Consider the following 126,850-nt stretch of genomic DNA (forward strand, 5'->3'; position numbering starts at 1 on the left):
TCTCTCTCTCTATATATATAGAGAGAGAGAGAGAGAGAGAGAGGAAGAAAGAAAGAAAGAAAGAAAGGAAGAAAGAAGGAAAGAAAGAAAGAAAGAAAGAAAGAAAGAAAGAAAGAAAGAAAGAAAGAAAGAAAGAGAGAGTCTTGCACTTTTGCCCAGGCTGGAATGTAGTGGCACACTCACGGCTCACTGCAACCTCTGCCTCCCAGGCTCAAGCAATCCTCCCACCCCAGCCTCCTGAGTAGCTGGGACTGCAGGTGTGCACCACCACACTCAGCTGATTTTTGTATTTTTTGTAGAGACGGGGTCTCACTGTGTTGCCCAGCTGGCTCTATCTCCTACAGTCAAACAACCCCCCTGCCTTGGCTTCCCAAAGTGCTGGGATTACAGGCATAAACCACCATACTCAGACTGACTTATATATTCTTAAAGTACCCTAGGCCCTGTGGATTTTCAGAGACTCCACTTAAGGAAAATGTGAGTGACTCTTCTAGTACAATTTGTGATAAAGGTTCAAGCAAAATGAAGGGAGTGTACTTTGTGGTACATAACACCCCTTTATGGGAAACCTTTTTTTCTAAGTAAATAATAAATTTTCAGTCCCCATTTTACTTATGTATTTAGTAGTTAACCTGATTACATAATAAAATTGCTCCTCAAATTATAAGCAAGCAAGGAAGGCATAATGAAGTCAGCTATTTGGTATAACTAAAGGCAAAGAAAAAGTCTTGGATTTAAGGTTTATGGTGGAAAATTCTCAGTGTCACAATGAGTATGTAAGGTATTAAGGAACTGAGAGAAAAATACCATCTAAAGAATAGATGTGGGTAGATGAACAATACAGCTCTCTTACTTGCCCTTTTCTTTTTTCTTTTTTCTTTCTTTTGAGACAGAGTCTCGCTCTGTCGCCCAGGCTGGAGTGCAGTGGCGTGATCTCGGCTCACTGCAAGCTCTGCCTCCCGGGTTCATGCCATTCTCCTGCCCTCAGCCTCCTGAGTAGCTGGGACTACAGGTGCCCGCCACCATGCCCGGCTAATTTTTTATATTTTTTTTAGTAGATACGGGGTTTCACCGCATTAGCCAGGATGATCTCGATCTCCTGACCTTGTGATCCGCCCGCCTCGGCCTCCCAAAGTGCTGGAATTACAGGCGTGAGCCACCGCACCCGGCCCTTGCCCTTTTCAATAAAACCTTTCCCCAGTTTCTTTTTGAACAGAGTACTGAAGTCATTTTCCTTGTCCAGATTTTTATAGTAAATAATGAACATTTTAATTCAGGAGTGTTGAATGGGAAGTGCCAAGCTTTGATGTGATTATATTCATGTGATTGTGTATGTGTGTGTGTGTGTGTTTAAGAAGAGGTCTTCAGTAAACTAGACTACCACGGAATATTTCATGGAGGCTGTATAGCTCTGATTTGGAGAAGGTTTGTGCTATTGAAGCATCACATGGCACTTTTATGTCCACCCTTCCTGCTCCATGCAAAAGTACTTTGAACAATGGGAATAATAATTAACTGTCTCTATCATTTTCTTATACAGTAATCACATACTTTTTTGCAATTTGAAATAAACTTTGTGTGTATATATATGTATATACATACATACATGTATACACATATATACATACAATATGTGTATGTATATACATATATACATGGGTGTATATATGTGTATATGTATACATGCACATACACACGTATAGTATATGTAAGTATACATACACATACACATGTATACACATGTACATGTGAATATATGTATGTATACAGATATGTGCACATGTGTATACACGTGTGTGTGTGCATACGTATACACGCGTATGCCCATATATATAGACATATGTGTATATATGTATGTGTGTATATATAAATGTAGATATATATATTTAATGAGTAGCTGAAACCCTTAACATTAACATCTCCTTTGCTATGTTCTAGAAATCTCATCCTGTTTCGCCACCTTCTCATTCCATCAATTTTACTGTCTTTCTCTTCTTTATCCTCAGCCTCTTTCTGTTTATTGTTTTCTTTTCCTTCCAACATCACATATAATCCATATCCTAAAGATGGATTATATCCATATCCTAGAGATATGGATTATATTCCCATAATAATCACATAATAATCACATTTTCCTTCTCACTTTCTGGATATTTAATGATCTTCATTTTGACCTCACTTTCTCTTACTATTAAATAATATTTTTATGATTCTATTGCAAACCCTCTTCTCTTCTCACTATACACATTAAATATCCTGCATTTCAGTTACTGTCTGTATTTTTGTGTATCCCAAATATATGCCTCTATATTCACACTTCAGTTCCACATATCCCACTGCCTAAGGTGCTTCTTTAACTGAATGTCCCACAGGCACTTCAATAGGATCCATAATCTACTCCAAACCAGTTTCTCCAACTTAGATCCCCGCTTCAGTGTGTGACAATATCATCACCCATCACCTAAGGGTCAAATTTACCTCCTTCTCTCTCTCATCTCATTTTCTCTCAGTGTTGATAATTGACAATTGTTGATCTACCTCCTGAATGACTCATAGATCTACATGATTTTATCCAGCACTGCCATGCTGCTTTAGTTCAGACCTCCAGTCTTGAATGCTGATAGTTGCCAAATACTCTTCCTGGTGTTTGGGAAATATCAATGAATGAAAATAGTAAAAACAGCTGCCCTTGTGGTGCTTGCATTCTAATGGGGGAGACAAACAATACGTATAATACAATCAAACGAAATGCGCAAACATAATAATGAACATAATGGATAAGCAAAGTCTAGGAAATTAAGAGGCTATAAGTGCTATGGAAAATATAAAATGAAGAGAAGGGCAGGAGGATATAGAACACTCTGGGAGGTGAGAAGACTGGAAAGCTAAACACAAGGCTTAGGATTGATATCATTGAGGCAATAACATTTGGGCAAAGTCTTGAAGGAGGTTATGGAGTTGGCCACATAGACATCTAAGGAAAATCTAGGCCTGGCAGTGAGATCAGCTAGAAAAAAACAAGGCCCATAAAGTTAAAGTGTGTCTTGTGTGTTCAAGAAACAACAATTAAGTTAGCATGGCACTACAGCAGACGGAGCAAAGAGGTGCATACAGTAGTAGGTAGAGAGATAAGAAACATGTTGGGGCACCAAACCAGGAAGGGGATCAAGGGTCATTGTTAGGGCTTTAGATTTCACTCTGAGCAAAACTGGGAATGATTGCAGGGTTTTGGATAGAGCAGTGACCTGATCTGATTAGGTTTTAAAATAATCAGCTAGCTGCTGTGTTGAGTATAGGCTGTAGGAGTGCAGGAGTAGAAGTGAGGAGACCTCGTGGAGGTTGTGAAAATAATCCAGGCAAAAGGTGATTGTGGCTTGGACCAGGGTTGTAGCAGGGGAGAAGCTGGTAAGAAGCAATAGATTCTAGGTATATTTTGAAAGTAAAACCAGTATGATTTCCTGATGGACTGGATACAAGGAATGAGAAAAAAAAAGTGATCAGAGATTATTCCCATGCTGTTGGCCTGAGCTAATTCTACGGAAAGAATTGCCATTACCTGAGCTATGCCATGGCTGACATAGGTTTGGGGTAGAAGATTAATAATTCATCTTTGAGCTTTTGATTTTATATACTCAAGTGGAGACATCAGGTTGGAGGCTGGACAATCAGTATAGGAGTTTGAGAGAAGGAGAGAGCTCTGAGCTAAAAAAATATATATAAATTGTGGAATTGTGAGCACATAGACTGTGGGATGGGAAGAGATTACTCAGGCAGTGAGTCTGAATAGGGAAGAGAATTGGGGCCTTTTCTGTGAAGCTCTTGAATATGTGGAGGTTGGGAGGAAGCAGATTGGGAAGAAATCAGCCAAGGAGACTGGGTAAGAGAGAAACCAGTGAAGTCAGAGGAAGACCAAAACAGTGTGGTCTCCTGGAAGCCAGGTCAAAAACTGTCAGGGAAAAAGGAGTAATCAACAGTGTCCAGTGCTGCAAGTGTGTCAAGGAAATTGAGGACTGTAAATTGATCATTTACTTACTTAGGCAGAAAAAAAGTTACCCATTTCTTTCATCCCATAAGGGACATCATATGCCAAAATAAGCTGGATTTGTTCTCTTAAACCTCTAGCACAAGTATACTAGAAGGTCACATTTTTCTTGGGTGGAGTTTCCTTGAACATGCTAGGAGCCTAGGTTTTTTTGTTTGTTTGTTTTTAATGTGACGTCTCACTTCGACCAACTTAATAGGATTGCCGAAGCAAGGCAGTGGTTCTCACTCTAGTGTGTGTCAGAATCACCCAGATGGTGAGATTGCTGAGGCTCATTCCTGGAATTCTGACTCAATAGGTCTGGCTGAAGCACAAGAACTTGTATATATATATTATACTTTAAGTTCTAGGGTACATGTGCACAACATGCAGGCTTGTTACATATGTATACATGTGCCATGTTGGTGTGCTGCACCCATTAACTCGTCTTTACATTAGGTATATCTCCTAATGCTATCCCTCCCCCCTACCCCAACCCCACAACAGTCCCCGGTGTGTGATGTTCCCCTTCCTGTGTCCATGTGTTCTCATTGTTCAATTCCCACCTATGAGTGAGAACATGCGGTGTTTGTTTTTTTTGTCCTTGTGATAGTTTGCTGAGAATGATGGTTTCCATCTTCATCCGTGTCCCTACAAAGGACATGAACTCGTCATTTTTTATGGCTGCATAGTATTCCACGGTGTCCAAAAATGATAGACTGGATTAAGAAAATGTGACACAAATACACCATGGAAGAACTTGTATTTTTAAGAGGATCCCAAGTGATACTGGCACTACTAGCCCCAAGACCACAATTTAAATCCCTTGATCTAAGGGCATAGCTTGGACATCAGGGTTATTCCAAGCTTCCCCAGCCATATGTAATGGTGAACTGGGGTTCAAAGACTCCAGAGCCTTGCTACTCTAAGTGTGGTCAGAAGAGTAGCAGTATTTGCATTGCTGGGAGGCTGTTGGAAATGAATGCAGAATGTCAGGTCCTACCCACATATGCTGAACCAGAATCCACATGTTAACAAGATCATCCTCAGATTGGGTATGTACAAATTAAAGTTTGAAAAGCACTTCTTAGACCATCTCTGGATTCTTCTTTTAGGAAACTCTGCCCATGTTAATATCATAATTGTTCTTGCTGTTCACTGATCTTTGGGAGCTCTCATTTTCTTTTTACTGTACCAAAGAATGACATTTTAGTATTTTTATCCTGCTCACAACTTTTGTTCTCTCTTTCCCATCCTTCCAACACAATGCAATAGTCAAAGTGTCTTGAACAATCCACTTTTCTCTGTTTGTGGTTGCTCACACATGAGATTTTCCTCTTCTTTGTAAGTGTAGAGAATGTGTATTTTGCTCAGGCCTCAAGTGCTCTCAGATGAATCATGATTTTGTTTTTTAAGTCAATCATATTATCACAGTCCCCTCTTACAGTGATTGGAATCCACAGATCAGGTTCCACAAAACGGAGACTCTGAGATGAAGATTTGGGGGAAGAGGGTTTATTGGAGAGAATTCTAAAGATCAACACCTGTAGAGGATGAAGGAAGCAGGATTGTACAGAAAAAGGAGCTGTACTACAAGGCAGTCACAATAAAGTTATCAGTATATCCCGTGGGGAGCTGTGGGGTTGGGGTGATTGTTCAGAGTTGTCCTAATTTAAGGCAACAGAGCTGTGCATTTATACACACATAGTACCCATTATTGTGCACTGAGCTGCCCCTAGAAAGGAAGAGGAACCTGGGTGAAATGTTTCTCTGATACTGAGGGAGGTTCTCAGAGGTGAATTCATCTGACAGCCAACAGCCACCAACATTCCTAGCAGCTAGGGTCATAAGTGCCTCTGCCATGAAGGGGATTAGCTAGAGGGTACACCACAGCATTCACTACTTTGGCCTAGCAATGAGAGATATAAACCAGGCATGGATAAGGGGCTATACAGGAAAATTTCCTAATATAGCATCTGCAATAGTTTGTAAAAGAGGTGGGGAGCAGGAAAAGGGAAAGAGAGAAGGTGGAGGAGGAGGAGAAGGAGAAAGAAGGAGAGAAGAGAAAAGAAAAGAAAAGAGAGATGTAGGAGAAGAAAATTTTTTCCTGCTCACTCTTTTCATTCAGATTGAGATATTGCTGGGAAGGAATAATCTTTGCTACTTCAGGAGCCAAAATTGCAAATAATACTGACACATCAAGGAAGTAGGGTGGAAAGAATTTAGGAAACTCTTTGATGGCATGCATGAGCTGCTGAACCAATGCCAGTCCTCCATTCTCAGGATTTGTGCCAAATGAGATTATAAATGTTTAATTTTTTAAAAGTCTGTTTAGGTATTCTGTTACTTGCACCTGATAAAGATGTTCTTACTTTTCTTTTTCAATTCCTTTCCTCCTTTATTCTATAGCATCATTATATAGCACTTATGACATCTCATTTCTTTTTAGTTGTTTCTATATTGATTTCAGGAAAATCATTTTGGAGAGCGCTTGGCTGACATGAGTAATCCATTGTTCATACTAATGCTCTTTATGACTAGAATTTTGTAGGGTGTGTTTGGTGGTTAGGGGTGTAATATTTAGTCTCTGTAGAGGCTTACCCAGTGTTTACTGTGTCAGTAACTGTTCTAATCACTTTAAATATATTACTTGTTCAATTTCCACAACAAGCTTATAAGGTATGGTATTGTGATTATTCCCATCTATAGACAAAGGAAGGGAAGCACACGGAATTCAAATAACTCATCCAAGGTTGATCATCTGAGAAGTGGTAGAACCAAGATCCAAACACTCACCATGAGGCTCCAAGGCCTTTGTCCTTCTCTGTAACTACCTTACAAGGAAAGGAATGAATGTTTTACACACAAACCAAATTCTTAATATGTTAATATTTTAAAGTCAGGTTGAGTAATTGTAGTTTTCTGAAAGCTACTGTCTATGAAAAGAGTCAAACTCTGTAAAATAGTTGGAGAGAGTTATTCTGAGCCAAATATGCATGACCATGGCCCATGAAGACACAGCCCCAGGAGATCCTGAGAACATGCGCTCAAGGTGGTTGGGCCACAGTTTGAATCTACATGTTTTAGGGAGACATACGACATTAATCGATACATTTGAGGTACACGTTGGTTAGGTCTAGAAAGGCAGGACAGCTCAAAGGGGGCAGGGAACTGTGCTTCCAGGTCCTAGGTGGATTCAAAGATTTTCTGATAGGCAATTGATTAACCTAGTTTATCTAAAGAGCTGGAATCGATAGGAGGAAGTGTCTGGGTTAAGATAACGGGTTTTGGAGACCAAGATTCTTATTATGCAGATGAAGCCCCTGCGTAGCAGGCTTCAGAGAGAACAGATTGTAAATGTCTCTTATCAGACTTAAAAAGGTGCCAAACTCTTAGCTAAGTCTCTCCTGGATCAGGTAAATGACCTGGAAAAGGATGGCGATTCTCTGTAGAATGTAGATTTTCCCCACAAAAGACAGCTGTGCAGATCCATTTCAAAATATGTCAAAGAAATATATTGTGGGTGCGGGGCTTAAAACCTGGATGGCGGATTGATAGGTGCAGCAAACCACCATGGCACATGGATACCTATGCGATAAACCTGAACATTCTGCACATGTATACCAGAAGTTAAAGTAAAATTTTAAAAAAATGATCATGTTCGAGTAAAAAAAAGAAAGAAATATATTTGAGGGTAAAATACTTCAATTTCTTTTAGGTCCTGTTATCTGTCATGTTGATGTCTTATTGCTACAAAGAGTATTTTGTCTTAAGGTCTCTGTTTTAATGTTAATGCTGATCAGCAGTGCCCGGATTCCAAAGGGGGAAGGTGTAATCAGGTACATCTGACCTCCCACTCCTATCATGGCCTGAACTAGTGTTTCAGATTTACCGTAGGATGTCCTTGGCTGACAGAAGGGGTTCATTCTATTGGTTGGGGGGCTTAGAATTTTATTTTTGGTTTACACTACAACAAAAGTATAACTTTCTTGTGCCAGGGTGTTGCATTTACCACAGGCCTTTCCCAACAGAGTGCATTCGGTCCTAACCACACTCTGCCTGAGAGACTACCTCTGCTTCCACCAGTAAGAAGCTCTGGAAATGTTTATAACTTGTTGTAACAGCTTTAATGCCAAACAAAACAAGTTTACACACCCTGATTATGTTCAGTAGTGGTAACCCAGAGGAGAGCACTGTGAGCCTGCCCTCATGACACAGCCCCACCGCAGATACTTATGCTTGTGGGTCTTCACACAAAGAGAGGCCTTAAGGGAGAGAACAGATGAGCATTGCTTACCATTGGTTGGTATGAACCAGCTGCCTACTGAGGCTCTGGACAAAGGGCTTCTCAAGAACAGGTTTTGCAGAGGGAATGACAGGTTCCTATTTGTCCCATGACTCATAGTAAGTTCCTGACAAATTTCCCTAAGCCCTTCATCAATTGGCTACAAAGAAACACTGCATGCTTTGCAAAGTGATGACAGCCAAAAGTTGCAAAATGATTTGAATTATTTCCAGAAGCTTTGTATTTTCTTAATATCAAAAATGATCAATACTACCTAAAGAATCATACTTTAAAGAAAGTGAAGCAAGAAAGGTGGTGAAAACACAGGAGAGAAGTTATATTCTGAAAATGACTTTGGAAGAGTGAATAGATCTTCACTAAGCTTGGAAGCATAATTTATTCTTTCTCTTATTTTTCTTTTTACTTTTCATGAGTATATATTAATTTTTATTTTTTAATAGTATATATTACCTATAAACTTCAGTTACTTTGCATTGTAGGGAAAGGCATCTTGAATATAAAATGTTTTCTTATATTAAATATATGAATATTCACTGCCATAAAAGCAGACAATGTTTATTAATAACATTATTCCAAAGTATTCACAATATACTCAGACTTGGACTTATGTCTTACTTGTGTTTTATTTTGACAATTACTGAACTCATTTTTTTAATTTCATAAAATAAATTGCTGCTGTTAAAAAATTATAATAAAAGGCATCCCAGATGCATTTTTTTAAAACATTAGAGCAATGATCTTAAAGTTAGAAGCATTGATTTAGATTTTGTTTAGAATCCTTTTTTGTAGTAATGGTAAGGAGGCTTTAGCCCAGCATTGCACTTTTATAGTTGTAATGAAACACATCTCTGCTTTACAGGACGAGGAAGTGAACATTGGAATGTATGTGAATAAAGAGGGATTTTTTTCCGTATGCTGGAAACGGCATTCCCAGTTTGCCTAACAGACAACCCACACCATCATTTTTCCCACTTTCTCCACACCCTTAACTTTATGAATGAGATCCTTCTTGTCTAGTAAATGATGAAATCTTGTCCCACAGTAGAAGGGGATTTCCCATGCGTAGACTGAGAATTAGAAACAACTGCTCTGTATCCTGTACGCAAATAACATTGTTATTGTACTGTAAAAAACTTATGTATGTCTGTGTTCATGTGTACACGTGTTCTGTTATTCTTACTGTTTCCCATTTAAACAGTTAGAAGACTTTTACCAATTTTAGAAGGTGTATTAGGGAGGTCTCTATTTATATCTATCTCTCAATTTGGATAATGTTTATGTACAAAATTCACTTTTGAGATCTGGGGGAAAATCTAAAAAAATGAACAATCGTACCTTAAGTCAGATGTAACTTAGAGAGTTGGAGGCAAGTATAAATAATATTAATAGAATTACTCCATATGTATTATAATTCCATGGAATAAGAAAATAAATCATAATTCTAAACATGAGTCCCAGATAGAAGGTTAGGGCATTTACTCCAAATTTTAGGTGCTAATTGGCAATCTAGAAAATTCTCATATATGCAAGTCAATGTAGTATGCTCATATATTTATTTATCAGAGGGGTATTATTCAAATATTTAATGATTATGATTTCTTCAATCAAATCAGATAGATGAGATTGTATGTGTGTTTATAAAGATGAATTTAATTCTCCTTATAAAAGATAAGTGCACTGCAAGATCCACCTTCTACTCAACAAATTCAAACATTTGTATTAATTTGTCTTTTGGAAATTTCTTATATTAACTTTCCTGTTATCGATGTTAGATTTGGATTTCTAATGGGTTAATAAAGTCTGAGAAAGCATTTGATCTCCAGATGTGCCCTACTACTGGTATGATTTATATTTTGCATTTTAATTAGTAAAGATGCTCTATATGTAAGTACATGCCTGACTGTGTTCCTCAAATAGTAAGTGATCATTTTAGATTCACACTTTGGAATGAGTGTTGTAGCAAGGGGTAACGAAACCCCAAGGAATCAGTAACAGGCAAACATAAAGAGAGGTAGGTTTGGGTGTTGCTTTTCACAAAGAACAACACAAGTAGTCACTAATCTGAGACTGTTAGCCAACTGGGATATAAAGAGGAAGGAGTAGATTGAAAGCATAAAGTCCATTGTCTTAGTCAAATGATTAAGGGCAATTGTCTTTAGATTTGGCCAAAATTTCATAGGTAAAGAAGTGCATGATAACAGGCTTTTTAGAAAGGGTTACGTGAAAATAGAGTAACAATAAAATAAAAACTAATGCCTCATTAAGTTGACCATACCCTAAATACAGATGATGACTGGCTTTAATCTTTTCTAGTTCTCTGTAATATATAGCAGTAGGAAACCAGCAGAAGACATTATTAGTCAGAAAGATGCATCTGCTTCTCACTGCATTACAAAACCTGTGTACAACCTCTGGATAGAAAGCTGGCACCCCAATAATGGGTTTGCTTGAAAAGTCTGGGAGTCAAGAGTGCTTACTTCAAATGCAGCATAGGATGGGTTGAATGGAAAGAAGTGAATGGAAAGAAGCTCTCCTCCTGGGAGGGTTAATATTCTCCTATTTTGCTCCCCAAGAATATGGTTAGTTGTACACAGACACAAGATTCTATGGAAAACCTGAGACTGACTAAAAGTCATGATTGACTCAAGAAGTGCTTGCATTCATATACCACCCACTGGAAATTCAACAATGAATAAAACATGTAGGCTGTATCATCTCTGAGATTCCCACAGCCAAGTGGCATGTATTACATAAAAACTAAATATTTGTAGTGTGACATGACATCCTGTAATAGAGATGAGTACCTGTGTTATGGGAGCTAAAAGCAGCAACAACTAACTTCAGCTTGGGAATTATGAAAGTTTGAACCGAATCACAAAAGAACAAGGAGGATATATGTACCTGGTAGACAGGAAGTCATATAAAGAGAGGTTCTAGACAGAAGACTGAGCCCACAAATACACATGTAGAGATGAAAGGGTGTGGCACATTGCTGGTGTTTTCAGGGAAGAAAGCAGAACGTCTGTGGGCAAGCAGTGGGGGCTATAGGTAGATAAGAGCCTTAAGAAACTTTTTTTTCTAAAGAGTTTGGAATTTATCTTGTAGGTAATAGTGGAGCATTAAGGATTTTTAAAGAGGATATGATATAATTAACTTGAATTTTAGGAAAAAACAGTTGGTAAAATAGATTTCCTGCTGTTTTCAGTAAAAGGGCAATGTCAGAGGCAGAGCCCGATGAAACCACTTTGTGATACTTGATAAAGTCACAGCAATCGTGCGATTGTCTTCTAAGAGCATCTTATTTAGTCAAAACTCTAAAGACAAAGAAACACAAAATACCTGGCAATAATTTTGGTAAAGGAAAAGAAGAAAATGAAATGCAAAAAAAGAAAAAGTAATGCTTCAACAAACTTTCCTACCAGGATACTTTTATATAAAAATATGTCGTATGGAAAATACAATATCAACAATTAGTAATAAAAAAGACATGGTAATATTTAATGTTTTTTCAATTAGAGCTTCCTTAAGCCTTTGTTATTTTTACATTGCTTCCATTGTAATAACTATACAGAGCATTGCCAACCAGAAATTGGTATTGAGTTCTCAAAATAGATTTAGCTCTCAACCAAGAAATAATAGTGAGATACAAATTAATTTACAATGATTGAATTTACTGAAATGGGATTTAATTTGTTCTTGAAATTTTCACTCATAGGCATTGTAAATTATGTCTAGGAAATGCTGATGCAAGACTGTTTTGTAAATTAGATGACACACCTAATGACACGTAACACACTGGGAGATGGCTAAAATTTAAACATGACTTAAACTTTAAGAATGACTCAGGAAATACTGGCAAAATCTCCTGCATGGATATATAGTCCCATACTCAGCTTCCCTGACTAGTGAGAACGTCTGGGCTCCTAGAACACTGACCTGTACGTGGATCTAGCAGACACGGCATATTGACTTTTTCTTCATCTCATTGGATCATGATGTGGAAGATAATACATCTGGTTGTTTTTCTCTTTCATCTGTCTCTTTGTCAGTCTCCAAACGTGTCAGTGATTACACAGTTTATTATTTCACATGGAAGGCAAATAGAGCTTGGTATTAAAAATTCAGGCTGGGCACAGTGGCTTACGCCTGTAATCCCAGCACTTTGGGAGGCTGAGATGGGCGGATCACCTGAGGTCAGGAGTTCAAGACCAGCCTGGCCAATGTAGTGAAATGAAACCCCATCTTTACTAAAAATACAAAAATTAGCCGGGTGTGGTAGCATGAGCCTGTAATCCCAGCTACTCTGGAGTCTGAGACTGGAGAATCGCTTAAACCTGGGAGGCGGAGGTTGCAGTGAGCCGAGATCGTGCCACTGCACTCCAGCCTGAGCGACAGACGGAGACTCTGTCTAGAAAAAAATAAATAAATAATAATAATAATAATAATAATAATTAAACATTACATTTTTATTGCAGTGATTTGATTTTAAATAATTTTATCATTTTACAATATAACCCAAAATATGCTCATGGGAATAGTAAATTTCAAATTTGGTTGGCATCATCATCTCTGCCTCGTAGATATCCAGAATGCTGAGTAAGAGCTGTAACAGTGCTATATTTATGTTGAGGAAGAGGTGTCTGACAGCTGCTGGGGAAGGAACTGGACAAACAGCAGGCAAATATAAAACAGAATGTGCTGTGTCAGTTTGGGGGCAAAAGCATTGTACAAGAACACTGATGATGTTAACCTTTATAGAACTAATGACAAATTACCTGCTGATTTTTAATTGGGATTTCCTTTTTGACTTTTAAAAATTTAATTCATAGGCCAACATCTTTCTGTTTCATACAGATTTAGCCATTTGATGTATTTCTAACATTTAAAAATAACATACTTTTCTTAAACTCAAAAATTCTTCAATTAACACAATAATTGCTAAGTAACTAATCACACATTCAATTGTAATGGTCTTGCTTGAATTTTGTAGGCAGTATGTTCTGCTGATTCCTTCTGTTCTACAAGAAGGCTCTTTGGATAAAGCTTGTGCCCAGCTTTTTAATCTCACTGAATCTGTTGTTTTGATGGTCTCCCTCAACTATGGTGAGGTCCAGACCAAAATATTTGAAGAAAATGTTACTGGAGAAAATTTCTTCAAATGCATCAGCTTTGAGGTAAATACTTCTTTCTGCTTAATATAGAAAAGAATATTACAGGTGCATGAACACCACCCACATAACTGACTTTTTAGGGACAGAGATCAGGCTATTTGACTGTATGTGTAAAGTTATTTTAATTTTTAAAAGAATAATATAGTCCTCAGTATGAGATGATGTTAAGTACAGTCATAAATGGTAACAAAGGCAAGAGCCAAAACATTTGATTTTATGATAGAAAATTGTTGAAGGGAATAAGACATATAGAAAGAATGACTCTTGTGCAGAAAAGGGAAGTTTTAAGAAAGGCAAAAGAATCCATTTAAATGGTGAGATAAGGAAGTGACAAAGCAAGAGAAATAAACAAGGTTGGTTATTGAAGAAATAGATACGACAAATTATGAATTAAAACTTTTAGTGATACCAACACACAGTGATAGAGATTTCTTAACAAAAAATCAGTTTCATGGAGTATTTATTTGTTCCCTAGGTTCCTCAGGCCAGATCTGACCCACTGGCATTTATTACATTTTCTGCTAAAGGAGCCACTCTCAACCTGGAAGAGAGGAGATCTGTGGCAATCAGATCCAGAGAGAACGTGGTCTTCGTACAGACTGATAAACCCACCTACAAGCCTGGACAGAAAGGTGAGTGTACCTAAATAAGGTTACCCTCAACTAATGTCACTTATATGATATTTGAATTGATGGTACACAATACAAGCTCAGAAATTTTATTGTATTAAAGTTTATTAGAGAACCTGCTTAAAAATACAAAATAAAAATATAGATTATATAGCCTAAATGTTAGAGATTTCATTTCCATGAGTCTGGGGTGGGGAGCCTCAGAAAGTGTATTTTTAAAGAGCACCTTATTCTATTCTAATAATATCCATATTATTCTAATAATATTCTAATAATATCTGTATCATTCTAATAACATTCTAATCACATATTTGGGGATTTTGAATTTAATTTACACAAACTTACAAGCTTATGGTTGAAATAGAAACAAAAGAGCAACAAAGTATGTCATGAACATGTAATGAGATACCCCTAGTGACTGGAGAATTGCCCAAGTAATAGAATGATCAGCGTGATGTTGAATTAAGCTGAAAAGCCTCCTCTCTCCTCCTGGGTACAGAAGGAGTTGATGAATACAGATTACAGCAGTCAGAAGAAAGACATTTCTGAAGAGATGAATGGTACATAAAAAAGCACTGAGGTAGAATTAATTCAAAAACCATGCCGTAAAATGAGAAGTAGATAGACTTATTTGGAGTAAAGAAACCCAAATGTCCATCAATGATAGACTGAATGAAGAAAATGTGGCACATATACACCATGGAATACTATGCAGCCATAAAAAAGGATGAGTTCATGTCCTTTGCAGGGACATGGATGAAGCTGGAAACCGTCATTCTGAGAAAACTACTGCAAGGACAGAAAACCAAACACCACATGTTCTCACTTATAGGTGGGAATTGAACAATGAGAACACTTGGACACAGGGTGGGGAACATCACACAACAAGGCCTGTCGTGCAGTGGGGAGAGGGGGAGGGATAGCACTAGGAGAAATACCTAATGTAAATGACGAGTTAATGGGTACAGCACAGAAACATGGCACATGTATACATATGTAACAAACCTGCACGTTGTGCACAAGTACCCTAGAACTTAAAGTATAATAATTAAAAATAAAATAAAATGTGATATAATAAAAGAAAAAAAAAGGAAGGAAAAGAAGCTGCAGTGAATAGAAGAGTTAAAGGAAATCCCTGAATATAGAACTAAAGAGGCATTTTCATGTAGTTAAGTAACACCCATGAGGAGTCACTACAGATGTGGGGATCATGGCTTGAGGAGGCAGTCGTGGATGAACTGGGAATCACAGTAATCAGAGCCTGCTTAGGCACCAACACACTGTGATCCCAGAACAACACAAGCAGAGGGAGGTGAGGGATGTGTGCTGGAGATGGAGGAATGCACTGCATGCATTGTGCTATCCCCAGCCTTCCACTCCTCTTCCCCTGACCCTTTGCCTCCCTCCCTCACTTCACAAAAGAGGGCATTCAGGTCAGTATTTAGGCACCAGAGAAAGACTGAAGGACTAGACAAGAAAGACAGGGCATGGCCGTACAGTTTGGGCTGGCACCAACAACGGTGGAACAAACATTACGAGAGCATGCATGCTGGCGTGGGAGGTGCTTATGAGGGGGAAGAGTATATGTGCTTGACACAAGAGGATGTCCAAGGAAGGCTTCTAGGATTCTTGCTAAGGAGAGCTATAGAAGGCAGAGGTGGGGAAGGTGGCTGCTACTTCAAAGAGCACAGAAACATTAAACCTTAATTTAAAATTGCTTTTTAAAAATTTCTTATCCATCCACAGTCTAGTAAAGAGTCTAATGCACAGAGGAAAGGTTATAACGTAGCAAAGAAATTGAGCCAGGAGTCTTACACAATTCAGAGATATTCAGTTTTCAAAAAATTGATCATTACAATCTGAGATTATAATGCTACAAATATTCATAATCTACTCAGCATCATGCTTCTTTTTGAATAAAAATATGGTGTGATATTAACTATGATTGCTAAAACCTCATTGCACAGTTTATTGTTGCTTCATATTTATAATGCAATATATTAACTACTCTATAGTGGCATGAACAAAATATGAAAAAGCATAGTAAACAGATAAAATAGAAAGTGACTAATTCTTCAGTTATTAAAAAATAAGTATATCAAAGAGGATATTTAGGAATGCATTTAGAGAAAGAAGGGATAAGGTACTTGACTGATATACAAAGTCTTCAGCAAAACAGATTCTAGTTATGTTTGGGAGAATTAAGCTATTCAAGCTATTGGGCTATTCAAGCTTCCAATGTCAGGGTAGAAGGGAAAGCAGCCCCTCTGTGTGAGAAGGAAAGGGCTATTATAGAAATAACCATGACAGAAGTAAAGTCAGTACTCATGATGAAATTACTGCAGGTAAGGGATACTGTATAGCTTCTGGTTAGGGGGCTTGGTGGGAATGGCTGGAAAGGAGGCTCTGGTAGAAGGCCAGTTCAGAACTTCACAAAAAGTAATGTGTGACTTGCTACACATTAAGTTATGAAGACATTGACTTTTGTGCAATGTGAGGTTTTCATCAGAGAAGATTCAAGATAAGATTTAGTCTTCAGAAAGTAGCTCTGATAACCATAGAAAGATTAGCTAGGTTATGGCAACACAAATGGCAGTGATCCAGTTAGTGACAGTTGTGAGAGTCCAAATAAAAGACGATTACATCTTGAACAAAGACAGGGACAGTTTTGGAGTTAAAGAGAAATCTTTTTTTTTTTTTTTTGAAACGGAGTCTCACTCTGTCGCCCAGCCTGGAGTGCAGTGGTGCAATCTCGGCTCACAGCAACCTCCACCTCCTGGGTTCAAGCAATTCTCCTGCCTCAGCCTCCCGAGTAGCTGGAATTACAGGTGTGCACCACCACGCCCATCTAATTTTTTTGTATTTTGTTAGTAGAGATGGGGTTTTGCCATATTGGCCAGGCTGGTCTCGAATTTCTGACCTTGTGATCTGCCCACCTCAGCCTCCCAAAGTGCTGGGATTACAGGCGTGAGCCACTGCGCCTGGCCAGAATTCAATTTTTAAATGACAGAGCTAACAAAGTAGGTGAAAAGATTAGAACTAGAGGGAAAAAATGTTTTAAGATAATTAAGCGGAGACCTGAATGAAGTGAGGACGTCTACCATGGGTGGGGAAAATCATTCTGGGCAAGAGAAATAGCAGATAATATCTTTAAGGTATGTTTTGATGTAGAGTGTAATATAAAGAAGGAATGACAATGAGGGGATGACAAGAATGAGGGAATAAGAATGAGTCTGAAATTTCTAGCCTAAACACTTGGACAGAATTGTCATTTACTAAAATAAGGAAGTGTAGAGCAAGAGGAAATAAATCAGGATTACATTTTGGGCACACTAAGGATGAGATATCTTTTAAATATTCAGGCAGATATGTCAAGTAGGAAGCAGTATATTTATGAAACTTTAGGTAAGAAGAAAGGGCAGGGCCAGGCGCAGTTGCTCATGCCTGTAGTCCCAGCACTTTGGGAAGCCAAGGCAGGCAGATTACTTGAGCCCAGGAGTTCAAGATAAGCCTGGGCAACATGGCGAAAACCCAACTCTACTAAAAATACAAAAAAGTTAGCCAGGTGTCGTGGGGCAAGTAGTCCTAGCTACTTGGAAGGCTGAGGTGGGAGGATCACCTGAGCTTGGAAAGTTGAGGCTGCAGTGAGCCAAGATTGTGCCACTGCACTTCAACCTGGGTGATGAGAGCAAGACCCTGTCTCAAAAAGAAAAAAGAAAAGAAAACAGAAAAAAAGAAAGGGCTGAAGATATGAATTTAAAGAACCATCAATGTAGAGACCACATTTAAACCATGATGGGATATGATGGGATCAGCATTTCTCAGCCAATCTTATGAATCCCGTGATAGCCAAACAGCAAGTCTTTTTTCTAAAAAAAAATTTTCAGCATTTGACACTCATACTCGCACATACATATGAATAGAATTATGAAATAGGTTATCAATAAAGGCTTTTAAAATTAATGTGTGAATAAATGAATTGAAGCCAGGAGAGGGTCAATAATCTGGAAGAATGAGATTAACAAAGTTGAACTCTAAATGAACCTGAAAACACAAAGGGACAGAAAGTATATATAGACAGATGACAACATAGACTCTTGTCATCAGCAATTGACATTTTTTCCGAAATACAATAGCTCTGATATGATGAGCAATACCAATTTTGGCATGAATCTTCATTTCCCTTAAAGCATGTCAAAATTTCCCATGACAGGCTAAGCAGTAGAAAGGAAGACCATTAGGCAGGTGACATTCTATGACAGCAACCAGAAAGTCATTAGATGACATCAACAGGAATAAATTTTCTGAAACTAGTGGCATCTAAAATAATAATTTCTCTCTTTTGAATTAAAATGCAAGAAAAAAATGTTTTGTTGGAGTTGTGAATTAGGAAGTTACTTATTTCCCTTCTCAAGCCATGTGGAAGATGAGAGGTCTCCACTATAGAGACCTAGAGGGAGAGAGGCAACCTCAGAGAAAAAAGAAATCAAGTGTTTTGTGAGAGAAATAGGGGCAGAGAGAAACATCTTCAAAAGAGAATGAATTTTACTGACTGGACAGTAATACAAGTTTGACAAGGTCCATCAGGCTGAGAACCAACTCGGTGATAGGACACAGATGGATAAGAATGTGAGAGTGGGAGAATATAGCTGATTGCAGGTGCTTCCGCTGCGGGTTAAGGGAATAAGGGTTTTGGTTGATGAAGGATACACAGAAAAGGCACATGCTGAATAAGTATGCATGCAATCTCTGTGAGGAATTGTACTAACAGTTAAGTGACCTGCCTCCTCTGTCTTTCATTTCTTTAATGAAGTCATTAGGCAGCCTGAGCATATGTTGTGAGAATGCATACGAGGAGAAAGAGAAAGAAGGGATGGAAGTACAAAAGAAAGACAAGAAGTTCTTTTACTGAACACTTTCTTGGCAGTATAACTTAATAAGCTCAACCTGGTAACCCCAGGATCCAATATGTCTTACATAAGATGTGCATGTAACTCCTCATCACAGGTGGTAGTAACCTAGTGCTTTTTGATTCACCTAAGTTAATCAATGCAGGAAGAAAGCTGTGATGACACAAAAGTTAAATACTTTCTTTACATCATTGTTCTTTCTTTCTTCAGTGATGTTTCGAGTTGTGTCTCTGGACGATCATTTGAAACCAGTTGATGAAATGGTAAGTTATAGCTAGAAATAGGTAGGTATTTGTGCATGGTTTTGCTTCTTAAAATTAATCCATGAAAATGAGGCAGGCCAGTCTTAGTTATTGGTTTTACATTCTTATTAGCCTATGTATTCCTCCCTTACCATCAAACTTTTTCTTTTTTTCTTCTTCCTCACTCTCTCTCTCCCTCTCTCTTTGGTCAACACAATTAAACATATTTCCTAATTACAAATAAAAGTCTGTAATTTACTGAATCCTTACCACCTATAAAAGCACTGTGCTAGGTAAGCCGAGACCCAAAGATACAGAAGAAACTCTTTCTGTCCCCAGAATGATTACATTAGAGCAGAGGTTGTTGGAGAAGAACACAAATGAAGCAACATGCATGACTATATTCCTGACATCTGGAAGAATAGGATGCGGCAGATACCATTATTAAATTATGTATTAAGTGAATGAGTAATGTTATGTAGAGTGAATATTTTATTTATTTATTTATTTTAGTGATGGAGTCTTGCTCTGTTGCCCAGACTGGAGTGCTGTGGTGCGATTATAACTCACCAGCCTTAACTTCTGGGCTGAAGCGATCCTCTTGCCCCAGCCCCCCAAGTAGCTTGGACTACTGGCAGCACCATCATGCCCAGCTAATTTTTTTATTTTTTGTGGAGATGGGGTTTTGCTATGTTGCCCAGGCTTTTCTCAAACTCCTGACCTCAAGCAATTCTCTTGCCTTGGCCTTCTAAAGTGCTGACATTACAGGCATGAACCAGTGAGCCAAGCCACAATAATACTTTATAATGACTGAATGAGTGAATTACATAACCAGTGAATGAAAGCATTATGGTTGCTTTGTATCTGGAGTTACCAGGAGAGGTATTATCTTAGATCAACTTCTCCAGAATCAGATTCTGAGAGAGGGAAAAACGGACAACTGAATTATTAAGGAAGTGCTGCCGGGGGAAACCAATAAGAGAGTGGAGAGAAGCAGGACAGGGGAGGGGAGGAGGCCAAGCATGGGTGCAATCAACTGATTTTGGGCAAAGTCTTCAGACTGACTGGCAGGAAGCTCCGGAGCATAAATTACACTTCACAGTTTGTTCCACTTTAGGAACCAAAGCTGGACTTTTGTACTCCAGCATCAGGCAGTTATTGGCTCTGGGCATCACCCAACATAGGAGTAAAACCCTAGGAACTTGCCAGGAGGCTCCAAAACAGGCCTCTCAAAAAGTTCACAGGTGAAAGCTGTTAGAAGTAAAACACAATGGAGCTGGGGGTGGTTGGAAAGAACCAGAAAAAGGGATCTAAGGGGGAAGCATTGGCCATGCCTGATACAGATGTCACGGGGTAGGTGAAATCGAGACATTTCTTAGGGAACAGAGATGACCAAATGTATAAATTAGGCCTAGAAGATACTGTAGGCAGAGAAAAAATGTTAGTGAAGGCATGTGGGTAGAGAATCAAGAGGATTTAGGGAATAGTCGTAACCCAGCTTTGCTGAAACATAACAAATATAGAAAGTCACGTTGAAGGGCTGGGCACAGTGGCTCACGCCTGTAATCCCAGCACTTTGGGAGGCCAAGGCGGATGGATCACGAGGTCAGGAGATCGAGACCATCCTGGCTAACACGGTGAAACCCCATCTCTACTAAACACACAAAAAATTGGCCAGGCATGGTGGCGGACGCCTGTAGTCCCAGCTATTCGGGAGGCTGAGGCAGGAGAGTGGCGTGAACCCGGGAGGTGGAGCTTGCAGTGAGCCGAGATTGCGCCATTGCACTCCATCCAGCCTGGGTGACAGAGCGAGACTCCATCTCAAAAAAGAAAAAAAAAAGGCATGTTGAAAAACGACTTGGAAAGGAGGCTTGATGCCATATTATGAAGGCACTTGAATTACAGTTAGTCATAGAGGAGCAGTTTGTGTGTAGAGCAGAGAAATAACTTGACTGGGGATGTGTTCCAGGACCCCTTCCAATTTTTCCAGATATTGTTCTTTATTTACACAGGGATGGTAAAGGGGGAAGTGTTGCTACCCATTAGGGAAAGCGACGCTGCCTCACTTTCCCTAATGGGAAATTCAGAGAAGTTATTTCATAGATACTGATGTGCAGTTAGGGAACTAAATACATGGTGGGAACATGGTGATGGTAGTCTAAGACAGTATTTCAGCAGAGGACTACAATCTAGCCAGCGACAATCTGAGAACCAAGGCGATCAACAGTGAAAACTGTCAAAAGACAACGAATCATGACCTGGACTTCAGTCTTTACAACAGGATACCTGACAAATTTCATTTCATGTAGTTTAGAAACCTGTTAGAACTAAGCATTCTTTTGTGGTCTCTCAGATCAATCTATCAACTGAGCGCAGTTACGAAGAAGCTTCTGAAGCTTACAGAAGCTGTGCAGATGGTTTCTCTGTTAGTGCCTTTTCCTCCCTCCAAACTGTACTTCATCCTTAAGACATCGTCACTTTTAATCCACCTCCTTTCCCCATCTTCTATAGTTATGCTACATTCACTAGACTGTTGCTTAATTTTAATTTCCAGAGCAGGAATCTAATTTTTAGTGCTCCAAAGACCTTGTAGTAATCTAAATCCGAAATCACTTCCGTAAGATAGCATGTGGTTCCTGTTCTCCTTGGTTCATGGTTGAAGCTTCTGTTTCTAAGAATGCAACTCCTCTATTTAACCAAGGCAGTGAGAATTTCTACTGCAATCCTTTGACAATCATCCTTGATTGGAAGCACCATGGGGAAGTAAAGGGCTTCTTGAAAATCAAAGCAGCTGCAGCATTATCATAACTCCCTTATTAGTTCTCACCCCCCAATGTTGACTTATTATTGTCAATTAGGCCAAATATGATTATCCAACTCCCTGCTTTAGTAATAACTACATTTGCATAAGAACAGGATTAATGGACTCTTCCCTCAAATATGGGTCATAGATAAGAAGATCATTTGTGCCAAATGTTTATGGCAAGGAGTTTCCATGGCACAACAAACTGCATGTGCTTATGTATAGAGATGGAAATTGATGTAGCATTTCCGAAAATGATGGCAGCTAAGAGATTATGTGGTTTTATCTTTCCAAGCCAGTGTTTCTAATTGCTGGACATTATCTGGTTCAGTATTCCATTTAAATAAATAGATTCAATGCATGGCTGGCCTATGAGATTTGGGCATTCATAATAAATTTTACTACATAATAAAAATATAGTAATGATGCAACTGGGCTCATTATCAAATGAGCCAAGATATAGAGCATATACCTAGTTTCTTCTGCCCAAATCTTACATCGGTCTTTTCTTTCATTTTCTGCATTTCATTGCTGATGGTGCCTTTCTTTTCCTTTAAGTCAGTGTTTTGTAGAATATTCAAACATACTTTTTCCAGAAAGTTTCATTTGCATCAAGAAGTTTCAGATCTTTCTTTAAACTTATCTTAAGACCTGGAACTACTAGTCCTCTAAAAAGAGGCCCTGTGTATGGACAGGGAGAGATAGTATGAACCAGAAGGGGACATGAAGGAGTTGTTGTCTTGGTTCTTGGCTGGTTTATACAAGATTTAGTGCAGACAGTCATTAGTGACTAGAGCAGAATCAGCCTCATTTTAATAATTGTTTTTAGAGAAAAATCAAGCAGCTTAGAACAATGAAAATGTGATTTTACTAGGTTCTTGTTCACTAGTTTTTTGAAATAGACCAAGCTGAGTTAAAAAAAAATCTAAAAAAAAAAGACAAATTAAGTAATAAAAACTAAATTTGTTGAACACAGTTGAAGCCATCTGCATTGGAAGTATTACAAATAGCAAACAAAAAGGGATAGTACTCTAGGTTCATTTCTCATTATTAGAATCTCATCCAAATGGTTAACGTCTTCCCATGGCACCTTTGGGTAATATATTCTTCATTTTCTTCCTATGAGGAAATCTCATGAGAAGCTCTACCTCTCTTAATGCTTGAGTTAATGTTGCAGCAGTAGCTTTCTTCAATACCATCTCAATATTTCGTCAAGATTCAATTCCATGAATTTACAATAACAAGTAGGCCCTTAATTCAACTGTTATATTTCTCAGTTCCAAGAATTCTGGACAAGGTTTATGAATCCTGTTCCTATCTCCAGACACATTATGTTTTATTAGTGAATGAATGGGAAGGAGCACTTAGCAACTTGGGGAGTGGGCAAAGGACCCTATGTACTCATTTTTAAAGTTCTCATCAGCCTATTCACATGAGGGCTTCTGGCCTAGGAGTCTTTAATTTCAACTTGTTAGTTTTAAGGTCCTGAGAGAAAACACTAAGAGATGAAAGTCAAACTGTTGACTATAGGTTTAGAGGGGGCAAGAGTGGTAAACATGGAGAGAACCGAGAGGAGATACAGAGAGGTGGAAGGAGAAGGAAGAAGGAGAGGAAACTCTGCAAGGGAAACTTGGGCAAACGTCTACATTTATTTACTTGTCTGATAAGGAAATGGTGGAGTATAGGAATGGCCAATAATCTAAGACAAAAAAAATTAGTGCTAGATACAGAAATCGAAATTGAAGCATTTCAAAAAGAGGCAACCAGCAGTGTAAAACATTGCAACTGTCAGAGTGAAGACTGACCACGAATTTGTTGATAAGGAAGTTATGATTCATCTAAGAGGGCATTTTTATTATGTTGGAGAGACCCAAGGGCAGGGTTGCTTACTGAGACTGCAGGGTGTATGTTGTGAAAGAGAGAGAAGTAAATGAAAATTCTTGAAAACTAGGCAGATGAGTTTCAATATAATCAATAGATATTCAAACTTTCAGTCAGAAATCAGTATTTGTTTGGGTTGCCCTAAATGTGTTTATGTTTCTTTGCTTAATAATAGATTTATAATTAACCTCTTCACTCATCTAGAAAAAAAACCTTGAGTTCATATATTAACATTATTTTTATTTTTATTTCAGTATCCAGTGATCACCCTTCAGGTAAGATAACTAATAGTTGAAGAATTGTTTTCTCATTTTTTGAACATCTCTCCAAACCTCAAAATCAAAAGGCAGCTCACAGGGAAGATTGTCTATTTAAATTGTCGCAGAATTATTAATTTCATGTAGACAGCCTCAAGAGGACAGAAATAGGTTTCCACCCCCACCACCATGTGATTCATATTAGCATGCACCCATTAATACAGACAATAATAATATAGACAACGGGCAAGTATGATTGTATTTAATTTAATGTTTAGTTGTTGAATGTATATAAATGTACACTTAATGTTTTATGCACTGGGGATAAAATATGGCTCGCCTTTAAGAAATCAGAGATTGACACAGAAAATAAATGTAAAAAAATCACAGCTAGCTCTAAAATATACTAAGTGCTGTAATATGCATCTATGTGACCCCAGATAGGAGAGTAACCAATTCTCCTTGGGTGATGTGAGGACACACTCATGTTTTGAATTCTAAGTAAGTTGGAAACCTAAGTAGGAAACACCTTGCTGAAACTTTATAATGAATAAAAACATCCAGCATGCAAAAATACACTTTCTTATTCTCAGGATCCAGAAGGCAATCGAATACAACAGTGGGTGAATGAGGAGTCTGTGGGAGGGATTCTACAACTCTCCTTCCAGTTAATCTCAGAGCCCATCCTCGGATGGTATGAAATCACCGTGGAGATGCTCGATGAGAAGAAAACATATCACTCCTTCTCCGTGGAAGAATATGGTAAATAATAGCAATGAAAATATTACCTATTAATAAAACAATTATAAAATCTTTCCAATTTTGCAAGGGCAGGATTATTAAATAATGAATTTTCAAGTGAGTATCTCTTCCTTTCCTCTTTCCTTGTCCTCTGTTACTATTTTAGGGTTCTCCATCTACTGTGATTTTTATCTCCTAGTTCAGCCCATAATCTTCCTGCAATTCTCTGTTAACCTAGGCTATCTATCTTCCTTTTGTAGTATCTGGATTCTACTTTATATGATAGTTTCTGGGATGTAAAGCGCTTCTTATGAGAAGAACGGAATTAACATTAGTCACATGTTAGCCATTAGTCCCTTCATAGTTTCTCCTAAAATCTTCATAACATTTCTATTGTAGTATCTTTATTACTATTTTAAAGATGAAGATATTGAGAAACACTTTCCCAAGTTCAACACCTGAAAAGTGATGAATTTGGAATTCAAAATATGCATTTTTCTATCCAATTCCAAAATCCAGTCTTAGGCACTTCAGCGTCCTCCTCACACTGTTTATTAATGGCAAACATAAGCAAAGGTTGATGGTTTGTAAAGGAGAAACAATTGTTTTGTATGAATGTATTTATGTTAATATGTATTTATGTTAATAATATATAATATACACATTATAATATAATATATATATATATTTTTACTGGCAGTGTTACCCAAATTTCAAATGACTGTGGATGCACCAGAAAATATCTTAGTTGTGGACTCTGAATTCAAAGTGAATGTCTGTGCCTTGTAAGTTGAAATTGTACACAATAGAATAATGTATTCATACAAAGATATTAGAATGGGATAGATGGCTAAAAAGAAGTAAAATATAAATGTGTAGAAGGTAAGGGAAAAAGAAGGTGTGAAATTATTTTGCTGATTTTATGAATTCTTCCATGCATCTATAATTCTTTTAATGCATGTTATGACACGTGGTTTTATGTAATAGTTTAAGACAACTGACTACTGTCTTTCTTACATCATAAGATAACATATTGTTTTGCACCAGCCAATACAGTAGCCATGACCACATGTGGTTATTTAAGTTTTAATTAAAACTAAATATTCAGTTGCGTTAGCCACATTTCAAGCTGTCACATGTGACTAGTGGCCACTGAATTGGAGAGCATAGACATAAAACATAGAACATTCCATCTCCAGAAATTTCCATTGGACAATATCTTCTGTTTATGACGATTTCTCAATTCAATCTTTATGTATTACATGATTATAATAGAAAACTGAAGCTCAAGATGTATCACAGAGAAAACTGCTGTAAGAGTTACAAGTGGCTCTAGGGTAATGGCGGGGCACAGTGTGGAGGATACTAAGGGCAGACAGGGACTTAGGGGCAAATAGTGAGGATTAACGTGTGGCAGGAGTAGCAGTGAAGCAGGTCAGGTTGTTTTCCCCTCTTCTTGTCACTAAGTTAAGCAACATTCACAGAGTTTATATAACCAGCAAAGAGAGCCAGGGTGCAAACATTAAAACTTTGTCTCCTCAGACCTGATATGTACTACTTTTCCCTGACTCATGTGTACTACTTTTCCTTTTAATTTTGCATAATTAAAAATAAAAAAGTGACCTGGTAATTTCTAGTTATTAGGAGAGCTTCACTACAGTAATCTAAAATTCCATGCCAAACTTTAAGGTGAAAGCTTTGCCTGTCCTCCTTCCTGTGTCTACTTTAGGCTGGAAGTCTGTAAGAGTCAAGAAGAAGCATGGCTAACTTTTTGATGTCACTACCTTGTGCTTCACCTCCAGAGTTGGAAGAATACAGAAAAGGCAGAGACTGAAAAGTCTCACTGTAGTTGGGTCATAAAGGCAGGGAATTGCCAGCATTGCTGGAAAATCCCCTGAGTAACAGAAATCCCCAAAGCCCAAATGTCTAGGTACTTCCCTATCACAGTGGCTGTGTGTTGGCTCCTGTGTCATTTTTGCTGGAGAAGTATTGCATAAGCAAAATAAAGCACTCTAGGACAAGCCAGCTGGGAATCCCAAAACATAAGCATGAATCACTAAATGGTTGAAGATTCTAATGACTTGAAATCAAGGTATTATATAAACCAAAAAAAAGAGCAATATATACCTGAGAAAACTGTTGAACATCAATCAGAAAAAAATTTAGAAATAAGTAAAATGTGTATACTCAGATATGTCAATAGTGTAACTTTAAAAATAATTAAAGACCTTGGAATTAGGCATATTATTAATTTAAAAATATATGTGTAGAAAGGCTGACTAGAAGGATCGATGATGCTTAAGAGAGAATTAGTAATTTGGAAGATGAAATTGAGAAATTGTCATAAAATGTAGCCCAGAGGAATCTACTGTTATTCCTTACAAGCAATTTTGTTCTTTGCTCTTTCTACCTATTTAAAATTTTTTAAATTATACTTTAAGTTCTAGGGTACATGTGCACAACATGCAGGTTTGTTACAAATGTATATATGTGCCACGTTGCTGTGCTGCACCCATTAACTTGTCATTTACATTAGGTATATCTCCTAATGCTATCCCTCCCCACTGCCCCCACCCCACGACAGGCCCCAGTGTGGGATGTTCCCCACCTGGTGTCCAAGTGTTCTCATTGTTCAATTCCCACCTATGAGTGAGAACATGTGGTATTCGGTTTTCTGTCCTTGCGATAGTTTGCTCAGAATGTTGGTATCCAGCTTCATCCATGTCCCTACAAAGGACATGAACTCATCCATTTTCATGGCTGCATAGTATTTCATGGTGTATATGTCCATCTATCATTGATGGACATTTGGGTTGGTTCCAAGTCTTTGCTATTGTGAATAGTGCCGCAATAAACGTAAGTGTGCGTGTGTCTTTATAGCAGCATGATTTATAATCCTTTGGGTATATACCCAGTAATGGGATAGCTGGGTCAAATGGTATTTCTAGTTCTAGATCCTTGAGGAGTCACCACACTGTCTTCCACAATGGTTGAACTAATTTACAGTCCCACCAACAGTGTAAAAATGTTCCTGTTTCTCCACATCCTCTCCAGCACCTGTTGTTTCCTGACTTTTTAATGATTGCCATTCTAACTGGTGTGAGATGGTATCTCACTGTGGTTTTGATTTTCATTTCTCTAATGGCCAGTGATGATGAGCATTGTTTCATGTGTCTGTTGGCTGCTTAAATGTTTTCTTTTGAGAAGTGTCTGTTCATATCCTTCGCCCACTTTCTGATGGGGTTGTTTGATTTTTTCTTGTAAATTTGTTTAAGTTCTTGTAGATTCTGGATATTAGCCCTTTGTCGGATGGGTAGATTGTAAACATTTTCTCCCATTCTGTCAGTTGCCTGTTCACTCTGATGGTAGTTTCTTTTGCTGTGCAGAAGCTCTTTAGTTTAATTAGATCCCATTTGTCAATTTTGGCTTTTGTTGCCATGGCTTTTGGTGTTTTAGACATGAAGTCCTTGCCCATGCCTATGTCCTGAATGGTATTGCCTAGGTTTTCTTCTAGGGTTTTTATGGTTTTAGGTCTAACATTTAAGTCTTTAATAATCTGTCCTGAATTAATTTTTGTATAAGGTGTAAGGAAGGGATCCAGTTTCAGCTTTCTACATATGGCTAGCCATTTTCCCAGCACCATTTATGAAATAGGGAATCCTTTCCCCATTTCTTGTTTTTGTCAGGTTTGTCAAAGATCAGATGGTTGTAGATGTGTGGTATTATTTCTGAGGGCTCTGTTCTGTTCCATTGGTCTATATCTCTGTTTTGGTACCAGTACCATGCTGTTTTGGTTACTGTAGCCTTGTAGTATAGTTTGAATCAGGTAGAGTGATGCCTCCAGCTTTGTTCTTTTGGCTTAGGATTGTCTTGGCAATGCGGGCTCTTTTTTGGTTCCATATGAACTTTAAAGTAGCTTTTTCCAATTCTGTGAAGAAAGTCAATGTTAGTTTGGTGGGAATAGCATTGTATCTATAAGTTACTTTGGGCAGCATGGCCACTTTCACGATGTTGATTCTTCCTATCCATGAGCATGGATTGTCTTTCCATTTGTTTGTGTCCTCTCTTATTTCCTTGAGCAGTGGTTTGTAGTTCTCCTTGAAGAGGTCCTTCACATCCCTTGGAAGTTGGATTCCTGACTTCAAACTATACCACAAGGCTATAGTAACCAAAACAGCATGGTACTGGTACCAAAACAGATATATAGACCAATGGAACAGAGCAGTGGCCTCAGAAATAGCACCACACATCTACAACCATTTGACCTTTGACAAACCTGATGAAAACAAGCAATGGGGAAAGGATTCCCTATTTAATAAACGGTGTTGGGAAAACTGGCTAGCCATATGCAGAAAACTGAAACTGGACCCCTTCCTTACACCTTATACAAAAATTAACTCAAGATGGATTAAAGATTTAAATGTTAGACCTAAAACCATAAAAACCCTGGAACAAAACCTAGGCAATACCATTCAGGACATAGGCATGGGCAAATACTTTATGACTAAAACACCAAAAGCAATTGCAACAAAAGCCAATATTGACAAATGGGATCTAATTAAACTAAAGAGCTTCTGCATAGCAAAAGAAACTATAATCAGAGTGAACAGGCAATATACAGAATGGGAGAAAAATTTTGTAATCTATCCATCTGAGAAAGGGCTAATATCCAGAATCTATAAGAAACTTAAATAAATTTACAAGAAAAAGCAAACAACCCCGTCAAAAAGTGAGTGAAGGATATGAACAGACACTGCTTAAAAGAAGGCATTTATGCAGCCAACAAACATATGAAAAAAAGCTCATCATCACTGGTCATTAGAGAAATCCAAATCAAAACCGCAATGAGATACCATCTCATGCCAGTTAAAATGGCGATCATTAAAAAGTCAGTAAACAACAGATGCTGGAGAGGATGTGGAGAAATAGGAACGCTTTTACACTGTTGTTGGGAGTGTAAATTAGTTCAACCACTGTGGAAGACACAGTGGCCATTCCTCAAAGATCTAGAACCAGAAATAGCATTTGACCAGCCATTGCATTACTGGGTATATACCCAAAGGATTATAAATCATTCTACTATAAAGACACCTGCACACGTACGTTTATTGCAGCACTATTCACAATAACAAAGACTTGGAACCAACCCAAATGCCCATCAATGTTAGACTGGGTAAAGAAAATGGGGCACATACACACCATGGAATACTATGCAGCCATAAAAAAGAATGAGTTCATGTTCTTTGCAGGGACATGGATGAAACTGGAAACCATCATTATCTGCAAACTATCACAGGAACAGAAAACCAAACACCACATGTTTTCACTCAGAAGTAGGAGTTGAACAATGAGAACATATGGGCATAGGGAGGGGAACATCACACACCGAGGCCTGTCGGGGGTTGGGGGCAAGGGGAGGGATAGCATTAAGAGAAATACTTAATGTAGATGATGGGTTGATGGGTGCAGCAAACCACCATAACACATGTATAACTATGTAACAAACCTGCACCTTCTGCACATATATCCCAGAACTTAAAATATAATAATAAAAAAAAGAACAGTTTTACTTCTTTCCAAAACAAACAAACAAAAAGAAATTACCCCAAAATCTGATGGCTTAAAATGACATTTATAAAAAATAAATAAATAAATATAATTTACATTTTAAAAGTAAAAACCATAAAATATGCTCATAATAGCAGTTTAAAAACAAAAAAACTAAAAGAAGCAAAATGTTATTTTATTTCATTTTTTGTTTTTCAATACTCCATTGCTATCAGTATGCAAAAAATATTATTTTTAATGAAATAATGACTGATGTAATTTTTTGTTTTTTTGTTTACATTGTATTTTAGTGACTTAGATATATAACTTCTACATGCCTATTTCAACCTTTTTAATTAAAATATATTTTTGCCTAAAGCATTCAACTCAATTTTAGTCCGTACCATTGTTTTAGATTTCCTCCAGAAAATAAAATTTATGGTAACTAGCTATTTAAATGTTGTTACAGTGCTGGTTTCAGCTACTAAATAAAGGTTTCAAAACCCTATACAGATTAAAAACGACCTTGACCTCTGTAATTGTGTTGTTGTTATATTCTTCTATTAGATATACCTATGGTGAACCTGTGGATGGGAAGGTCCAACTTAGTGTGTGCAGAGAATCTACGGCTTATCATTCATGTGCTCATCTTATCAGTTCGCTCTGTAAAAATTTTACCATTCAGGTAAGAGGTATATCAGCAAAATTATAAATAGGTTTGCATTAACTTTTTATCCTCACCTTCCATTTACCTTCCTTTCTTCTTGTTTTCCTCTTTACAGTTAAAATATATACTTTTATTCTATATTTCTATTCCTATTTGTAAATTTTATATTCCTCTTTTGTCATGCTAAGTTTCATTTTCTATTGACTGACAAAAAGCAAATTATAGTATCAGAAACTGAGTAGTAAATTTTGATTCTTAATTAAAAATACATTTGGTTTCATATCAAAATCTACACCCTATCAATTTACTGGGAACATATGTCCTGTTCTTTATTTTATACTTTGTGAATTTAGCCAGGGAGATGTGATGTTTCTGCATGTTCAAGAGTATTAGATGTATAATTATTTTCCTCTCAACCTATTCTCACTGGAAATAAGTGTATATAGGAGCTCCAGATGGGAACCCTATCAGTCAGGTTCTTAACCACTAAAGAGAAGAATCAACTTTTCCAAACTGACAAAGGAGGAATTTCCTAAAAGATCTACTTGGAAGGTTTGAGAACGAACATTCAGAAAACGGACACAAACAGGCTGGTCTAGGATGTAGCAAGGCTTTCAGCTATAATCATGCCAGATCTGACTGTCTAATATACAACTGCCAGCTGCAATCCCCATACTATAGTGTGATACCACTTATCCACACACATGTGTGCACACACACACAGGTGCACACACACAGTGTCACATATTCCTGTCCTGTTTAGAGAATAGGTTGGAAATAATTAAGAACCTTCCAATTCTTAAATTAAAAAAATTTGGACAATAAACGCTAACAATAGTAACAATTATAATAATAATAATTGCTAACATTTAATGGATGCTTATTGTGTGTCAGTCACTGAGCTAAGTAGTTTATGTGCATTTGATTCTCAAAACAAATAGTACCCTATGAGGGAGTACCATTATCGCCCCCTTACTGATGAGTGGATTAAAGCAGAAAGAGGTTAAATACATTGCTCAAGATCATGGGTGCAGCAAAACTAGATCATAAATACATGTCAATACATATATATTTTTAGACAGTCTCACTGTGTCGCCCATGCTGGAGTGCAGTGGTGCGATATTGGCTTACCACAACCTCTGCCTCCCGGGTTCAAGCAATTCTCGTGCCTCAACCTCCCAAGAAGCTGGGACTACAGGTGTGCACCACCACGCCCAGCTAATTTTGTATTTTTAGTAGAGACGGGGTTTCACCATGTTGGCCAGCCTGGTCTTGAACTCCTGATCTCATGTGATCTGCCCGCTTCGGTCTCCCAAAGTGCTGGGGTTACAGGTGTGAGCCACTGCACCCCAACCAAGTCATATAAATATTTAAATAACTAGTGGGGCTGTATCTTTAAGGATATCAGGGATACAAAAATTTTCTCCACAAATTCATTCAACAGATAAATATTGAGGTCTTTTAATATGCAAGAATAATTTTATTTAGAAGCTTCATTGTTGAGCAAGACAGATTAGGTACTATCCTCATGGGTTTTGCACTTTATGAAGCAGTCATAATCTTTAAAGATGCACACTCTAGAAGAGACTAAACCAATATAAGCCGAGTGCACAGGGTAGGTAGATCCCAGAATGCATTATCGAAGGCGGCTATATTATAGAGATGCCCTTCAGGAGATTTGAGAGATCTGGAAATTTAAAATGTACATGTAGGGTGGGAATGGGTGAGGATCAAAAAAACTACCTATTGGATACTATGCTTATTACCTGGATAGTGAAATAATCTGTACACCAAACCCCCATGACACACAATTTACCTGTATAACAAACCTGCACAGGTACCCTTGAACCTAAAATAAAAGTTAAAATAATCAAATGCACATGTAAAGCAGGAGTGTGGACTAAATAATTTATCTAATTATTCACCTTTAGTAGAGTGGAAATTTTTCTAGATCTTTAAGCTTCTGGAAATGGTTCTAGACCTTCTTATAGTTTCAAGGACCCCCTGAAGTAGCACAGGATTTTGACGTCTCACCCACATCTTGAGGACTAGATTTCCTCATATCATCATAAGATGAAGGAATAGAATAAGAACTCAGTTTTTCCCCAATATTATAGTCCAGGAACCTATGAGCACAATTTATCCCACATTTTAAAAATATTTGACAATTCATCCTGTTTAATTTTGGTTACTAATTGTGACACTTTAAAAATTTCACTTAGTGAGACATTGTCACTTGACTAGACGCTGAGAGAAATGTGAAGGAATCGAATTTAAAAATCTACTACCTACTGAATGTTGACTAAGTGCCGGCCCTGTGCTAAATAAACACTCTCCAGTTATTATCTAATGTAATACAATTCCACAAGCTCTTTATTAAGATTTCATTTCGTATGAAGTAATAAGTGGTAAAGCCAGGGTTCAAATTCTGGTGTTTGACTGTAAAGCCTGTGTTCCTAACTGCTGTGTAAATAGTCCCATAAATGTCCAAGGCATGGTAACTAAATAATGTAAAACTCAGTTTCAAAACTGTAAAAGAATATGGCTGAAATTACCAAAATTGCAAATATCATCTGTGAATACGTGACTAGTGATGGATGTGTTTATTATCTTGTATAATAACAAAATAATGTCACCATGAAGAGTTTTTTAAAACACAATATTGTAAGAGTTAATATTTATTAAAAAATAAATAGTTATAGGTAAATACATGAACTGAAAATATAATTATAGAAACACAATGGATTATTTTAAAAAACTAAAACTTGGGTAATACAATACTCTTAAAGTTGCTTCAGTGAGGTCACACATTTTCCCTATTATAGCTATTTCTTACAGTCTTCCTTTAAAATATATCTTTTTTTTATTGTTCTTTTCAGTTGGGGAAAGATGGCTGTGTCTCCAAGTTTATTAACACAGATGCTTTTGAGTTAAATCGGGAAGGATACTGGAGTTTCCTCAAAGTGCATGCTCTTGTTACAGAGGACGGAACAGGTAATGCTCTCTAAGAAGCCAGACCCCAATGGATATCACTGTCTCATTCGAATTGTTACCTGATTGCCAACTATACAATGTTAATACAATCATTTTTTCCCTGAGGGCTTTTCTTTGGGTTCATCTGATTCAAATTCTGAATGTTTCATATATCAACCAAAATTTTCACACACATGTTGATGGATGGTCAAGTATTACATTCAAATAAGGCTACAATAGAAGTAAGAATGCCAATTTATTGATTTATAATGGGAGTATCTGGTTTTAGATATAAGCATATTCCTTTTCCTTAATCATTCCACAGATAAATATAATTGAGACATGTAGTTGTCGAGTATAAAATTTTTTTGGTGAGCATAGAATTAGAACATGGGAAGTAAAATAGTTTGGTGAGAATATTTTACTAAGCCTCTGAAAATAAATCCAGTGAAAAATCTTTATCTCATCCAGGAAAATCTGTCTCCCTCCCCCCTCCCTCCCTTCCTCCCTCCCTCCCTCCCTTCCTCCCTCCCTCCCTCCCTTCCTCCCTCCCTCCCTCCCTCCCTTCCTCCCTCCCTTCCTCCCTTCCTCCCTTCCTTCTTTTTCTTTTTCGGAGTTTCGCTCTTGTTGCCCAGGCTAGAGTGCGGTGGCGTAATCTTAGCTCACTGCGACCTCCGCCCGCCAGGTTCAAGCGATTCTTCCGCCTCAGCCTCCCGAGTAGCTGGGATTACAGGCGCCCGCCATCACGCCCGACTAGGTTTTTGCATTTTTAGTAGAGAGACGGGGTTTCATCATGTTGTCCAGGCTAGTCTCAAACTCCTGACCTCAGGTGATCCTCCCGCCTCGGCCTCCCAAAGTGCGGGGATTACAGTCGTGAGCCACCTCGCCCGGCCAATAATATTTCTAATGACTAATTTCTTGTATCTCCTGGACCTAATACCCCTTCTTCCTAAAGCACAAAATGGTAAGTCTTAATCCTTGAAATGCTTTTTTCTGTGCTGACCACTTTGTGTTACTATAGTACTTTTAAACTCATGCATATGTAACTGATATTTCAGCAAAATTTCTGTTCCTGAAATATTACATTACTAATGTACTTATATCAGTCTTCAAAGTTTTAGAGGTATCTGTCACATCCAGAGGAAATTCAAGTATTAAACAAACATTTAATTGATAATTAGGTATATTTGTCATACTGAACTAAATAAATAATAAAAGAATAGCCAGGCACAGTGGCTCACACCTATAACCCCAGCACCTGGGGAGGCTGAGGCAGAAGAATTATTTGAGCCTAGGAGTTTGAGACCATCCTTGGTGGCAACATAGTGAGACCCCGTCTCTACAAACAATACAAAATTAGCTGGGTGTTGTGTCATGCAGCTGTAGTCCCAGCTACTCAGGAGGCTAAGGTGGGAGGATCACTTGAGCCCAGGAGGTTGGGGCTGCAGTGAGCCATGATTGCACCACTGCACTCCAGCCTGGGCAACAGATTGAGACCCTATCTCAAGAAAAAAAAAAGAAAAAGAAAGAGAGAGAGAAAGAGAGAGAAAGAAAGGAAGAGAGAGAAAGAAAGAAAAAGAAAGAAAGGAAGGAAGGAAGAAAAGGAAGGAAGGAAAGGAAGGAAGGCAGGAAGGAAGGAGGGAAGGGCTTGCTACATGATAACATATGTCCATATTTATATGAGAAATAATGTAGCAATTAAAAATATAAGTTTTTATAAGGTTTTACAAAAACTTTATAAAATAATGATAAAAAACATGTAAAACTACATATACATTTGCACATATTGAGTGTATGTGTGCATGTACACATATACACATACAATCTCAAACATATTAATATAAATGATTAATATAAAGAGAAATAGAACTTGTGGGAAAAAGCCTAAAATGCTAATTTTGGTTCTCTTGGAGATATCTGATATTTGGTAATTTGTATTTTCTTTTTTAAGCATTTCCATTTTTAATAATACACATATATTACAATTCTTACTATTAATAAATTAAAGCATATGTTTTAGGCAAGCAGAGAGTAAAAGAAATGTTGTTAAACAATCACTTAGGAATAATGAGAAATCAACGTTTACTAATCCATCATGAAAAAATGGTAAGTGAATTGGATATTTTATAAAAAGCAGCAACACCAGTTGGCACAAGCATTTTGTGCCGTCTTGATTAACTTTCTTTATAAAAGACATCTGAAGTACCTACATATTAAAACTGCTTAGGAAAGGGAAGGGAAACTATTAGAAGGAATGGTGAGCTTTTGTGGTTTTTTTCAGAAGCTCTGTTTGTCTGTTTTTGGAAGTGACATTTTCTCAATAATACTTAATTGACTGCAGGTGTGCAGCTTACAGGCTCCAAGTACGTATACATAGACTCATCAGTGGTGATGATTAGTTTTGAGAATATGGATATGTCCTACAAACAGGGACTCCCTTATTTTGGCCAGGTAAGAAAGCAGTCATTTTTTACATACCTTATTCATTCATTCATTTGTTCTTTCATTTATCTACTAATCTTCCAACAGCTATTCCCTAAGAAATTACTATGTAGGAATCTCTGTGCTAAGCACTGTAGGGTGACCTACACTGTTGATTTTCATAGATCTGTCCTGGTGTATATGTTTTATCAAGTTGTAACTGTTAATAGTTACAACCACTTCACTCTAAAAGTGTCCAAGTTTGGACAATAAATTATATAGTCTACATCAGTATTAGGAATAAAATGGTGATGTAGAGAGGCACTTTTATCACTGCTTTTATGGAGTTTATAGTGTAATAGAGATAATAAACATTAAACAGATAATTTTACAAAGAATTATTGTAGTTGTGATAGGCGCTATGTCAGTGAAATACTGACCATTTAACTACTCTACATCAGGAGCTGACAAACCACAGCCCATAGGCAAATCAGACAGAGGCCTGCCTTGATACAGCCAGTGAACTATGAGTGGTTTTAACATTTTTAAAAGATTATTTAAAAAATAAAAAAATATATGAGAGAGAGACCATGGTGTTTTACAAAAGAAGTTTGCTAAAATCTGGACTAAATGATCATGGAAAGTTTCCCTGAGGAAGTAATATTTAGGTTGACACAAGAACACTAAAAAAAGAAATACAAAAGTGGGTAGCCTGGCTTACATCTTACAGAGCAGTGGTTCTCAAACTGGGGTCAGCATCACCTAAAGGACTTACTGAAACAAATTTCAGTAAAAGTCATTTAATGAACAAATTTAGATTGAAATACAGCTTTGGCAGATAGATAAATTTGATATATGTTCACTTCACTTACTGAATAGTGGTGGATAATGTTAACATAATTTTTTCTAACCTTTCTCTTCACTTTGTACATTTTTGCTTTATATATTTCCATGTTCTGTTAGTAAATATATAAAACTGAGAGATATCTTCAAAGAATATAAAATTTTTTCTGAATATAAAATAATTTTATCTAGACTTGAGAATTCTACATTTCCTCCCTCTTATGTTGTTGTTACCCAAGATGATTTCTTGGGTTCCCATTTGTCTCTTGTATCTTTTCTGTGCTATTTAAAGGTGTTTTCTGTGTAAAGAGCATTTTGTGTGAAAATGTTATATTTTAGCTTCCTTTCTGAACTTAATCTTCTGAGGTTTTTGTTATTAGTTTGTTTTATTCGATTGGCAAAGATCTCCAAATTGAATATTAGAGATGATAGTGGACTTCCTGGTTGTATTTTGCATATTTTGGGGAATGCTTTTAAAAATGTAATGCGTAAACCTACTAAGTAACTGTAGCATTTTGTGAGATGTACTTTATCAAGTCAAAAAATTTTCCTTTTTTAGTTCACTAAGAATTTTCTATAATATGTTAGTTTCTGTATCTAGATATTTCTTATTAAATTTAGGTTTTAAAATAGAGGGCATAAAAATATGTTCACTTATGATTTGAAAAAATAAATCTATCATAATTTATTTCCCCTTTTTTATTACTAGTTGTGTTTGTGTTTTTTTCCCATTAGTTTTTGGATTTGTTAATTATCTTTATTTTTAATGTTATTTTAAATGATTTCATTTCATCATTTATTTTTATTATATTTTTTCTTCTACCTCTTTTGGTTTTTTTTTCTAGCATCTTGTTATAAATACTTATGTTAAACTTCCATGTTTTCAGATTTATACAATTTTTCCTGAATACTTCTTTCCTCCTCACAGGTGTTTTTCTATACTATTTTTATTTTTTAAATTATGGAAAAATGCACATATCAAATTTACCATCTTAACAATTTTTAAGTTCAATTAAAATCATTTTTGATGATTTCATTATTTTTATTTTTATTTTTACCTAAGAATTACTTAGAGTTTTAAGTTTTCTTCTCTAGTATGTGTGATTATGGTTGTATATTTTTTTAAAAAGTAATTTTTTCTTTTGTAGTAACAGCTACAATTTATTGAGCACTTACTAGGTCTTAAATATTTGCTAAATACATATACAGTACTCACAATAGCCCCAGGAAATGATAGATGTATTTAAGTTTTGGATCAATGATTCATGATTAGCTGAGTAGAAAGCTCTTTTCTACCCTATAATAAGCTAGACATTAGAGACCGACATTCCAATTAATAGAATTAACCCTGAATTTATAGAACTGTTTTCTCATAATAATGCACATCTACGGCTAAATGACTACTCTCAAAGTTGCTTTCTTTTTCATGTCCAAAGAAAATTACATTTGCTTTCCTCTGAGTTTTACAATAGAATACCCTTCAGTGCTACTATAGAATCTATTAGGGAATTCTTTGAAATATAAATCAATTTAAGCCCTAACATCAGAGCTTCTCTTCTTGTTGAACTGCTTTGCAGGGGGGAAATGGCATACATATACAAAATAATACTCTCCTGAAACACACAACACTGACTCCCAAGAATACTGATGACTTACTATTTGTCGAACACTGTTACATGCTACCAATGTTAGATGAATCAGGAATCCCTTTTCAGTAACTATGGTTCTTGGAGTCCTGGATAACTTAAAAAAATAGAGACCAGTCTGGCTAAAGAAATTTAAAAGTTCTCTAACTCTCAGCTGGACACCTTGGGAAGTAGAATATGGATATGTCCCACCCAGTTCCCAGGAGAACATCATGAAAAAGTTTATATACATCCCACATCCTCTGCAATATCTCAAAACTCTCTCCTAGTTCCAGTATCCTCCCATCACCACAAATATCAAGAGTATTAATCAAGGAGGGACAAGCCTGCCACTATATCCTTCACTCACAATTCTAAAGATGTTTGTCCTGGAAATTCTGTCTTATTTTCATGAGCTCTTAGCATATCGTGATAGCATGACATCTTCACATCAAGTATACTGCTTGGCTAGCATTGATAATAGTTCAAACAAATAGCAGCAATTTATATACTTCACATCAACTAGGGGAAAGGTGACAAATATTGTAAGACAGCTTGAAGCACAGGTTATCACCAAGGTCGGTGTTGGGGAGATAAAACATACAAGATAAACAGAGGACTAACATTGACTAATTCTGGAGAAACATGGGAAGAACTATAAACAGCTTAGCAGAGAGAAAACAGTTCACTGATTTATAATAAAATCCATTCACAACAGTTATTTGTAGTTACTTTTATGGTAGATAATATTCAAGTTATATTAAAGTGCTTCAAGCAAAATTTAGCAACTCCTGTAAGGCTTCCTGCTGTTCATTATCGAGTTGAGATACACATTCCAACCATAAATCTTCAGGAGTCTGTACCTGAGGCACGACATCATCTAGGCGTTTGGCACAGGGATCTTCATAGTTAACAGTCCCATTAATTTTTTCTTCTGCAATTATTCTGATTATTTTGGGAAAATTGGAATTATTTGGACCAATTACAACTGGGTGGTTACTTTCAATTAGGTCACAGAGAAAACTCAAAATCTGAATAGCTTCCTATTTATCTTCATGCAGTGGAAGCCATGATAGCCGGTATGAAAGAACTTCATCTACATTTACACAGTTAGGCTTAAACTTCAAAATCTTCCCTCGTGCGGAGATACAGTTCTCTGTAGCAATGACATTTTTTTTTGTTTTGGAATTTGCACACTTAATAACTTTTACCAGCAGTGGGACAGCTTCTGAACATAAACAATGATAATCATCTCCACCAAGCTGTGCCATGACACCCAGGCCATAAGCAGCAGCTTGCCTGACTTCAGGGTTGTTATCTCACACATTTAGTAGCATTGGCCACCAAAAATAGTCTACATATTTAAATGAAGTTGGATTGCAGTGCTCTGTGATGTCATCAAATATGCACAATGCCCACTGTCTGCCTAGCCATGGCCTACTTGAACAAATTAGATTTACAGTTAATGGTAGTAGTTGTTCAAATCATGGTAAAATCTTTTCCTTATAAGTACTAAATAATGTGTGCAAAATATCTGATACTTTGGTCAGAATATAAACAGCACATTCACCCTCATCTTGCAGAGACATCTCAACCTTTTGATCATAGTTTTCTTCCTGACTTTTAACCTGTCACAATTCTTCGTTTTTAAAGTGCCCTTCAAGTTTTGCTCTCAGTGTTCCTCCCAGTTCTTCCAAGTATTCATCATTAAGGCAATCATCTCCCATAACTTCAACGAACTTTGCAAAATAATTCATTATTTCTGAGAGCACATCTGTATCTGGTTCAGTACCAATAGCCTTGATTAAGGGGTTATGTATGAATTGCCACATCTGTGCAAGATACTCTGGGCCACAAATTCTTGCACATTCCAGGAGAAAAGGCATGGACTCTGCTGCTGCCACTCGAACACTGTCGTGGAAATAAAATTTCAGTAAAGGAACCATCAGCTTCACAACTTGTTCTGTATAGTTCACAAACCCTTCCCTTAACTCCTTAGCATAGTAAACCAACATCTGGCAAGCAGTTACTTTTGCTTCAAGTCCTGAAGTTTTAATTCCAAAACGCTGTTGGTCTCCAAGATTTACATGTTGCCAGCCATCACCATCATTCATATTCTCCACATCCTGTGTGTCTAAGAGAGCAACATCAGGTTTAGCTGAAGCAGTCTTAATAAGAGGCTCGATAACCAGGGAAAGGTACTGTTGAAAATCTTTTCCAAGAATTTTATACTTTCTAGCCCATGCTGAAACCATGTAAGAGGTCTGAGGGTCATTATCTTCCGTATTATTTAAGTCTGATTGTGTCTTCAACAAGAGCTGCATCACATTTGATGCATCTTACATAAATTTTTTCTTCCCAACAGCAAGACCAGTATGGCTAATGCACGCAAGAATTTTTCCTCTCAGAAGCTTGAGTTCCTTCTGAACAGCAAGCTCAATGATGTGCTTTAGTGAGGGCATGAATATATCATAATATGGGACAAATTTTTCTTCTATTGTATCTGCAACTGATGCAATGGTTGCCACAAGTTATTCCGGGGCCAACTTAGTTCCATTCCGAATCAACTCTTCAAGCTTAATCACCAAGACAGAATGTAGATTTTTCACCATACTATCCAAATATAGAACTAGGAATGATTTGGGGCAGTCTTCAATAAAAACAGTAAGAGCAGAAGCTGCATGTGATTGCACACACTGATTACCTTGATTTTGCGTGGTACGTAACAGAGCCGGAATCACTGTTTCATGAAATTTCTTTTGGAAATTGGGTGCAAAATCTGTAGCCATCTGTCCAAGTGTAGTACAGGCTGGAGCCCTCACCCTTGGATGAGGATCCTGGGATATTTTCACAGATTTCCTCTGCTTGCCTCTGCACCATACAGCTTGGATTGATCAGGTTCTTCAGAAGCTGATAAAACTCTTTGCTTTTCTGACAATTTCGCCGGCACCCCTGTGGACGTGGTCGCCGCCATTATGCTCTGTCAAAGCTACCATGACTGGGAAGGAAAATAAGTAATTTTTAAATTGCAGACAACACATATATTAACAAGAAAAATAACACTATAAATTAAAATATGAAGGACAATGAGCACCTGTCCCCTCTACTCCCTTTATTTCATGAATACTTCCCCAGAAGCAACTACTTTCAGTCCTCTGTGTTTCCTATAAACCAGTAGTGAGGTTCAGAAGCTTGATCAGATTCCAGTTCATTTTTGGTGGGTACAGTAGGCAAGAATATAATGTAGGTAGTGTCATGTACTTTTCACAGAGAGCACTCTTCCTCTCTTACTGAGATGTTAGCAGACATTGACAATAATTACTTAGATGCATTGTTTCTCTAAACCATTCTTTCTTAGCCTTGGCACAACTGAAATTTTGGGCCAGATAATACTTTGCTGTGGGGGCTACCCTGTGCATGGTAAGAGTTTAGCAACATCCCAGGTCTCTACCTGGGATGTAGCACCATCCTCTTCCTATCTGTGATAGTCCAAAGTGTTTGCAGACATTGCCAAATGGCAAAATTTATTGGCTAATAAGTTAAAAAGTGATAAATTAGAATTTTGCCACTCTTAGAATAGTGATTCTCAATGAAGGGTGATTTGAGATATTTTTAAAAAGATTACCTAAATCCTATTATCCCCTCTAAAAAATTAGCAATAATCCACTAAAATCTGCCAGTCAATCATGCTCCAGATTAACTCAGGGGTTTTATTTCTGTCTTCTCTAGCATAAGACATGGTTGAGAGGGGTGTGTGTGTGTGTGTGTGTGTGTGTGTATGTGTATGTGTATGTGTGTACTTAAGCCCTAGCCTAGTCATTAAGGCCCAGCTCCTTCCCATTCCCTCTCAAAGCTTCTTGACACTTTAAAGTATAGTATTATCTTATCCTATAATCAGGAACTCCAAGACACCTTTTCCTATAGAGGAGAGCTGGGAAAACCAGCTGAGGTTGGTAATAGTTTGTCAGGGAGGTAGGGGATAGGTGGTACCTACATGAATCAGGCATCCATGGACAAAGTAGTCTGTTATTAATATATTGTAATACAGTACAGTGTCCTGCCTGGACACACCCTCTTCATTAGCATTTGAAAGAATTAGTTCCTGAAAACTCATATATAAGAGCTCTTATTTCCTTGATCATTTTAGGGAGACCAATGGCAGCTATAAACAGATGTGAGTCTCAAACAATAAAATGTTTTAGTTCAAAAATATGGTTGTATAAAGTGGTATCTTTTGGGTTTTTGGCCATTTCACAGTGGTGAATGCTCTGATCACTTCCAGGAGATGTGCCAGGAGAAACAAGTCATTCCTGTTCTACTTCTGGAAAAGGGACTGGTTTCTCTGTGATATAGTGAATCACTACAGTAGCTGCATTACTGGAAATTAAAAATGGTTTATCTGGCCACGCGTTGTGTCATAAGGCCATCAAACACGTGGCTCAGTATTGCTAGGGAGTGCTTTTAAAGAGTAAGCTTTATTACCAGAATGAAGGTACTATCTGCTTTTTTAGTGTCCCCTACACATTTCAAGACCTCAGAGCTATGACTCCAAGAGTAACATATGTGAACATAGAAAGCTGGGCAAGGTGGTGGGCTAACAAGGGTATTTCTTCATAAGTGACAGTAGCAGCATCCGTGGATGGCTGAAATGATACTGTTTAAAATTGTAGGACATACGACAAATACCTTTGCCACAAGAAACATCTGCTAATGAAGTGTTGCATGCCTGGCCCCAGTGGTTGATAATGGGCCTGGTGTCATCACTTGGGGCACTATTTGGGTTTGGGGACAAAGAAAGAAAGGAAAGTGCCCAGAAATCACATGGCTTGTTCATCTTTCTGTGACTGGAAGGGACTCAAAGGATCTTTCTACTCTAGGTGTACTAAAATTAGAGCAAACCTCTGTGTGATCATAAAGGCATGGTGTCACGTGTCTGTGGCCTGTGGATTGCTGAGACAAGTTGAATTTTTCTTACAAGATCAAGCCTTGAGATGAAACTAAGTTCAAAATCTGTGTAGATGGTGCAAATGAGGCATCAGTCTACAGATGCTGAGCAAGAAAAAAGGATTGTGTTTGCTTGGACCAGCAGGAAAATGATAAGTGGCAGAAATAAGATGAAAGGCTCAAAGCAGAAGTTGTTTTGCAGAAACTGACTGAGCTAAAAAAAGGATGGCTCAGACAGTCTTCTTCTGGTTGTTGTGGCCTTAGATGTTGTTAAGAAGGTGCCTTTAAAGGCTTCAAACTGGCATAGATACTGATGCAGGCATTGTATCTACTACAAATCATACGATTTCAGAAGGGACTTTTTAAAGCAATCATTGCCTGTACTAGTAAGAGAATGAGAAAGAGATTTCTAGCGAATAACCATGGCCTATCAGAGCAGTCACTACAATGTTTTAGGGAGGATAATGCTAAATTTTGCATTTTAGAAAATTTGGTTTGATGCCAGTAGAGAGAAAGAACAAGCAAAAGCAATACAGGAGAGAGAGACTGGATAGAAAAAAGTAGAAGACGTATGAGGGAAAAAAGATAAGATATTGATACAAGGAATAGCAACAGGAACAAACGTGATCAGTTGGAAACAGAAAATGTTAAAAAGATACAATTGAAAATATTTGATCAACAATTGAAAATTATAGGAGAAGGAAAATAAAAAGTCTAAGATGTCTCTAGATATTTGACTTCAGTGACTAAGTGAATGGTTGAGGTATTCTCTGAGATAAATAAGAGAAAGAGAAAAAAAGGAAGGTTGGGCACAGTAATAAATCATTCCAATTTGAGAGTTTCTGTAGCATTTTTATTATAAAAAATACTCAGGATGATTAATTCTATGGGCCTGAGTTTTCAGAGATCTTCGTGGGCAGGAGAAACAGAGTTTAGGCTCATTAGTATATTAATGGTACATGTCATACACTCAACAGGAATAGATGAAACCACACAGGAAGTGCATACGCACCAAGGAGAGCGGGGGTCCCCATGATAGAAGCTTGGCAAATGCCATCAAAATGGATTCCCAAATTTACTACATGCTTCCGAAATGTATTTTCTTCCTCTTGTACAGATTAGATTGCTTAATCCAGACAACTCTCCAATCCCAAATGAAGTTGTCCAGTTGCATCTGAAGGACAAAATCGTGGGAAACTACACCACAGATGTAAATGGCATCGCTCATTTTTTCTTGGACACATGTACGTTTACATACCCAAATATCACTTTGAAAGTAAGTTAAACGAAAGGCAAGTAAAATAAAAACAAACAAGCAAACAAAAAACTGCACTGGCTAGCTAAGGTTTAGGTCTATGTGAAATTATATTTATGGAACAGAAATGAAAAGATACACCTTGGTGTGAATCTAGAGTACTGAAAAATAGTTAAATATTAAGAATATAGGCCTTATGAAAAGTAGGTTAAAAATTATTTTAAGAGTCCCGGGAAAAGACAGAAGGATAGCATACATACTAAATTGTATAAAGGAGAATTAGCTGAAAATAAGCAATGCTTCACTTTTATTAAGGAAATAGAAAGAGAATTGTGTTTTTATAGAAGGAAATATTTGAGAAACCCCGTAATCTATTACCTTGGAATAATGTAAAGAATTTCTCTGGATATATTCAAGAGAGAAGTAAACTACTATCTGTAATAATTAAATATCAATCCTTCCTAGATATTTTTAAAGGACTCCTCAGACTTTTTGTGTTGATAATGGTAAATTACTATGGTCAGAGTAAACTCCTTGCTGTATTTCATAAAAACTTTCCCATCTTTCATCAAAACTTCATGTTATGTTATCAGTAGCAAGGTAAACGTTTGCACTCATGGGTTCTTCGTATTATAGTGAGGGAGATATAGCAATCTACATGCTAGCAAAAGTAATAATTATAGTAAAGAATACAGTAAAATATTTAATGTAATATTATTGAAGTAGGACTTGAATAGACTAAATTGTAAAAACCATAGTGGTCGCTCTAGAGTATAACTAGAAAATGGGGAATTGGGTTAGATTTAATGTAGAATGGCTATAAAATTTTCTTGCAGAGATAAAGCAGCATGATGATAAACCATCTTATCAAATATTCTTTCACTCATCCTTTCTCTTTATCCTAAAATACCCGTAATTTTGATTTTTTGTCTAGGCAGCCTACAAGGCCAATGAAAATTGCCAGGCTCATGGCTGGGTGTTGCCTCAATACCCTCAGCCCGAGTACTTTGCATATCGATTTTACTCCAAGACGAATAGCTTCCTAAAGATTGTCCAAGAGATGGAAGAACTGAGATGCAACCAGCAGAAGAGGGTGCTAGTGCACTACATTCTCAATATGGAAGACTTTGAAGACAAAACCTACACAGCAGACTTCAATTATTTGGTATGAGCTGAAAATATTCTTCCACAACCAAAATTGTTTCTTTTCTTTAAAACTTCTTTGAACCTAATGAAATCCCTGTACCTATATGCCACGAGGAAGCTCAAAGTTAACATAAATGATAAAACTTATATAACTGGTATCTATTTTTAAGAAAGGAGGGAAAAGGCCATGCCACCACAACCCATATGCACTCTGTCATTCTCAGACCCTTTCTTCAGAGTCACCCATTTCTATTTGGACATTGCTGGGATCAAACCAGAGTTCTGATATGTACTAGCTTTGTGTTACTTTTTGAAAGCCACTTAAACCTCTAGAGAACCTTAGTTTTTTGTAATATATTGTCTAATCATCAAGATAATTGTTTAATAATACATATAAAGCTCTTTGCCCAACTTCTGTCACACAAAAGATATTAAGTATTAGTTTGATTTTAATATATTGCTATTATGGATTATTTTACACTGTCTAAATGGATGCATGATACTTCATTGAGATTTATGAAGATGATATAAAATTAATGAAACATGAATTAATTCAATCATCCAACACTTATTGAATGTTTTTCATATTCCGGGTGCTGTATTAGCAATTGTAACAATTGAAGAAATAGAAAAAGTATAACTGGGGACAAAACATATATTAGAATTACATAAGTGTTACAAATGAAACATGTATGGCCACTGAGGTGTTACAGAAAAATGAATGATTAACTCTAGCTAGAGTTTAGGACAGTGATTATCAGAGTATATTTCCTAGAGTAGCAGTATCAGCATCACCTGGGAATAATTTAGAAATTCTGGGAATAAGTGGCCAGGCGCAGGGGCTCACGCCTGTAATCCCAGCACTTTGGGGGGCCGAGATGGGCGGATCACGAGGTCAGGAGATCCAGACCATCCTGGCTAATACGGTGAAACCGCGTCTCCACTAAAAATACAAAAAGAAATCAGCCTGGCATGGTGGCGGGCGCCTGTAGTCCCAGCTACTCAGGAGGCTGAGGCAGGAGAATGGCATGAACCCAGGAGGCGGAGCTTGCAGTGAGCCGTGATGGTGCCACTGCACTCCAACCTGGGTGACAGAGCAAGACTCTGTCTCAAAAAAAAAAAAAAATTATAGGAATAAGTTAGAAATCTTGTCCTCCGAAGCACATTAAAATTTGACAACCACTAGTTTAGGAAAAAGATATATGCCTATATATTTACATTTATATGTATATACATATTTTTAAGGAAAAAATACATAAAGAGAATATGCCTAAGTAGGGTTTTGTGGGATGAATAGGAGTTTTCTGGATGATTAGAGGATATGAGAAACACATTTAAGCTTATTTTAGGAAATAATATAAGAGGTCAAAGATGTCTGAAGTGTATTATTCTGAGAACTAAAGGTGTTTGAGTCTATCAATGTGAAGAATGAAAGTAGTACCACATGATTTCTCACATTTTGCAAACTTAGAATTCCTGGAATAGTCTTTTGATACTTCTTTTTTTCGTGCTATTTACTGCATCACCAATTTCTATCACTTTTTCATTATATTATCTCTTGCATTTTTTCTTTCCTTCATCATTTCCACAAACATTAAAATATTTCAAACCAGCAAGGTATGGACACCAAACCATCAGAAAAGGTATGAGTCATAATTCCACTGAAGCCCTTAGCTAAGCCAAGCATGGCTCATTTAGACTGGGGGCAAAGTGGTGGGAGTGGGAGGAGCTGGTTGTGGAGGAGAGGTTCTAGGGAAGCAGAGAGGGGACTCTGGGGAGCTCAGGGAAGTGGCTCTTTACCAACCGGTACAGAAATCCTTCAACATGTCAACAATAATATTGCCTTACTGGGGTGTGAGAAATACCAAGCATCCTTGAGTGAGAAGCTGAACCTCTTTTTTTTTTTTTTTTTTTTTTGAGACAGAGCCTCGCTCAGTCGCCCAGGCTGGGGTGCAGTGGCTTGATCTCCGCTCACTGAAAGCTCCGCGTCCTGGGTTCACGGCATTCTCCTGCCTCGGCCTCCCGAGTAGCTGGGACTGCAGGCGCCCGCCACCACGCCCGGCTAATTTTTTTGTGTTTTTTTAGTAGAGACGGGGTTTCACCGTGTTAGCCAGGATGGTCGCGATCTCCTGACCTCGTGATCTGCCCGCCTCGGCCTCCCAAAGTACTGGGATTACAGGGAAGCTGAACCTCTTAACTAGTTTTTATAAAGACACTCCCACATGCCCCTGACTTTTGCCTTCTTTTCTGGCCACACCTCTGCTCGACTTAATATCCAATATTTCCTAATCCAGAGCTGAGCCATTTTGCAGGTCTGTGGTGTGAATTGATCTACTTGTCATCACCTTCCCTCTTGAAATAGCTTAGGTTTGCCCCCCTCTGATCTGATAAGGCCTTTACAATTACTTTACCTCATTTCCATTTTAAATGAGTCTGCTAATAGCCTTTTTCTTCCTCTCTCCCTTCTTCCTTCCTCCCTTCTTTTCTTCTTTCTTTCTTTATTCTGGAAATCTAGAGTGATTTTTTTAAAAAGCAATTAGGATTATTTATTTCACTCTCCTAATTGAAATACAGTTAATGACTGCCTATTTCTATTAAAACAAATACCAGACTCCATTTTTTTGCCTGCAACACTGTATTTGCTCTGCACCTGTGAAGCTCGCCCGCTTCATTTTGCATCATTCTACACTTCAGCCTTCTTTATTGCAGACACAGAGGGCTTTCATTTTCTTGGACAAGCCATGTGCTTTTCTGGCTCCGAAACCTCCCACGGGTTTTCCCTTCTGCCCATAACAATCTTCGTTCCCATTTGCTACCACAGTTCCCAACCTGCCTGCACCTCATTTTCCGAGCTGATTCCTCCTCAGCATTCATCTCTTGGCTTAAATGAAACTTTCTAATCTCCTAGTGAAAGGAGCCGGGCACATTCCTCAGCCCCGGGCTCAAAACAAACAAGCCCAGTACAAACACATCCCATCCTCCCATCCCACCACATATCGCCATATATCTCTCAAACTTCCTGAGCCCAGTACAAACACCACCAGGAAAGTCTCTGATAAGGGGACAGCCGTTCAAAGTTTTACTGAAAGAGCGGGAACCAAAAGAATTCCTTTGTTCCCCTGTAACTTTCAGGCTATAAAAAGCAAACACTCGCATTGTTCAGGGCTCTCTTGTATGCTGTGGAATGGAGGGACCAGGTTTGAACTTGTAGTAAAGATCCTTGCCGCTTGGCTTTGACTCTGGACTCTGGTGGTCTTCTTTGGGGAACTAACGGTCTGGGCATAACATCTGGGGGCCCGTCCGGGATTCCCCAAGCCCACCAGACCCCTGGTCAACGGATCTGCTAGGATTGATCTACTGATAGGTGAGCTGGCTCGTCTCCGTTTGTCTGTCTGTGTCTGTTCTGAATCCGAATCTGTGACTCGCGAGGTCTGAAACTGGAGCTGGCACAGTCCTGGCGGACGCGCTATAGGACGGCCAGCGGAGACCGGTGGGAGACGTCCCCTGGCTCTCATCTGATCTATATTGCAATCTGAACTGCCCCGGTTTGGCGGGCAGCAGCTGTCTCTGATCTGGGCTGCCCCAGCGCGACCGCGATCCAGGCAGCTAACTCTGACCCGGGCTTCCGGTGCGCGCTTGCGATCTGAACTGCCCCGGTTTGGCGGGCAGCAGCTGTCTCTGATCTGGGCTGCCCCAGCGCGACCGCGATCCAGGCAGCTAACTCTGACCAGGGCTGCCAAAGTACGCCTGCGATTAGATATCATTAATAAGTCAGATCAGATTTCCTTTACAGGGATTCAAACCCACATTCCTTTACAGGAGGAGACTACAGATTGTTACAGGATGGGTAATACCCGGAGCGCTCCTGTATCTCCCCTTACGAGTAATTTCGGGGAAGTTGGAGCAAGGGGCCATGATCTTGGTATAGAAATCAGGAAAAGAAAGCTAATTACTCTGTGTCGCTCCGACTGGCCTGCCTTTGATGTGGGGTGGCTGCCCGAAGGGACCTTCCGACTTGCTGTCATCACTAGGGTAAAGTCCAAGATTTTCCTACCTGGGCGTGCGGGCCACTTAGATCAAATCCCATATATCCTCATATGGCAGGACCTCGTTGAGAACCCGCCTCCTTGGCTGTCCCCTTTCCAATTAGCCTCTGAACCCTGTAAGGCACTGGTTGCTCGACCACTAAAATCCAAGCAACTAACTGCCCCCCCCATCCTGTTCTACCTGACAGCGGGGACCCACTGTTCACAGAACCCCCTCCGGGCCCCAGGCCCCAGCCCCCCTGGCTGAGCTGCGGGAGGGAGCAGGCAGACGGGAGGCGGCTGGCACACACGGGCCCACTGAAAGGGAAAGTAACTTTGAAAGGCCGGCGGGGCGGACGCGAGGGTGCACTTCATGGACTAGCTCCCCTCAGCCACCTGACTCCACAGTGGCTTTACCCCTTCGGGAAATAGGACCCCCAGATGACACAGGAATCCCCAGGCTCCAGTACTGGCCATTCTCCACCAGTGATCTGTATAACTGGAAGACTCAGAGTGCTCGGTTTTCAGACAACCCCAAAGATTTACTAGCTTTACTGGATAGTGTCATGTTCACCCACCAGCCCACTTAGGATGATTGTCAGCAGCTCCTCCGAATCTTGTTCACCATGGAAGAGCGAGAGAGAATACAGATAGAAGCTAGAAAGCTGGTCCCAGGGGACAACGGTCAACCGACTGCCAACCCCGACCTCATAAACGCAACCTTTCCTCTGACCAGGCTGGCGTGGGACTACAACACGGCAGAAGGTAGGGGACGGCTACACCTTTATCACCAGACTCTAATGGCAGGTCTCCGGGCAGCTGCTCGCAAGCCCACTAATTTGGCTAAAGTATATTCTATTCTGCAGGGAAAGACAGAGAGCCCAGCTACCTACTTAGAAAGATTAATGGAAGCTTTTAGACAGTACACCCGCATAGATCCAGAGGCTCCAGGAAGTCAGGCAGCTGTTGTAATGTCTTTCGTAAATCAGGCAGCCCCAGATATTAAGAGAAAACTCCAGAAATTAGAAGACTTGGAGGGAAAGCGGATTCAGGACCTCCTTCAGATAGCCCAGCAGGTTTACAATAACAGAGATACTCCAGAGGAAAAGCAATTTAAGGCCACTAAAAAAATGACCAAGTTCCTGGCAGCAGTGGTACAGAAAGAGCATCTATAGCCAGAGTACACCCAACCTAGGCAGCCCCCCCGGCATGATAATCTGAGCAAAGACCAATGTGCCTACTGTAAGGGGGCTGGCCACTGGGTAAGAGACTGCCCCAAAAAGAAACCACGAGGACAGGGACCCGGACCCCCTAGGTCTACACCCGTACTAGTCACTCAAGACAAAGACTAGGGAAGACGGGGTTCGGACCCCCCTCCCCGAACCTAGGGTGACTTTGCAAGTGGAGGGGTCCCCAGTCCAGTTCCATGGCTCTGATGGTGCAAGATGCTGATAAACTTGTCATGGGGCAAGAATTGCGGGTCGTTACTCCACATGCCATCGAAGGTGTACTCAAATAGCCACCTAATCGATGGATGAGTAACGCCCAGCTCACCCACTACCAAGGACTACTACTAAATCCTCTCAGGATAATTTTCCTGCCCCCAACGACCTTAAACCCTGCCTCGCTGCTGCCCAACCTGGACCTGGATGACCCACTCCATGACTGCGCCAAGATACTAGCTCAGGTGCACGGAGTTCGAGAAGACCTGCAGGACCGCCCACTTCCTGACGCCGACCTCGTCTGGTTCACTGATGGGAGCAGCTTCATGCATCAAGGCCAGAGGTATGCTGGAGTGGCAGTAACTTCAGAGACTGAGGTAATCTGGGCGGAACCCCTGCCCCCGGGGACATCGGCCCAGAAGGCCGAACTGATAGCGCTCACCCAAGCTCTTACCTTAGGGGCCGGGAAAAAGCTGACAGTATATACAGACAGCCGATATGCTTTTGCAACGGCGCATATACATGGGGCCATTTACAGGGAGCGAGGGTTACTGACGGCTGAAGGAAAAGAGATAAAAAACAAGCAAGAGATCCTAGCCCTGCTAACAGCCCTATGGAGGCCAGAAAAGTTAGCCATCGTACATTGCCCAGGGCATCAGAAACTAACTACTCCAACTGCTCAAGGCAACTTTCTGGCAGACCAAACTGCAAGGAATGTGGCGAAGGCTCCCAGCCAACTCCTTGCACTCCAGCTCCCTGACCCGGGCCGCCGGGACTTGCCATATTTGCCTGAATATTCAGAACAAGATCTCCAGTGGATTGACAAACTTCCCCTGAAACAAATCCAGAATGGGTGGTGGACTGATACTAATGACCAAACCATCCTACCAGAAAAATTAGGACAACAGGTATTAGAACACATCCACCGAACCACCCACCTGGGGGCCCGGCGGATGATAGACCTGATCAGACGCTCCAAGCTCAAAATCAGACATATAGCTGAGACGGCCAGCAGTATTGTGACAAGTTGCAAAGTCTGCCAGCTTAACAACGCATACCCCCAATCTCAAGCTGCAACAGGAACAAGGCTCAGGGGAACCAGGCCCGGTATCTACTGGGAAGTAGATTTTACTGAAATAAAGCCAGGAAAGTATGGGTACCGGTACTTACTTGTCTTTGTAGATACTTTTTCAGGGTGGACTGAAGCATTCCCAACCAAAAGAGAAACTGCTCAGGTCGTAGCAAAGAAAATTCTGGAAGATATCCTTCCCAGGTATGGCTTCCCCATCCAGATAAGGTCAGATAATGGGCCCGCTTTCGTCGCTAAGGTAAGTCAGGACTTGTCTTCCATCCTTGGGGCAAACTGGAAACTACATTGCGCTTACAGGCCCCAGAGTTCAGGACAGGTAGAAAGGATGAATCGGACCTTAAAAGAGACCTTAACTAAATTGACTATAGAGACTGGCGCTAATTGGGTAGTCCTTCTCCCCTATGCTCTGTTCCGGGCCCGTAATACCCCTTACAAACTGGGCCTTACCCCTTATGAAATCATGTATGGCAGACCTCCACCCCTAGTTCCTAGCTTAAAAGATGACCTGCTTAAGTCTGAAACAGAAAATGTCTCTGAATTCTTATTTTCCCTACAAGCCTTACAGAAAATTCACCAAGAAATCTGGCCCAAGCTGAAAGAGCTATATGAGACCAGTCCCGCACTGACACCCCATCCGTACCAGCCGGGAGACTGGGTCCTGGTTAAGCGACACCGACAAGAGACCCTAGAGCCCAGGTGGAAAGGACCACTCCAAGTACTCCTGACCACACCCACCGCCCTGAAGGTAGAAGGCATTGCGTCGTGGATCCACTACACCCATGTCAAGCCAGTGGACCCAACCTCCGACCTTCTGGGGCCAATCACGGCAGCGGCTGAAGCACCGGACACGTGGACTGTGGACAGAGCTAAGAACAACCGCTTAAAACTCACCCTGCGCCGGCAGCATAGCTCACTGCAAACATGCAGTTAGGTAGTCTAACTCTAACATAAGTCGCCCTAGTGGCCGCTGGGGAAAACATAAAGCCAGCTCCTAATCCCTTTGTCTGGAGATTCTGGCTTTATGAAAACCAAACCCACCCTGGGCAACCTCATAAACCCGGGAAATTAGTGGCCAGTGCAGATTGCCCCTCCTCAGGGTGCAATAGCCCAATTTTACTAAATTTTACCGATTTCCCAGTAGCCAAACCAGTGGCACCAAGAATATATTTCGAGTATGATCAGACTGAATACAATTGTAAGCACTATTGGTGGTACCAAAGTGCCGGCTGCCCTTATAACTATTGTAACATCCATAAATACCAATGGTGGGGTGGAAAAGAACAGATAGATCCCAGATGGCCCTTCCATCACAGACGAGATAGAGACCTTTCATATACATGGATAGTTAGAGACTCCTGGAACTCCCGCTGGACCACGCCTCAACATGGGGCTGTATACTACTCCTCCGCCTCCACATGGCCTAGCAGTCACCTCTATCTGTGGTGGGGTCTAGTGCAGGTACGGCCCCTGGTCCATGGAAATATCCAGTGACAAGAAAACCGCCTGACACAAGATTTACGTCCTTTTTCCTGGTTAAAATTATTGCAAGAAGGATTAGAACTTGCCAACCTTACAGGACTTCACAGCCTGTCTGGCTGCTTTCTGTGTGCCACTCTAGGGCATCCACCGCTAACCGCTGTCCCCCTGCCATGGGGATCCTCCACCTCTGCCCAAGCTAACAACCACCGAAACCTCTCATATGCCCCTATCCCTAACGTGCCACTATACCTAAACCCCAGTCAAGAAAAGTTTCTCTACTGTTTCTCAGGAACTAATTCCAGCCTCTGCAACATCACTGCAACGCCCCCTAACATCACCTTAAGGGCTCCGTCAGGCATATTCTTCTGGTGTAATGGAACATTATCTAAAAACCTATCAAGCCCCTCTGTTACCAACCTACTGTGTCTTCCTGTCACATTAGTTCCCCGGTTAACTCTACTTACTGCCGGCGAGTTCCTAGGGTATACCGGTAACTGGACTAGTGCTGTTATTCACCCAGACCCTAGACCGAGACCTGCACGAGCCATATTTCTCCCCCTCATTGCAGGAATCTCCCTCACCGCATCCTTCATGGTGGCCAGACTGGCTGGGGGAGCCCTAGGTCACACCCTCATAGAAAGTAACAAGCTGTACCAACAATTTGCCGTTGCTATGGAGGAGTCAGCTGAGTCCCTTGCCTCCCTCCAGCGGCAGCTCACGTCCCTAGCACAGGTAACCTTGCAGAACCGGAGGGCCTTAGACCTACTCACTGCTGAAAAAGGGGGAACGTGTATGTTTCTAAAGGAAGACTGTTGTTTCTACATAAATGAATCAGGGCTCGTGGAAGACCGGGTCCAACAGTTATGCAAATTAAGCACAGAAGTAAGAACACGGCAGTTTGCTTCAGCTGCAGACCAATGGTGGAACTCATCTATGTTTTCTCTGTTAGCCCCCTTCCTTGGACCCGTGCTGAGTCTACTATTTCTGCTTACCGTAGGACCTTGTGTTGTTAACAGAATTTTGCGGTTCGTTAAAGAAAGGTTTAACACTGTACAACTCATGGTCCTCAGAGCCCAATACCAACCTGTAAACGCTGAAACAGAATCAGACTTATAAGACCCAAGATTGGCTCTAAAAAAATACCTGAAAAGAAAGGGGGGGAATGAAAGGAGCCAGGCACATTCCTCAGCCCCGGGCTCAAAACAAACAAGCCCAGTACAAACACATCCCATCCTCCCATCCCACCACATATCACCATATATCTCTCAAACTTCCTGAGCCCAGTACAAACACCACCAGGAAAGTCTCCGATAAGGGGACAGCCGTTCAAAGTTTTACTGAAAGAGCGGGAACCAAAAGAATTCCTTTGTTCCCCTGTAACTTTCAGGCTATAAAAAGCAAACACTCGCATTGTTCAGGGCCCTCTTGTATGCTGTGGAATGGAGGGACCAGGTTCGAACTTGTAGTAAAGATCCTTGCCGCTTGGCTTTGACTCTGGACTCTGGTGGTCTTCTTTGGGGAACTAACGGTCTGGGCATAACACTAGACAATTCAAGTCTTCTACATATTCTTTCATAATAGGCTGGGTGGACTTTAATTCTGCCTAGCAGGGTACACATCACAGAGAAAACCCTCAATATCATATTTTAGAATGAATGGATAGAGGCTGAATTAATTTGATTCTTAGGCTTTCAGTAATTAATTTGATACTCAGTCTTTTAAGCTTTTTTCTTAATTGTGTGACCTGACAAATATCAGTACCTCTGTGTGCCTCTTCAGTTCACTCATCTGTTACGAGAGCTGTCTTTCCATTTTGAGAAGTCAGTGAGCTACTACAGCCAACAGTGCTGAGACCTCTCAGGCTCATTAAACTTTGAGCTTTATGCCTTTTTGCAAATGTTCTAGTTCCCAAAACAATATTTTCCAGCTAGTTGAGGCTCAGTTCTTTTTTTATGAGCTAATAACCCAAACTTGGCACTTCAGAGATTTGAAGCAATTTTAATATTCAGTGAAATATTAAATGGACTAGGAGTAGCAGCTCCTGCAATTTCAAGCTGCAAGATCTTATGGAAGCTTTAAATTTTCTGCAAGTCTCAGCATCTTTTAAAATAATATTCTAAAACTGTAATTTAAAAATTCAAGGAGTTTGTACTAGATTTGAAGTCTCCAGCCTTTGTTTGCACTTTAGAGATCATAACAAAAGTCTGCTGATGCAAATTTGCACACAGTTGCTGATAAAGGTGAAGTGAGAGAAGCTTTTTTCTGGAGCACCCCCAGCTTGCTACTTTATTTTCTTTTCTTTAAATTTTGGGTGGAGATGGATGAACAGGCCTTGCTTATACCTTGCATATCAAACACACCTTTCAGAAAACCAGACAAGCACTGGGAGACTCTTAATGCCTTTGTGTAACTTTGTTTCACTGAACTAAATAAATTGAGATGTAATTCAGCATTTGCAAATATGAATAAAAAGTTGTTTATTGGTCTTAGAAAACTGTTTTGGAATGTGGAACATTAAATTGCTTTATAGCAAGTTTATCTGTGGCTCCTAAATTCTCTTGAATATAGCTATTAGAGTCATATGCTTGTTTACTGGTAACCTGAGTTTACTAGTAAACATGTCAATAGTATTGCTCAGACAAGAAAAGAAGGTAAATCACATTCATTTATAATTAAATGAAATTTAGTTTCTATCCTCTAAACTTTATGATTATATTTTCATTTTCCTAGGTGATTTCAAAAGGTGTAATCATTCTTCATGGGCAACAGAAAATTGAGATCAACGAAAATGGTGAGACCTCTAATTTTGGCATATAATTTAATACAAATAGAATGCTTTAATTGGGATATATTTTACATTTTTCTTTAAAAGTCACAATCCTCCCATTTTAGGACTGTTTACTGCCCCCTAAACTACCCTTGGGGAACATGTAAAGACATGTGAATAGGCACAATGCCAAATGAAAAAATAATTACTTAATTAATAGTGCATTAATTATATTCCAAACACTACTATAATGGGAAAGGGTCATTGTCCTTCCCTTTCTTTTCCAAGAAAGACAGGTTAAGTACTTTTACATTCAAACAAGAAGGGATTTTTAAAAAGAAACAAAAGTAGACTGAAGTTTGACGCAATAAGAAATGTTCAACTATTTCTTTCTTTTATAATTTATGGAATAGGTTATGAACACCTCCTAGAAATGCTTTATAAATTAAATTAGGTGGGTCGGGGCAGTCTCTTTGGCAGTGGGTAGGATGGCTAGAAACTCAGTGGAGGGTTTCTGCAAGATGACAGTCAGCTGTCTCACCAAAGCACTTTTTCGGTTTGAAATTTTCTTTTCACAGGGAGGAAGGGCATATTTTCCATTTCTATAGACGTTAACCCTGAATTAGCGCCCTCAGTACATATGCTTGTCTATGCTTGCATCCTGGAGGAGAAATGGTCACTGATAGCACCCAATTCCGAATTGAGAAATGCTTCGAAAATCAGGTAGGTGCCAAAAATGATTCTTTTTTAATTTGGGGGAAAACTAAGGAGAACTTAAGAGAGTGTTGGGTTTAAACTCCCAATTTTTCATAGAATTGCAAAATGAAAAATAAAAGAAAGCTATGGAGAAGTTAATATGTTGGACGATTGAAGAGTAGCAGGATTATAGCATTCACTTTGGATGTTGTTCCAAATCCAGTTGTTCCTAATAATAATATTATTAGGTGGGTAAAGCACAGAAAGCCCTTTTAACTTATGTGTGTTTTTAAAAAAGTTAAGAATAGTCTAAAAGATGATTCTTCTCATATGGCTTGCCATCCTTTTGCCCTTTTATTTTCATTTTTAGGTCAACTTAAATTTTTCTAAAGAAAAAAGTTTACCAGGATCCAATGTCGATCTTCAAGTCTCGGCTGCTTCAAACTCTCTTTGTGCTCTTTGGGCTGTAGACCAGAGGGTATTGCTACTAAGGAATTATGGTCAGCTGTCAGCACAAACTGTGAGTGATTAAAACCATCTTTGTTTACCACCAACAGTATAGTTTTATGTCTTTACCTTTGGATAAAAACAGGATACCTTAAATAAACTAGAGGAGAAAAAAATTGTCCAGAGTTCCAGGCATAAAAAATATTTTAGGTTAGAAATCATGTACAATGACTCTACTCCAATTATACTGATTCTCTTATGGAAAAAATGAGCAACACTTTTAAAAATAAATAACAATTGCTAAAGGTCTACTATTTGACACTTGCTCTACTGAGTATTCCCGTATCTATTATTTAATTTTATTCTCATATTAATCAACCCTATAGAACTAATGCAGTATTCCCATTTTGATTAATGTCTAATCTTAGGCTCAGGGAGATTTAGTAAATTAACCGAGAACATTCTCTAACAATGTCCTTGAATGAGTCCTCAAAGAGTATTGAGCAGTGCCTTTATCTGGAATGTATTAAAATCCAGTTGAGCCTCATGGACTTTCTGTTAGTTTTAATGTGATTTAGCCAGCAATTATTTAACTGATTAAATAGTATTTCAAAGTTTTTACAGATCTAAGATCCTATACTTTCTCAATATGTGTTTATTTGGTATAGGTATGATGACAGTTCTACACAGGATATTCATAGGATTATATAGGTTATTTATATACTGCTTGTGGGGAAAAATGAATTGTTTTCTATGAAAAAATACAGTTGATTCTCTTCTACCATCTAGGTGTATAGTCGGCTATATTCCAGTGAACTACATGGCTATTATTTCAGAGGACTTAACTTAGAAGATGGCCTTAAAGTGCCGTGTCTTGAAGACGAACATATCCTTTACAATGGAATTTATTACACACCTGCATGGGCTGACTTTGGAAAAGATGGCTATGACCTTGTGAAGGTAAGGCAACTAAGTCTTAAAATGGTGAATATATGTGACAATATATAAATAAATAGAAATATTCATGGTGTGGGTTTTTAATCTCAGAATTCTTAGAGTACAAATTTACAATTAGTACTAATGTCTGAGAAATAATATCTCAAATAATGTTATAATAGCAAAAAGACTTAATAAAGTTCTTATAGTTATAATTATATAATAGTTATAATATTATAAAGCTATAATAGTTATTCTATATAGTTACAATAAATTATAAAGTTATAATATATTTTTTAAAGTTGTATTAATATAATTTTATTTAAAAGTTATAAAGTTATAATTATAAAGTTATAAGATTATTATAATGTTATAATAAGGTTAAGTTATAAGGTTATTAGAACTTCATTATAAAACTATAATAATATTTTAAATAACTAATAATATTATAATATTAGGAAAAGAACTAATATGTGAGGGAATTATCAGCTTTCCTGACATAATATTATGTACATTATATACTGGTGTCTAATATAAATCCCCATTTTGCTCCTACGTCTACCCTTGAATTTGATTTCTACTATTTTAAAGTATTCTACTATATTTAAAGTGTTTATAAGTGAGATAACATCCCTAGTTCAACAAAAATGCCAAATTCAAAGTAGTGAAAGTATAGTGGGGTATGATATGAGATGTCTTTTTTTGTCCTCTCTTATTTAAAGGTTTTCATCAACAGCTCTTAATTAGGAAAATAGAGCAAAAGCCATTAGAATTAGAGAAACTAAGGAACTCAAAGACATGGAATTTAGGAAATGTCAGTGAAGTATCTCTAAATATATGACAATTAGAGATGGAGAAATAAATAAGTGGAAATTGAAAATATACTTAGAACAAAAAACCAGTCCAGACTGCTAGTCTATGTTGGTATGTGATCTAAAATTGATTTTATCTTGAAAGGCAACAGGATTAAAGATTTTTACCAACTCTCACCTCCGGAAACCAGTATTGTGCAAGGATTCTAACCATCTTGACTCTACTGATTACATACCCTTAGGTAAGTCACAGTATAATGCGAAGGGCAGGTGACAGGTTATAATCTTTTAATGCTTTTAAACTGATTGGGAAAAGAGGGGAGGTGATTATTTTCTTTTGCTTTGTCTTTTAATTCATTTAATGTGCCTGTCATATCAGATGTTAGAAATACAGTGAGAATAATGCAGGTAAATCTTTATATTCATGAAGTTTACATTGAATTTGGGATGCAGACAATATACAAATGGCTGCATATTGTCATTTGTATATTTCTTGTGTTGCTGTAAAGAAATACTCGAGGCTGGGTAATTTACAAAGAAAATAGGGGCCAAGTGCGGTGGCTCACACCTATAATCCCAGCACTTTGGCAGGCTGAGGCAGGCAGATCACCTGAGGTCAGGAGTTTGAGACAAGCCCGGGTAACATGTTGAAACCCTTTTTCTACTAAAAATACAAAAAATTAGCCAGGCGTGGTGGTGCACACCTCTAATCCCAGCTACTTGGGAGGCCGAGGCAGAAGAATCACTTGAACCCAGGAGGCAGAGGTTGCAATGAGCCAAGATTGTGCCATTGCACTCCAGCTTGGGCAACAAGAGTGAAACTCCTTTTCAAAAAAAAAAAAAAAAAAGGAAGAAAATAGGTTAAACTGGCTCACGGTTTTGCAGGCTGTACAGCAAACATGGTGCTGGCATCTGCTCGGTTTCTGGGGAGGCCTCAGAAAACTTACAGTCATGGTGAAAGACAAGGGGGAGCAAGTGTCTCACGTGGCCAGTATGGGAGCAAGAAGAGGAGAGGCATCACACACTTTTAAACAATCAGATCTCACAAGAAGTCACTCACCATTGCAAGAACAGCACCAAGCAATGAAGGGTCTGCCCCCATGACCCAAACACTTCCTGCCAGGCCCCACCTCCAACACTGGGGATAACAGTTCAACCTGAGATTTGAGGGGACAAATATTCAAACTATATCAATGGCATAATTTCAGATGGTATTAAGTGCTCTGATAGTTAATCTTTCCTGAATTATTGCTACATACCAAGCAACATTCTAAGCATTTTACAAATGTCAACCCATTTATTCATCACAGATTGGAAGCTATTATCTGCAATTTATCAATGAGAAAAATGAAGCTTAGGCAGGTTAAGTAACTTGTCCAATGCAACAGATGCTAAATAACAGAGATGGGATTATAATCCAGACGTTCTGAGTTACTATCTCTCAAAGAACTACTGTAAGGAAAATAAAACAAGATAAAGGAAAAGAGCAGAACATCAGGACGCTATTTTATTTTATTTTTATTTTTTTTTTATTATTATTGTACTTTAAGTTTTAGGGTACATGTGCACAATGTGCAGGTTAGTTACATATGTATACATGTGCCATGCTGGTGCACTGCACCCACTAACTCGTCATCTAGCATTAGGTATATCTCCCAATGCTATCCCTCCCCCCTCCCCCGACCCCACAACAGTCCCCAGAGTGTGATGTTCCCCTTCCTGTGTCCATGTGTTCTCATTGTTCAATTCCCACCTACGAGTGAGAATATGCGGTGTTTGGTTTTTTGTTATTGCGATACTTTACTGAGAATGATGATTTCCAATTTCATCCATGTCCCTACAAAGGACATGAACTCATCATTTTTTATGGCTGCATAGTATTCCATGGTGTATATGTGCCACATTTTCTTAATCCAGTCTATCATTGTTGGACATTTGGGTTGGTTCCAAGTCTTTGCTATTGTGAATAATGCCACAATAAACATACGTGTGCGTGTGTCTTTATAGCAGCATGATTTATAATCCTTTGGGTATATACCCAGTAATGGGATGGCTGGGTCAAATGGTATTGCTAGTTCTAGATCCCTGAGGAATCGCCACACTGACTTCCACAATGGTTGAACTAGTTTACAGTCCCACCAGCAGTGTAAAAGTGTTCCTATTTCTCCACATCCTCTCCAGCACCTGTTGTTTCCTGACTTTTTAATGATTGCCATTCTAACTGGTATGAGATGGTATCTCATTGTGGTTTTGATTGGCATTTCTCTGATGGCCAGTGATGGTGAGCATTTTTTCATGTGTTTTTTGGCTGCATAAATGTCTTCTTTTGAGAAGTGTCTGTTCATGTCCTTTGCCCAGTTTTTGATGGGGTTGTTTGTTTTTTTCTTGTAAATTTGTTTGAGTTCATTGTAGATTCTGGATATTAGCCCTTTGTCAGATGAGTAGGTTGCAAAAATTTTCTCCCATTTTGCAGGTTGCCTGTTCACTCTGATGGTAGTTTCTTTTGCTGTGCAGAAGCTCTTTAGTTTAATTAGATCCCATTTGTCAATTTTGGCTTTTGTTGCCATTGCTTTTGGTGTTTTAGACATGAAGTCCTTGCCCATGCCTATGTCCTGAATGGTAATGCCTCGGTTTTCTTCTAGAGTTTTTATGGTTTTAGGTCTAACATTTAAGTCTTTAATCCATCTTGAATTGATTTTTGTATAAGGAGGGGATCCAGTTTCAGCTTTCTACATATGACTAGCCAGTTTTCCCAGCACCATTTATTACATAGGGAATCCTTTCCCCATTGCTTGTTTTTCTCAGGTTTGTCAAAGATCAGATAGTTGTAGATATGCAGTGTTATTTCTGAGGGATCTGTTCCGTTCCATTGATCTATATCTCTGTTTTGGTACCAGTACCATGCTGTTTTGGTTACTGTAGCCTTGTAGTATAGTTTGAAGTCAGGTAGTGTGATGCCTCCAGCTTTGTTCTTTTGGCTCAGGATTGACTTGGCGATGCAGGCTCTTTTTTGGTTCCATATGAACTTTAAAGTCGTTTTTTCCAGTTCTGTGACGAAAGTCATTCTTAGCTTGATGGGGATGGCATTGAATCTGTAAATTACCTTGGGCAGTATGGCCATTTTCACGATATTGATTCTTCCTACCCATGAGCATGGAATGTTCTTCCATTTGTTTGTATCCTCTTTTATTTCCTTGAGCAGTGGTTTGTAGTTCTCCTTGAAGAGGTCCTTCACATCCCTTGTAAGTTGGATTCCTAGGTATTTTATTCTCTTTGAAGCAATTGTGAATGGGAGTTCACTCATGATTTGGCTGTTTGTCTGTTGTTGGTGTATAAGAATGCTTGTGATTTTTGTACATTGATTTTGTATCCTGAGACTTTGCTGAAGTTGCTTATCAGCTTAAGGAGATTTTGGGCTGAGACAATGGGGTTTTCTAGATATACAATTATGTCATCTGCAAACAGGGACAATTTGACTTCCTCTTTTCCTAATTGAATACCCTTTATTTCCTTCTCCTGCCTAATTGCCTTGGCCAGAACTTCCAACACTATGTTGAATAGGAGTGGTAAGAGAGGGCATCCCTGTCTTGTGCCAGTTTTCAAAGGGAATGCTTCCAGTTTTTGCCCATTCAGTATGATATTGGCTGTGGGTTTGTCATAGATAGCTCTTATGATTTTCAGATACGTCCCATCAATACCTAATTTATTGAGAGTTTTTAGCATGAAGGGTTGTTGAATTTTGTCAAAGGCCTTTTCTGCATCTGTTGAGATAATCATGTGGTTTTTGTCTTTGGTTCTGTTTATATGCTGGATTACATTTATTGATTTGCATATATTGAACCAGCCTTGCATCCCAGGGATGAAGCCCACTTGATCATGGTGGATAAGCTTTTTGATGTGCTACTGGATTTGGTTTGCCAGTGTTTTATCGAGGATTTTTGCATCAATGTTCATCAAGGATGTTGGTCTAAAATTCTCTTTTTTGGTTGTGTCTCTGCCAGGCTTTGGTATCAGGATGATGCTGGCCTCATAAAATGAGTTAGGGAGGATTCCCTCTTTTTCTATTGATTAGAATAGTTTCAGAAGGAATGGTACCAGTTCCTCCTTGTACCTCTGGTAGAATTCGGCTATGAATCCATCTGGTCCTGGACTCTTTTTGGTTGGTAAGTTATTGATTATTGCCACAATTTCAGCTCCTGTTATTGGTCTATTCAGAGATTCAACTTCTTCCTGGTTTAGTCTTGGGAGAGTGTATATGTCAAGGAATTTATCCATTTCTTCTAGATTTTCTAGTTTATTTGCATAGAGGTGTTTGTAGTATTCTCTGATGGTAGTTTGTATTTCTGTGGGATCTGTGGTGATACCCCCTTTATCATTTTTTATTGTGTCTATTTGATTCTTCTCTCTTTTTTTCTTTATTAGTCTTGCTAGCGGTCTATCAATTTTGTTGATCCTTTCAAAAAACCAGCTCCTGGATTCGTTAATTTTTTGAAGGGTTTTTTGTATCTCTATTTCCTTCAGTTCTGCTCTGATTTTAGTTATTTCTTGCCTTCTGCTAGCTTTTGAATGTGTTTGCTCTTGCTTTTCTAGTTCTTTTAATTGTGATGTTAGGGTGTCAATTTTGGATCTTTCCTGCTTTCTCTTGTGGGCATTTAGTGCTATTAATTTCCCTCTCCACACTGGTTTGAATGTGTCCCAGAGATTCTGGTATGTTGTGTCTTTGTTCTCGTTGGTTTCAAAGAACATCTTTATTTCTGCCTTCATTTCGTTATGTACCCAGTAGTCATTCAGGAGCAGGTTGTTCAGTTTCCATGTAGTTGAGCAGTTTTGAGTGAGGTTCTTAATCCTGAGTTCTAGTTTGATTGCACTGTGGTCTGAGAGATAGTTTGTTATAATTTCTGTTCTTTTACATTTGCTGAGGAGAGCTTTACTTCCAAGTATGTGGTCAATTTTGGAATAGGTGTGGTGTGGTGCTGAAAAAAATGTATATTCTGTTGATTTGGGGTGGAGAGTTCTGTAGATGTCTATTAGGTCCGTGCAGAGCTGAGTTCAATTCCTGGGTATCCTTGTTGACTTTCTGTCTCGTTGATCTGTCTAATGTTGACAGTGGGGTGTTAAAGTCTCCCATTATTAATGTGTGGGAGTCTAAGTCTCTTTGTAGGTCACTCAGGACTTGCTTTATGAATCTGGGTGCTCCTGTATTGGGTGCATATATATTTAGGATAGTTAGCTCTTCATGTTTAATTGATCCCTTTACCATTATGTAATGGCCTTCTTTGTCTCTTTTGATCTTTGTTGGTTTAAAGTCTGTTTTATCAGAGACTAGTATTGCAACCCCTGCCTTTTTTTTGTTTTCCATTGGCTTGGTAGATCTTCCTCCATCCTTTTATTTTGAACCTATGTGTGTCTCTGCCCATGAGATGGGTTTCCTGAATATAGCACACTGATGGGTCTTGACTCTTTATCCAGTTTGCCAGTCTCTGTCTTTTAATTGGAGCATTTAGTCCATTTACATTTAAAGTTAATATTGTTATGTGTGAATTTGATCCTGTCATTATGATGTTAGCTGGTTATTTTGCTCGTTAGTTGATGCAGTTTCTTCCTAGTCTTGATGGTCCTTACATTTTGGCATGATTTTGCAGCGGCTGGTACCGGTTGTTCCTTTCCATGTTTAGCTCTTCCTTCAGGAGCTCTTTTAGGGCAGGCCTGGTGGTGACAAAATCTCTCAGCATTTGCTTGTCTGTAAAGTATTTTATTTCTCCTTTGCTTATGAAGCTTAGTTTGGCTGGATATGAAATTCTGGGTTGAAAATTCTTGTCTTTAAGAATGTTGAATATTGGCCCCCACTCTCTTCTGGCTTGTAGGGTTTCTGCTGAGAGATCCGCTGTTAGTCTGATGGGCTTCCCTTTGAGGGTAACCCGACCTTTCTCTCTGGCTGCCCTTAACATTTTTTCCTTCATTTCAACTTTGGTGAATCTGACAATTATGTGTCTTGGAGTTGCTCTTCTCGAGGAGTATCTTTGTGGCGTTCTCTGTATTTCCTGAATCTGAATGTTGGCCTGCCTTGCTAGATTGGGGAAGTTCTCCTGGATAATATCCTGCAGAGTGTTTTCCAACTTGGTTCCATTCTCCCCATCACTTTCAGGTACACCAATAAGATGTAGATTTGGTCTTTTCACATAGTCCCATATTTCTTGGAGGCTTTGCTCATTTCTTTTTATTCTTTTTTCTCTAAACTTCCCTTCTCGCTTCATTTCATTCATTTCATCTTCCATCGCTGATACCCTTTCTTCCAGTTGACCGCATCGGCTCCTGAGGCTTCTGCATTCTTCACGTAGATCTCGAGCCTTGGTTTTCAGCTCCATCAGCTCCTTTAAGCACTTCTCTGTATTGGTTATTCTAGTTATGCATTCTTCTAAATTTTCTTCAAAGTTTTCAACTTCTTTCCCTTTGGTTTGAATGTCCTCCTGTAGCTCAGAGTAATTTGATCATCTGAAGCCTTCTTCTCTCAGCTCGTCAAAGTCATTCTCCATCCAGCTTTGTTCCGTTGCTGGTGAGGAACTGCGTTCCTTTGGAGGAAGAGAGGCGCTCTGCTTTTTAAAGTTTCCAGTTTTTCTGTTCTGTTTTTTCCCCATCTTTGTGGTTTTATCTACTTTTGGTCTTTGATGATGGTGATGTACAGATGGGTTTTTGGTGTGGATGTCCTTTCTGTTTGTTAGTTTTCCTTCTAACAGACAGGACCCTCAGCTGCAGGTCTGTTGGAATACCCTGCCGTGTGAGGTGTCAGTGTGCCCCTGCTGGGGGGTGCCTCCCAGTTAGGCTGCTCAGGGGTCAGGGGTCAGGGGTCAGTAACCCACTTGAGGAGGCAGTCTGCCGGTTCTCAGATCTCCAGCTGCATGCTGGGAGAACCACTGCTCTCTTCAAAGCTGTCAGACAGGGACATTTAAGTCTGTAGAGGTTACTGCTGTGTTTTTGTTTGTCTGTGCCCTGCCCCCAGAGGTGGAGCCTACAGAGGCAGGCAGGCCTCCTTGAGCTGTGGTGGGCTCCACCCAGTTCGAGCTTCCTGGCTGCTTTGTTTACCTAAGCAAGCCTGGGCAATGGCGGGCGCCCCTCCCGCAGCCTCGCTGCCGCCTTGCAGTTTGATCTCAGACTGCTGTGCTAGCACTCAGCGAGACTCCGTGGATGTAGGACCCTCCAAGCCAGGTGCGGGATATAATCTCGTGGTGCGCTGTTTTTTAAGCCCGTCGGAAGAGTGCAGTATTTGGGTGGGAGTGACCCGATTTTCCAGGTGCCGTCTGTCACCCCTTTCTTTGACTCGGAAAGGGAACTCCCTGACCCCTTGCGCTTCCCAAGTGAGGCAATGCCTCGCCCTGCTTCGGCTGGCGCATGGTGCGCACACCCACTGACCTGCGCCCACTGTCTGGCACTCCCTAGTGAGATGAACCCAGTACCTCAGATGGAAAGGCAGAAATCACCGTCTTCTGCGTCGCTCACGCTGGGAGCTGTAGACCGGAGCTGTTCCTATTCGGCCATCTTGGCTCCTCCCCTCCACAGTCAGTAATTTTTTAAAAAATCCCTCACAGGTAAATTATCAGCCTCTATCTAAGCACATACAATAATGAGGCATTTTGATTACAGAACTGCTCTGCAATAAATGAGAGTTTTAACATAAAAATTGAAAGTACTCACTTTTCAATGTATATCTTCAACCAAAAATTTAGAGCAACCTTTCTCAACTGTTATATAAGAAAATTGCTTAATTGTTTAACTCCACAGAGAATGTTTCGAGAGACCATTTGATGCATAAATAGTACCATTCAGGATACATCGGAGAGAATGGTACTATTTATGCATCAATAAATGTAATGTTAATTCATTACATTCAGTAGCTGTATTGGAGACTTAGAGATAATTGTGTTACAGAACTCCGGACGATAAGGGCTAATTTAAAGTTCCTAGCTTGTTTTTCTTTTCTTTAATTTTCTCAGAACTCTTAGAAGTGATCAGCCTGGTATCGTTCTATAGCAGTGGAAATTTGTGGTCCCCAAATGCTTGCTGTCAATAGGCACTTTGTCAATGGTGAACAGGAGATTATTTGATTATCTTTTTCACCAGTGTGTGATAGTGAGTGCTGAATTTTCATGCCTTGATATTTATATAATTTTCATTGGAGTCCACTTCAGTTAGGCAGACACCCATCCCTAAGGTCTCACTCCTATCTTTCTCAAAGATATTCTGCCTCATTACCAAAGCACATGAGCTCCTGGAAAGATAAATATCTAAATATTCTATAAAATACTGAATATCACCTCACTAATAACATCTGAGATGAGAGGCAAAGATTATGACTATCAGGAATAACCAGAATTTGGGGCCAAATTGTCTTCATTGTAGGTCTAACAGAGACCGGATCCATCTTCTGGTTATTTATTCATTTTCCAAATGTGTAGGTATAATTGACAAGTCTAGCAACAATCAGAATTCCCACTGTGGCTCCTCGTGTGTGGAATAAACACATTGGAGTGGATGTGAAAAGGTTCTGCCTATCTTATCCTCAATGAACTAGAAGTTGCCATTATACTCACAGTTCCCTGAAAATAAACTCTTCCATGGCCTCCCCATTTCACTCCCTTCTGATTCCCAGTCTCAGAACAGAGCGTCTCATTGGTCGAGCCTGTCATTTACTTGCCCCCTGGATTCAAGGTAATCTGGGAATGGAGTCTTCTATCTTCTTTACTGGAAGTGAAACACATATGTTGGGAAATTACCAAAGTGTATGACAAGTCTACAAATGGCCTGAGGTAAAGATGTACACTCTTTTATAAGCCTTAACAAATGTGTGGCAAGATGATCAGGGATTTAGAACAAGACATATTAAGGGACTAATTCCAAGGAAGTTGACAATGAAATTATATTAAAGGGCTTGTTTCTGTCTCTTCTAGAGATATGTCTGGGAACCAAGGTATGGATTGGTAGTGGCTTTTGCTAAATACTTGTTTTCCATCCTTAGGAATAGGAGTTTTTTTCATTTAGACCTTTTAGGATCCAGGAAAGAAGTATATTTTCATTAACATGCTTAAGAATAGTTTCACTGAATTGGAAGCTGAGACTATTATCTAGCCATTTGGAGATTCCCATATCCAGCTACTTGGGAGGCTGGGATAGCACCCAAACTGTCAAGAAACAATACATTTACTGATATACTTTGGGGACAGGAGGATGAATGCAACTAAATGGATCTCATGGAGCCCCTCCATGTCCCACAATGCAGTCTTCACATTTCACAGAAGGAGAATGCTACCCTCCCACCCCGTTCAAGTGGAACCATCTATGGATCAGATTCCTCAATTTGTGAAATTAAGACCGCACAACTGGTAAAGAATCTTAAGGATCTACGGGCTTCACTGCAAGCAAAAAAAAAAAAAAAAAAAAAAAAAAGGAATAAAAAGATCCTAGTAACTTTTTAATAAATTCCTTTACTCCTCAAGTTAGCAGGAGAGACCTAATACATTTCATCTCTCAACGTAGATGGCTTTGATAATTTACTTCAAGCAGGATCAGACATTTTTTTTTACTTGTATCGATTGGTCTTGTACAGATCTATAGATTTTTATATTTAAAGAACAATATATTCTATGTAAGTAACATGGATTTAGATATAGAAATTCTGCTTGGCTCTTCTAAGATTATTTCTCCGAGCTTCTCACATACCTAATCTCCAGATAAGAAGGATCTAATAAAAATGAATGTCAGAAATATGAGGGCCCTTCATTGCATAACTTTTGTAACACCCAATAATTCATCCAATCAATTTTGATTAGGGTTGAAGCTCTGATTTCACTCTGATAAGAATGGATTTGCAATTCACAATTCCAGCAGAAAGAACAACCTGGAGCTAATTATCTCTAAGAATGACAGTATTACACACCAAGCCCTGTGAGTCTTCAAGGCCTAGCTAGTTCACAAAACATCTTTAATTTGTTTACTATACAAGTACTGTATTGATGTACCAGCACTCTTCACTATCAAAATATTGACGCAAAAGGTAGCCCTGTCTTCATATAAAATATAATTCATTATGGATCTTCCAGAATAAAAATCTATCCTAAAACAGTTGCTAAATGAACTTATTATGACAGTTTGTGTGTGTTTATTTGTGTAAACTCAATATAACATTTTGGCAAAATATATATTGAACTATCCATCCTAAACATAATCTAATAGGGCTGTTTTCTTCTTGAGATTACTTCTGCAACAAGTTAGCAAAACTATAGCAGAGATGGCCAGTTTTATTAGTACATCAAAAAATAGACCTATCAGAATAAACTTTTGGCCTGAATTCCTCATGTTATGTATTTAAATATTTAGACTAGGACTTGTCACTTCTAGATGTAATTCTTCCAAGGGTTCATATTTTTTTTGACTTGGCCTGGGAAGGATAGAATTAAATATACAAGGAAAATTTAACTAAGTTTTGTTAACGTGTAATTCAATTTGATTAGAACAATTGTTAAGCCAACACTTTACTTAGACATCTATACCCTGATTACAGAATGTGAATTGCAGCCATAATGCAAGAAAATTATATGACTATAATAACAAGGAGCACAATGGCTTAAAATTTTAAGCTAATATGGGCTGTGAACATGTCATATACATTTTTGTGCCTTGAGCACTTGGATCAGTCCTTGGAACACATCTGACACTCTACGAGTGTTTTAAAATTTTATTTAATCTGAAAAGAATGAAGAAGAAATGAGTTCTGGTGTTCTATTGCACAGTAGGATGACAATAGTTTACAGTAAGATTTAGCAAATTACAAAATAGCTAGATGAGAGGTTTTTGAATGTCTTCACCATAAAAAAAAAAGATAAATGAATGAAGTACTGGTAACACTGCCCAAATATGATCATTATACTAAATATATAGATATGTGTGTGTGTGTGTGTGTGTGTGTGTATTGAAACATCAAATTGTACCCCCCCACTTTTTTTTTTTATTTTTGAGACAAAGTCTCACTCTGTCACCCAGGCTGGAGTGCAGTGGTATGATCTCGGTTCACTGCAACCTTCACCTCCCACGTTGAAGCGATTCTCCTGCCTCAGCCTCCCAAGTAGCTGGGATTACAGAGGCACACGCCACCATACCCAACTAATTTTTGTATTTTTAGTAGAGATGGGGTTTCACAATATTACCCAAGCTGGTCTTGAACTCCTTGGCTCTAGTGATCTGCCCACCTTGGCATCCCAAAGTGCTAGGATTACAGGTGTGAGCCACTGTGCCCCGCCAATTGTATCCTTTAAGTATGTACAATTACAATACTTTAAAAAAAGAAAAAAGAATAAAGGCAGTACAAGTTTTTATGACCAAAGCATAGTGTATAATCCTCTAAGATTTATAGACATTAGGGTTCTTAAGCCCTCACAGGCTCTACCAAAAGCTACTTGTTTGTTTCATAAGAGAAAATATTGGCCTAAAATAACCCTTGTGAAACTATCCGAAACTATCCAAAATATGGCAGCAAAGGGTAATACTCTCATACAAATTCTGATTGTTTATATTTTTTTCATTATTTTCTAGGATCCTCAAAACAATCGGATTTTTCAATGGCAAAATGTGACTTCTTTCCGAAATATTACCCAACTCTCGTTCCAACTGATTTCAGAACCAATGTTTGGAGATTACTGGATTGTTGTGAAAAGAAACTCAAGGAAGACAGTGACACACCAATTTGCTGTTAAAAGATATGGTAACCAGTTGCTATTTGTAGCTGTCCTATGTAGATGAAGAGTTTAAAGGATGGACCAACACAACATTTATGTTAGACTTAGGCAGGAGTAGGTGAAGCTAGAACTGGTTTTCTTTGTCTCCCTTCCTTGACCTGGTTGGCTTTGTCATCAGCACTTTGCTGCTCCTCACTCCTTCCCCAGTATCCTTATTCTGATTCCTGCCTTCTTTTTCCCCCTAGAAAATATACATTTTTCTAGAATCCCCACAGTCTTCTAGGAGAGATCTAAGAGATTGCAATAGAAAGAAAATGTGAGGCTGGGTGTGGTGGCTCATGCCTGTAATCCCAGCACTTTGAGAGACTGAGGTGAGTGGATCATGAGGTCAGGAGTTGAAGACCAGCCTCACCAACATGGTGAAACCCAGTCTCTACTAAAAATACAAAAATTAGCCCAGCGTGGTCGTGCATGCCTGTAATCCCAGCTACTCGGGAGGCTGAGGCAGGAGAATGGCTTGAACCCTGTAGGCAGAGGTTGCAGTGAGCCAAGATTGCACCACTGCACTCCAGCCTGGGCAACAGAGTGAAACTCCGTCTCAAACAAACAAACAAAAAGAAACAAAATGTGAAATTCTGAGGATAGGGAAAAGAAAAGAAAGAGGAAGAATTAATCATTAGTGAGACACCACCATGTAGAATGGTGCCACACAATTTGGGGCAAATGATACATAGCTCATACAGATGGAGGGTACAAGGAATCATAGTAAGCTATACGACTGCAATAAGGTTTGCTTGCCTGTGATTGTGCAGGCTAACGTATATTTCTTTTCATTTCCAGTGCTGCCCAAATTTGAAGTTACCGTCAGTGCACCACAAACAGTAACTATTTCAGATGATGAATTCCAAGTGGATGTATGTGCTAAGTGAGTATTTCTTCAGGAGATTTACCTTCACAAGAAAACACAAAGCTCAGAGAGAATGAGAAGTGAGATTAACCATGAAACTTTAATTATTTATATGCTTACATTAATGTTATTAGAGAAGCAATGAATCCTCACTGTAGAAAATTTGAAAAATATAGAGAAAAACACAAGACATTACCTATTATTAATTTGACCAACTGCCATTAACATTGTAATGTCACTAATATTGTAAGTTTCCTCTAATTTTAATGAATATTTTCCATGACTGCAATCATACTTTTCTATTTGTAATAATTAAGAAAACATGCCTTCATATTATGCCAATCTTTTAATGAATTCCAATTTTCTGCTGCACATATTTTTATGTGACTATACCAAATTTAATTATTTTATTATATAATATGTCGGCTGTTTCATTTTGTTTTCCCAGTAATTAATAATTTTGCAGTATATGTCTTTGTGTATAACATATAATAGGTAGCTTTTGAATGAAAAATTGTTTACTTAAGAAAGATTTCCAGAAAAGGAATTACCAAGACAAAATATGTAACATTCTTTTAGTCTTCTGATTGCCATACTCCTCACTAAACATGTTGTGCCAGTGTAGAATTCTAGCAGCTGGTGTGAAATTCTCATTGAATCTTTACTATCATGGCATATTTTCATTAAAATTAGAATATGAGCTATTGAAATGGCAAAGTGAAGATAAAGCATCTTATCAAGTTAATCTGAATTATTTGAATTCTCTTAATGTAAAAAATATCTACACGATTTCAGAAATTTGTATTTTGTTTTTGGAAAATTATTTTTAATTTTTTTTCTTTTTTAGTGCCTTTTCTCAAATTTCTAATAATAATTTATAAACAATTGGCCAGGCACGGTGGCTCACACCTGTAATGCCAGCATTTTGGGAGGCCAAGGTGGGGGGGGAATCATCCGAGGTCAGGAGATCGAGACCAGCCTGGCTAACGTAGCGAAACCCTGTCTCTACTAAAAATACAAAAAATTAGACGGGCATGGTGGCAGGCACCTATAATCTCAGCTACTCGGGAGGCTGAGGCAGGAGAATTGCTTGCACCCAGGAAGCGGAGGTTGCAGTGAGCCGAGATCATGCCACCTCACTGCAGCCTGGGCGACTGAGTGAAACTCTGTCTCAGAAAAAAAAAATAAAATAAAAAATAAAATAAATGTTTTTTGAATGTCAACTAGTTTGTTAAGCTCTGCATATATCATTACCACAGTGCTATGAGATAGGAGCTCTTGTCATCTCTGTTTTATAAAGAAAGATAATAAGACACAGAGAATTAAAATAACTTATCAACAGTAATGGAGCTTGTTGATGGCAGAACTAGGATTTAGACCTAGGTTTTTCAGCTTCAAAGCTACTCTCCTAATCAATAACTGTCATATACTTTATAAAAACAGTTAACAAAATTAATATTTGCCATATTTGTTAAGCACTTTTTTTAATTTATGACATGAAAATTACTTGCCTTTGAGTATTTCCAGCAGTCTATTAAAGATACATTGATTAAAGAGCTATCTAATGAACGTGCAAGGGTGGTTCTTAAGATGCCTTTGATGCCCCAGAGAATCTTGCAAACCAGTTTTCAGCCTTCCTTTTTTTTTTTCAGTAGCAATTCAAATCTTCTTTTGACTTTAGGAAATGATTACAAATTTTTTTCTAAGTTTTAATGAACAGTAGTTGAAAATACCAGAATTTAATATACGTAATAGATGAGAGACTGTGTAGATCACTGATGTTAAAAATGATGAGGTGATAAATTCAAGCTGGAAGAAATCCAGAATCCTAAACAGGTTTCACTAGAAAAGCCAAACGCAAAGCCAGAGCTTTCAGTGGCATTAACATCTCATTTATTTATCTGCACAATAGTATGCTAAAAAAAAAACCCACAACACATTGGAAGAGCAAAAATGTTTCTCAAGCATGGCCTTTGGAAAATACTTGCAAACCACATGCTAACATGGAACTGGTAGTTCCTTAGCAGTATGTCAGGTTACAATCCATGATCCTGATTTCTTGAAATTTCTTTGATATTGTATTCTGGATAGAGTTACATTAAGGAGTATATCAGTATCAGCAATAATAATATCCTGCCAGGAGACCAGGCAGCTAGACTGGAGCTGTGCTTGCTACAAAGTTATTTCTGGGCAGATTGTGAGAGCACTGTTTCTAGAAGGTTCACGTCAGTTGTATACTGTGTCTCAAATTGTATGATACTGTGTCTGTGTTTCTTTAGTCTTTTCTGGGATTTAGCTTGGAATGACTAGAGAAAACAAGAAAAAAATTGGATTATTTTAGCAAACAAAGTCAGAGATGACTTAGGCTTTTAAGAGGGAAGAAAATTTACCTACAGACAAAGAGATTTTAATACACTGCATTAGCATTCACTGAAAGCTTTTCAAATCACAAAGGGATTATTCTGTCCTGTTTTTAAAATTTAAGCTACATGTCTTATAGGCATACGTTAGCTTACAGATAATACTACAATAAGACTTTTATTTTATAAATAAAAGACATTAAGTAGAAATAAGAAGAAATGTTCAGGTATAATATGTGTGGCCAGATCTAAGTCTGGCCTTTATATAATCATGAAACCTGACACATGATTTTATTGGTATGAATTGACTCAGAATCTCAAAAGTGTTAGGAATTTTTAAATAGAAAGAGAAAAAGGTGAATGGAAAGAAAAGGGCACAGGCTATGGAGTGAGGCAGAGCTGAGTTCGAATTTTAGTTTCATCAATTACAATGTGGAGAAGTTACTTGACCTCATTTTACAAATCAGGGTCACTGGGAAAAATAAATGATATATATCAGTGTCCAACAATTAGAAAAAAGTATTATAATCTGTGAAAATAATATTCAGTTTTATTATATGCTAGTTTTACATTTGTTGTCTATTAACAAAACAAAAAACTCCAATTGACTGGATTTGCCTTTGGTTGAACCTTTACAAATCTTGTGTTGTAGTTTTGTGTTTTAGGAGAAAATGAGATACTCAAACCCACCCTGTAAGGTATTATATTTTTGGTCAAAGCATAACCAGTTCATGCCAGCCCCATAGCCTTTATATTTATTGAGTGGCAAATAAAAATTGGTGTTTAAAATGTTGATCTGGAAATGTTTCAAGATCCTGAATCATCCAAGTTTTATATACATATATATTTTTCTGATAAAAGGGAAAGTGCTGCAATGTTATGATGTTTCTATCAGATTAAAATATATTTTTAAAAAACTCAATTTAAGCATTAAATCATATTCAATGAGATTTTAGATTATTTTAGATTCTGCCTTACCCTGAATTCGATTTTTTAAAGGCAGCCAAATCCTCCTGAGATCAAATGCCCAGTTTAACCTGAATTCTGTGGGGAAATCTAAACCCTCAGCAATAGGGAGAATTCCTAATTCAATTTGGTTAGACTGGATTACTCACAGTTTAGAGACTTCCTATATAATTTCTGAAGAAGATCATAAAATATTGCTATGATATTGCTTATCTGTAATCATAACTACACCTTCCCCCATTAGGTACACCTTTGGCCAACCTGTGCAAGGGAAAACCCAAATCCGGGTGTGCAGAGAATATTTTTCTTCAAGCAATTGTGAGAAAAATGACAATGAAATATGTGAGCAATTTATTGCACAGGTACAGACCATGATCTTTACTCCAAAAAAAAGTTCTCACTCATTTTTCATTCTTATTCTTTCTTTGATTTCATTTATAAGGGGAGCTTAACAATACTATTTTCATTTTATTGATAATGAAGTTTGCAGCTAAATAAAGTGAAGAAAGAGAAGAAAATACAGTGCTTAAAGCAGTTTTTTATTCCATAGACCATGTAAATTGTTCTCCACCTATAGATTCATGGGATTTTTAGAATATGAAAGGTATCGTGGGCTTTGTTGTTTTATATATTGCCTAGGTAGCCTTCCTGATTTTTCTTTGGAGAATCGTTAATCATCCTTTAAATGAGTCTGTGATATTACTGTCCATGCCACCTGGATATTTTTTTAGTGGAAACAGCTTACTTGCAATCAACTGCAATTCAGAGTACCCCCACTATATTACTTTAGACTTGCAGTTCATATGTGAAGTCATCATTTGCTCTATCTGCAGCATCCTAGCCTTAAGTGAACAACTCTTCCTATCTCTTTGAAATTGTCTTTTGACTCCCCAAAGTGAAGCTTGTGTACGCCACATAGTTCATATTTTAAGTCCAATTGTCCTAAAGTTCCTCATCAAATTTAGTGAACATCCTCTAGGTAAATATCAATAATTGACAAAGACAAGCAGAATCCTACCTTTACATAGGAAATGCAGGCAAAGAAAACTAGGGTGGAATTTTTCCATGTCAGCAGTACATTCTGATAGAGTTCAGTCAACCGTTTTACACAATGATGGGTGTTCCCTCAGCAAATGGTTTATTTTTTTCCCCCATGTGAAAAAAATACCAATAAACAATCTGGTAGAGGCTAGGAGCAGTGGCTCACACCTCTAATCTGAGCATGTTGGAAGGCCGAGGCGGGAGGATCATTTGACTCCAGGAGATCAAAACCAGCCTGGGCAACATAGTGAGCCCCTTCTCTACAAAAATTAGCCAGGCACAGTGGTGCACATCTGTGGTCCCAGCTACAGGGAGGCTGAGGCAAGAGAATCACTGGAGCCCAGGAGGTCAAGGCTGCAGTGAAGTGTGTTTGCACCACTGTACTCGAGCCTGGGCAACAGAGCAAGACCTGCCTCAGAAAAAGAAAAAAAAAAAATCTGTCTGGTGGAACTATCTTTATATATGAGAGGTTTTATTTACTTGAAATAAATTTCTTAGAGTGAGTTTCCTGAGTCAAAGGAAATATAGATAATGTTCACAGACAGATAATTTTAATTTTAATAAATATTAGCATATTGCTCTCCTAAAAGTTTTTAGGCATTCAAATTCCTGTCAGAAGTACATGAGAATACTATATTTTCCAAATTACTTTCAGCAATATATTTAGAAGTTTTAAAAGTTTTTGTCATTTTGATAGACACAAATTTAGCTTGTTTTAACTTGTGCTATCTAATTTTGATTTAGTTTGAGCAACTTTTCATATTTTTGTTATCAATTTGGATTTGAGAACTCTTAATTACCCATGTTTTTCTGTTCATGTGAAATGGAAACTTTCATTGTAAGTACTGCCTTCCATCCTACAAGCATTTTTTTCAAGCCTGTTATTTAAATAGGCAACTCATTTACTTTGTCATATTTTTGACATACCCACCTTCCTTATGTTCCTGGGTTTCCAGCCTTAGAGAAAAAATCTCACTGGCCCCTGTGTTGTACATGTGGCTATCTAAGTATGCTCTTAAGATTGTTTACAATTTTCTAATAGACATAAAGTTCACTTCCAATGATGTTCTAAAATGGGAACTTTTCTTCCAGATGTAGGCTGTGTTGTGTTAGCACCTATCTCATAATTTTGTTCTCTCTCACTCTTTGTCCTAAATCATGCCCACGAATGTTTCGTCTATTTTATTGGTTCTTATTTTTACTATTTTCTTTCTTATATTATTTTGTGTTCCTAAATAATTTATTTTCTCTTTCATCTTGTTAATTCTTTTTTCTAATATTTGTAGTTGATTTTGTTGGGGTTTAAAAAATATATTAGCTGTTTCTTTTAGTAATAAGCACATTCACTGTTTTACATTTCTTCTGAACTACAGCTGAATACCATTGACTTTGATGCGAAGTATTTTTTCATTACTCTAATATCTGGATTCTTATTGGTTTACTTTATGTATTCTCTTTGTTTCAAGGATTCCTGAAAAAAGGCTTTTCTCTTATTTTCAAAATAATTAAGGTTCTTCTGATCACTTTCTATGATTTCATTTTAATTTGACTATATTATCATTAGACAAAGTAAAATTGCTTTTGTTGTTGATGTAACAGCTGTTAATTTAAGATTGAGAAGCACATACTCCGGAGCCAGAGCAGCTCCTCAGCACCACCGTCTCTTAGCTGTGAGATCTTGGACAGGTTACATGATGGACCTATTTTAGTTTCTTCATCTATGTAGTAAGATAATAACAGTACCTAGCTCATGTAATAGTTTTGATTATCAAATAAACTGATATATCCTTATAACATTTTAAATCTGGAATAAACACTGTGTTGTAAAATATAACTAAATTTATATTTCTCTAATTATTGACATTACTGATGATAGATTAACTATAGATTTTTTTTGTTATTTTAAATAAGCAATATACCTTAAAAAGTGTTTGTTTTGTTGTTACACATGTGCTGAGCGCTTCTGTTCCATCTGTTTTAGTGCCTTTCTAGATGATTAGAATTTGTTCCTCTTAAAACACTGTGAACCAAAAGTATCTGAGACAGATGTCAATCAATTTGCAAAGCTTATGTTGCCAAGGTGAAGGATGTACCTATGACAGCCTCCAGAGGTCCTACCAACATGTGCCCAAGGTGGTTGGGGTACAGCTTGCTTTTATACATTTCAGGGAGATGTAAGACATCAACAAATATGTGTAAGATGTACATTGGTTCAGTCCAGAAAGGCAGGACAATCCAAACTAAGGGGGTTTCCAGGTCATAGGTAGATAAGAGACAAACAGTTGCATAAAGAAGAAGTCTTTGAGGCCGGGTGCAGTGATTCACAGCTGTAATCCCAGCACTTTGGGAGGCCGAGGCGGGCGGATCACGTGAGGTCAGGAGATTGAGACCAGCCTGACCAACATGGAGAAACCCCATCTCTACTAAAAATACAAAAATTAGCCGGGCGTGGTGGCAGGTGTCTGTAATCCCAGCTACTCGAGAGACTGACGCAGGAGAATCGCTTGAACCTGGGAGGCAGAGGTTGCAGTGAGTCAAGATTGGGCTGTTTCACCCCAGCCCGAGTGACAGAGCAAGACTCTATCTCAAAAAAAAAAAAAAAAAAATAAGTCTTTGTCTTTGATCAGCCTTTCACTGAATACACAAATTACATGTGAGAGGAGGATGGAGGAATAGTCACTTATGCCTTAGTGTGGCTCAGTAAATCTGCATTTTTACATAAACTATTAGGCAGAGGAAGCAATCAGATAAATCAGATACGTATTTGTCTCAGGTAAGCAGAGGGATGACTGAGTCTGTCTTTTGTCCCACGCCTGTAAAGATAAGCTATGAATTTATATTGCCAGGGTGAGTTTCCAAAGAACTGTTTTAAGGAAAAGTTCTTGAGGCCCACAAAGAATTTCCTTGTGGGCAAATTGTGAGGGAGGTATGTAGTTTTTATCTTTGTAGCTGCCTTATTTGGGAATAAAATGGGAGACAGATTTGCCCAGCTGTTCCCAGCTTGCCCTTTCCCTTTAGCTTAGGGATGTTGGGCTCCTGAGATTTACTTTCCTTTCACAATACCATTCAGCTTCATTTCCATCCTTTAATCTTTTCTCATCTACAATGTTTCCAGGAGAATTTCCTTGAAATCTGTAAAATACAGATTACCTCCTTACCTTATTTAAAATGCTGATGTAAATATTCGCCTCTTCCTACTCCTTCTTTAATTCTTTGGCCATTTCAACAAGTTTATGAGGTAGAGCCGTGGCACGGGGTGGGGATGTTAATATATTTGTGCAAAAACCATATTTTAAAAGACACTTTAAAAAACCTCTTGGATCTCTAACATTTTAATTATACCTTCTCTTTATTTTTCAGTTGGAAAATGGTTGTGTTTCTCAAATTGTAAATACAAAAGTCTTCCAACTCTACCGTTCGGGATTGTTCATGACATTTCATGTCGCTGTAATTGTTACAGAATTTGGGACAGGTAATTACTGTATTTTTTGGATGACCTGGGGATATATGTATGGCAACTTACTGGGAGAAGCTTGTTGAGTTAGCACTAAGTACAAAATTCAGATTATTTCTAATTTAATACAACTGGGAATAGTTGCAAGTGCAAAAATTATTACTGAAAAATTTACAAGATTGCACAAAGTGAGTGTTCAATAAGTATTTGTTAAAAGAATGAAAGAAGAGGCCGGGCACGGTGGCTCACGCCTGTAATCCCAGCACTTTGGGAGGCCAAGGCAGGTGGATCACCTGAGGTCAGGAGTTCAAAATCAGCCTGGCCAGCATGGTGAAACCCTGTCTCTACAAAAATACAAAAAATTAGCTGGGCATGATGGTGAATGCCTGTAATCCCAGCTACTCGGGAGGCTGAGGCAGGAGAATCGCTTGAACCCGGGAGGCGGAGGTTGCAGTGAGCTGAGATTGCACTATTGCACTCCAGCCTCCAGCCTGGGTGACACACCAAGACTCAGTCTCAAAAACAACAACAACAACAACAACAACAACAAAAACAGAAAGAAGGGAGAAAGAGATTATTTAATTTGGAGTGGGAAAATCAGATTTAACTACTAATTATTTCTTGTTATTTAAAAAGGAGTTTGTGATTATGCCATTGTAAAGTGCTCTATATAAGCATACTTGATCAATATCATGATGCTATTCACACTGGGCAAGCTGGTCACATTTATATTGCTGTGGATGGTAACTTAGACATTTTCACTCTGCTGTGTTCATCATTCCTTACAGGTATGCAGATCAGTGAGAAGACCTCAGTTTTTATCACTCAATTGCTTGGAACTGTAAACTTTGAGAACATGGATACTTTCTATAGAAGAGGGATTTCTTATTTTGGAACTGTAGGTTTGACTAAAGAATACATGCTTCCATTTCATTTTCTTGGATCATAGATTGCCCTTTGAAAATTTCTGGTCACTTTTTTCCTACTTTTGTAATACATTTTAAGCACTACTATGTCTGAGGTGCTAGAAAGTGTCCTAGATTGAAAGAAGCAATAGATAACAGTATCGTTTTTTCCATACTTTATATTATATATCTATGTATTTAATAGAGCATCTTTCTGTCTGTTGGAATTTAGGAAAATGACTAGGGATCACATTTATGAGTAGAAAACTATTTCTCTGTAAAAATGTAAACATTTTGTGTTTTAAGTCATATTAATTATTCTTTTCTTGTACAGCTTAAATTTTCGGATCCCAGTAATGTACCTATGGTGAACAAGTTGTTGCAACTGGAGCTCAATGATGAATTTATAGGAAATTACACTACAGATGAGAATGGCGAAGCTCAATTTTCCATTGACACTTCAGACATATTTGATCCAGAGTTCAACCTAAAAGTAAGACATCAAAGAACAGAAGAAGACCATTAGACATCCCACAGAGGATTTGGATATCAGAAATGTTAAACATTAGGAATATCTCAAAAGATAGCTTGTATACAGAATATATTTTAAAGAAAATTTAAAATGTAACTTATTTTATAAATTTGCTTGTTCACTAAATAATACATGAGAATACTTGTTCAAGAGGATGGGAAGCTAAAAGTCTATCACGATTGTTATAAATTTGCTAACAACTAATATTTTCCTCTAGGAAACAAGAAGTAGCTCATGAGGATGATTTGACTTTCTTCCTCAGATCATTTCATGCATAGATAGGGGAGATCCTATACTTTCTGTTTATTTTCTGCTGCTTAAACAGAATTTTGCAGTTAAATAATTTGTCAGTGTTCACACGTAGCTGAAAGAAACAGAACTGAAACCCAATTCTGTGGCTTCAATTAAAGAGTAAAAAACATAACAATTCACCATCAGTCTAATGAAATATTTACACAATCTTTCATGGTCACGTTTTGTATACAAAGAGCAGAGTGCTATTATTATTTTGATTCCAATAACGTAACATTAAAACGTCAGCCACAAGCTGAGATTCCTCCCTACTCTGGAGAGTTGAGAAGCCTCCATTCTCAGTAACAGCTGTCTTCGGATGTCATGATACTAAGACCCTTCACTTTCTTTTGTCATCTCAGGCCACATATGTTCGACCTAAGAGCTGCTATCTTCCCAGCTGGTTGACGCCTCAGTACTTGGATGCTCACTTCTTAGTCTCACGCTTTTACTCCCGAACCAACAGCTTCCTGAAGATTGTTCCAGAACCAAAGCAGCTTGAATGTAATCAACAGAAGGTTGTTACTGTGCATTACTCCCTAAACAGTGAAGCATATGAGGATGATTCCAATGTAAAGTTCTTCTATTTGGTAAGTCTCAGTCAGTGGGTTCCTGGAATCCTGTTCAATTGCACGTCTGCTTAGCCCAGCACAGCTTAGAAAGCATGCATCAGTCATGCCACAGTGACCAGAGTAAGGGCAGCCTTCTCACTTTGCTGGTGCATACTGTTCGATCCATTAACAACAAACAAACACATAGAACGATCTAAGGCAATTAAAGTTTCCCTAAGGTTGAAGAACTTGCTGTTCAGAGTCCACTTGTTTAAGCATTCAAATGTAACTCATATCAAGTATTTATGACACTCTGTAATAGTAAAGTATTGGGCAGATGCCAGAAAGTAAGGTGGAAAGCTTATTTTGATAAGCAGTAAAAGGACTTTATTCTCTTGGTTCTGTCCATTTTGTCTTTCTAAGGAGGAGCCCCCAACCTTTGTGGCACCAGGGACTGGCTTCATGGAAGACAATTTTTCCACAGATGGGGTGGGGATGGTGGGATGGCTTCAGGATGATTCAAGCATATTACATTTATTGCTCACTTTATTTCTATTATTATTACATACTCACCATAATGTGGAATCAGTAAGAACTCTGTGCTTGTTTTCCTGCAGCTAGATGGCCCTATCTGGTGGTGATGGGAGACAGTGACAGATTTTTAGGCATTAGATTCTCATAAGGAGCGCACAACCTAGATCCCTCACATGTGCAGTTCAGAGCAGGGCTTGTGCTCCTATGAGAATCTAATACCACTGCTGATTTGACAGGAGCTCAAGTGGTAATGCTTGCTCACCGCACTGCTCACCTCCTGCTGTGTGGCCTAGTACCTGACAGGCCATGGACAGGTACCTACCGGTACACAGCCTGGGGACTGGGGCCTTCTGCTCTAAGGCCTGTTGAAGAGTGATAAGACACAGACCTGGAAATTAAGACATTAACTTGAATCCCCCACCCTCTCCTAGTTAGCATGCAAGTTAGTGCATCTTGGATGGATTGTTTGAACTCTTTAACCCTTGGCTTCCTCAGGTGTACAGTGTAATTGGAGATTATAAGACTTACCTCTTAGGGTAAGTGTTCTGTGTCAGGCACTGTTATAAGGATTGTATATGTGTTAACTCATTTAATTAGCCTTATAGATATCTCCATTTTACAGATAATGGAACAGAGGCAAACAGGTAAAACATCATGTTTTAAGTCACGAAGTTAATGAGCAGGTGAAGGCGTATTTGAAACCGGACAGCCTTGACAATTTCAGAGCTTTATGTGCCACTTTGCACAGTGCATTGCACATAGTTCACAAAGTTTCCAGTACATGATAGAATCTCAATCAGTTTTAGTCACTTTCTCTGCTCTTTTCCAACTTACGCAAAGTCTATTTTTAATATTTGCTTGTGGAAGCTACCCTATCTTATGGAACAGAATTACCATTAAGTAATGAATTACCTAATCGCAATATGAGAATATGATGACATCAGATAATATATTGCATGTTATGTTTTCTTTGTTCCACACAGATGATGGTAAAAGGAGCTATCTTAGTGGACAAAAGGAAATCAGAAACAAAGGTATACATAATGTATTCATTTTAAAATATGCGCTCTAACTTCATTTTTTCTTGTTAAGGATATATAGACATTATATATATGGGAATTATATATATTAAGAAAATATATTTATATATAGTCAAACATATGTGTGTGTATATATATGTGTGTATATATGTATGTGTATATATATATAGTGAAAAGAAGTTAGAACGAGCACTTATTTCAATTTGTGGATGAAGGGAATAGTTAGCACAGCCTGAGGGAAGCTACTAAATGTCTTGATGAAGGAGAGTTCTACCTGTTTCTTTTATTGTCAGATCATTGAGTACATTAGAAAAGTGGTGTACAACCGCATATTCTCACTCATAGGTGGGAATTGAACGGTGAGAACACATGGACACAGGAAGGGGAACATCATACTCTGAGGACTGTTGTGGGGTGGGGGGAGGGGGGAGGGATAGCATTGGGAGAGATACCTAATGCTAGATGACGAGTTAGTGGGTGCAGCGCACCAACATGGCACATGTATGCATATGTAACTAACCTGCACATTGTGCACATGTACCCTAAAACTTAAAGAATAATAATAATAAATAAAAAATAAAAAAAGAAAAGTGGTGTACAAAAAAAATCCCAGTATTGTTCTTATCTAAATTATGCAGTCTTCTTTATTTGTATATGTACTTCCTATTATTTGATTTATTTGTCTTGAAAACGGGGCCCAATTTACTCTTTCTGTCCATGAGCCATTCATTCTCTTTTATCTCAGTGTACCAGTGATTCAGGAAACTTTCAGCATCGTATCTCTTCATCTCCTATTTACACAACCTGGAATGGAAACTTCTTGTTCCCAATCAGCATCAGTGCTGATCTGGCTCCTGCAGCTGTCCTGTTTGTCTACACCCTTCACCCCAGTGGGGAAATTGTGGCTGACAGTGTCAGATTCCAGGTTGACAAGTGCTTTAAACACAAGGTGATGTTTCTCCTATTTCTGGCCTGAGAAGTGGGAACAGTTTGCTCCCTGCTGTCTTCTCGCCTGACTGCTATCACCTTCACGTGGGAAACTCACACTCAGTGCTGGCATAATTGAATTATTAGGGGATGTGAGAATCACCAAACACAATGCATGATCCTTGGCAGCAGTGCCAATCCTGAGACGGCAGCAGGGTGGTGAAGGGGGTCTCCTGCAAAGAAAGCTGAGGGTGAGAGTGGGCAAGGAAAATACCGTATAGAAATCTATAAGGATTTATTCAGGAGAGATTAAATGTATTCAGATCATCTTTACATAAAATGGTCTCTACTCTCATCTCTTTTTTTTCTCTACTTTAGGTTAACATAAAGTTCTCTAACGAGCAGGGCTTACCTGGTTCCAATGCTAGTCTCTATCTTCAAGCGGCCCCTGACTTATTCTGTGCCCTCGGGGCTGTGGATAGGAACGTCCTTCTACTGAAATCTGAACAACAGCTGTCAGCTGAAAGCGTAAGCTCTCTGACTTCCTCGTTTTTCATGTTTCTCTGGACTACCAGAAGTCTTATCCTTCAGATGATGTCTTGAACATGTTGAAAATATTGAATGTTTTCTTCCTTTGTTCCTTCATGGATTATATACTTATTTTTCTTGGCTATCCTAAGAACATGCTTATAACAATACAGAATTTGATAGATAATTATAACAGTTTAGGAATTTTACAACTGTGATTTTTAAAAATCATAGGTGTAATCACAGAAGTGGAAACTTGGAATACAATGAAATCTCTATGTTCAAGGATATGCTTGGATTCAGTGTAAAGTTATTATCTATAAATGGATATTGTATTTTCTTAAACATTTCCAGACCTGGAATTCCAGAAGTTCACATCCAATTTATTTCGGTTAATAATTGTTGGATATTTTCTGTTTATTTCTAACATAATTACATATAAATAACTATTGAAATTTATGATCATATTTAAATCTAATTTAAATTGTATACTTTGTGCAAAGTATACAAAGACATAAAGAAGGAAATCTTTAAAGCCATTTATAGTCCTAACACTTAGGCATCTTTATAGTTTTGCTGTAATTTTTCAAGTCTCTTTTCTGAAGGCATATATATTTTACAAACTTGAGATCTCACCAAAAAATAGTTTTGTATTTTGCTTTCAACATTCTGTAGTAAGTCCAGTTTTAAGTATAAAATTATAGAATTCAGTAATAATATTGAATAACTATGGATCATTATATAAAACATATTTTTCTCAATGCAAAACATAAATACATTTAAGTTTTCTATTACAGGGAGCGAAAATACTTTTAGTTAGAAGCTTTCAGAATCTGAGGGGGCATCAACAAATAAAGGATAAATTTATCTATAAATATGGAATATGGCCATGTGCTGTGCTCACGCCTGTAATCCCAGCACTTTGGGAGGCCAAGGCGGGCAGATCATTTGTGCTCACAAGGTCGAGACCAGCCTGCACAACATGATGAGACTCTGTCTCCCCCGAAAATATAAAAAATGAGCAGGGCACAGTGGTGTGCACCTGTGACCTCAGAAACTTGGGAGATTGACATGGGAGGATCACTTGAGCCCTGGCGGGGGCAGAGGTTGCAGTGAACCAAGATCGTGCCACTACACTCCATCCTGGGTGACAGAGTGAGACCCTGTCTCAAAGACAAAAAAGGAATATGTATATATATATATATATGTGTGTGTGTGTGTGTGTACATATATATGACATATATATGTACACACACACACACACACACCTTTTTTTTCCCTTGAGAGTTTCATGGATTCAGAGTAAATAGCTTCTGCTCATTCTTTCTACAGTTGGAGGTGGCAATATCTTAGGAAAACTGCCTCAAGAAAAGACCATCAAGGGACCTCAAAAAGAAAATTCTAGAGGCATTTTTCAGGGGTCTCAGAATATATCAGAGCCAAAAGAGGTTGCCCTTGTTTATTATTGATAGCTATATTAATAGTATAAATCAAGTGAAGTTCTATAAATGAGTGAATTCCAATTTATATTCTATAAGTTTATGTTATTTTTTGTATTGTCTTATGTAAGCTTAGTTTTTAGTTTTAAATAATTTTTAAAAGTGCAAGAATTACACAGAGAACTCCCATGTACCCTTGGCCTGATTCACCAGTTTGTGAACATTTCGCCGTCCTTGTTTTCTCTTTCTCACTCTCTCCACCCCTACACACACACACACACATACACACACACACACACGCACACACACACACACACACACACACACACACAGAGTTTATGGCATTTCAGTTTTTTCTGAATCATTTGAGACTAGGTTACATACATCAGTCTATTGTGAAAGAAAAATACAAACAACTCTGGACCCCAATTCACGATGCTAAAAGGACAAAAAATGAGGCTGAAAACTGAGTCATGGAAGAAGTTGTTTTTCTTTTGTTCCTAAGCAGATAGCTACTTTTTCTTCCTTGTTAGATTAGTTAGTGGTTTACCTATTTTGCCGAGTTTTCCAAAAACATATAATTTTAATTTATTAATGTGATGTAATATGATGTGAGGTTTTTTGCTACTCCATCACATTAATTTCTATTTTTATCTTTATTATTTCCTTACTGGTGCTGTATTTTGTTGTTATTTTTAGCTTTTTCACTTAGAAATTTACTTCATTTTCATTAATTTATTTTATTGGGCTAGGTGTTTTTAAGCCTATAAGTTTTTCCATGATTTCTACTTTTGAAGTATCTCATAGATCCTGATACATAGCAATTGCACCATTTTTATTTTTCAGAAATTCTGTAATTTCTGTTTGTACTAACCCTTTCACTGAAAATTTACTTACTGGAGCACTTTATAATTTTCATATAAAAAGGAATTTATTTTAGAGTTTTCTTTTAAATTTCAAGTTCTATATCTTCATGGTCAGCAATATTTCCACCAGTATATTTTTGTGCCCAAATATATAATGAGTTTTTGCGAATATATCTCATGTGTTGAGAAGATATAGTCTCTATTATCAGTTTGTTTTCTATCCACGAGGTTGGATTATTTTGATCCTTTGTATTCTTACTTATTTTGTAAAATTTATTTAACCTTCTTCTGCTGAGTGATGTGTTAAAATACCCTACAAATAGTGCTGTGTTTCTTCTTGCATCTTCTGTAGTTTCTGCATAGATAATCATAACTGTTGTGCCTTTATTATGAATTGCAGCTTTTAGCAGTAAGTATTCTTCTCTATCTTGTTTGATGTCTTTTGGCCTTACTTCTATGATTTCCAATAACAGGAGGATTGCAGCCTTTGCATTCTTATTATTTTCCTTTACTTTTCCCTTGGATTTCACCTTTTGAAATATGCACTTCACTTGTTTTTTGTATGAAGTACAGCATTGTGTTTTGTTTTAAATATGCATATCTTTGTCTTCTAAAGGAGAATAAAGTCTATTCACTCTATTGATATGATGTATGTGTTAGGCCTCAGCTCTATCATACTATTTTTCTTATGATTCTGTATTGTATTTAAAGCTACTTTATTTCTTTAACTTTTATGTTTGTTTGTTTGTTGTTATCTTGCTTAAAGCTTCTTTGAGTATTCAGGCTAGCTTGAATTTTTATTTTAGTGGTTATTTTTATATTGACATATTTTATAATATCCTAATATCCTAATCTCATTTTTTCTTGCTTAACCTTAATATCTAGTCAGTTATGGCCGGGCGCGGTGGCTCACGCCTGTAATCCCAGGACTTTGGGAGGCCAAGGCAGGTGGATCATGAGGTCAGGAGATCGAGACCATCCTCGCTAACACGGTGAAACCGCGTCTCTACTAAAAATATTAAAAAATTAGCCGGGCGTGGTGGCGGGTGCCTGTAGTCCCAGCTACTCAGGAGACTGAGGCAGGAGAATGGCGTGAACCTGGGAGGCAGAGCTTGCAGTGAGCCGAGATCGCGCCACTGCACTCCAGCCTGGGCGACAGAGCGAGACTCCATTTAAAGAAAAAAAAAAATCTAGTCAGTTATTTTTAATCTTTGAGTCTTAACTGCTACCTACACAACAGTCAGTAATCTCTAGTTTCCACTTTTCTCTCCCTCTTCTCTCATTTTATTGTTGCATCTTTCGTTTTTTGTCAGAATATATAATGTTTACATTCTGTATTGTTTCTCCTATTCATCAAGTCTTACTAATTTCCTGAGTCATCTTTTGGTTACATAAAGCTCATTCTCCAGGAGGCTGGGGCGGGAAGATTGCTTGAGCCTGGGAGATCGAGGCTGCTGTGAGCCATTATCATACCACTGAGCTTCAGCCTGGGCAAGAGAATGAGAACCTGTCTCAGAAATAAATAAATAAAAATTTTTAAAAAGTGCATTCTCTACTAGAGTCCTCAGGATATCACATAAGTATAGAATTCTCTGACATTTTCATATTCAGAATTATTTTTTCTAAAGCCTTAATAAATGAAAGACAGGTATTTGTATATTAAATCTTTGGTTTATACATTTTAAAATTTTTTGAAATGCTACCTTACTATTGACTTGCTTTGAATATGCCTTTTAATAGTGCTGACATTAGTTTAATTCATTTTCCATTATGGGCTACTTTATCTCTATGTCTGAAGGCCTTGAATGTTATTTCCCCTTTATGCTTTAATCTAATAGTTTCAGTAAGAATGTTATTCTGTAGAAGTTTTGCCAGGTACACAGTGGAGTCATGCAATATGTAAACTCAAATCTTCTTTTATTTTCAGATAGTTCCCCTGAATTATAATTGTAAATATTAGTCTTTCCATTTTTTTTGTTCTAAAAAAATCTCTGCACATTTGTTGGATCTTCCTTGCCTGCTTTCCAATTCAATCACTTTGTGACCTGTTTTAATTCATTCTTTTTCAGTTTTGTTCTTTTGTTTTTCCTCTATGCTGCTTTTAAAGTTTTCTCTGAACAATTTTCTCTTGATGTCCTTGTACTTTAGAGTTTATTTATGATATAATTTTCTCTAGTTTTCCTGAGTTCAATAAAGCCTCATTTTATTTCTTCTTGGGTTTTGTCCATTTCTGTATTTTCTTAATTGAATTTCTGACTCATGTGCCTTTTAAATACCTCAAATACATGCTTGAGAATATTTCACTCATGTTAAATTATTTTGGCATGGCTTTTCTTTGTTTACTTATTTATTTACTTAGTGACTTTAGTGGAGAAGTTTCATTAGCTGAAGTGTTTTGGTTTGCATTTCCTATTTTCTCTTACAGCAGCTTTGTATGGAGTTGATTTTTTCTAGTTCTTGATATTTTGTGCAGGGTGTTCATAGGTGAAGAGCGCCCTTTCTATTTTTTTTTTTTTAGTAAAATGCATTATTTTTAAAATGTTGGTGATGGAAATGAGGGTGGAGGGAGTTATTTTATCCTATGACATCCTTTCCTTTTCTAAATTCCCTGTCTCCAAGGATCTGCATACCTCTTCTTGTGATCTGATTATTTCCCCTTAGCCATGTTTTTTGGAAGCTTCCGCTTCCAGGCCCATTCAGTCCAAGCCCTTTCCCTGTGTGCTGTACTGGGAACTGTTGAGTCCGAAAACTATGATTTGTATTTTTAACAATGCTAGACTTTCTCTTACCTGGAGTTGACTTGGTGTGTGTTTCTTCTCATTTCTCCATGCCATTCTGCTCTCTTTTTCTCTGCAGTCTCTTAAGCCTTCCCTCTGCAATAGCAGTAGAAGCTCTCTTGGCATTTGGTGTTTGTTTCTCTACTAAGAAATAATTTGAAGATCATGGTATTCTCTGTATTGTAGTAATGTTAAAGATATTAGTCATGAGTATCCTTACTTGTTCTCTTTGTTGATTTTATGTTTTCTTCAGAAGATTATGTGAGAAGATTTAAAATCAGGCAGCTAAGATTATTCTCCAGACTTAGAAATTCTAGCATTATAATTGATTGTCTGTACAATGGGCCTTGGATTAATCAATAGTCAGGCATTGCTTTCTTACATTCTCTCTTAAATCCTGCGCCCAAGCTGAGAAATTCTGTGAACATGACATCAGTTGCCTAAAACAAAACTGGTTTGCTCTTTCGAAAGGAAGAGCTTATGTGAAGATACTGGATTAAATATGATGGCCGTGCTCTTAAAGAAAAGAACAAGAATAAATGGTACAGTAGATAATTTGCCAATTTTGTAATTTTAAAAGAAGTGCTTAAAATTATTGGGAAATGTTTTTTCTCATAGGTGTATAACATGGTTCCAAGTATAGAGCCGTATGGTTATTGCTACCATGGCCTCAATCTTGATGATGGCAAGGAAGACCCTTGCATTCCTCAGAGGGATATGTTCTACAATGGTTTATATTACACACCTGTAAGCAACTGTGGGGATGGAGATATCTATAATATTGTCAGGGTAAGATCACTAAGGATTTTGGAAAATATTTCATGGCAATTTTTAGTATTCATAATGCATATTAATGTTTTCTTAATTATGTAGTTTTCTTCCTATACTTTGAGATTCGTGTCTGTAATCTGCCAATAGAGTACATAGAAATTGTCTTATAAAAAGGAGATATTAATTTTGTTGATTTTAAAATTTTCTGCTGAAAATAAATCATGTAGCTATAATTACAAAACCTCACTTAAAAAAATAAGACAGTCTCCAATTAATACAATAAATCTTATGCAAAGATTGTCAAATCAAGAGGCTAAGAGAGTGTGGACTCCAGATATCCCTAGGCCATTAATGAGACATGCTGAGCCTTCCATGAAATAATCTTTATAATTAACATCACAAGTGTGTAAGAAAAGGGGTATTGAATCAGACAGACTTTATCAGGTTCCAGTTCTTTAATTTACTGAGTGTGCCGGGTGTGTGTGTGTGTGTGTGTGTGTTTGATGTTAATTAGGGTAATGATAGTGCTGATCTCATAAGTATTTTCCACTTAGGATGAAATGGAGAATAATGGAAAATACTTAGAAAAATGCTAGCACATAATAAGTGCTAGATAAATCATAGTGATTATAATTTTTTCTCTAAATTAGGGATTTTCCATAAGTCAAATAGAGGTAAGTTGACTTGTAACTTCTCAGACCTTTGTTAACACAGAAAATATGGATACTTATGACCCATTTATCTTTGCAATATAAATAATAGGCCTTTTATAGTTCTTGCATGAAAAGAATGAACAATATTTTTGTTGTTTGTTTCTTTAAAGAACATGGGTCTAAAAGTCTTTACCAATCTCCATTACCGAAAACCAGAAGTATGTGTGATGGAGAGAAGGCTGCCACTCCCTAAGCCGCTTTATCTAGAAACAGAAAATTATGGTCCAATGCATAGTGTTCCGTCTAGAATTGCATGTAGGTAATCTTACATTTTTTTGTTGGGGGATGACCAAACCGCTTTGTGGAATTTAGTGTATTTGGGATAAACTATACAATTTTGGAATTTTATATGTGAATTATGCCATGTTTTTGGCTACAATTAGACATCCTATAGTTGGATAAAGCAGAATAAGACAGACTAGACATGCTTTTGGCTATAACAAGAAATTAGCTTCAGATGTGAGATGTAGTTTATTTTTATTGATAAAATACAATGTCAGAAATACAATCATGCTTCACTTAGTGATGGAGAATTTGTTCTGAAAAATGCATTGTTAGGTGATATTGTTGTGCGAACATCATAGAGTGTACTTACGCAAACCTAGATGCTGTAGCCTGCAACACACCTATGCTGTGTGATACAGCCTATTTTTCCTAGGCTACAAACCTCCGCAGCATGTGACTATACTGAATACTGTAGGCAGTTGTACCACGATGGTAACTATTTGTGTATCTAATCATTGCTAAACATGGAAAAGGCAAAGTGAAAATGTGGTATACAAGATAAAAAAAAAGTTATACTTTTATATAGAGCACTTCCCATGAATGGAGCTTGCAAGGTTAAAAGTTACTCTGAGTGAGTCAGGGTACAAATATATTTTCTTTCTTTACATTCTTATTCTATAAGCTTTTTCCTATTTTTTAATTTTCTTTAACTTTTATACTTTTTTGTTTAAAACGAAGATGCAAACACACACATTAGTCTAGGCCTATACAAGGTCAGGATCATCAATATCACTGTCTTCTACCTCCACATCTTGTACCACTGAAAGTTCTTCTGGGGCAATAACATGCATGGAGCTGTCATCATCTATGATAGCAATGCCTTCTTCTGGAACATCTCCTGAAGGACCTGCCTGAAGCTGTTTTGCAGTTAATTTTTTTGATAAGTAAGAACAGTACACTCTAAACAGTAAACAGTATAGTATAGTAAGCACGAAAACCGGTAACATAGTCATCATTATCAAGTATTATGTACTGTACAAAATTGTGTGTGCTATATTTTTATAGGACTGGCAGTGCAGTAGGTTTGTTTACACCAGCATCACCACAAACCCATGACCAATGCATTGCAGTACAACGTTATGATGGCTTTGATGTCAATAAGTGGTAGGAATTTTTCAGCTCCATTATAACTTTATGGGACCACTGTAGTCTAAGTGGTCTGTCATTGATCACAGTGTCATTATGTGGTACCTGACTGTGTAGGGGAACAGGCAATGTATGGTGATACAGGAAAACAGTCATAGTAAGTGACTGTGATACAGGAAAGTGAGGTGTTTTATGGAGACCTTACACCCTGATAATATATAGACCATAATTTGCAGAGTCCAAGGTCTGAATAAGGTACTTCTTCCTTTTTTTTTTTTAGCTAGTGGAATCAGAGGGGAGAATGCTGACTGTGTAGAACAGGCTATAATTCAAACAGTAAGAACAAACTTCCCAGAGACATGGATGTGGGACCTCGTCAGTGTCGAGTGAGTTTTAACCATTTTCTCTCACATGTGTCTTTATTTCTATTTTCTTTTTCTTTCTTCAGGTTTATTCCTGGGTATATAAAACAGTACCATATTTTTAAAATATGTATCATTGATTTGCATGTACTTATCACACATTTTATTTTATTTTTTTCTCTAGCATTGTTTTCCCTTCACCAAGAGTTTCTCTTCTATTCATTTTATGCAGACAGATTTAACCTGCCCCAATTAAAAAAAAATGTGGCGTTTAAAGAAAAATGACCTTTCTATACTCAAATTTTATGAAAATCCAGCTCTCATTATTTTTATCTAACACCCCATCCAAACAATATAACTCACTTTTGAGCTTCAGTCAATACTTTTCTGCTTGCTCTGCACTTAATTTTAAGTTCTTGGTTCAGACAAAGAATGTGTTTTACCGATAACCTCTTCTTCCAGTTCCTCAGGCTCTGCCAATCTTTTGTTCCTCATTCCTGATACGGTAACCCAATGGGAGGCAAGTGGCTTTTGTGTGAATGGCGACGTTGGATTTGGCATTTCCTCTACAACCACTCTAGAAGTCTCCCAACCTTTCTTTATTGAAATTGCCTCACCCTTTTCGGTTGTTCAAAATGAACAATTTGATTTGATTGTCAATGTCTTCAGCTACCTGAATACATGTGTAGAGGTGAGTTGTTCTGTTTGATCTGGAGGCAAAAATCTAACAAAGCTAAAATATTTCTTAATATTTCCATGTTCTCTTTATCCTCAAATGCAAAATGCTACTATAAAGGTATAAGACTTAGGTCCATATTCCTCAAACAAATACAATTGCTTTCATTCACAGTGACAGTTTAAACAGTGTATTGAGCATGGTGTTTCATAGTGATGTGTGTTCCAGTGCTATCCTCATTGCCATGATTGTTTTCTTAGATTTCTGTTCAAGTGGAGGAGTCTCAGAATTATGAAGCAAATATTCATACCTGGAAAATCAATGGCAGTGAGGTTATTCAAGCTGGAGGGAGGAAAACAAACATCTGGACTATTATACCTAAGAAATTGGGTAAGCAGCTATCTGTCTACACTAGTCACTCATGGAAAACTAGCCCATATTTATTGTCTCCATTTATTTTCCTTAAATTGTCTATACAAACGTGATTTTCTCCCTCACATTTTTAAAATTCTTATTGTAAATTCTCCATTAGAAATTCTACTCTATAGTAATCTAATTTCTGTTTGTTAATGCTATGTAGATCAAAACCACCATTCATTTTTACAAGAGCATAATGTAATTAAAATACAATATAAATGCTAACTTGCATGACCTATCACGGACTATATGTTTGGCATATGCCATATCCCAAATGAAGGCCATGCTATCATTAATGCCACCTTAATTATTTGACTTCTCGCTGGGTCCTTCACCTACCATCATGAACCCAGGCCACCTTCACGAAAATTGCTGCTCCATCACGATGACCAATGAGGGAATTGTCAGGTTTGTAAATTTACTAGATGTGCCATGGGGATACCAAGATCACTAAATGATTGGATTGAGATCAAAAACTGAGAATATTGTCTTAGTGCCTATGCTATCTGCAAGATGGAAAAATAAACTTGTCTCCTATTGAAATATTGAAAATACATAGAATGGAAAAAGTTTAAAATTCTAGTAAACAAGGAATGCTAGATACGATGTGCGTGACACTTTTAATCACTACTTTTAAAAAATGGTCATTCAAATGTTCTTTAATGTACTATATTCATTGTATTATTTTAACAGCAAATAATATATCTATGAGATTATTTTAGCTCAGTTGTGATGCTGTTCTCAGACTATTTTTCTATTAGATTTGAAGTTTCTCAATATTTCTACTGCACAAGATCTTCAAAATCCTACCTTGGCAATTGAGACAGAATAGTGTACCAACTTGTATAGTTTTATGACATTAAGTGGAAGACACAGTTTTAAGAGTGAAATAGCAAGCTTCCTGAGACAGAGAAACACTAAAACACAACAACAACAACAACAAAAAGAACAATATATTGGTTATGTATATTGGCATATAGTCACGTAAATAATAATAACCTTAAAGAATGATTGTTTTCAATCCTGTAATTTTCACAAGCAAGGAAACTGGAGATCAGTTCTAATTACATAATGTGAAATCAGGAAGTTTAAAAACAATGGATTCCTTGCTAGGACATTATTTCAATCCAGTGCCTACCTACTATATCATATTTTACTATGCTTGCTTGATTTTGGGAAGTTAGGAGCCCTAGTTCGCTGACATTATTAGCCTATATTGTCATATGTAACCTTTATAAACAATCAATATCAAGAAATTGACTCAGACAACTTTGTAAAATGTTACTTTTCCTAAAATTTCTTAAGTTTTAATTAAGTAAATTTATCATTTAATGTAAGGAATCATGAAAATCATGGAACAGGTGAAATGGAAGATACCACATTATACCTAGGAAGGAGAAGAAATAAGTTATTTTGTTCTAAGCATTAACTTAATGATAGAATTTAGTTAATCCAATTCAAGACATGGTTCACAGACTGTAGTCATTTCTCATTACAGAAGGGACCAATGATCAATTTAATTTATATTTGAGAATGTCTTCCAGGTAAAGTGAATATCACTGCAGTTGCTGAGTCCAAACAAAGCAGTGCTTGCCCAAATGAAGGAATGGAGCAGCAAAAGCTAAACTGGAAAGACACTGTGGTCAAAAGCTTCTTAGTAGAGTTATGGATATGCAAACAGTCAAGCTTTTCCTGAAAAGAAACAGACATCTAAGAGGTTTTGTATTAAAAGATCTTCTCATTGAAGAGACTTAATTAGTTGACAACATTTACTTTTGACACAAGACATGCCATTTTAAATGAATTAAAACAGCATAAAGTTCATCCTTTCTTTAATTAATACCTCACCCAGGATAGTAAAACGTAACATTTGAAACAGACTTGACAATTTTTTGTTTGTTTCTGAGTCAAGATGTTTTCTGTACACCTATTTCTCTTCCTTCTCTTTTTCCGGTTCTCAAATTCAAGAGACAAATCTAATTGTCCTACACTCCCGTGCAGTTCCCGTCATCCTCAACAAGAATCAGCACTTGTCAGAGGAACACTCTTGATTTGCCTCTTGGCACATCCCTGCTCCACAAAGCACTTTTAGTTGTTTACTGGAGATGCTATACAGGATCAGAGGAGCTGAGAGTGTCCCACAATGACATCAAGATAATGCCTGTCCAAGCTACAGAACGCAGAGGCTAAAATGGGTGCCGGTAATAATGTCCCATGCCTTCCAGATATGAACAAAAGGGGACCATGAGTTGGATCTTCTCTCAGGGATAAACTTGCACCAGCCATGCTTAAGTGAGCTGGTGCTTAATCACTTTTCCTTCATGGACAGAGGATCTAGACTCATTCTTCTGTGCTTGTTTGTGTTATTCTTTGACAGCCTGAAGGTATTGAAAAGGAAAGGACCCAGAGTTTCCTTATCTGTACAGAAGGTAAGAGGACCTTTTAGGGAGTCAAATTAGTCCTAAATAAAATTCACCAAAAGAATCAGTTCATGTCCTCTCCTTCCACATGAGTCCATGTGCCCTGTGATTTCACTTTAAATAACTCATGGAGGATTCTTGTGTTTCATGCTTTATCTTTATGGTATAATTTTAGCCATCAAAAAGAACATTCAGGAGGTGGTTTTTAGTTCACTTTCTGAGGCTGGTCTGCTCCTATCTATTTTTTTTTTCCGTCATGTGTATTCTTAGCTCCTCTTATGATATGGTTGTCACACAATATTGGACAATGAGATATTAGGATTGAGGCCCAATAGCACATAATATAATCTTGGCTTTTGTACTCTTAGGATAAAATAACCCATAGATACATCACTGCCCCTGCCCCTCAGTCTCTGGTTTTATGAGCATGAGGGGTATTATTTTACCTGGTTGATGGTGATCTGATTATACTCCTTCATCAGAGTCTTCAAGCTTTACCTTTTGTGTGTGTTGTTTTATGTGTTACAGTCAGTGTAGTTTTTACATTTTTTCATACATAAATAGTTCAGGCACTAAACCAGTGAAGAACGGAGGCCACAATCTAACACACAGATTTATATGCCATTTTCTGAATGTACTATTATCCTAAACTGGGTCAAAACTCCAAATTCATCTCCTCTAATAAACAACTTGTAAAATAAAAATAAGTAATGGCATCTTATTTCCAATATGTTTATCCCCCAAATCTGCTGATATAAAGAAGCCATCACATTTTTTAAATCAGTATTTTCATTCTAGGTGCCAAAGCCTCCAAGCAGGGAGTTTTGGACTTGCCAAACGATGTAGTAGAAGGGTCAGCCGGAGGCTTTTTCACTGCTGTGGGTAAGTTGATCAAATTTTGTGTTTCACCATGATTTGAAAATCTTGGTTGAGGTGGTCTTTAAAAATCCTTAAAATAACAGAATAGAGAGATTTTCCTAAGCTATCAGTTGGAGGGAATTATTGATCAGATCATCCTCTATGTTTCCTGATGGAATCTAAAGGGATTACAGTACCGTTTCCAGACCTATATTCCCAGGAAACCTTAGCTTGGGTAGATGGTAACTAGTGTTCAGAAAGCAAGAGGTTCTTTATAATCATTAATCTGAAATATGAAATTCACCTCTTGGAGAATCGAATTAACTTTGCCTGTTAATGATGTTGGGAGTTTTCTCAATAAAAGGAGAAATGTTTGTTGTTGATACAAAAGGCAAACTTCTTTGTCTGTTATTAACATGAACATCTCTTGGAAGGGATGGATTACACTTTGTAATTCATAGGATTGATTGATTAAAAAACTAGCAAACAAGCAAACAAATGCATTCTCCTAACTTCCTCCTCTCTCTGGTAATGAGATTTTCAGAAATATTTTTCATAGCAGTTTAACTTCACCCTTCATGGCTGTCTCCTCTTTCAAATTGCTTCATAAAACTTTCTTTGTTTCCACCATTTAGACTCAATTTTAAATGTTACCTATTTCACTATGCCTCTTTTGTCTATAGTTATTAATGCTGAGATGGCAACTATAAACAATACAGCTTTCCGCTTTTCCTGTTTTTAGGGGATATTCTAGGACTTGCCATGCAGAATCTGGTTGTTCTCCAAATGCCCTATGGAAGTGGAGAGCAGAATGCTGCCCTACTAGCATCTGATACTTATGTTCTGGACTATCTGAAATCTACTGAGCAACTGACAGAGGAAGCTCAATCTAAGGCTTTCTTTCTCTTATCTAATGGTGAGAAGATTTAAGTAATTTCTGCCCATAATTGTTGAAAGCAATTGTTACTTATACCAAGATGTCATAAGCTGTTTTTATGCAGTAGTCTGGTGAAAGAAAAGTGAACCTGAACCGAGGAACTCTCAGTCCTAGCGCTGTTTTCCGTCTGACTTCAAAATCTGTGTGGTCAGCTAGCTTCATAATTTACAGCTGCAAAGTTTTCAAGCTATGCACTTAATTTTTTTTAATGCCTGGTATTTTGCAAGCTACCTTGTTTATTGTTGTTATTATTGTTGTTTTTGTTAGGAGTTGTTGTCGGTGGTTCATCTATCAACGTCTGTATTTGTTTGCTCAGCTGGGGTCTGTTGCAGTGAAGTGATTGGCTTTGTATACACAAAGAGGGCCAATGTTGTGAACTGTGAGGTTAAGGAAAAGTCCAGGAGCATAAAATAATCTTCTTTGGTTTTTCTTCTCAGAAAGATAACACTGAAATAAAGTGACCTTAGGGGAAATATACTGAATAGTTAGTAGGTACCAATGACGAGGCAATTACTGAGCCAGACATATCCATGTGTATTATCTTGTGATCAAAATCCTATAAAGTAAGAGTTATTTTTTCTCCCTTATGAATACAGAACCTGAGTTTCAGAAGTTCAAATGGAAATGATCATCCTAGTGATTTGTATCTAACACCAATACCTAGGGCTTGCACTGCACTATTCTTTCTCTTCTAACTTTCTTGGGTTAAAAAATAATTTCCTACAATGTTCTATTTTAGGTTATCAAAGGCAATTATCTTTCAAAAACTCTGATGGTTCCTGTAGTGTGTTTTGGAAGCAGAATCAGAAAGGAAGCATATGGTGAGACATAAAAATTTTATTTTATATAATATAGGAATTACCTGAGGAGGGCTTGCAAGGAGGTGAAGGAGGATAGAGTTCAGTGGGGATTTAGAAGCAAAGTGGGTTTCAAAGTCAATTTACAGAAGAGAAATAGATAAAACTAAAGATTTAGTGATTCCAATTCTAATGCAACAATGTTCCTTCAGTCTCATGACGATTTGCTTAGCAGTCTGATCCTTTCATGACAGCCCCTAGACATGCACCGCTGGTTAACTCCACCGAAGAGGGCACGTCTTATTCTGTGCTTCTCAGAGTCCCATACAGATTCGGGAAAGTGAAATTAGAAGGACCCAAAATACCTAATTACATCATTTCTCTCTCCATGTGCAGATAATCTAATGGGCTATATACAGCAGGACCTTTGGGTGCAAACATGCTGAAAATTACCTACTCTAATTTCCACTTGCTGCTAGTCATAATATTTTCCTGACCCAAAGGAAAGGGCCACTAACAATAAAGCTGGTTTACAGTAGATGAGTTGAATGCATCCTTTACTCAAAGGGAACAATGGTGATGAACCTGTGGAATTGCTGACATTGTCACTTCCTCTTTATCTAACTTTTGCTTTGGTGATTTGTATTACAGGCTCAGTGCTCTTACTTTTAAGACATTGGAGAGAATGAAAAAATACGTATTCATTGATGAAAATGTTCAAAAACAGACCTTAATCTGGCTTTCAAGCCAACAGAAAACAAGCGGCTGCTTTAAGAATGATGGCCAGCTTTTCAACCACGCCTGGGAGGTGAGAGAGGAGAAGCACCAGGCTTTCCTTGTTCCTGGGCATTGCCTGCCTTGCCCTGCCTCTGGCTTTCCTGATCTGGAATATGAATATTCTTTGTGTGCATATGAAACCTTCTGAGGCACTGCAGTCCTGGGCCTGTGGTGGGTTGGTCAGCAGCACCATTCCTGCTTTGTGCATGTTTAACTACAGCCTGGATGTGACTCCTTCTGAGTCTCTTGTCTGCCTTATTCAGTCTCTAGTCCTTCCCGAGTCAGTCCTCTTCAGAAATTAAACTAGAAATAGAAGGGAGGGGAGAGAAAGGGAACCTAGAAAAGAAACTTTCATAAATTTGGAGACAGTCAATGTATAAAGGGAGGGGGCTGTGAGTGTATGAGGAAGGAAAGTTTATTCCTGTCCATGAATGGCAAGAAAGTTCTGGGGAGAATATCTAGTAATTCATATTGTTTCAATGAAGCAAGTTTTTCTAAGACCCTCTCAAGGAAAAATTCAAAGGCCAAGCTTGCCCCGGGGCCAAAGTACAAATGAGGTGAAGTATATCCTTGGCAAAATCCAACCCTTTTCCTGTCCATATTTACGTAAATCCCTCCCTTCCAACTTCCTTTCTTTGCAGATACCTGTCCATCTCCAGCCCATCTTCTATCTCCTTTCCCCTCCTTTTTTCCCCTGTGGTTGCTCAAAATCTCCTATCATGGCATTTTAGCATGCTCTGATGGCCCCTGAAATACCCTGAGCTTTTCTTCAGCATCCTTCCTCATAATCAGCACTCCTGTTCTTGAAACCCAGAATGCATATCTAATCCACCTCAAAATATGAATGAAAACAGACACTCTGATATTTAATTTGCATGCAAATTGTATTCAAATTGCTTTGTGGTATTTTTAATGTATTCCAAACTTATTCCTTACAACAGGAGGACCCTGATGGAGAAGAGCTCTTACTCCTTCATAGAAAAATCAAAAACTTTCCCACGTTCTCTTCTAAAACATCTTCACATCTTTCTTCTTATTGGATTCATTACTGGTGAATCATTGCTGATTACTGCTACAGTTTGTCTGATCTTACCTAGTGTTTTCTCTATAATTAAATATCTGTGTGGGTGGGTGTCTGTGTGTGTTTTGAGTTGAGAGAAATAAAAATGCAAGGGAAAAATCAAAGCTTACACTGCAGAGGAATGGTGATCCCACTTGCTGTAATTTAGATGTACTGACAGTCCTCGTACCTCATGTTAGTGTCTACCATATGCTGTTATTTCCATCTTAAACACTTGGTTTCTCAGAAATATTTCTTTTCTGAAGAAGACAGGAGTTGTCCTTTGCTTAAATAGATAAAATGGGAAGCTTCTACAAGATCAGTAGATCCCAGATGCCATTCTGAATGCTATTTGCATCAGAGTCACTAGAGCACCCATTAAAATGCATTTCGCTGTCGTATTCCCAAGTTTTTTGAACCAGAATCTCTGTGTAGACACTGGTTGATTTAAATACCCCAGGGGACTTTTATGCACAGTCAGTTTGCAAACCAAATGATTTATAAATGAGTTTCTCATTTTACACTCTAAGAATCTGAGACTTGATTCTGGTGATCTCCTAGGGTGCTTTTCCAGGAATTTCCAGGAATCTTCATGGCAACTTTCTGCTTCACCTCATTAGAAATTCTTTGTTGGCTTTTTTCAGATTTATACCAAGCGGAGACAAATAGAGTCCTGTGAATTCCTTAGAATGCATGCTTAACACCAGGCCACATAAATACGATTGAAATTAATTGTTATAACAACTTAATAATTATGATTTAATTATTGCATAGAGTCTGAATGAATTCTTGCTTAGATAGTATGGTTATTAACCATCTAATTTAAAAACTACACATGTTCGGGTGTTTTTATGAATAATGGTATTTGTTCCAGTATTTTTTTCATACCTAGTTTTACTTCAAAAGAATACTTGCTATTTTGTGCTCTGCTGTCCCGAATGACTCATTGTTCCTTTGTTTTCAGGGTGGAGATGAAGAGGACATTTCACTCACTGCATATGTTGTTGAGATGTTCTTTGAAGCTGGGCTCAATTTCACTGTATGGATTCCCGTCCTTTCTGATTTCAGACAGCTGAATGCACATTCAATAGACTGTAGAGTCAGAGTCACTTGAGATTCTAAGACTGGATGAAACCCCGAGATAACATTTAGTTTATTACCACCCTTTAAATTCATGCTGTTCAAACTGTTTTTCATTCATAGACAGCTTTGAAAAACAGGATTGGGTTTCTCCCTAGGGAGAATACACATATGCACACAAAAAAGAGTTATTCACACAATTGCAGGCATTCACATCTCTCCTGAAGTTCAGCCATGAATTTCAGATTAAGAACCACTGTTCTAAGTAAAGCCGTGGCCTAGTATTCTGTTTCTCTCTAAACAATAAGTGAGTAAACATTTTCAACTTAAGTGTGGCTCACCCTAGCCACCTCCCAATCCATAGATTAGATTTCCGAAATCTATTCCTGAACTAAGATGCTAGGAATTGTCAGGGTCATTAGTATACCCTGAAAATTATCTTCAGAAATGTAAGCCTCTATTTTAGGCATTAGAAAAAAAAAACTCTTAGGCCTATGATAAATTTGGATGCTTTGCCGCATAGAAGACATTCATAACTAAAATATCACTGATCAAATATAAAAACTGCCATTTTCTTACTAAATTTCATTGGGCCGGGCATGGTGGTTCATGCTTATAATCCAAGCACTTTGGGAGGCTGAGGTGGGTGGATTACCTGAGGTCAGGAGTTCAAGACCAGCCTGGCCAACATGGTGAAACCCTATCTCTACTAAAAATACAAAAATTAGCTGGGCTTGGTGGTGCATGCCTGTGATCCCAGCTACTCGGAAGATGGAGGCAGGAGAATCGCTTGAACCTGGGAGGTGGAGGTTGCAGTGAGCTGAGATCATGCCACTGCACTCCAGCCTGGGTAACAGAGCGAGACCCTATGTCAAAAAAAAATTATTGCTTAGGTACTAATAATGACATTATAAATTTATTTTAATGATATTTTTGAAGGATAAAACGTGTGTATATAAATGGATTTGTATGTAAAATATACTTTGAGGATATATATATTATAAACAATGATTAGTTTAAATGTTCAACAAGTTCATGGAATGTTCGGGTATCAGTTTACAATATATGATTCTTCTTCCTGACCAACAGTTTCCTGCTCTACGAAACACACTCTTTTGCCTTGAAGTGGCATTGGACAGTGGTGTCACTGATGGCTACAGTCATGCAATTCTAGCTTATGCTTTTGCCTTAGCTGGAAAAGAGAAGCAAGTGGAATCTTTACTCCAAACCCTGGATCAATCTGCCCCAAAACTAAGTAAGCGTTATTATTCATTGTTGCCAATGGAGGTGATCTTGGAGCACAGTGAGGAAGCGTTCTAAGCAGTCACATGGGAGCTCCCTCTTGACCAGTATGTTTCTGTTTCTCTTATGGAATTTATCAGTAGCCTTTATACCTTTCAAGAATGCTACATATTCTAGACTTTCCTCTTTTGCTTTATGCTAGCTTCCTCTCAAATGAGTGATGTCAGGGGAATCAAGCCTGGTGACCAAGCCATAGGCTATCAAAACTGCTGGGGAAGCTTAATCACCTGCTACTTAGAAAGTTGCTATTTAAGGCTGTAGTAGTTTGCTATAGCTGTCATAAAATACCACATACTGGATGACTGCAGCAACAGAAGTTTATTTTCTCATGCTTCTGGAGGCTAGAAGTCTAAGTTCAAGGTGTTGAAAGTGTGGTTTCTTCACCTGCAGATGACCACATTCTTCCTTTGTCTTCACAAGATCTTTTGTGTGTGCACAGCCCTGCTCTCCCTTTTGTGTGTCCAAAATTTTTCTTCTCATAAGGTCACCAGTCAGATTGGATTGTGGCCCATAAGCTTCATTTTAACTTAATCACCTCTTTAAAAAGTCTTATCTCCAAATACAGCCACATTTTGAGGTACTTGGTGTTAGAGCTTCAACATATAATTTTAGGGGAACAATTCAGCACAAACAGAGGTCGGGAATGGAATTTTCATCCTTCTTTATGTGTAACCCATGACTTTTATACAGACTATGTGAAAATTCTTCCTTTTTCTCAGATAATGTCATCTACTGGGAAAGAGAAAGGAAACCCAAGACAGAAGAATTTCCATCCTTTATTCCCTGGGCACCTTCTGCTCAGACTGAGAAGAGTTGCTATGTGCTGTTGGCTGTCATTTCCCGGAAAATTCCTGACCTCACCTATGCTAGTAAGATTGTGCAGTGGCTTGCCCAATGGATGAATTCCCATGGAGGCTTTTCTTCCAACCAGGTGATTTATGTAGGCCTGATATTCATAGCAATATGTTTAATGCAGAAGCTGTAACTCTATGACGAGTGAGATATTAATAGTAAAGCTATCACAACAAACCCTTTCTGAGAAGAAGAATCTTTGGTAATAAGATTCTTATTATCTTATTAATCTTAATTTATTTCCTCAACAATTCTTTATTGGCCAGTTATTGTGTATCAGGCACTCTACTAGGAAGCCTCTACATAGAAATGAATGAAATGAGGTCTCCCGTTCCAGGAATTTATGACCATTTGTATCTTCATTCACACAGCGAACATAGAATAAGTCTAGAGGACATTTTTGTCGTCAGCACCACTCTTGGTGGTACATTAGACACCTGAAGACACTCTGTTCAAATTATATACGGGCCAAAAAGAAAGCTTTCGCTCTAGTTCTGTGGGCTATACACTGGGAAAAGCAAATGAAAGGAAGGAAAACAGGAGAAATGGGGGGTATGAGATCAAACAATGACATGTTTTTCCTTACTTGGAAACAAATTGAAAATGCAAAAAAGCAGTTTTATTTCCATGAGAAAAATCGTCATTTCTCTTTGTGTTTGGTCTTAGTTTCGGAGTAAAACAATATGCTAATGAATTTCCAAAGATCTTTTCCTGATTCTGACTTCCCTTCTTTGAAGATGAACAGAAAAAAAAGAATTATCCATGGCAGCCACAGGGGCCACTGAATTATGTAGTGCCTTAACTTTTAGAAAAGCTTTGACACCATTTTTAACCAAGGAGGCTATATTTTATTAAAAATTTTTAGAAAGTAAAAATATAATTAACATTTGTTGAAAAAAATTAATTTAAGTGGAAACAATTTGCACAAGAAGGATATTTTCCTGTCATTCAGGATATTGCTTCTTGGTGTTTTGCTGACCTGTTTTAGGAACATTTCTAAGGGTTGATATGAAGTCCATGGTCAAATGATGACCAATTGTGTTGTAACTGAGCTTGGATCATTGTTTGTGCTGTTCTGTGCAGGAAACTGCAGTTTGTCTTCTTGCCATAACCCGCTACATAACCCGTGAGGCGGGGACTGAGAGCCAGGAGGGGAAGAGGGGGAGAGGATGATAATAATTTCAGCATCGCTGGCTGTGTTCACCCAGCCTGTGAAATTGTTATTAATATCCTGAAAGGGAGAAAATGATATTACTCCCCATAATAGACAGATGCGACTCCGCATAATAGAGCACGAGGTGTACACCCACGCTGTGATATTCTTCCTCATATTCAGAGGCCGAGAAATTGATATTACTCCCAATATCACAGGACGTATACACCCTCGTGTTAGATGGTCCTTAATAATATTCCAAGGCGGAGTGGGTGATGTGACTACTTATATGGCAGAAAGGGTACACCCCCATGGGATATTGTTCCCACGATCCTGGAGGGAAGAAAATGATATTACTTTCAATATGACAGAAGGTGGACACGCCCCCACTGATATTGTTTCTCATTGCAACGTGGGAGAGGAGGATGTGACACGCGATATCGCAAGGAGTAGAAACACCCCTGTGATACTGTTCTTAATATTCAGGGAGGAAGAGGATGATATTACTCCCAATACAGACGGGTGTACACCCTCTGTACACCAAGGGTGTACACCCGTCTGTGAAACCGTTCATAATCTCCAGAGGGAGAGATGATGTTACTCACAATATGGTAAACAGGCTGTGAGCCCACCGCGGATCCTAAGAGCCAGGGGGGGAAGAGGGGCTGGCTCTCAGTCACCACAGCATGGGGGGCCTTTATGTTCAGGTTTTGCCCAACAGTCAGCTTATTTGCTTCTAGTACTAGCAGGGTAGATGCTGCCAAGGCCCTCAAACAGGGGGGCCATCCTTTAAAAACCCTGTCTAGTTGTTTAGAGACTAGGCCTCCGGCCTCAGCCAGGGCCCCACAGTTTGGGTTAAAAGTCCAGCTGCCATCTTTTCTCTCTCTGACGCATACAATGGAAAAGGTTTTGTCAGATCGGGTAGCCCCAGGGCTGGGGCTGCCAGAAGTTTTTCCTTTAACTCATGAAAACCTTGCTGTTGCTGGGATCCCCAATCCAAAGCTTCCCGGTCCCCGCCCCCTTTGTGACCTCATACAAAGGCTTGGCTAATAACTGGAAAGTTTGGGATCCACTGTCTTCATAACCCCACAGCTCCTAAGAATTCTCTCACGTGCCTTCTGCCCTTAGGCTCCGGTAGATTGCAAACGACCTGCTTTCTTTGTGATCCCGGGCTGCATTCGGACCCCTGTCGGACAGTAAATCCCAAGTAAGGTACCTGCCATCGGTAGATCTGAGCTTTCTTCTTGGACACCTAATACCCACAGTCCTCCACTTGGGTCCTAAGGGTCTTAGGATCCGCGATGGGGGTAATAGCCAGGGGGGAAGAGGGGCTGGCTCTCAGTCACCGCCTCGTGGGGGATGCCTCCCCCCCCCGTGATGGGGGTCCTAAGAGCCAGGGGAGGAAGAGGGGCTGGCTCTCAATCCCCACCTTGCAGGGGGTGCCTCCCCCACTGCGATGGGGGTCCTAAGAGCCAGGGGGGGAAGAGGGGCTGGCTCTCAGTCCCTGCCTCATGGGGGATGCCTCCCCCCACTGCTATGGGGATCCCAAGAGCCGGGGGGGAAGAGTGGCTGGCTCTCAGTCCCCGCCTCGTGAGGGGCGCCTCCCCCTCTGCGATGGGGGTCCCAAGAGCAAGGGGGGGAAGAGTGGCTGACTCAGTCCCCGCCTCGAGGGGTGTGCCTCCCCCCCCCCGCTATGGGGGTCCCAAGGGCCAGGGGGGGAAGAGGGGCTGGCTCTCAGTCCCCCCCTCGCCGGGGGTGCCTCCCCCCCTGCGATGGGGGTCCCAAGAGCCTGGGGGGGAAGAGGGGCTGGCTCTCAGTCCCCGCCTCGCGGGGGGTGCCTCAGCCCCCTGCGATGGGGGTCCTAAGAGCCAGGAGGGGAAGAGGGGGAGAGGATGATAATAATTTCAGCATCGCCGGCTGTGTTCACCCAGCCTGTGAAATTGTTATTAATATTCTGAAAGGGAGAGAATGATATTACTCCCCATAATAGACAGATGTGACTCCGTGTTATGCCCAGACCGTTAGTTCCCCAAAGAAGACCACCAGAGTCCAGAGTCAAAGCCAAGCGGCAAGGATCTTTACTACAAGTTCGAACCTGGTCCCTCCATTCCACAGCATACAAGAGGGCCTTGAACAATGCGAGTGTTTGCTTTTTATAGCCTGAAAGTTACAGGGGAACAAAGGAATTCTTTTGGTTCCCGCTCTTTCAGTAAAACTTTGAACGGCTGTCCTCTTATCGGAGACTTTCCTGGTGGTGTTTGTACTGGGCTCAGGAAGTTTGAGAGATATATGGCGATATGTGGTGGGATGGGAGGATGGGATGTGTTTGTACTGGGCTTGTTTGTTTTGAGCCCGGGGCTGAGGAATGTGCCCGGCTCCTTTCATTCGCATAATAGAGCACGAGGTGTACACCCACCCTGTGATATTCTTCCTCATATTCAGAGGCCGAGAAGTTGATATTACTCCCAATATCACAGGACGTATACACCCTTGTGTTAGATGGTCCTCAATAATATTCCAAGGCAGAGTGGGTGATGTGACTACCTATATGGCAGAAAGGGTACACCCCCATGGGATATTGTTCCCACGATCCTGGAGGGAAGAAAATGATATTACTTTCAATATGACAGAAGGTGGACACGCCCCCACTGATATTGTTTCTCATTGCAACGTGGGAGAGGAGGATGTGACACGCGATATCGCAGGGGGTAGAAACACCCCTGTGATACTGTTCTTAATATTCAGGGAGGAAGAGGATGATATTACTCCCAATACAGATGGGTGTACACCCGTCTGTGAAACAGTTCATAATCTCCAGAGGGGGAGATGATGTTACTCACAATATGGTAAACAGGCTGTGAGTCCACCGCGGATCCTAAGAGCCAGGGGGGGAAGAGGGGCTGGCTCTCAGTCACCACAGCATGGGGGGCCTTTATGTTCAGGTTTTGCCCAACAGTCAGCTTATTTGCTTCTAGTACTAGAAGGGTAGATGCTGCCAAGGCCCTCAAACGGGGGGCCATCCTTTAAAAACCCTGTCTAGTTGTTTAGAGACGTAGGCCTCCGGCCTCAGCCAGGGCCCCACAGTTTGGGTTAAAAGTCCAGCTGCCATCTTTTCTCTCTCTGACGCATACAATGGAAAAGGTTTTGTCAGATCGGGTAGCCCCAGGGCTGGGGCTGCCAGAAGTTTTTCCTTTAACTCATGAAAACCTTGCTGTTGCTGGGATCCCCATTCCAAAGCTTCCCGGTCCCCGCCCCCTTTGTGACCTCATACAAAGGCTTGGCTAATAACTGGAAAGTTTGGGATCCACTGTCTTCATAACCCCACAGCTCCTAAGAATTCTCTCACCTGCCTTCTGCCCTTAGGCTCCAATAGATTGCAAACGACCTGCTTTCTTTGTGATCCCGGGCTGCATTCGGACCCCTGTCGGACAGTAAATCCCAAGTAAGGTACCTGCCATCGGTAGATCTGAGCTTTCTTCTTGGACACCTAATACCCACAGTCCTCCACTTGGGTCCTAAGGGTCTTAGGATCCGCGATGGGGGTAATAGCCAGGGGGGGAAGAGGGGCTGGCTCTCAGTCCCCACCTCGCGGGGAGTGCCTCCCCCCTTGCGATGGGGGTCCTAAGAGCCAGAGGGGGAAGAGGGGCTGGCTCTCAGTCCCCGCCTTGCGGGGGATGCCTCCCACCCCTGCGATGGGGGTCCTCAGAGCCAGGTTGAAAGAGGGGCTGGCTCTCAGTCCCCGCCTCGTAGGGGGTGCCTCACCCCCTGCGATGGGTGTCTTAATAGCCAGCGGGGGGAGAGGGGCTGGCTTTCATTCCCGGCCTCCTGGGGTGTGTCTCCCCCTCCTGCAATGGGGGTCCTGATAGCCCATGGGGGAGAGGCGCTAGCTCTCAGTCCCCGCCGTGTGGGGGGGTGCTTCCCCCCCCCATGGCGGACCTAAGAGCCGGGGGGGAAGAGGGGCTGGCTCTCAGTCCCCGCCTCGTGGGGGGTGCCTCCCCCCCTGCGATGGGGGTCCCAAGAGCCTGGGGGGGAAGAGGGGCTGGCTCTCAGTCCCTGCCTCGTGGAGGGTGCCTCCCCCCACTGCTATGGGGATCCCAAGAGCCGGGGGGGAAGAGTGGCTGGCTCTCAGTCCCCGCCTCACGAGGGGTGCCTCCCCCCCTGCGATGGGGGTCCCAAGAGCCAGTGGGGGAAGAGTGGCTGACTCTTAGTCCCCGCCTCGAGGGGTGTGCCTCCCCCCCCTGCTATGGGGGTCCCAAGGGCCAGGGGGGGAAGAGGGGCTGGCTCTCAGTCCCCCCCTCATGGTGGGTGCCTCCCCCCCTGCGATGGGTGTCCTAAGAGCCAGGGGGGTAAGAGGGACTGGCTCTCAGTCCCTGCCTCGCGGGGGGTGCCTCAGCCCCCTGCGATGGGGGTCCTAAGAGCCAGGAGGGGAAGAGGGGGAGAGGATGATAATAATTTCAGCATCGCCGGCTGTGTTCACCCAGCCTGTGAAATTGTTATTAATATCCTGAAAGGGAGAGAATGATATTACTCCCCATAATAGACAGATATGACTCCGCATAATAGAGCACGAGGTGTACACCCACGCTGTGATATTCTTCCTCATATTCAGAGGCCAAGAAGTTGATATTACTCCCAATATCACAGGACGTATACACCCTCGTGTTAGATGGTCCTTAATAATATTCCAAGGCGGAGTGGGTGATGTGACTACATATATGGCAGGAAGTGGAAACCCCCCTGGGATATTGTTCCCACGATCCTGGAGGGAAGAAAATGATATTGCTTTCAATATGACAGAAGGTGGACATGCCACCACTGATATTGTTTCTCATTGCAAGGTGGGAGAGGAGGATATGACACGCGATATCGCAGGGAGTAGAAACACCCCTGTGATACTGTTCTTAATATTCAGGGAGGAAGAGAATGATATTACTCCCAATACAGACGGGTGTACACCCTCTGTACACCAAGGGTGTACACCCATCTGTGAAACAGTTCATAATCTCCAGAGGTCTCCAGAGGGGGAGATGATATTACTCACAATATGGTAAACAGGCTGTGAGTCCACTGCGGATCCTAAGAGCCAGTGGGGGAAGAGGGGCTGGCTCTCAGTCACCACAGCTTGGGGGGGCCTTTATGTTCAGGTTTTGCCCAAGAGTCAGCTTATTTGCTTCTAGTACTAGCAGGGTAGTTGCTGCCAAGGCCCTCAAACAGGGGGGCCATCCTGTAGAAACCCTGTCTACTTGTTTAGAGACGTAGGCCACCGGCCTCAGCCAGGTCCCCACAGTTTGGGATAAAAGTCCAGCTGCCATCTTTTCTCTCTCTGACGCATACAATGGAAAAGGCTTTGTCAGATCCGGTAGCCCCAGGGTTGGGGCTGCCAGAAGTTTTTCCTTTAACTCCTGAAAGCCTTCCTGTTGTTGGGATCCCCATTGGAAAGCTTCCCGGTCCCCGCCCCTTTTGTGACCTCATACAAAGGCTTGGCTAATACTGCAAAGTTTGGGATCCACAGTCTACAAAACCCCACAGCTCCTAAGAATTCTCTCACGTGCCTTCTGCCCTTAGGCTCCGGTAGATTGCAAATGACCCACTTTCTTCCTGATCCCGGCTGCGTTCGGACCACTGTGGTATAGTAAATCCCAAGTAAGGTACCTGCCATCGGCAGATCTGAGCTTTCTTCTTGGACACCTAATACCCACAGTCCTCCAGGTGGGTCCTAAGGATCTTAGGATTCACGATGGGGGTCTTAGCCAGGGGGGGAAGAGGGGCTGGCTCTCAGTCCCTGCCTCACGGGGGGTGCCTCCCCCCCCTGCGATGGGGGTCTGAAGAGCCTGGGGGGGGAGAGGGGCTGGCTCTCAGTCCCCGCCTCGCATGGGGTGCCTCCCCCCCTCCGATGGGGGTCTGAAGAGCCGGGGGGGTGGTGAGGGGCTGGGACTCAGTCCCCGCATCTCGTGCGGTGCCTCCACCCTCTGCGATGGGGGTCCCTAGAGCCAGGGGGGGAAGAGGGGCTCGCTCTCAGTCCCCGCCTCGAGGAGGGTGCCTCCCCCCCTCGCGATGGGGGTCCCAAGAGCCAGGGGGAGAAGAGGGGCTGGTTCTCAGTCCCCAACTCGCAGGGGTGCCTCCCCCCCTGCGATGGGGGTCCTAAGAGCCAAGGGGGGGAATGGGGGCAGGCTCTCGATCCCCGCCTCTCGGGGGGTGCCTCCCCACCTTTCGATCGGGGTCCCATCGGCCAGGGGGGGAAGAGGGGCTGGCTCTCAGTCCCCGTCTCTCGGGTGGTGCCTCCCCCCACTGCAATGGGGGTCCTAAGAGCCGGGGGTGGGAGGGGCTGGCTGTCAGTCCCCGCCTCGTGAGGAGTGCCTCCCCCGCTGCGATGGCAGTTCTAAGACATAGAGGGGGAAGAGGTGCTGGTTCTCAGTCCCAGCCTCACGGGGGGTGCCACGCGCCTGCATTGGGGGTCCTAAGAGCCATGGGGGGGAAGAGGGGCTGGCTCTCAGTCCCTGCCTCGCGGGGGATGCCTCCCACCCCTGCGATGGGGGTCCTCAGAGCCAGGTTGAAAGAGGGGCTGGCTCTCAGTCCCCGCCTCGTAGGGGGTGCCTCACCCCCTGCGATGGGTGTCTTAATAGCCAGCAGGGGGAGAGGGGCTGGCTCTCATTCCCGGCCTCCTGGGGTGTGTCTCCTCCTCCTGCGATGGGGGTCCTAATAGCCCGTGGGGGAGAGGCGCTAGCTCTCAGTCCCCGCCGTGTGGGGGGTGCTTCACCCCCCCCATGGCGGACCTAAGAGCCAGGGGGGGAAGAGGGGCTGGCTCTCAGTCCCCGCCTCGCGGGGGGTGCGTCCCCCCCCCCCGAGATCGGGCTCCCAAAAGCCTGGGGGGGAAGAGGGGCTGGCTCTCAGTCCCCGCCTCGCAGGGGGTGCCTCCCCCCCTTGCGATGGGGGTTCGAAGAGCCTGGGTGGGAAGAGTGGCTTGCTCTCAATCCTCGCCTTGCTGGGTGGCCTCCCACCCTGCGATGGGGCTCCTAAGAGCCACGGGGGGTAGAGGGGCTGGCTCTCAGTCCCCGCCTCGCAGAGGGTGCCTCCCCCCACTGCGATGGGGGTCCGGAGAGCCTGGGGGGGAAGAGGGGCTGGCTCTCAGTCCTCGCCTCGCGGGGAGTGCCTCCCCCCACTGCAATGTGGGTCCCAGGAGCCAGGGGGGAAGTGGGGCTGGCTCTCAGTTCCCGCCTCACGAGGGGTGCCTCCCCCCGCTGCGATGGGGGACCTAAGAGCAAGGAGGGGGAAGACGGGCTGGCTCCGGTAGATTGCAAATGACCTGCTTTCTTTCTTTTCCCGGGCTGCGTTCAGACCCCTGTCGATTGTAAATCCCAAGTAAGGTACCTGCGGTGGGCAGATCTGAGCTTTCTTCTTGGACACCCCATACCCACAGTCCTCCAGGTGGGTCCTAAGGATCTTAGGAACCACGATGGGGGTCCTAAGCCCGGCGGGAAAGGGGGCTGGCTCTCAGTCCCCGCCTCACGTGGCGTGCCTCCCCCGCTTGCGATGCGAGTCCTAAGAGCCCGGGGTGGGAGGGACTGGCTCTCAGTCTCCGCCTCGCGGTGGGTGCCTCCCCGCCCTGTGATGGGGATCCTAATAGCCAGGGGGGAAGAGGGGCTCTTCTCTAAGAATCAAAACACTGTCACCTTTAGCAGTGAAGGATCCAGTGAGATTTTCCAGGTTAACGGTCATAACCGCCTACTGGTCCAACGTTCAGAAGTAACACAGGCACCTGGACAATACACAGTAGATGTGGAAGGACACGGTTGTACATTTATCCAGGTAACAGAAATCTGCCTAAGAGGGTGATGAGTGTTTGCCAGTAAAAGAGTCAGACGGTCTGTTCAGTTCTACGTGAAGTGTTATTTGACCGTTTTGTGTATTTACATGATCAATAGCCAAAATTGCAAGTTACTTTATGAAAAGCTGCTCAGCTGTCTAAGAGAAGTTTCTTGAGGAATATTGCTATTAGAAAGTATTCTATCTTCATTAAATTACGTTATTCTGAAAACTAAAGAATTTAACCTGATTCCCTGATGATAAAGATGTAAAACTGCATTAGTAATAGAAATAAACAATAGGTTCTTTCTTTTTAAAAATGTTTTATTTTTAATTTTTGTGGGTACATAGTAGGTGTAAATATTTACCGGGTGCATGATACAGGCATGCAATGTGTAAGAATCACATCAGGGCAAGTGGGGTATGCATCACCTCAAGCATTTATCCATTGTGTTACAAATGATCGAAGTATAATCTTGGTTATTTTAAAATGTAAAATCACATTACTACTGACTATAGTCAGACTGTATAATTCTTAATACAGGATGGGTTTTCTTACAATTTGCTATCCTTTCTAGGCCACCCTTAAGTACAATGTTCTCCTACCTAAGAAGGCATCTGGATTTTCTCTTTCCTTGGAAATAGTAAAGAACTACTCTTCGACTGTTTTTGACCTCACAGTGACCCTCAAGTAAGTGTCATATTTTGATAGTAACTCCCACGTGAACAAGATGGTAAAATATTTTAAAAGTTCAAACAGTAGTGAAATAACAAAATATAAATCATGGTAATATGATGAGTTCTCATGTTGGTGGTGACAATTCTACAGCACAGTCACTTTTTAGCCCTCTGTCCGGACACCACAATTTAGTACATCTTCAGCTAAATCAGAGCTAAAATGAGGCAAGAAAACATGCAGTCTATGTGAGCAGGATTTGAAAGCTTTCACTGCACTGATGTTTCAATGATACTTTTTATTCTGTTGTATGGAAGTACTCCTAGTTTTGAAAAACAGATTCTATATTTCTTTCTCAAGACAAGCATGCATGGTCATATAGTAGCAAGCCCACAAATGTTTATTTTGTAACTATAAAGCATAACATTTTAGATTTTTACTTTTCAGAATAGAAAAAGGAAATGATCCTCTTGAATTCAAGCATGATTTATAGATGCTAAAGGCTTTTAGCCTTAGTTAATATGTGGAAAACATTGAGTAAAATTAGTTTGGGAGATATTTTTTAGAATTTCTAAATAAAAATCGCTTGAGCTCCAGGGCTAAGAACTCAATGAATTGGGGAACTCTTTTTCTTTTTTGGGTTTTTTTTTTTTTTTTTTTTTTTTTGAGACAGAGTCTTACTTTGTCACCAAGGCTGCAGTACAGTGGCACAGTGGCACAATCTGAGCTCACTGCAACTTCCAGCTCCTGGGTTCAAGGGATTCTTATGGCTCAGCCTCCTGAGTAGCTGGGATTAGAGGCGTGCACCACCACATCTGCCTAATTTTTCTATTTTTAGTAGAGTCAGAGTTTTGCCATATTGGCCAGGCTGGTCTTGAACTCTGACCCTCAAGTGATCCACCCACCTTGGCCTCTAGAAGTGCTGGGATTACAGGTGTGAGCAACCATGCCCTGATGAACTATGGAACTCTTAACTTCACACCCCAATAGTCTTATCCAGAAGCAGAAAACTGAGCTAGAAGTTCTCCTGGGGACATATCTACTCTACAATTATGCTCATATACCACCTTTTAAGCAAAGATGTCCTCTAAGTGTTATGCAACTCTAACACTAACCTAAGTATATGCCGGCCGCCCCTACTGGGAAGTGAGGAGCCCCCCCGCCTGGCCAGCCGCCCCGTCGGGGAGGGAGGTGGGGGGGTCAGCCCCCCCGCCCGGCCAGCCGCCCCGTCCGGGAGGGAGGTGGGGGGGTCAGCCCCCCGCCTGGCCAGCCGCCCCCTCCGGGAGGTGAGGGGCGCCTCTGCCCGGCCGCCCCTACTGGGAAGTGAGGAGCCCCTCTGCCCGGCCACCACCCCGTCTGGGAGGTGTACGCAACAGCTCATTGAGAACGGGCCATGATGACAATGGCGGTTTTGTGGAATAGAAAGGGGGGAAAGGTGGGGAAAAGATTGAGAAATCGGATGGTTGCCGTGTCTGTCTAGAAAGAGGTAGACATGGGAGACTTTTCATTTTGTTCTGTACTAAGAAAAATTCTTCTGCCTTGGGATCCTGTTGATCTGTGACCTTACCCCCAACCCTGTGCTCTCTGAAACATGTGCTGTATCCACTCAGGGTTGAATGGATTAAGGGCGGTGCAAGATGTGCTTTGTTAAACAGATGCTTGAAGGCAGCATGCTCGTTAAGAGTCATCACCACTCCCTAATCTCAAGTACCCAGGGACACAAACACTGCGGAAGGCCGCAGGGTCCTCTGCCTAGGAAAGCCAGAGAACTTTGTTCACTTGTTTATCTGCTGACCTTCCCTCCACTATTGTCCTGTGACCCTGCCAAATCCCCCTCTGCGAGAAACACCCGAGAATGATCAATAAAAAATTAAAAAACAAAAAAAAACAAAAAAAAAAAACAAAAAAAAAGATTTAGAAGCTCTGTTTATCAGTTCAAACTTTGAGACTGCAGGTAAGCTTAAAAGCAGGGTTTGGGGAAGATTTCATGTCCAGATAATTCATTATTTGCTCCAATTTCTGTTGCTATGTATCATCTCTTTCATTATCATTCTGGTCGTGCCTATTCACAGATGCTTGAAAATGACTTTCTTCCGATATTTTCTCTTCAGCTTTTACCTGTCCTCCAGATTTCTAGCCAATTAGTATTTATCCACCTGGCACTCTCATTATGAGATAAGTCACTTTTTAAAATTGATATCTAAACGAGTGTTTTCTTAAAATTTTCAGATACACTGGAATTTGCAATAAATCCAGTATGGTGGTTATAGATGTAAAAATGCTATCAGGATTTACTCCAACCATGTCATCCATTGAAGAGGTAAATAATAGAAGCCTAATCTTTCAGCACAAAGACAGCTACATAGAGTATAAAGATAAAATAAATACTTGTTTAGCCGTAGTTTAGCAAAACAAAACTATAGAATTCTTCTTCAACATTCACCTTTGTATTTTTGCACTAACACTGGAGAGCTGGTGTACTTCATTTGTACCAATTAGCAGTCAGTATTTCCCATGGTTCATCATATGTTTTTCTTTAGTTGTTACCTGTGTTTATGAAAACATCATGGCACCAAGGAATGTTCCATAAAACAGAACGTGACGTAGAAAAGAGTGGACATTCAGTTCTGCAGTGGTGCTGTCATTTATTCTAATATCTATTCTCTATGCTTCCCTAACAATTTCTTCAAAGCTTGAAAACAAGGGCCAAGTGATGAAGACTGAAGTCAAGAATGACCATGTTCTTTTCTACTTGGAAAATGTAAGTTTAGCCATATTTTTTTTTCTTTAAAGTTTTTCTTTTTTCCTTCCAAGGATAATTGGATGCTTCAATTTCTTATAGATATGTATGATAGGATTTGTAAAAGGAAAAAATAAGGGACGTTAAGGATTACCAGTGTTTTATCGCACTGATCATCTTCTCCTTGCTAGTTCCAAGGCTATTTCATATATGCCCTGGCTATGTGACTAGATAGCTTTCCATTTTAGAAACATCATCTCCCTATCAAACACAGTCTGGTCACAGAGTAGATATGTAATTATTTTATAATTTGACTAAACTCTTACAAAGTTTGCCATAATTTTTTGAAATTACAATTGTGTATTGAAGGTATGTGGTGTGACATTTTGATATATATAGTGAGCTGATTGTTATCATCTAGCATGACTATATGTGAATTAGCTGACTAACACATCCCTCTCTTCACACAGTTACCTCTTCTTTTTTTGTGACAAAGCACTTAAGATCTACTCCCTTAGGGAATATTACATATACAGTACGGCATTGTTAACTGTAGGCCACTGCTGTACCCGAGATTTGTAGAATGTATTCATCCTGCACAGCTGAAGCTTTCTATCCTTTGACCAGCAGCTCCCCATTTTCCCATCCCTGATAGCTGCCATTCTACTCTCTGCATCTATGAACTCAACTTTAGATTTAACTTACAGGTGAGATCCTGCAGTGTTTTTTGTGTGTATCTGGTTTGTTTCATTCCACATAATGTCCTCCAAGTTCTTCAGTGTTGGCAGAAATTCTTTCTTTTTTTAAGGCCGAATAATTTGTATGTGTATATGCCTCAGTTTCATTATCCATTCATCTGTTTCGAACACTTAGGTTGATTCCTTATGTTGGCTATTGTAATTAATGAAAGAATTAGCATGGGACTGCAGCTGTCTCTTCAAAATATTCATCTCATTTTCTTTGGATGCATACCCAGAAATGGGATTGCTGGATCATAGGGTAGTTCTATTTTTATTTTACTGAGGAAACGCCAAACTGTGGCATGCGCTTTAGAGACATCCTTTCTATGTGTATTGTTACCACTCACATAAATGCCTACATTCCTCTAAGACTTCCAGCTAAATTCCTCTCACATCAATGTAAGCAAAGGAACTTGAAATTTTATGTGATTTAAGGTTAACAACTCATTATTTTGCCAATATGTAAGTTAATCATACCCTAGATCTATTTAATTATGTAGATCATAAACTTCTGCGGATAATTTTCTCAGTGATTATCTTTTCTCAGACCTGCTACAATGTAATTATAATTTGTGTCATGATAGGTTTTTGGTCGAGCAGACAGTTTCACTTTTTCTGTTGAGCAGAGCAACCTTGTGTTCAACATTCAGCCAGCCCCAGTCATGGTCTACGATTATTACGAAAAAGGTAGGCAAGCAACAGCCATGCCCTAAGGTTATTGAATGTGGTATTTATATCTAACATTCCCTGAGCTACTAAACTTTCCAAAATCAACCTCCGTCTTCACAGAGTAAACAATAGATGGCATTACTTTGTATACTGGTTTCTTTATCCCATGACGTGTCTTCTGACTGAACCCATTTTCCAGTTACCAGAGTTTTTCAACACCAGAATCCTTGCAATATAACCTGACAGGGCTCCACTTGAACTTGAAATACAAGCCACACTAAGCTTCCAGATCTTTTTGTTATTGTCATTGTTGTTCATGCTAAGACTGACTGTTCCAAGCTACTTCTGTGGACTTTGACTTAAAAAGAGGAGTGGGGAATATTCTGAAATGTTAACTTACAAATTTGATAGATTAATTTCTAAAACATATACTAAGATGTTGTAGAGACCATACAACTGTTCCCTGAAAGGTTGGTACTATTTATTTCTTGTTGAATGCTGTGTGAAGTTTGTGGAGTGTTTGAATTCTGTCTCTATCATTTACTAATAGAATATATTTCATCAAGTGTCTTAAATATTATTAGCATATTTCTGGATAATGTATAAAATGGGAAAGTAATTGTCTCTATTTCAAAATTATTGGAAGGATTAGATCTAATGTGCTTATATCATCTATTTAATAAAAATACATGTTCCCTTTATTTTTTCAGAAGAATATGCCCTAGCTTTTTACAACATCGACAGTAGTTCAGTTTCCGAGTGAGACAAAGCAATTACTGGAAGAGGTAAAGAAATTTTATTACGTCATAAACCATTGAAAACACATCTAGTAAGAAAATGAAAACCTGAATAAGATAGGACAATAGTTGAAGAAAGAAAAGTGTCTGGTACTTCATTAGACTTGTGTAGCTGTGTACTGCATGAGTAATCTGATAATCATTAAGATTATATTAATTTCTTTAAAAATAGCTTTAAAGAATTCACAGCTATATATGTACCTTTTATAAATCTCTCATTTTTGTTTTGTAAGTTGACACGTCAGTAAAAATTTAGGCATATATATTTGTACATATGTGTGTATATGTATGTACATGTCTATGTGCCTATATATGCATGTTTTTATATCTAAATATCTATTTATATATACATACAAACGTGTTTATTGTTTAAACGATGTTTTAAATCCCAGGTGGAAAAGCATTTCTTGTAACAAACCGATTCTTCTGTATCAAACCTGGAAAAAAATCATGAACCATCTGACATCGTGAACAGTCTGCAGTGGGCTATGGTTTCTTGTCAAGTCCTATTTCCTTATCATCCCATTAAATGTTGTCATTTTGCATCTGAGTCTATGACTTTTTTTTCTTCCAGTACTCTATTCACAGTTTTAATCCTAGAAAACTCAGGGATTTTTTTTTTTTGACAGCAACTTGAATAATTTGCTGTATGGCTGTCAACTCTAAATTTGAGTATTTAGACATTATGGAACACAGACTTACAATTCTTCCACATACAAAGAAAGAGAGAGAGAGAAAGAAGTGGGGGAAGAGAAAGAAGGAGACTAAGTGAAAGTTGAAATGGACTCCATGTTAATTCAAGGAAACAAAAATAAATGCACAAAACACATAGACTCGAATGTATCTTCCGAGATCAAATCTGCCTCAGGCCTAATCCAACGTTGCCCATCCCGTTGGAGCAAAGGCATTGCTTGTGCAGAGGATCGGCCAGGACGTCCTATGCTTGCATCCTTACTCACCAGGTAAACACGCTCCTCATGCTCCAGATGTAGCCAGTCGTCACCCCCGAGGGATACTGGTCAGGTACTCAGGGATGGTTGAGAAATGGTTGTGGCCCGCCTCAGACCACCCCACGCGGTGGGCTGAGTGAATTTCCAAAGCACAGAGACAGCACTGCAAAGGCACAGTGTGCCGGGTTGGGCCCTGGACATACACTCTGCAATCCATCTCAGATGAGGTAACGGGAGCAAGTTGGTGTGTCCCAGACCACAGGCACTTCTCACATCCCACCTGAGTGGGAGCCATCACAGGCTAGCATCCTCTTGTCCTGCCCTGATCCTGGTTTTCTGCCTGGCTTTGCAGGTCAAAGGGCATCCTTCCACCTGGAAGGATCCTGGGGGAGACATCTCTCAGAAGACAGTCCCAGAACATGGAATGTGACCTTGTTTGGAAATAGGGTCTTTGCAGATGTTACCAAAGTAAGAGAAGCTCACAGTGGATTAGAGTGGGCCCCACCTAGTCTAATGATTGCTGTCCTTAACACACACATCCACACACACACACACACACACGCGCGCGCGCGTGCGAATGTGCCCTTGAAAAAGGGAGGCAGAGGTTAGAGTGATGTGTCTACCAGGCATGGGAAGTGAACGGTTGCCAGAAACCAGCAGAAGCCAGGAGAGAGCCATGGAGTTGATCTGCCTCACAGCCTCTAGTTGGAACTCATCCCGTCAATACCTTGATTTCTGCACTTCTAGCCTTCTCAACTGACAGAATAAACTCCTGTTGTTTAAAACCAGCCAGGTGTGGCATGTTTTCACGAGAGCCCTAGGAACCCAATACATTGACTTTCAAGGGCCGCATCCCACTGACTTCAAAGCAGGCCTGGATCCGTGTGTTGTCTCAGTTCTGGGAGCTCCCATGAGCCTGCAGAGGGACTGCAGGGTCTTCCTGGACAGTTCCTGAGGAGGAAAGACTCAGAGGATTGCCCCGATGTCACCCTTCCCTCCTGCTAAACTCTGCTGGGCTCTCCCACTCCCCCAGGAAGACTTCCCTGCTAACTTCTGCCCTGCAAGTTGACCCTGACATTTTCAAGTGCCACCCACCCCTGTGAACTTGAATGGATTGCGCTGTTCTTTGCACAAGAACAGAAACGTCTGCCTGGAGTGCAGCTTGTCCTAGTGGCTGGGACTTCCCTGACACACAGCTCCCCTTATCTGTTGTGGAGCGGTCTCACTGACATCTGAGCAAGCAACTGGAAGAAGCTTCAGCCCCAGTTCTAAAGGTTCACAGTGACTGACAGCTGGGGTTGAGACAGACCCGCCTTCTGTAGGTGGACTTTGGCGCTGGCCTTAGTTATCCTTTTATAGACATTACCTTTGGAGGGGGCACAATTTTCACCCTCCTGCCCTGCCAGTGTGGCAGAGTATTTTTTATTCTTGGTATCCAGTTATTTCTTGGTGTTTCTTGGTGAATTGAATGGAAGATATGCTTTTTCCTAAGCATGGCTATGGCACAAGAGGCTTTCCGAAGCAGCTGCTCAGGTGGCTCAGCCTGGAAACTGGGGCAGGCTGTGAGGGAGCGTCTTCCTGAGCCCTCAGTATGTCATCCACGAGGGACAGGATGGGCTCTGGGGACTTGTTCTTCGCCCCTTCCAGAGCTGAAACCAGAATGAGACTACCTGTGTCTCCAAAAAATAAAAAAAATTATCTGGGCTTGGCAGCATGCACCGGTAGTCCTAGCTACTTGGGAGGCTGAGGCAGGAGGACTGTTTGTGTGTGCCCAGGAGTTTGAGGATACAATGAGCCATGATCGCACTTAAGCCTGGGTGACAGAGAAGGACCCTGTCTCTTAAAAAAAAAAAAAAGAAGAAAAAGGAAAAGAAATCACCTTGTTTGTGAATAGAGACAATTTCTTTCTTTCTAATCTTACTACCTTTATTTTGTGTCATTTTCTTCCCTTATTGTATTGGCTAGGACTTCCAGTACCATGTTGGATAGGAGTGATGAGAGTAAACATCCTTGCCTGGTTCTCAATCTTATGGGGAAGGCAATCAGTTTTTCATCACTATGTTTGCTGTAGGCTTTTTGAAGGTGCCATACATCAGGTTAAGAAGCTTGCTTCTATTCCTAGTTTGCAGAAAATCTGTAATAGGAAAATATGTTGAATTCTGTAATTTTTTTTTCTATATCAATTGATGTGATCATGTTTATTTTCTTGTTAGATTATTACTATGGCAGATTACATTGACTGATCTTCAAGTATTGAAGCAGTCTTGCATTCCCAGGAAAAACCCACTTGGTTATGGTGTATTCCAAGGACTACATAAACACACACACACACACACACACACACACACACATTCCAGAAGTAGCACAAGTTCAAAATACAAAACTCAATTTAATTTGTATATACTAACAATAACAGAAAATCAACATTTTAAAATAATTGCATTTGTACTATCTCTGAAAAAATGATTAGGTCTATATAAGATCTCTATGCTGAAAATGTACAAAATGCTGTAAACAAAGTCACAGAAGACCTAAATCAATGAAGAAATACATGGATCCATGGGTAGAAATAAATTCTTCCCAAATTGTGCTTCCGAAATGTGCTGGGATTATAGGCATGAGACACCATACCCAGTGATAAGAACTTATGATTATTTATTTATTTATTTATTTCTGAGACAGAGTCTTGCTCTGTCATCCATGCTGGAATGCAGTGGCAGAATCTCAGTTCACTGCAACGTCTGCCTCCTGGGTTCAAGTGATTCTCCTGCTTCAGCTGCACAAGTAGCTGCGATTACAGGTGTGTGCCACCACATCAGGCTAATTTTTTGTATTATTATTATTATTTTTTTTAGTAGAAATGGGGTTTTGCCATGTTGGCTAGGCTGGTCATGAACTCCTGGCCTCAAATGAGCCTCCCGCCTTAGCATCCCAAAGTGCTGGGATTACAGGCATGAGCCACTGTGCCCAGCCAAGAACTCTTTTTTAAAAAAAAGCAAAATTGCAATACCATTATCATACCAACCATCGCACACTACTATTCTTTAATACTACCAACTACCGTACTGTCTCCAAATTTCCAGTAATTTCATTTTTTTTGTTAGTTTGTTTGAATCAAAATCCAAATAAAGTCTCTCCTTATGACTGTTTGATTTGCCTGTTAGTATTTCTGGATCTATAGGTTTCTCCTTTCATCAATTGTTTCTCCTTTGCAATTTATTTATTGAAGAAACAAGACTGTTTCCCTGTATTTCAGATCTTGCTAAATGTGCCTCACTTGGGGGACCCCAGCATGAAGTATGTGACTGCCTGACTCAGGCCCCTCTCCTGGTCCAAGTCACCCCCACCCGGCCCCATCCCTGGTTGTTTGCCAGACCTGGAGTCCCTGCTCCTTCACTGGTGCAGCCTCCTCTTCTGTCACCAACTACAGTCAGGAGGTGACAGGGATGAGGCTGCAGTCAGGGGATTTGCAGGCAGAGGGTTGGGTGAGACAAAGAAAATGACAGGACATGGTGACAGATTAGGAACAAGAACGAAGGAAAGGGAGGAGTCAGCCATGACTGGGAGTAAGGTGGGAGCGCCGACACCTCTCCCCCTCCACTTGCCCCCATCCTGCAGCAATGGACAAGCATGTGGGCTTTTCATTTTCTGTGGGCTTTTTCAGTGGGGATGTGACATGCTCCTCCTGCTTGGACACCTCCTGCACAGAAGAGACAGGTGGACAGCCCTTCCTCCTTGCCCCTTGTCCTCACTTCCTCCAGCCTGCCTTCTCTCCCATTCTACTGATTGGCATCTGGTGGCCCCCAAGGTTACACAGCACTGGATCAGCTGCCCGCATAATTAGCAAATCATTCTTTTTTTCTTTTTTGAGACAGAGTCTCTCTGTCACCCAGGCTGGAGTGCAGTGGCACAATCTCCACTCACTGCAAACTCCGCCTCCCAGGTTCACGCCATCCTCCTGCCTCAGCCTCCCGAGTAGCTGAGACTACAGATGCGCGCCACCACGACCGGCTAATTTTTTTGTATTTTTAGTAGAGACAGGGCTTCACCATGTTAGCCAGGATGGTTTTGATCTCCTGACCTTGTGATCCACCTGCCTCAGCCTCCCAAAGTGCTGGGATTACAGGCATGAGCCACCGCGCCTGGCCAGCAAATCATTCTTAATTACCACAGAGTGGAAGAGAACAAAGGTGAAGACAAGAGCCCAGGTTCAGGATCTGCTTCTTTGGGGTCATGACAGAGGGGAGGGAAGCAGTGAATCTGGATCAGGAGTGGGTGCTCCCTGCTCCCTCCTCCCTCCTCCCCAGTAGCCTCTAGGCCAGCTGCTGGTCCAACTCCGAAATCCACCACCCCCCAGCCACCCAGCCCTCCCAGGAGAAGCTGAAGTCCTTTCCTGTGCGTGTGAGCGCCAAGCTGGAGCCCAAGGATGACATGGAGGAGGCGCTTGGGGGGTCTCCCCGGGTCTCCATGCTGCTCGTCAACATCAGAGAGATCCTGTGTAGCAGAAAATGGAGTCGCAGGGTGTGGGTGCAAGACTCAGCCTGACTTAATGGGGTCCCAGGGCATCACACTCAGGTGCAGCACAGAGGCGGGAGCCAGAAGGTGACCAGGGTGGCTTGGCTTGGTGGCCTGGGACCCCTCAGTGCAGTGTCCCTGATAACATGGGAGAGGTAGGTCAGGAACATGGTCCCAGGACAGCAGGTGCCGGCTTGCCTGACCTCCATGTCGCCCCTGTAGATAGAAGTCTGTCTTCCTGGACCAACTGGCTGGTGCTGTAACAAAGACCCATGTGATGCTGGGGGCAGAGACAGAGAAGAAACTGTTCAGTGCCCCTTGTCCAACAATGAGAGCGCAGCTGGAGCAGCAGGTGGAGAGGGAGGGGCAGGTGCAGGGGCTGGGGGCCCTGCCAGGCTCCTCTCTAGGAGAGGCTCTATTGAACCCCTTATGCCACCACAGCTGTGCAGGGTGCACATGAGGTCTCGCTAGCTGCTCCTGCAGGTCCGTCACCTCTCACATGTCCCCACCTAATCCCGCGGGTCCCAGAGAACTACTTCTACATGCCAGACCGGGGCCAAGTCCCCAAGGTCGATGTGCCATCCTACCTACCTGACCTGCCTGGCAGACCTCAAGTATGGTGCCAGCCTGGGCCCCAGCATCACCCACTCTGCCCTGGCACCAGGCTCAAGTCTCTTAAGCCCAGTGAGCTGGGTGTTAGGATGGCAGCCAGGCTCCCTACTCAGTCACCTCCTTCCCTAGGCACTCCACACTTTCTCCCATTTCCACTCCCGACCTATAAGATGGCACGGTAACAGCACCCCAACCTCCCCCCGCTGCCGCGGTGCTGGTCAGTGCACCCTCATCCCCACCCCAGGCCACTGCAGTCCAAGGTGCCGGGCAGGACGACAGCAGCAGCATCCCCTTCAGGAGGGAGCAGCTCTCTGAGGCCACCTCAGTCTCATTTCTGGATCCCTGGCGGATTTTCTGTGGGGTTGTTAGCTGGTCAGAAATCCCTTATTTTTTTAAATAGTTGTCATGTCTTGTTCTACTTGGCTCATAAAATAGTGGTTTTCAAACTGTAGCGCCCTGGAATTCTCACCTCTACGGTAGAGGGAGCCTGGACAAGGGTGGCCCTGGGGCCCCCATTCCTAAACCAAGGAGAAAAAAGGGTCTAATAACAAAAACACTACAGGGGACAGGAACATGGAGCCGGGGGTCAAATGTGACTGAACCCCACACCCCACTCCGTGGCTTTCCTATTGCAGGGAGAGCCGTAAGCCAAGGCAGGGAACTGATGTGGGATCTCTTCAACAAGCTGGTCCTGAGACGCAAGGGTAGGAGGCAGGCCCGCTGTCTGCCATGGGCTGTGGCATCGTTACTTCTCTCTTGCCTTTTTCTTCCTGTGCTTAAGTCTCTGGGGCCTGGGGAAACCAGTGCTCCCCACAGACCTCCCTCAGCCTTTGCCCTCCAGCCTTTTCACCTCTGGGGCTGGTGAGGGGCCGGGAGGAGAGAGCC

At 39.8% G+C, this 126,850-nt stretch overlaps 1 protein-coding gene and 1 pseudogene across 1 annotated transcript; one reads left to right on the forward strand and one right to left on the reverse strand.

Moving 5' to 3' along the window:
- Positions 1 to 8,393: 8,393 nt before the first annotated feature.
- LOC101136934 (ovostatin homolog 2) lies at positions 8,394 to 117,626 on the forward strand. The gene is given in 31 exon segments (XM_063694070.1): positions 8,394 to 8,425; positions 13,318 to 13,501; positions 13,974 to 14,130; positions 45,190 to 45,257; positions 71,657 to 71,825; positions 72,640 to 72,724; positions 76,277 to 76,394; positions 80,434 to 80,554; positions 81,316 to 81,425; positions 81,767 to 81,925; positions 82,618 to 82,859; positions 85,134 to 85,329; positions 85,686 to 85,835; positions 91,536 to 91,706; positions 92,512 to 92,660; positions 94,066 to 94,158; positions 94,597 to 94,825; positions 95,071 to 95,200; positions 96,772 to 96,889; position 97,360; positions 97,605 to 97,656; positions 98,446 to 98,529; positions 99,248 to 99,421; positions 100,182 to 100,263; positions 100,891 to 101,047; positions 103,041 to 103,115; positions 104,246 to 104,411; positions 105,178 to 105,439; positions 114,092 to 114,269; positions 114,845 to 114,957; positions 117,172 to 117,626. Coding segments are annotated over 31 exon segments (4,203 nt in total). The 3' UTR covers positions 117,350 to 117,626.
- Positions 39,808 to 42,011, reverse strand: LOC101144286 (ran-binding protein 6-like; annotated as a pseudogene).
- Positions 117,627 to 126,850: the final 9,224 nt, after the last annotated feature.

The sequence above is a fragment of the Gorilla gorilla genome, chromosome 10, assembly GCF_029281585.2.
Source record: "Gorilla gorilla gorilla isolate KB3781 chromosome 10, NHGRI_mGorGor1-v2.1_pri, whole genome shotgun sequence".
In the NCBI taxonomy this organism is placed as follows: Eukaryota; Metazoa; Chordata; class Mammalia; order Primates; family Hominidae; genus Gorilla; species Gorilla gorilla.